The 144,179-nt window shown below is 43.6% G+C and overlaps 1 protein-coding gene across 2 annotated transcripts; it reads left to right on the forward strand.

The window, feature by feature from the left end:
• Window positions 1-67,798: 67,798 nt before the first annotated feature.
• On the forward strand, window positions 67,799-107,384 carry C2H1orf116 (chromosome 2 C1orf116 homolog). 2 transcript variants are annotated; one of them, XM_075850669.1, is made up of 4 exons: window positions 67,799-67,976; window positions 93,031-93,193; window positions 102,782-102,962; window positions 104,192-107,384. In XM_075850669.1, the coding sequence occupies exons 2-4, from the start codon at window positions 93,080-93,082 to the stop codon at window positions 106,219-106,221; spliced, it is 2,325 nt and encodes a 774-aa protein (XP_075706784.1). In that variant the 5' UTR covers window positions 67,799-67,976; window positions 93,031-93,079; the 3' UTR covers window positions 106,222-107,384. The 2 variants fall into 2 exon arrangements, with proteins under 2 accessions (XP_075706784.1, XP_075706785.1); XM_075850670.1 differs by having other exon boundaries at window positions 102,782-102,959.
• Window positions 107,385-144,179: the final 36,795 nt, after the last annotated feature.

Raw genomic sequence — 144,179 nt, forward strand, 5'->3', positions numbered from 1 at the left:
AGATAGTATCTATCGTAATAGACTGCTGGTTCATAGTCTATTATATATTATATTCAGGTGGCAGTGTGCACAGGTAGACAGGCTCTTATTAAGTTGTGAGCATTACTGATAAATTCCGTTATAAGACTTGCTGGTTATTTGCGCCAGCAAGTTATCAGGGTTTGAGCTGTCAGAGCCACGGCAGCTCAGTAGCCTGTGATGATATTATCACCACCTTCGTTCGTTCCCCCTTAGTGCAGGAACGGACTGTCAGCTCGACAACCTGTAATGGTGTTACCACTCCCTCCGTTCGTTCCGAGTTTGCAAGGGGCGAACTGATTGCGGTAAGATTAGATTTTTAAATTTTCTATTGCTAATCTAGCCCTCTATCGACTATAGAGGGCTAGATTAGCAATAGAAAATTTAAAAATCTAATCTTACCGCAATCAGTTCGCCCCTTGCAAACTCGGAACGAACGGAGGGAGTGGTAACACCATTACAGGTTGTCGAGCTGACAGTCCGTTCCTGCACTAAGGGGGAACGAACGAAGGTGGTGATAATATCATCACAGGCTACTGAGCTGCCGTGGCTCTGACAGCTCAAACCCTGATAACTTGCTGGCGCAAATAACCAGCAAGTCTTATAACGGAATTTATCAGTAATGCTCACAACTTAATAAGAGCCTGTCTACCTGTGCACACTGCCACCTGAATATAATATATAATAGACTATGAACCAGCAGTCTATTACGATAGATACTATCTGTTCACATTGCTGACCAAGGTGCATGTCCAATTAGGATTGAATCATTAGCGTTGTATATAAAACGCACTAGCAAATATACTGCTTACCAACATATATTGCAGTCTATTTTGCACCATAGTATAACTAACCAACCAATTGGAGCTGACAGTCCGTTCCTGCACTAAGGGGGAACGAACGAAGGTGGTAATAATATCATCACAGGCTACTGAGCTGCTGTGGCTCTGACAGCTCAAACCCTGATAATTTGCTGGCGCAAATAACCAGCAAGTCTTATAACGGAATTTATCAGTAATGCTCACAACTTAATAAGAGCCTGTCTACCTGTGCACACTACCACCTGAATATAATATATAATAGACTATGAACCAGCAGTCTATTACGATAGATACTATCTGTTCACATTGCTGACCAAGGTGCATGTCCAATTAGGATTGAATCATTAGCGTTGTATATAAAACGCACTAGCAAATATACTGCTTACCAACATATATTGCAGTCTATTTTGCACCACAGTATAACTAACCAACCAATTGGAACGACACCAAAAACGCATTCAGATAATACGCAGTTGCTCACGGAGTCTGAATACAACCTCTTGCGGAGTGCTTATGCAAGAAATCTTACATATACCTATTATCCTTGCAGCACTACCTCTTCTAATCTCACCGAAGTAGTGAAAGTAACTAATAGACTTTTTACTTTGTTGAATCAGATACAAGTCGCAATTACACATTGATACAATTTATTAACAATATACAATGTGGCAATAACAAAAGGGGACATTGCACAACATAATCTTTCTGCTCTTATTCCAGTCGGTATCAATACAATATTTGAAGGCGACATTTAACCCACCACGCTCCTTTTCCTTCTCTCCCCTTTCCTACCATTTCTACAATTCAATAGGTGGTTTACACCTGAGCGTGGAGGGAAAACTTATTTTAATTTAATATTAAAATCTATAAGTGGAGGTCTCCTCTACTAATCTCTAAACATTTGAATTGTTGCCTCTCCACTCTTCCTCCAGACTCTGGGACCGAGATTTCCAAATGAAATGCAAAATTTACTTTGTGAAGTTTCCACAGTCAGTGATGAAGCAACCTGGGCTTCCATAACAGCTCAGCAATGCCACCGTCTGATCGCCTCCATGCCACGCCGCATTGATAACACCTCAGCAGTGGCAGAGGTTGATCACCTCCATGCCACGCCCCATTGATAACACCTCGGCAGTGCCACAGGCTGATCGCCTCCATGTCACGCCGCATTGATAGCACCTCAGCAGTGCCACAGGCTGATCGCCTCCATGCCACGCCATTGATGCAGTAATTCATGCAGAGTTGGAGCCCCGACCAAGTATTGAGGGCAGACACATACTTTTCAGTAAGACGACATTTCGGTATTAAAAATAATTTTTTTAATTGGGCTTATATAATATTCCAATTTTCTGAGACACTAAATTTTGGGTTTTCATTAACTGTTCCCATAATCCTCAACATTAAAGGAAAAAAATGCTGGAAATAGATCCCTCTGTGTGTAATGAATCTATATAATATATAAGAGACACTTTTTGAATTGAATTATATATGTTTTGAGCTTGGTTGTTCTGATATATATATATGTACTGAGCTTGGTTCTGGTGCTGTATTTAAGTACTAAGCTTTGTTCTTGTGTTGTATTTATGTACTGAGCTTGGTTCTGGAGTTGTATATATGTACTGAGTTTGGTTCTGGTGTTGTATATATGTACTGAGTTTGGTTCTGGTGAGTATATATGTACTGAGTTTGGTTCTAATGCTGTATTTAAGTACTGAGCTTTCTTCTGGTGTTGTATTTATGCACTGAGCTTGGTTCTTGAGTTGTATATATGTACTGAGTTTGGTTCTGGTATTGTATATGTGAATGAGATTAGTTCTGATGCTGTATATATGTACTGAGCTTGGCTCTGATGTTGTATATATGTACTAAGCTTGGTTCTGGTTCTGTATATATGTTCTGAGCTTCTCTTTGGTGCTGTATATATGTATTGAGCTTGGTTCTGGAGTTGTATATATGTTCTGAGCTTCTCTTTGGTGCTGTATATATGTTCTGAGCTTGGTTATTATGATGAATATAACTCCAGAACCAAGCTGAGTACATATATATACAGCACCAGAACAAAGCTAAGTACATATATACAGCACCAGAACAAAGCTCAGTACATATATACAGCACCAGTACAAATACAGCTCAGTCCAGAGATAATTTGCAAATTTAGTTTAACCCCTGCCATATAAGTTTGTACGGAATAAAACTACAGCTCCCATGATAGCCAGAACGATGGTAAGGATATGCTGGGAGTTGCGGTTTCATAAAAAAGAATGATACTCATATCATCTCGCTGCAGATCATACAGTGACTACAGTACTGAGCAGTCACAGGGAGAATAAACATTTACATTTAGTGACTCACCAGTGACGACTTCTCAAATTAGTTCTTTTTCTCCTTACTTTACCATCTGGTCCAGAACTCTATGATGCCTCCTAGCCATGACCCATTTCTGCAGAAATTGGTCAATTTGCTCAATCAGATGTCTTCGGAAGCTAAATTTTTCAACATTTCTGCACCTATAAACGTAGAGCAAATTCTTAAGGTGTCACACTCTATGCCACTAAATATAATAGTATCATACACTGTGTCCCCGAATATAATAGTGCTACACACTGTGCCCCTGAATATAATAGTACCATTGACTGTACCCCTGATTATAATAGTACCATACACTGTGCCCATGAATAAAATTGTGTCATACACTGTAAAGTAATACACCACACACAGTGCCTCCTGTAGATAGTGCCCCTCATAGTGCCCCCTGTAGATAGCGCCCCTCATAGAGCCCTCTGTAGATAGTGCTCCCAGTAGAGCCGTCTATAGATAGTGCTCCCAGTAGAGCCCTCTGTAGATAGTGATCCCCATAGAGCCTTCTGTAGGTAGTAGCGTTCCCTGCAGATAGTGCCCCATGTACCGTTCCCTGCAGACAGGGCTCACTGTAGCATACCCTGTAGATAGTGCCCCCTGTGGCATTCACTGTAGCGTTCCCTGTATAGTGCCCCCTTATATAGTCTCCTGTAGTTAGTGTTCCCTATATAGTCCACTGTAGTTAGTGTTCCCTATATAGTTCCCTGTAGTTAGTGTTCCCTATATAGTCCCCTGTAGTTAGTTCCCTATATAGTCCCCTGTAGTTACTGTTACCTATGTATTGTCCCCTGTAGTTACTGTTCCCTATAGTCCCCTGTAGTTACGTTTCCCTATATAGTCCCCTGTAGTTAGTGTTCACTATATAGTCCCCTGTAGATACTGTTCCCTATATAGTCCCTGTAGCTACTGTTCCCTATATAGTCCCCTGTAGCAACTGTTCCCTATATAGTCCCCTGTAGCTACTGTTACCTATATAGTCCCCTGTAGCTACTGCTACCTATGTATTGTCCCCTGTAGTTTATGTTACCTATATAGTCCCCTATAGCTACTGTTCCCTATATAGTCTCCTGTAGTTACTGTTCCCTATATAGATCCTGTAGCTACTGTTCCCTATATAGTCCCCTGTAGCTACTGCTATCTATGTATTGTCCACTGTAGTTTGTTCCCTATATAGTCCCCTGTAGCTACTGTTCCCTATATAGTCCCCTGTAGCTACTGCTACCTATGTATTGTCCCCTGTAGCTACTGTTCCCTATATAGTCCACTGTAGCTACTGTTCCCTATATAGTCCCCTGTAGCTACTGCTACCTATGGATTGTTCCATGTAGCTACTGTTCCCTATATAGTCCCCTGTAGCTACTGTTCCCTATATAGTCCCCTGTAGCTACTGCTACCTATATAGTCCCCTATAGCTACTGTTCCCTAGATAGTCTCCTGTAGTTACTGTTCCCTATATAGATCCTGTAGCTACTGTTCCCTATATAGTCCCCTGTAGCTACTGCTATCTATGTATTGTCCACTGTAGTTTGTTCCCTATATAGTCCCCTGTAGCTACTGCTACCTATGTATTGTCCCCTGTAGCTACTGTACCCTATATAGTCCACTGTAGCTACTGTTCCCTATATAGTCCCCTGTAGCTACTGCTACCTATGTATTGTCCCCTGTAGCTACTGTTCCCTATATAGTCCCCTGTAGCTGCTGTTCCCTATATAGTCCCCTGTAGCTACTGCTACCTATATAGTCCCCTGTAGCTACTGTTCCCTATATAGTCCGCTGTAGCTACTGCTACCTACGTATTGTCCCTGTTGTTTATGTTCCCTATATAATCCCCTGTAGCCACTGGGGACTATATTCAATGCTGCCCATGGTAGAAGGGAAAAAAAAACATTTCTTACCTGTCCCGTTCCCGCTCCATCCTCCAGCGGTTCCAGTCCTCCTCCAGCGGAACGATGCAGCGGCGCGATGACGTCATCACCAACTGCATCATCACTAAAGCGCCGAATAGGAGGCATTATGTGCCTCGCCAGGGCAGCGCTAGGGAAGTCAATTGTATCCGCGTCTTAAGGATGCAAATACAATTGAGTGCAGTGGACCGGCTCCGGCTTCCCGCTTCACCCGGTTCTGCGAACCGGCTTTCATTTTAACAGCCGATTCGGGGGAACCAGAGCGAACCGGCCGGATCCCACCCCTGCGTACATGCCCTCCCACCTGTACTCTGTATAGCAGCCATGTGACCTTATCACGTAGGAGCTAATGGCAATAGATATGGGGCTGTATAAATACAAATTTATTAGATGATGAAGTCACGTAGCTCATAGGGGGAGGCCATAGTTTACATATGGTCGAGGCCAGACAGAGGGAGCTACAATTGCATAATTGGCCACAGTGATGTTTTTTTTCCCCATAATAACAAGATACTCTAGGAATGGAGTACTTTGAGATATTTATCACCCATAGACCTCTGTTTTCCAAAAAAGACACAGTGGTTGCGGTTCTTTTTACGGGATCTATCTGCTTTTTTGGAGCATTTTTTAAATGAAAAAAACCAAAAAATAAACCTTGTGAAAATGAGGCCCAAATGCTATTTCACTTTTGGGATAAGAACTCCTGTTCTGGGAAAGAAGATGTCAATGGCAACAATAAGTCTGGGGGCATAGAAATAGCTTTTAAACATAAGTCTCGGGGACACTGTTTTTGCAGTTGTATGTATTGCCTGTCTGCCAGCAGGTGGTGCTGCATTAAAACAAGACAGGCAAGCCTGATACAATATATAACGGCACATATGAATTTAGTTCATATATTTCAGCATTAACAGAATTATCCACTTTTGCATAAAAAAAAAAAAAATCCTCCTGTGAGGAACTTAATGATGGATGGATGGATGAAGTGAGTCATGACAGCATGGCTAAACATATGATTTACATTTCAAAGCTTGCGTAAAGCATTTTTCAATAGACTTTCTAATGAGCCCGTACACTAATTGCTTGGCTTTCCGAGAAAAGCCGATCAGAAACAAAGCGACTCAGCTCTTACCAGAGCGTTTCTGCTGCTTCATTTTAGTGGTCGGTGGGGGTCTCAGTGTGTAGGAGGGACTACCGCGATAGGAATTAAATGAACAAGACACACCTCCTTTTGGGTAACTTCTTTACTGTAACGAGCAAATAACAACAACTTCTTCTTTATGGAGCAGACAGGAATCCTGAGGTTGAAGACTTCGATCCCGCTGGAAGTCCCCCGGAGAGAGGTTGTGCCTGACCCCACGTTGCCGGCTTGGCTAAGGATACGCCGCTGTCAGTCACGGCGGGAGCTACCCACTACTGACTGCCTATCCTAGGGTAAGAGTCACACTCTCGGCCCACGGATCGCGTCGTGGGAATCAGCGACTAACGTACCTACTAGCACCGTCACGGGTCCTTGCGGAGCTATCCGCTACCTTTCATGACAACCCTCTCTCTCCTCAGTCGGTAGTCCGAACGGTGGACCCCCTAGGATGCAACTGAACTGGCGGGCTGACGCTAAGGGTTACACGAAGTCCAGCTAATAGTCCAACAAAGTCCCGTCAACCCGACCGTTCCTTCTGTCTGCTCCTATTCCAACAAGATTCATAAACAACAGTTCCATGCAAGTATTACATGCGGTGCTCTAGCTATAACAGTTCCATGCAAGGGTTACATGCGGTGCTTTATCTATAACAGTTCCTTGCAAGAGTGACATGCGGTGCTTTATCTATAACAGTTCCATGCAAGAGTGACATGCGGTGCTTTATCTAGAGGACGCGCGCAGTGAATGAGATAGCAAGTTCACTCCTTTGGGCCTTTCTCAGAAAGTGTTGTTTGTCCCTTTTGAGACTATTCTTTTGGGAGTAGGGTGGGAGTAAGGTGGCGGTAGTTAGCGAGGGACGTCACGCCCAAAACGGTCACGTACTTTGACACGGGCCCTTTGGTCATGGCGGGAATCTAGTTCTTGGTCAGGGGTCTTAAGGTCTGGGCACGGTACCTGTGGCTGTTGGCACACTCCTTGTGCTTTGGCCGGTCCTCTGTCCTCCTCCAGGATTTCCTCAGACACACCCGTGCTGTCCTTTTTCCTCTTATTCTGAGGCTGCAGCTGAGAGCCCACGTGCTGTCAGGCTCCTGACTTCTCTATTCCGGTGCCTTCCTGCACCTCTCACTTCTCAGTACACCTCTTGTCTCCTGTTCCCTCTCCGTACTGCTCCTTCTTCACGCCCTCACTCCTGCTCTCTCCCTCCCTCTTCTTCGCGCCACTCGCTTGCTCCGCCCCCTCTTTTTTGGCGCGCTCTCTCGCCTCCTTTCTCCTTCCCGCGCGCACACACTCTCCTCCTCTGTCCTCCCTCTTGCTCCCGTCACGGCCCCTCCTCCTGCTTTCCTTCTCTCTCTCTGCTGGATCGTCTGCGATGGCCGTCGGCAATGCAGGCTTTTCCATGGCAACCAGGACGCTCTTCCGCCCGACCGCCGGACTCCTGTGCCGAAGACCGGCGGTGATTTCCTGCGTGGTTCCCCCTCTAAGAGGACAGGTAAGTGCACCCCTTACACTTCCCGCCCGGTTGTCAAGTGCAGTCCTCGGCACTAAACTTCATAATCTTGCAAATAAGCCGGCTGTCGGTTGCGATTACATCTCTGAGGATACCGCAATCCACGATTCACTTCTGTTGCAGGGGTTTCCACACACTCCGTCGGGCACTCTGTCTCTGTCGGTCGTGATTCCCAGGTTACACCAGGGTCATTTGCTGGAACCATCAACCACCAATCTCCGTCAGTACTCGTGGGTGGAGCACCCCGCGGTTCTTCGGGCCCCGAGGTCGTGATCAATTCAGGTGTCAGGAAGGTACAGGGCCGCAACAGGTTGCGATGCAGCCTTCTGCTCGGTCCCTGGTCACCCTCAGGTCGCACTTCATACACAGGAAGCCCGGGGTCGACGCGTTTAATCACCACATATGGGTGTCTCTCCCATCGGGGCTCCAGCTTACGGCCACGCGCTGCCCTGCGATTCCGCACCAACACTCGATCTCCAGTATGAAATGCTTGCTGTCGTTCTTCCAAAGGGGGTAGGCTCTCTGTGGGTCGAGCTTTCTCCATTTTGCCCTTCGCTGCACTCAACCGCCGTTGATGTTCTTGGACCCATTGGGAGGGGGATCGGTGGACTTCAACCTCCGGCGTCCCTAACAGAAGATCCAACGGAACCCGGCTCGGTCGGCCGAACATTAATTGATATGGGGTATACCCGGTAGCTCGATGCACAGTGTTGTTATAGGCCCATACCAGGTTGTCCACATACTCAGGCCACCGTTCTTGTCGTTCGTCTCCGATGGTCTTTAATAGCCCCAGCAAGGTGCGATTGAACCTTTCACAAGCCCCATTCCCTTGTGGGTGATATGGGGTCGTCCTGGATTTTCGGATTCCATGTAAGATGCACAGCTCCCGGAAGAGATCCGACTCGAAATTCGCTCCTTGGTCCGACAAGATGCGTCTGGGACATCCATACGGATGGATCACATGCTTCCACAACGCCGCCGCAGTCGTCGGAGCAGTCTGGTCCCGCGTAGGAATCACCACGGCAAATTTGGAAAAATTATCCAAGCATACTAACGCATATCGGTGCCCCCCGAGGTGACTTCTTGGATTGTTAAGAAGTCTACCGTCAGTAGTTCTAGTGGCTCACCCGTCACGATAGTCATGGGCCTCTCCGACTGTTCTGTCTCCTTGTGTAAGACACACTCTGTGCATTCCTTGTAGACATCTCTCATTATTTCCTCCAGGTTTGGAGCATAGAAGTGATTCCTGACGATCTGTACAGTCTTTTCCACCGCAAAATGACCTTGGTTCTCGTGCATCCACTTGCACACGGGTTTGACGTCTGCGATGGGCAAGACCAACTGCCATATGTCGCGAGATTCCCGTGGTGCCCACACTCTTCTATACAATACTCCATCATGGTATTCTAGTCGTTCCAACTGCCGAGCTAATGCTTTAGCTGGTGCTGACAACCTGGTTCGTTCGGCTGCCGTGGGCCTTTCCTGCTGACGTACCCATTTGGCGATTATTTGGATGTCCGGGTCTTGCTGTTGCCGCTTCTCCCACTCACCTCTATCATACATCTAAGCAAGATCCTCAATCCCTTGTATTGCTGTCACTACCCGTTGTTGCTGCATTGGAGGATGAACCACGCGTAGTGGGGGTATCTCTACTTCTTCTCGTTCATCGTCCACCTCTCCGACCGGGGTCTCACACGGATGTCGGGAGAGTGCATCGGCGTTGGTATGGTTCTCACCGGGCTTGTACCGAATGGTATAGTTGAATCGGGCCAGTCGGGCTATCCATCGTTGTTCCATCGCCCCCAGCTTTGCCATCCCAAGATACGCCAAGGGATTGTTATCCGTGTAAATTTCCACTTGACTTCCGACCAGGTATTCGGCAAACCGTTCGGTCACGGCCCATACGATGGCCAATAACTCGAGCCTGAATGAGCTGTAATTGGTTGGGTTACGTTCTGATGGCCGCAAGCTACGGCTACCATAGGCGATGACGCGCTCCACGTCTCCTTGCTGTTGGGCCAGGACTGCTCCCAGTCCCTTCAGACTAGCGTCAGTGTAGAGCCGGAATGGCTGGGTGAAGTCTGCAAACGCGAGTATGGGGGCTTTCACCAGCCGTGTCTTCAGCGCTTCGAATGCCGCATGCTGTGGCTCCTGCCATTGCTCCACTATACTGGGGCTTCGGCTCCCCTTCTTTTGGGTGGGTTGTCCACAGAGGAGTTGATTCAGAGGACTTGCAATTTTTGAGAAGTCTCGGATGTACCTCCGATAGTAACCGACCAATCCGAGATAGGCTCGGGTTTCCGTGGTGTTCTGCGGAACGGCCCACTCCTGTATGGCTTTGATCTTATCTGGGTCAGGTGCAATTCCCGCTGCATTCACAACATGTCCTAGGTATTTTATCTGCCGGCGACCTAGTCGGCACTTGCTGGGTTTTAATTTGAGGCCATATTTTCCCAATCGCTCTAACACGACCTGTAGATGCCGCAAATGTTCTGGGAAAGTCTTTGAGAAAATAACGATATCATCTAAGTAGATCAAGACTGACTCGTAGTTTAGATCTCCCAGACAATGCTCCATTAGTCGTTGGAAAGTACTGGGCGCATTAGTTAGGCCGAACGGCATCCGATTAAATTCGAACAAACCTGACGGAGTAATGAACGCCGTCTTCTCCTTATCCTCTTCCTTCATAGGTACCTGCCAATATCCACTGGCTAAATCGAGCGTCGTATAGTATCGCGCCTCCTGCATGGCTGTTAAGGATTCCTCCACTCGCGGCAGGGGGTAGGCGTCCCGATGCGTACAAGCGTTCAACTTGCGGTAATCCACACAAAATCGAAGCGATCCATCCTTCTTCCTTACCAGGACAATTGGGGCTGCCCATGGGCTCTGACTTTCTCTGATCACCTGCCCGTCTAACATCTTCTGCAGGAGCTCTTTTACCTCCCGATACAGAGCGGGAGGTATATTGCGATATCGCTCTCGGATGGGAGGCGCCGCCCCCGTGTGAATCCCATGTTCGATGGTAGTGGTGCATCCAAAGTCCTCTTCATGCTGAGCGAAAACCCAGCCGAAGCGTTGCAGAAGCGTCCTCAGTTGCTCCTCCGACTTGGTATCCGGGGCTATTCCGTCCAGTTCGAGTTGGCGCCACAGTCGATCAGTCTGCTCGTTCAGGTCGGCCTCAATCCTTTAATCTCTTGACGATGCCTCTTGCAAAGTCTCGGCCATGGCGGGGTCCGTCATGTCCTCGGGCCTAACCATCTCAACATTAGCTAGCACCGTGCCGGCCGGTATCTCGACAACCCCTTGGGTCGGATTCAGCACTCTGACGGTCGCCATTCCTTTGGTGATCCGACACACCGTTCTTCCCACCACCCAGGGTGGCGTACTCTTGAGACTTCGCATGGGTTCCACCATGACCACGGCATCCCTTAAGCGATGATGGGTCCCTACGGAGAGGGGAATGGTGACTTCCTGTAGAGGTGGCACTTGCAGCACCGCTTTACCTGGGGCCCTCACCGACCCCACTCGCCCCTGTAGCATCTTCAAGTCAGCCTGTCGTTGGCAGATTTGATGCACATGAAATAAAGCTTGCCGGGCGGTCCGATCGGCTGCCAGCTCCTCCCACCGGCTACCGCTCGTCTCGTTGAACATCATGCCATGTATTTCCTGCAACACATTCATGCCAATTATAACAGGTATACCCGGCCTTGCACAATTATGTACTACCACAATACCAGCACGGGGAAATTTACGATTAAACACGTCTAATTCTGACCACGTAACACCGGCAATGGGAATTGGCAGGCTATTAGCCGCCGTAAGTTCAATCCAAGGGGCTTCTAGTTTCTGTCGACCTTGGAACTGTTCATGGAACAACTGATAGGTCATGGTGGTTACCTCCGAACCAGTGTCAATAAGGCAAGGAACGTTAACCCTGTCAAAAGTTCCACCCTTCCTTTCGGGCCCGTCGATGGAATGCCCGCAGCTTGGCCCTCAGCGGCGGGGTACCTTAGTTTAAAGGTGGCTGTTCCCGTCTTGGATAGCGTCTCACCCTGCAATCTCTGGCGAAATGACCTGGCTGATCACACTGCCAACAGCGTCGAGGCCCTCCTTGTGTCGCTCTGGGTGACCGAGGGAGCTGTTCCGGTCGATCGGCCATTACTCTCAGTTGGGCGACATCTGTTTTTAATTCCCGGATAGCTTCCTTGACATCCCGGGCGAACTCGGTGGACACTGCTTCTGGGCGTCCATTACCTTTCGGAGATGGCTCGGGGGTACCCACATTTTGAAGGGCCATGCTAGCCTCTCCCAACTCCTCTCGATGAACTTCGAGCGCTTCTCGTAACACCTCACTCATCGTGGCGGTGGGGGTTACCCGGACGAGGTCTCTCGCGGCGCGCCTCAGGGTCCGGCTGTCCAGCCCGGATACAAACTGGTCTCGCACTATTCGGTCCGGCTCCGTTACGGCTGCGCACCCCGCTGGGTCCTTCCTTACGAGTCGACTTCACATTCCTTGTAATCCTACCGCGAATTGTTGGAGTGATTCCCCGTTCCTCTGTACCCTGGTATAGAATTTCTTCCGGAGATCGGCGGCTGACGTGACGTCTCCATAGAGGGATTCCAATCGGCTGATGATTGCTTCTAGCGGTAGAACCAAGACAGCTTGTCTCGCGTCCCCTTCGAGTGCGTTAAATGCCAGGTTGGCTTGGTGGGTCACAGATACCTGGAATAACCGGGCCGCAGTACGAACTCGTTCCGTCCAGTCTGCGATCGATACACTCTTTCCGTCAAACTTGGGAATGTTCATTAGGGCGGCCCCCATGGGTATCATGACGGTCGGGGTCGGCGGTAGTGTCCCGCTGCTGGATGGTTCCATCGCGGCGAGGTTTCGGATCTTGCCGACTACGCCAATTTATGTAGGAGGGACTACCGCGATAGGAATTAAATGAACAAGACACACCTCCTTTTGGGTAACTTCTTTACTGTAGCGAGCAAATAACAACAACTTCTTCTTTATGGAGCAGACAGGAATCCTGAGGTTGAGGACTTCGATCCCGCTGGAAGTCCCCCGGAGAGAGGTTGTGCCTGACCCCACGTTGCCGGCTTGGCTAAGGATACGCCGCTGTCAGTCACGGCGGGAGCTACCCACTACTGACAGCCTATCCTAGGGTAAGAGTCACACTCTCGGCCCACGGATCGCGTCGTGGGAATCAGCGACTAACGTACCTACTAGCACCGTCACGGGTCCTTGCGGAGCTATCCGCTACCTTTCATGACAACCCTCTCTCTCCTCAGTCGGTAGTCCGAACGGTGGACCCCCTAGGATGCAACTGAACTGGCGGGCTGACGCTAAGGGTTACACGAAGTCCAGCTAATAGTCCAACAAAGTCCCGTCAACCCGACCGTTCCTTCTGTCTGCACCTATTCCAACAAGATTCATAAACAACAGTTCCATGCAAGTATTACATGCGGTGCTTTATCTATAACAGTTCCATGCAAGAGTGACATGCGGTGCTTTATCTATAACAGTTCCATGCAAGAGTGACTTGCGGTGCTTTATCTAGAGGACGTGCGCGGTGAATGAGATAGCAAGTCCTCTGCCTTTGGGCCTTTCTCAGAAAGTGTTGTTTGTCCCTTTTGAGACTATTCTTTTGGGAGTAGGGTGGGAGTAAGGTGGCGGTAGTTAGCGAGGGACTTCACGCCAGAAACGGTCACGGACTAGGACACGGGCCCTTTGGTCATGGCGGGAATCTAGTTCTTGGTCAGGGATCTTAAGGTCTGGGCACGGTACCTGTGGCTGTTGGCACACTCCTTGTGCTTTGGCCGGTCCTCTGTCCTCCTCCAGGATTTCCTCAGACACACCCGTGCTGTCCTTCTTCCTCTTATTCTGAGGCTGCAGCTGAGAGCCCACGTGCTGTCAGGCTCCTGCCTTCTCTATTCCGGTGCCTTCCTGCACCTCTCACTTCTCAGTACACCTCTTCTCTCCTGTTCCCTCTCCGTACTGCTCCTTCTTCACCCCCTCACTCCTGCTCTCTCCCTCCCTCTTCTTCGTGCCACTCGCTTGCTCCGCCCCCTCTTTTTTGGCGCGCTCTCTCGCCTCCTTTCTCCTTCCCGCGCGCACACACTCTCCTCCTCTGTCCTCCCTCTTGCTCCCGCCCCTCCTCCTCCTGCTTTCCTTCTCTCTCTCTGCTGGAGCGTCTGCGATGGCCGTCGGCAACGCGGCCGTTTCCATGGCGACGAGGACGGCTCCTCCGCCCGACCGCCGGACTCCTGTGCCAAAGACCGGTGGTGATTTCCTGCGTGGTTCCCCCTCCAAGAGGACAGGTAGGTGCACCCCTTACAAGTGCTCGGCCCCCTACTAATCAAAACTTCTGACATGTCACTATGACATGTTAGAAGTTTTTTGAAAGTTTATTTACCCTTTAAAGTCCACACTTGGCTTTATTGCAGTCCAAAAAAACAAACAAGTGCTTATTCAGCATATGCACATACAAGCAAAACAAACACCTTGGGCACTAACTAAACAGCAGGTTTCCTCACCTATGTTAAACAATGAGGACAATATTCCTCTCCTTGTCTTCATTCCCGGGCTCTGTCTCTGGACTGCATTTACTACAGCCTTAAAGGGGTTTTCCCATCAGGGACATTTATGGCATATCCATAGGACATGCCATAAATGTCATATAAATGCAGGTCCCACCTCCGGGACCCGCACCTATCTCTAGTCCCCTAATCCCCGTTCTACCTCTCTGTGTTCCGGCTGACGCGTGTGATTCCCGACTATGAAGGAGAAAACAGCATAGCCGTAAGTACACCGTAAGTCCCATAGAACTGAATGGTAGTTACGGAAACAGCGTAGCTCGCATGCTACGCTTCTTCTGTAACCGCCATTCAATACTATGGGACTTACGGAAACGGAGTAGCTCAGTTTTCTTCTTCATGCGTCAGCCGGAACGCAGAGAGGTAGAACGGGGTTTAGGGGGCCCCGTTCTAGAGATAGATGTGGGACCTGCATCTATCTGACATTTATGGCATATCCTGCGGATATGCCATAAATTTCCCTGATGGGAAAACCCCTTTAAATAGCCCAGTGAGCAGACTGTCTGCATACAAACACTAACCTCTAAATCATAACATGTGCTAGGAAAGCATATCCCTTAAAATTAACTTAACATGGGACACATGGCTTTTTCCTTTAAACGTGGGTTGGCCACAGCTTTATTTATTATTTCAATATTAAATATAGCAACAAATATATAACAACTTAGGTAAAAACCCCTTATGCCGGCCAACTAAATAAGTGGGCATGTACACTACCGTTCAAAACTTTAGGGTCACTTAGAAATTTCCTTATTTTTGAAAGAAAAGCACAGTTTTTTTCAATGAAGATAACATTAAATTAATCTGAAATACACTCTATACATTGTTAATATGCTAAATGACTATTCTAGCTGCAAACGTCTGGTTTTTAATGCAATATCTACATAGGTGTATAGAGGCCCATTTCCAGCAACCATCACTCCAGTGTTCTACTGGTACATTGTGTTTGCTAACTGTGTTAGAAGGCTAATGGATGATTAGAAAACACTTGAAAACCCTTCTGCAATTATGTTAGCACCGCTGTAAACAGTTTTGCTGTTTAGAGGAGCTATAAAACTGACCTTCCTATGAGCTAGTTGAGAATCTGGAGCATTACATTTGTGGGTTCGATTAAACTCTCAAAATGGCTAGAAAAAGAGAGCTTCATGTGAAACTCGACAGTCTATTCTCGTTCTTAGAAATGAAGGCTATTCCATGCGAGAAATTGCCAAGAAACTGAAGATTTCCTACAAAGGTGTGTACTACTCCCTTCAGAGCACAGCACACACAGGCTCTAACCAGAGTAGAAAGAGAAGTGGGAGGCCCCGCTGCACAACTGAGCAACAAGACAAGTACATTAGAGTCTCTAGTTTGAGAAATAGACGCCTCACAGGTCCTCAACTGGCAGCTTCATTAAATAGTACCCGCAAAACGCCAGTGTCAATGTCTACAGTGAAGAGGCGACTCCGGGATGCTGGCCTTCAGGGCAGAGTGGCAAAGAAAAAGCCATATCTGAGACTGGCTATTAAAAGGAAAAGATTAATATGGGCAAAAGCACACAGACATTGGACAGAGGAAGATTGGAAAAAAGTGTTATGGACAGACGAATCGAAGTTTGAGGTATGTGGATCACACAGAAGAACATTTGTGAGACGCAGAACAACTGAAAAGATGCTGGAAGAGTGCCTGACGCCATTTGTCAAGCATGGTGGAGGTAATGTGATGGTCTGGGGTTGCTTTGGTGCTTGTAAAGTGGGAGATTTGTACAAGGTAAAAGGGATTTTGAATAAGGAAGGCTATCACTCCATTTTGCAACGCCATGCCATACCCTGTGGACAGCGCTTGATTGGAGCCAATTTCATTCTACAACAGGACAATGACCCAAAGCACACCTCCAAATTATGCAAGAACTATTTAGGGAAGCAGCAGGCAGCTGGTATTCTATCTGTAATGGAGTGGCTAGCGCAGTCACCAGATCTCAACCCCATAAAGCTGTTGTGGGAGCAGCTTGACCGTATGGTACGCAAGAAGTACCCATCCAGCCAATCAAACTTGTGGGAGGGGGCTTCTGGAAGTATGTGGTGAAATTTCTCCCGATTACCTCAGCAAATTAACAGCTAGAATGCCAAAGGTCTGCAATGCTGTAATTGCTGCAAATGGAGCATTCTTTGACGAAAGCAAAGTTTGAAGGAGAAAATTATTATTTGAAATAAAAATCATTATTTCTAACCTTGTCAATGTCTTGACTATATTTTCTAGTCAGTTTGCAACTCATTTGATAAATATAAGTGTGAGTTTTCATGGAAAACACAAAATTGTCTGGGTGACCCCAAACTTTTGAACAGTAGTGTAGGTAAGACCACCTTATAGAGGGCGTGTACTCACTCTACACGACCCTCCACCCCACCACGACCCCCAGCCAACAGAAAAAGAGCCCGCTCAATGCCATCCTGCAGGCCTGAAAGGAATATGTCCAACAATATGTCTGTCAAGTGGACGCCATCTGGTAGCAAAAGGCATTTATTATCCCCTTCCAGCTGCATGTGCCTAATCACCACCCCACCTCTGTCTCTCACGAAACGGGATACCCGCGTGTTCAACATCCTCCTGCCGCACTCTATAGCATTTCCATCTCGTGCACCGTGCCAAACTATCTTGGGAATTATTTCCGACCAAACAAGCACAAGTTCAGGGAAGAAGGAGGCAAGAAGCTCTAGGTCGGAATGTAGTAGAGCGATCAATTCCCCAAGACGGACAGAGCATAGGTCATTACCCCCTATGTGAAACACCAAATCTGTCGGTACCATCGGGTGACGATTGATTTCCACCACTTCTGGCAGCGCCTGAAGCCACCGCAGACCCCTCAGACCTCTCCAGTAAACCTCTGCTTCCTAGAAACCCAACGATAGGGCCCCGGGCCTTATGGCAGCTCTCCTTTCAGCCCAGAACACATATGAATGGCCTATACCAAATCAGGACGAACGTAACCTGCAAAACAATCTGAATGCCACCACCCTATGCGACGCACCTCAGTATCTGTAAGACCCAATTCGCTAGCGGTGGTAGCCGCAGCTATACGAAAGGACTGGGTGCCGAAGTCCCCTGGAGGGAACCCGGATGCTATTAGGGCCCCCTTGAGAACTGCTGAAAACTGAAACTTAGTCAGGGGGGCTCCGTTGATATGCAACAAAAAACGAGGGCTTGGTCTGCGAACCAACATGTAAGAGGTGACCGCTGCCACAAGGCATCTGGGCCTGCCTACCTCTTGTAATGAGACCCAGCAGTCCCTTCTAAAAATGTCCGAATTAGAAAACGAAGGACCGAAGAAGGCAGGCTGATGTCCTCAAATAATAATCTGCCCGGACGGGACACGCTAGGGGTATTAATTCCGAGATTCTCAACGCCCCGAAAAAACAGAGCGAAAAAACAGCCGTGAAAAGGGAGGTCTCAAAGAGGGATAAGCAAATTGATGGCAGCACACGCAATAGTTTTAAAAGTATGTGAAAGGAAATGGGCCTTCTAGCTTCCCGGCGAACCTCGGACTTCTTCCAACCTTTAAGTGTCTGTAAAATAAAAAAGGATTTTGTCACATCCGGCCACCCGTGTAATTTAAAGAAAAAGGACAATCCCACTAATCGACGCTGGGCCAACAACCCCGACACACCCTGGTCGAGTAGCAGTGCTAAATTTTTAATGACGAAACTCTGGTGAGGATGTACCAAGGGACCTATAACCCTTTTGCCCACCACATTAAGCCAGTCATTCCAAGCGTTACCGTATGCGCAGTCCATGTGGACGGCGCCAAAGAGGACCTAACTAATGGCACTAGCTGTGATCCAACAGCCGCCAAAGCACATCCGGGCAGACCGCTCCCTCCACCTGGGGCAAAGAGAACAAAAGACCTGCCAATTAAAACGGGAAAGAGAATCAGCCACTTTATTAGCAATACCAGGAACATGCGTGCCCTGTACTATATGTTGTGTTGCAAGCACCAGCCGGCGCAGCAGTACCACTACAGGTAAGGATGAAGAAGTTAAGTGGTTAACTGCATATAAAACGCTCTCATTATCTGACCAGAACAAAACAGATGCCACAATTATAGGAAAGAGTTCCAGTAAAGTGAGATTACACTACCAATCCCCTGTCGCGCCAAACCTTGGGCCAAGGAGCCGCTCACCACGCTGACCCAAATATCGCCCCGAAACCCAGACTACCAGAGGCGTCTGTGAACATTTCAAAATCCATACTAGAAACTGTGGGGGATCTCCAGCAAGTGCGCCCGTTATATTCCTGCAAAAAAGTATGCCAAACCCGCAGGTCAGCTATGATTCCCGCTGATAAACTAACTAGGTGAGAGGGTACTACTACACCGGCCGTAGCCATCGACAAACGGCGGGAAAAATACGTCCCATGGGCATAACCCTGCTGGCAGAAACGAATAAACCTGACAGTGACTGAACTTGCCTCAATTGCATTTTCTTAACTGATACCGCAGAAGCTAGCAGGGTCCACAATTTTTCAACCTTATCCGTGGGCAAACGAAAAACCATTTCCAATGAGTCAATCTAAATGCCCAAAAACGAAATTGTGGTAGTGGGGCCTTCTGTTTTCTCCACAGATAGCGGGACCCCAAAACTGCGCGACAAAAAGCTAAACTAATCTAAAAGCAACAGGCAACGAGACAAATCGGGAGGGCCGACGAAGAAAAAAATCGTCTAGGTAGTGCGTTACGGTTGTAGCACCCGTCTCTTCACGCAAAACCCATTCGAGAAAGGAACTAAAAACTTCAAAATAAAAACAGGAAATGGAACACCCCATGGGCAGGCACATGTCATAATAAAATTGTCCCTCTAACTGGCAAACTAATAAGTGGAAACAGTCCTCATGAACTGGCAGGAGCCGGAAAGCTGACTCCATGAGGGCCCCCCGCCCAGAGTAACTAACTAAATCAATGGCCCGATCAAACGAAACATAAGAAACTACAGCTCTATCTTTGCTAATGCCATCGTTGACGGAGCTACCCCTGGGATATGATAGGTGATGTATTAAACAAAATTTACCTAACTCCTTTTTAGGTACCACACCGAGGGGGGAAATACGAAGATTAGGGAAAGGTAACTCCGAAAATGGGCCTGCCATGCGACCCATAGCTACTTCCTCCATAAGTTTATCTTTAACGATCAAAGCTGATTTCAAGTTGCTCGAAAATACCGGCGTACGGCTATGCTTAAAAGGGATGAAAAAAGCAAACATAAAACCGGTCCTAAGTAGGGCGGCCTCCTCCATCTTGGGGTACCGCTCTAGCCACTGCCATATCTCGCTGACACGTACTGGGGTCCTCCACCCTGCTGGCGTGTGGAGGCCAAGCGGTTGGGGGAACGCGCCGTGAGCACCGAACTGCGGCATGTCCGCCCCCGCAGTTAGAGCATTCGTGTTTGATTTTACAGGAACCATAAAATTTACAGTGCCCTTCATTGAAGAGCCAATACGACCCGGACCGGCGCATGGTGGGGCCCTCAGCCCCGGGAGAGGAACCGGTAATGGCCGTTGAGGAGGGGGCGGCAGTCTCAAAGGGCCGATGGACATCATAAGTCGCAGCCATACATCTGTTGCCTTAGTGTCCCACCCTATCTCTGGCCGCTGGGACATCCTCCTCCTAAACTCTTCATCGTACCGCTACCACGCTGCGCCACCATATGATTTGTAAGCACTAAAAATTGTATCCAAGTACACAAACATCTGGAATGATTTTTCAGGGAAACGCTGGGAAGCTACACAGCCCAATACCACAAATGCCTGAATCCAATTATTAAAGGTCCTAGCCACTTTTGGCTTGGACAGGACTCCCCTGTCAAAATGCCTCTCTTTATCTATAGTCCCCGATTCTACCGAGACCAGGGACCAAATATCAATATACTCGTTTCTGTAAATTTTCTCCCTAGTGTCCATCGATAAATGAGCCCCCAGAGGGGCTATACCAAAAAAAAAAGTATCTCTGAAGACAGGCAGTGCGGGGGTGGACTTGGAAGTAGAAGCCTCAACCAAGGACTTCACTATCGCTGGAGCAGCCACGGGTTCAACCCGGCCCCCAGTGCTACCTGCCAGAAGAGACCTCAACACAGACAATAAATCATGATCAGATGCATTGGTTGTAGACCATGCCCGAAGGCAGTCTGACTCACCCGAACCAGGAGCGGAAACGGCATCTGACAATAACGGTGGAAGTGCAGGTGTCCCCGGTGTCAGCACTGGAGTAGCAGGGACAGTTGGTGCCACCGACTGCGAAGATCTTGAGGATCTGCGAGAGGGCCTCCTTGTGTCGTGGCCACGTACTGAAGTGCCACGGTTGGAGGAACGGTCACGGCAATGCCTGGGAGAGGTTTCGGATGAACTGTCGGATGAATAAGTTCTCCTACGCCTGGAGCGTCGACGTCTAGAGCGGCGCGAGCCGTGACACCTGGAAGAACGCCTCCGGCTCGAGTGGGACCTATGACCAACGGAACCCTCTTGTGATTGTGATGAGCGGAATTCTGAGTGATCAGTGGGTAATACATATGCCGGGCCCAAGTCCCTGTGTATTAACACCGGACCAGCCAGAGCAGTGGATGCTACCAGAGGGGGAGCGGATGGCTGACCTCTCTCAGTGTTAAATAAATTGTCTCCACTGTCGCACAGGGAGAGTGGGGGTTCTTCATCTAAGGGAGGTGGTGACAATTCATGCCACATACCTGCTGTTGCTGCTTGTGTAGCACTGTGAGGGAGTGATGCGGATGTCCCAGCCGCTGCAGGAACCAGCCTGTATGCTGGGGGAAGGGGGGCACCCCTCGGTAGCTCCGCCAGGCTGGCTGTATGGGAAGCCACCACTTGCCTTCTACCCGCGCTTGCGGACTGTGTGGCTGTGGAGCGTGGCCTAATATGCCCCAAACCGGAGGGGGCAAGAAGCCCAGGTGAGGGTGGAATGAATTCCATAAACCCTTCTTGGCCAAATCTGATGGGGGAGGGGCGAACGCCCTGCTGTGGGGAGATATGTGTGATGCAGCCCGCTGACTCACATGCTGGGAAGGAGAGAGGTGTGCTGGTGGTCTTGATGGTCTACCTGACCTTCGGACCGGAAGCACAGTCGGTGCCACAGGAGCTGAGGAGCGGGTCTCATCCAAGAGAGCCTGCCACCAACCAGGTCCCTCCTGCAATATACGCATCCTAATGGAGTCCTCCATCTCTTTCCGGTGAGTACAGTTACTAGCTGCACGAGTTATGGCCGCAAAAGAGGCCGGAGAGCGGGAGCTCAGGGGTTTTGTTTAATGGAGGGGTGTGGACGACCATAGACCACCCCTCCCTACCCGAATAGCAATAGCAGCACAGCCAATGCGACCATGCCATTGGCTGTATCCAGAGCTGCATCCTAATATTCCTAGCCCTCTCTCTCACCTATTTTAACCCCTGCCTAACGCTACAGTCTCAGGACCGTCGGTTATACACCTGCGGGCCTATAACACCTGTACTTATTTGTGATTGGGGAACCTTGTACTGGAGCGTGGAGGAAATGGCTAGTCCCTCTACCAATGCTTCCTGCCATTCCATAGAAATCCAGACCCGCAAAACAGACATAACCCCTTCCCGACATTTGTCGTATGTATACAGCATGGAAAACTAGTGCTTCCTTCAAAATGTATACTTACAAAAAAAAGGTGGTGCGGGCTCAGAAGCTGGGCCCGCACCATCAGCCGCGGGTGTCAGCTGTATGTTACAGCTGACATCTTGCTGTAATGGCAGGGACCGGAACTAGCTCCAATCCCTAACATTAACCCCTTAGATGCCGGTTAAAGTGATACTACCACCCCCTTTCTTCACAGATGGTATTTTGTTTTTATGCTGGAATGCAGTGTTTTCCTTTCTCCAAACATAACGCTTCTCATTTAACCCTTATTCCGATGCAATAGACTTTTTACTTCGCTGCATCGGAATAAGTAAACAGAGCAGGGAGCTGTTAAATCTCCCTGCTCTCAGCTGCCAGAGGTAGCTGCTCTAACATGTGAGATCGATATTAGTATCGATCTCACCCCTTTAACCCCTCAGATGCGGTGCTCAATAGCGTGCACCGCATCTGAGTGGTTTTGGAGAGAGGGAGGGAGCTCCCTCTCATCCCACTGACACCCGGCGATAAGATCGCCGAGTGTCTGTGTCTCCGATGGCAGCCGGGGGCCTAATAAAGGCCCCCAGGTCTGCCTGTAGCGAATGCCTGCTAGGTCATGCAAAAGTATTGCAGTGTATTATAATAGCGATCGGATGATCGCATATTAAAGTCCCCTAGTGGGACTAGTAAAAAAGTAAAAAAAACGTTTAATAAAGTTAATTTAAAAAAAAGTGGAAAAAAAAAATGAAAAACCCACTTTTCCCCTTACAAACTGCTTTACTATTAAAAAAACAAAATAAAGTAAAAAAGTTACACATATTTGGTATTGCCGCGGCCGTAACGACCCCAGCTATAAATCTATTACATTATTTAACCCGCACGGTGAACGCCGAAAAAATTAAATAAAAAACTATGGAAAAATTGCTGTTTTCTGTGAATCCTGAAAAATGTGATAAAAAGTGATCAAAAAGTTGCATCAACTCCAAACTGGTACCAATAAAAACACAAGTCTTCCCGCAAAAAAAAAGCCCTCATACAACTGCATCGTCAGTACAATAAAAAAGTTATGGCTCTTCAAATATGGAGACAAAATAATTTTGAAAAAAAAAAACGTTTTTACTGTGTAAAAGCAGTAAAACATACAAAATCTATACAAATTTGGTATCGTTGTAATCGTAACAACCCACTGAATAAAGTTATTTTGTTATTTATACCACACGGTAAACGGTGTCGATTAAGGACGCGAAAACGAGTGGCAAAATGTCAGTTTTTCTCTATTCCCCCCCCAAAAAAGTTAATAAAAGTTAATCAATAAATAATATGTACCTCAAAATGGTGCTATTAAAAAATACAACTTGTCCCGCAAAAAAGAAGACCTTATACATGTCGACACAAAAATAAAAAAGTTGTAGCTCTTGGAATGCGACGATGGAAAAACGTAAAAAATGATTTGGTCATTAAGGTTTAAAATAGGCTGGTCATTAAGGGGTTAAACCAAAAAGCTCTATTTTGGTCTCATCCGTCCACAAAACATTGTTCTAATAGACTTCTAGCTTGTCCAGGTGATCTTTAGCAAACTGCAGATGGACAGCAATGTTCTTTTTGGAGAGCAGCGGCTTTCTCCTTGCAATCCTGCCAGGCGCACCATTGTTATTCAGAGTCCTCCTGACGGCTGTCAGCTGTCATACACAGCTGACATCCCGCTGCAATGGAGGCGATGGCAGTTACCGCCGATCACCGCCGTTTAACCCCTTCAATGCGGCTGTCAATGTCGTCCGCCGCATTGAAGTGGTTGGCAGAGGTAGGGGGCTCCCTCTGTACCCCCGGCCCTCCCCGTGATGGATCGCGGGTGGCGATGGTTGCTATGGCAACCAGGAAGCCGTTGCTTTGTTTCAGGCCCATAGCACACTAGGGCCACATGTGGGATATTTATAAAACCTGCAGAATCAGGGCAATAAATATTCAGTTGTGTTTCTCTGGTAAAAACCTTCGGTATTACAGGAAAAATAGTTTAAAATGGAATTTATGCTAAAAAAATGAAATTTGCAAATTTCCCTTCCACTTTGCTTTAATTCCTGTGAAACGCATAAAGGGTTAAGAAACTTTCTAAATGCTGTTTTGAATACCTTAAGGGGTGCATTTTTTAAATGGGGTGATTTATTGGGGTTCCTAATATATAATGCCCTCAAAGCTACTTCAGATCTGAACTGTTCCCTAAAAATTAGGCTTTTGAAATTTTCTTGAAAATCTGAGAAATTGCTGCTAAATTTATAAGCCTTGTAACGTCCTAGAAAAATAAAAGGATGTTCAAAAAAATGATGCAAACATAAAGTAGACATATTAGAAATGTAACTAGTAACTATTTTGTGTGCTATAACTATCTGTCTTACAAGCAGATACATTTGAATTTAGAAAAATGCTAATTTTTGCACATGTTCTCAAAATTTTGGGTTTTTTCAAAAAAATTATTGAATTTATCGACCAAATTTTTTCACTAACATAAAGTACAATATGTCACGAGAAAACAATCTCAGAATCGCTTGGATAGGTAAAAGCATTCCGAAGTTATTACCACATATAGTAACACATGTCAGATTTAAAAAATGAGGCTGTCATTTGGTCCAAAAGTGGCTGCGTCCTTAAGCGGTTAAAGTAGTTGTCTCAGGCCATATCGACGTCATAGAGGGGGTTCCCCCTGCTCAGGTCTTTCCTCCAAGCTGCTCTGGCATATATCAATGTATTACATGGTATGGAATTAATATGAACATGTAATACTAAAGGGGCAATATAACAGAAATCAACTTTTCCTGCCAAAATCAGTTGTTTGTGACGGGATGTGAAAAGCCGGATCAGCGGCTATTGATCTGAAAATAGGTTGTCATCACGAGACAAAGCCTTTAAAGGGTGCCTGACCATATCCATGATTGAGAATTGTTACATAATAATTATCAGAATGCAAATAAATATAAAAAACTTTCCAGAGGAATACACTCACAAGTCTTATAACATTGGCAGACTAAAAATGAAGAGGGGCTCCAGTCCTCATACAATACCCACACAGGAAGGGGGTGAGACACCGACTACCCTCCTCTTAAAGTGGCAAAGTTACTATGAATTTAAGTCCCCATCAAATCATTTATTATTTTTTCATTTTTATTTCTGTCTACCCACAATTGACAAAGACAATTAAAAGGTTGGCAAGCATTGCTTAGTATTAGTGGTGAACTACACTATATTTGTCATCAACTAATGAACTAATTACACACAGAGTGATCTATTTCCAGCATTTTGTTCTTTTAATGTTGATGATTATGGCTAAGGGTAAGTTCACACGGCTTATTGTCGGCTGTTTTTTGGGCCGTAAATGGCCGAAAAACTTCCGAAATACGGAAGTAGAACGCCTCCAAACATCTGCCCATTGATTTCAATGGGAAAAACGTCGTTCTGTTCCGACGAGCCGTTTTTTTTTACGCGGCCGTTTTGAAAAACGGCCGCATAAAAAACGACCGCGAAGAAGAAGTGCATGTCACTTCTTGAGACGTTTTTGGAGACGTTTTTCATTGACTCCATAGAAAAACAGCTAAAAAAATGGCTGTTAAAAACACAGCGAAAACGTGAGTGGCTTAAAAAACTTATGAAAACCAGGAGCTGTTTTCTCTTGATAACAGCTCCGTATTTTAAGACGTTTTTGATTCTGTGTGTGCACATACCCTAACAGTTAATGAAAACCCAAACTTTAGTGTCTCCGAAAATTAGAATATTGGATAAAAGTTCAAGATTGTACACTCATGGTGTAACACTCTAATCGGGTAATCAACACAAAACACCTGTAAACGTTTCCTCAGCCTTTAAATGGTCCAACAGTCTGGTTCAGTAGGCTACACAATCATGGGAAAGACTGCTGACTTGACAGTTGTTCAGAAGACAATCATTAACACCCTCCACAAGGAGGGTAAGCCACAAAAGCACATTGCTAAAGAAGTTGGCTGTTCACAGAGTGCTGTATCCAAGCATATTAATGGTATATTGAGGGGAAGGAAAAAGTGTGGTAGAAAAAGTTGCACAAGCAACAGGGATAACCGCAGCCTTGAAAGGATTGTCAAGAAAAGGCCGTTCGAGACTCTGAGGGAGATTCTGTAATGACAGGGTAGGGATACAGACAGGTGAGCCCTAATCTACCCGCCACTTAGTCCCTGCCTACTTGCAACGACCCGTCCTAAGCGACGGGGTACAACTGGGCGACGGTCCCTACACTCAGTAAGTGCAAGACAGACAAAACAGACAAGGGTACACAGAAGCTAGGGAAACGGGGCAGCTGCCCTCGGAGATACCGTGAGCAACAAGAGTAGTGAACGAGCCGAGTCAAACCAGGAGAGAGCGAGGTACAAAACGCTGAGCAGGAGAGTGGTCAGAAAGCCAAGGTCAATAACAAGCAGAGGATGAGTAGTACAAGCAGCAGCAGCAAGCCAGGAAACAAGCATAGAAGAATCACAGGCAAAGGAGGAACAGGAAAGGCAGGTATAAATAGACAGTGGGCGGGAACTAGCTCCGTCTGGCCAGGCTGTGATAGGCTCTCCCACTCCTAAGCCTGCCCTCCTGAGTGGTGGAAGATGGAGTCAGTCTCACAGACATAGGAACAGGTGCAGACTGATTGCCCACGGGCGTTGACACAGAAGCTGTGTCTGGCAAATCCTTTACAGATTCACAAGGAGTGGACTGCGGCTGGAGTCAGTGCTTCAAGAGGCACCACACACGAATGCATCCAGGACATGGGCTACAACTGTCGCATTCCTTGAGACAATGTCGGAAGCTTCTTACCTGGGTTAAGGAGAAAAAGGACTGGTCTATTGCTCAGTGGTTCAAAATCCAGTTTTCAGATGAATGTAAATTTTGCATTTCATTTGGAAATCAAGGTACCAGAGTCTGGAGGAAGAGTGGAGAGGCACTAAATCCAAGTTGCTTGCAGTCCAGTGTGAAGTTTCCAGTCAGTGATGGTTTGGGGAGCCTTGGTATCTGCTGGTGTTGATCCACTGTGTTATATCAAGTCCAGAGTCACCTGCCCACACTGCCAAAAGTACCAATTCGTGGTTTAATAACCACAGTATCACTCTGCTTGATTGGTCAGAAAACTCGCCTGACCTAAACCCCATACAGAAGCGATGGGGTATTGTCAAGAGGAAGATGAGAGACACCAGACTTAACAATGCAGACGTGCTGAAGGCCGCTATCAAAGCAACCTGGGCTTCCATGACACCTCATCAGTGCAACAGGCTGATCGCCTCCATGCCACGCCGCATTGATGCAGTAATTCATGCAAAAAGAGCCCTCAACAAGTATTGAGGACATATACTGTACATACTTTTCAGTAGGCCAACATTTCGGTATTAAAAATAATTTTTGAAATTGGGCTTATTTAATATTCTAATTTTCTGAGAGACAAAATTTTGGGTTTTCATTAACTGTTAGCCATAATCTTCAACATTAAAAGAAAAAGATGGTGGAAATAGATCACTCTGTGTATAATAAATCTAAATGAGTTTCACTTTTTGAATTGAATTACTGAAATAAATTAACTTTTTGATGATATTCTAATTCATTGGGAAGGACTAGTCTAGTGTTTGTATTTTATTTTGCTTAACTTTTTCAAAGCCGTAATGTTTAAAGTGAAGTTTAGAAGGGAAGTGGCTATATAGTTAGCATATGTTAAACCTAGCATTTTATAATATTAAGCTATTTTCACTTATGTCTGTATCTGTTTGTGTAATGTCCTGAAAAAAATCTTGTTACTACTTATAAACCATCAACTTACTGATGTTGGTGTAATGCAATCTATTGGGTGACAGCTTCAGAAGGCAGTGACAGCTTCAGGCCTGTGATGCAGGGTATCGCAATGTAACTGAATCAAACTTGTACGTCAATTTGAAAAACTTGTTAAAACTGAAACTGTGCTCCAGCGCAGGAAAAGTCTGAGAACAGACAAGGAAGCTGAATCCTAGAGATCGTTACTGGGTTGGCACTGGCTAACCTGAGATCTGGAGTGGTGTGAGCTTTACAAGTTGGATTCCCAGGTCGCGGGCTTCAGGATAGTCCCCAATAGGCGGTCAGGTTGCAGATAGCAGGTTTGATCGGACTCGTGGTTAAACATATCAAGATCAACAGGCAGGCATCGTCAGGTCCAGAAATTGGTAGTGTAGGGCAGCGTCGGGGGTCAGGCCGGTGGTTGGTACATGGATAATCAGATCACAGTAGAGTCAAACAAAGCTGGGTCAAACACAGGCAATCCACAGGAGCTAACAGGAAAATGCCAGAAAACTCCCCAGCAGGCGATAACTAAGCTAGGAATCCAGGGAGAAGTTTCCCTTTATAGGTCTCCAGAAAATCACACGCCGTGACCTAGTCTTGATCATGCGGCAAGAGTTGCGCATAGCACAGAGGAAATTGCTTTGGAATTTACGGAGCTGATAGAGCACCGCAATGGGTCCTGTCGGCCCGTGACCCCTGACAGTTAGCAGATCTGTCATTCCTATATATCACATCTATTTAGTATTTTGACAAGTGGCGTAAATAGAAGATAAGAGGGCGCATATCTAATATAATAATAAATCTACCATTATGATGATGATGATGGGTTTTCTACCAAGGTTCCACCAAAGCATTTTGCAACCAAATAGCAAAGGGGATAGAACCAAGCAGGGCTGAGCCCCATCTATCCACAGGCCCTAGAGCAGCCGCATGGGCTGCCTCTATAGTATACATACCCTTGTGTTTCACTGCATACGGGTATATTTTTGTGAATAGACTGTGTCCAAAGTTAGACATGACATGAGATACCTATTGGTTGAATTATGATTTGCCCAACAGCTATCTCCCTTGACTCCACCATAAAGATGCCTGTTTGCTTCAGCTAAACAGGCATGTCATTTCTATATTGGAAAATTCTGGCGCCAGAACCAACTTAAAAAAGTGAAGGTAGGTAAGAGTTTGTTTCTTCTCACTCTGCCTGGTGTGTTCTGAATGGTGGTGTTAGTAGAGAATAATGCCTTGACTGCAGGTGCGTTGAATATATGTGTTATTCCAAAGTAGTAATCCTGTAGAACATCAAACACAAGCTTCCAGCGCCATTGTGTAGCATATAAAAACTGATATACGTTGCACTTACATTGGAGTAGTCGTAAATGTTACTCTTTTTTTGTATAGAAACGGTCTCTAGAGATCGTCATAACCTATTTGGAGGAGATATCGCGGTCTTTAGATATCTATGTTTTGACTCGTATCAAGTTTAAAATTATTCTGTTTTACAACTAGATTAATTAAACATAAAAAACACAACTCAACAAGGGGGATTGACATGTAACACATGACACAGGTCTAAGTGTAAAAAGTATTTCTCAATTCAAGAATAAAAAAAAAATCTAAAGTATCTGTTATGTGTCCGTACGTTAAAAGCAATAAATAATTCTAAGAAAATGTATTTGATATTTCTGTTTTTGTTAAAAGACTTATTTCTGTTGCAGTGTTTATTAGGCAAAAGGGAGGATGATGTTCCTTTACGTACAATGTATAATTTCTCGAGTTTCAGCAAAAAAAATTGGGAATTCAACTAAAATAAGCATATTCTTTGTGTCATACCTTTTATATAAAGATCTAAAAGACAAATTCAATGCATTTGATGTCGTAAGTAGCCACGGGATTGCACAGTACAATGCACAAATGATTCATTGTATGTAAAGGAACGTCATCCTCCCTTTGAGCAGATGCAGTAAGCCTGAATGAACGCTGTCAAATAAATAAATCTTAAAATAAACACACAAATCTCAAATACACTTTATGTTGCAGCATTTTGCAGGATGCAATAGCTAGGTTTACTACAATATTGCATCCTACAAAAAAAATAAAAATAAAAATACTGACATATACAGCCTTCCGAAGGATAAAAGGACACTCTTTTAACCTCCGTCGGGATAATGGAGCCCTATGGTCAAGTTTAGCGTGTAAGTCTGGAGCTTTTCCGGCTTACATGCTAAACATAGGGCAAAAACAGAATTTGCAAGGGGGCCTTACATTACATTAATTTTTTGTTAATAAAAAAATATAAATATTACACAAGTAACACACTTCAGACCGTGTCAGGTGTTACATGTCAATCACATTGTATTCAGTATAAATTACCTGTCCTTATAGATGTAACATCTATGGCTGTGGGTCGTCGTTCAGAATTACCCCTTGACGGCCCCGGCCATGGACCTCTCTCTTCACGGCGTCAGCTCCCTCCAGGGAGACGCCGGCACTCACTTCCGGATCCTCGGACTGATTCCCGCAGGGCGCGCACGCCCACACGTGCATGGCCTTAAAGGGCCAGTACGCATCCAGCTGTCACCCATCAATTATTAACCCAAATGGCTGCTGGACTATAATAAGGGGCTCTGCCCACTGGTTCCTTGCCTGTGCATTGTTGTATACCTAAGTTTGTCTTGCAAATGGTCTCCCGGTGTTTTCCAGTTCCCAGTGTTACCCGTTCCTGCTGCCTGTACCCTGTATCCCATGCTATCATATCTACAGTGAAAGTCAAGTCGAGTCTTCCGCTGCATCCACGGTGCTACCTGCTGAGAAAGTCAAGTCGTGTCTTCTGCAGCATCCACGGTGTCACTTGCTGTGAAAGTCAAGTCGTGCTCCCGCTACTGTCTACATTGCCTCAGGTACCCGTTCTGAACTATAGACATTGTTTTGTACCTTGTTGGCCAGCTGCTACCCCCGCTACGCGGGATGGCCCAGTGGGTCCACACCCCGCGCCGTGACAATAGACATATGTATCTCCTAATAAAGCAGGGTAACCTGCGAAATGTTCAATTCTGTTTTTTTTATGTTTAAATTATCTAATTTTAAAGTAAAATAGTTTTAAACTTGACACTGGTCAAATCATAGCATAAAACTGTCGTATCTCCTCCACATGGGCGACGAGGATCTCCAAAGACCATTTAGATACAAAAAAGAGGAACATTTACCATCACCTTGATGAAAGTGCAACTTATATCAGTTTGATCTGTAAACTTTTACATGCTGTACTATGGCGTGGGCAGCTTGTGTTTGATTTTCTTAAAGGAGACCTCCAGTGGAAACACAACTTTCCATGTCTGAATTCCCCACCTGACTGTATACCACACTCTACACTTATTTTATGTATACTGTACTTACTATTTGAACTGCTGTCTTGTCTGTGCTTTAAAAAAGCCTCCATCTTGATTCTTAGATTTCTCCAGCTTTCTCTTCCTCTCTGATCTGCTATCAATCCCATGATGCTTCATCACAGCATCACATGACAGCTAAAAACCATACCATTTCTGCATGCTTGGGGATTCTGTGATTATCACTCTCTCTATATTCTCATAAATAAGCCGAGGAACAATAATTATACAGACAGGGAGGCTGTACTACATTCTACTACATTATACCTGTGTGACAGGAACCTGTCTAAGTCCTAGTGGTAGCTGATGATAGAAGTTTCTGTTCCTACCTGTGCAAAACTAGTGTGGTACAGAAACTGCTGAAACCTGTGATGGGTGACACATAGATCTCCACAGCCCCAAGTAGAGAAAGCGTGTCGCCGCCCTTGATTCACACTGGTGCTAAGAAACCATCCCAGTCTGATATATAGAGCTAAAAGCAACAAGAAAAATAACAAGTGAGAAACTGACTCATGGAGTACCATAATGGTACACATGACAAAGTTTAACTTTGACCGGAGTGACCCTTTAACCCCTTCGCGCTCAGCGACGTAATAATCCGTCGCGCTAACTGTATCGTTAGCGCTCAGCGACGGATTATTACGTCGCGGGGATAACGGCCATTTCGGCCGTCCTCCCGACACATGCAGGAGCTGTGACAGCTGCTGTCTCGTACAGCAGCTGTCACAGCTCCTACAGCGGGGACCGATCGCTGTGTCCCCGCTGATTAACCCCTTAAAAGCCGTGTTCAATAGTGATCACGGCTTTTTAGGGGTTAAGCTACAATCGCCAGCCTGCTACGCGATAGCGGCTGGCGATGGTGGCTATGGCAACCGGACACCAAACAATGGCGTCCGGCTCTGCCATCGACGGAAGCCTAGTGGGTCCTGACAACGTCAGGACCCACTATGCTTGCTGTCAGTGAGTAGCTGACAGTTCTAATACACTGCACTACGCATGTAGTGCAGTGTATTAGAATAGCGATCAGGGCCTCCTGCCCTCAAGTCCCCTAATGGGACAAATTAATAAAGTTAAAAAAAAGTTAAAAAAAGATGTGTAAAAATAAGAAAATAAAAGTTTTAAAAGTATTAAAAGTAAAAATCCCCCCTTTTCCCTTATCAGTCCTTTATTATTAATAAAAATATATAAACAAACAAATAAACTATACATAATTGGTATCGCCGCGTCCGTAACGGCCTGAACTACAAAATTATTTCGTTATTTATCCCGCGCGGTGAACGCCGTAAAAGAAAATAATAATAAACCGTACCACAATAACAATTGTTTGGTCACTTCACCTCCCAAAAAATGGAATAAAAAGAGATCAAAAAGTCGCATGTACCTAAAAATGGTACTGTTCGAAACTACAGTTCGTTACGCAAAAAATAAGTCCTCGCACGGCTTTATTGATGGAAAAATAAAACCGTTCTGGCTCTTAGAATAAGGTAACACAAAAAGTGAATGATTGTTTACAAAACGTATTTTATTGTGTAAACGCCATAAGACATAAAAAAAACTATAAACATCTGGTATCGCCGTAATCGTATCGCCCCGCAGAATAAAGTGAATGTGTCATTTATAGCGCACGGTGAACGCTGTAAAAAAAATAGATTAAAAAAACAATAGTAGGATTGCTGTTTTTTAGTCACCACGCCACCTAAAAATAGAATAAAAACTGATCAAAAAGCCGCATGCACCCCAAGAAAACTACAATGGATTCCTCAAGGGGTCTAGTTTTCAAAATGGGGTCACTTTTGGGGGGTTTCCACTGTTTTGGCACCACAAGACCTCTTCAAACCGGACATGGTGCCTAATAAAAAGGATGCCTCAAAATCCACTAGGCGCTCCTTTGCTTCGGAGGCCGGCGCTTCAGTCCATTACCGCACTAGGGCCACATGTGGGATATTTCTCAAAACTGCAGAATCTGGGCGATACGTATTAAGTTGCGTTTCTCTGGTAAAACCTTTTGTGTTATAAAAAAAAATGGTATAAAGATGGTATTTTATTTCACCTCTACTTTGCTCTAAATTCCTGTGAAACACCTAAAGGGTTCATAAACTTTCTAAATGCTGTTGTGAATACTTTGAGGGGTCTAGTTTCTAAAATGGGGTGTTTGATAGGGGTTTCTAATATATAGGTCCATCAAAGCAACTTCAAAACTGAACTGTAACCTAAAAAAAAATAAAAAATCAGGCAATACTTGGCTTCTTACATCATTCTGATAATGAGCCGTGCCCACCCCGAGATGACCCCAGTTTTGACCGTTTGTATAAACGGAGACCCCTATTAGACCGTTTCAGTGCCCGGTTTTCCCAAGCATACACCCCCAAGAAGTGTATTTCTATTGATGAGTCCTTGGTGGATTTTAAAGGGAGGGTTCAATTCCGCGAGTACCTGCCGGGTAAGAGGGCAAGGTATGGCGTGAAGATGTATGAGCTGTGCGAGAGTGCATCAGGGTATACATACAGGTTTAGGATATATGAAGGGAAGGACACCAGTGCTCAGCCCCCAGAATGCCCCCGCTTACTGGGAGTTAATGCAAAAATTGTGTGGGATTTGGTACACCCACTGCTGGACCAGGGTTACCACCTCTACCTGGATAATTTTTATACCGGCGTCCCACTCTTCAACTGCCTCGCTTCCAGTCCTGTGGCATGCGGCACTGCTAGAAGAAATCTGAGAGGCCTCCCTAAGACTCTGCAGGGCAAACAAGAAGGGGTGAGCGCAGGGCACATTCTAGCAGCAACATATTGTGTGTCAAGTACAAGGACAAGAGAGATGTCACAACAGTACCCATGTACCTGTACGAGGTACCAGTACAGCGACCCCTAAACCAGACTGCATCCTGTACTACAATAGGTACATGGGAGGGGTGGACTTGTCAGATCAAGTCCCGAAGCCCTACAGCGCCATGCGCTGTGGTATAAGAAGCTGGCCGGGCACATCATACAGATGGCATTGTACAATGTGTACGTGCTACGTCGATGTACAGGCCAGAGGGGAACTTTCCTGGAATTTCAAGAGGTGATTATCAAGAACCTAATCTTTAGGGACCAGGAACGGGGGGGGGGGGGCACCCAGTACTTCTGGAAGCGAGGCCACACGCATCGTAGCAGGGCAACACTTTCCAGGAGAAGTTCCCCAAACTGGCAAGAAGGGAAAAAGTCAAAAGAGGTGCAAAGTCTGCTATAAGAGGGGTATAAGGGAGGACACAATATATCAATGTAACGCGTGTCCCGAAAAACCAGGGCTCTGTATGAAAGAGTGTTTTAACATTTATCATACATCCCTTGTTTTATAATTTACCCCAATTCTACTTACCCTGATGCACTCCGCACAGCTTATCCCCCCTTATCTTTCCCTTCTGAGCCCTGCTGTGTGCCCAAGCAGCTGCTAACAACCACATTGAGGGTATTGCCATACCCGGGAGAACCCACATTACAGTTTATGGGGTGTATCTCTCCGGTCAAAATGCTCACTACACCTCTAGATGAATGCCTTAAGGGTGTAGTTTTTAAAACGGGGTGACTTCTTGCGGGTTTAAACTGTACTGGGGCTTCTGCACACATGACTTTGCACGAGAAAATCCCCAGTAGGCCAAATGGTGGTCCTTTCGTTCTGAGCCCTCCCATGGGCCCAAACGGCAGTTTATCACCACAAATGGGGTATTGCTGCACTCAGGACAAATTGCGCAACAGAATGGGGTATTTTATTTCTTGTGAAAATAAGAAATTTTCAGCCAAAACTACATATTATTGGAAAAAATTAATTTTGTTTTAATTCCAAGCCCAATTCAAATAAGTTCTGTGAAAAAACTATGGGGTCAAAATGGTCACAACACCCATAAATGAATTCCTTGAGGGGTGTAGTTTCCAAAATGGGGTCACTTCTGGTGGGTTTCCATTGCTTTGATACCTCTGGGGCTCTGCAAATGCGACATGGCACCCGAAAACCAATCCAGCAAAATCTGTACTCCAACAAACACATAGCGCTCCTTTCCTTCTGAGCCCTCCCATGGGCCCAAACAGCAGTTTATCGTCACAAATGGGGTATTGCCGCACTCAGGACAAATTGGGCAACAAAATGTAGTATTTTATTTATGGAGACAATAAGAATTTTTGAGCTAAAACGACATATTATTGGAAAAAATATATTTTTTTTAAATTCCCAGCCCAATTCAAATAAGTTCTGTGAAGAAACTATGGGGTCTAAATGGTCACAACACCCATAAATGAATTCCTTGAGGGGTGTAGTTTCCAAAATGGGGTCAGTTATAGTGGGTTTCCATTGCTTTGATACCTCTGGGGCTCTGCAAATGCGAGATGGCACCCGAAAACCAAACCAGCAAAATCTGCACTCCAAAGAACACACAGCGCTACTTCACTTCTGAGGCCTCCCATGGGCCCAAACTGCAGTTTATCGCCACAAATGGGGTATTGCTGCACTCAGGAGAAATTGGGCAACAAAATGGGGTATTTTGTTCCCTGTGAAAATAAGAAATTTTGATAAAAAATGACATCTTATTGGAAAAAATTTAATTTTTTTCATTTCACAGCCCAATTCAAATAGGTGCTGTGAAAAAATTGTGCGGACAAAATTGTAACAACAACCATATTTGAATTCCTTGAGGGGTGTAGTTTCCAAAATGGGGTCACTTCTGTGGGTTTCCATTGCTTTGATACCTCTGGGGCTCTGCAAATGCAACATGGCACCCGAAAACCAATCCAGCAAAATCTGGACTCCAACAAACACATAGCGCTCCTTTCATTCTGAGCCCTCCCATGGGCCCAAACGGCAGTTTATCACCACAAATGGGGTATTGCCGCACTAAGGACAAATTGGGCAACAAAATGGGGTATTTTGTTCCCTGTGAAAATAATAAATTTTGATCACAAATGACATCTTATTGGAAAAAATGTCATTTTTTTAATTTCACAGCCCAATTCAAATAGGTGCTGTGAAAAAACTGTGCGGTCAAAATGGTAACAACAACCATAAATTAATTCCTTGAGGGGTGTAGTTTCCAAAATGGGGTCACTATTCGGGGATTCCTACTGTTTTGGCACCTCAACACCTCTTCAAACCTGGCATGCTGCCTAAAATATATTCTAATAAAAAAGAGGACTCAAAATGCACTAGGTGCTTCTTTGCTTCTAGGGCTTGTGTTTTAGTCCACGAGCGCAGTAGAACCACATGTGGGACATTTCTAAAAACTGCAGAATCTGGACAATACATATTTAGTAGTGTTTCTCTGGTAAAACCTTCTGTGTTACAGAAAAAAAATGAATAAAATTTAAATTCAGCAAGAAAAATGAAATTTGCAAATTTCACCTCCACTTTGCTTTAATTCCTGTGAAATGCCTGAAGGGTTAAAAATCTTTCTAAATGCTGTTTTGAATACTTTAAGGGGTCTAGTTTTTAAAATGGGGTGTTTTATCAGGGTTTCTAATACATAGGCCCCTCAAATCCTCTTCAGAACTCAAGAGGTACCTTAAAAAAAAGGATTTTGAAATTTTCTTAAAAATATGAGAAATTGCTGTTTAGGTTCTAAGCCTTGTAACGTCCAAGAAAAATAAAAGAATGTTCAAAAAACGATGCCAATCTAAAGTAGACATATGGGAAGTGTGAAATAGTAACTATTTTGGGTGGTATAACCGTCTGTTTTACAAGCAGATGCATTAAAATTCTGAAAAATGCTATTTTTTCCAAATTTTCACTAAATTTTGCAATTTTTCACCAATAAACACTGAATATATCGACCAAATTTTACCACGAACATGAAGCCCAATGTGTCACGAGAAAACAATCTCAGAATCGCTTGGATAGGTTTAAGCATTCCGACGTTATTACCACATAAAGTGAAATATGTCAGATTTGAAAAATGGGCTCTGAGCCTTAAGGCCAAAACTAGGCTGCGTCCTTAAGGGGTTAAAAAGTGAAAAGCAAGCTATATGAAAAATATTTAATGAGGACCTGTCACTAGGTCATATAAGTTGAACAAGTTAACTAACATTAATAGCGTTGTCTCCTCGATTCCAGCTCGTTTTTTTTTTCCTGGATCTCCCATTCCAGAGATATGGCTCACTGTTGTGTTGGCTCCCTATAAGATAATTTGCTGTAGTTAGTCAACAGGGTGGAGCTAGCTTCCCTACCTCTAAAGCTGACCAATCAGCGTAAGGCAGTTTGAGTGTAGTTCGTACGCAGGGGCATAGCTAAAGGCTCATGGGCCCCGATGCAAAAATTCTTACTGCCCCCCCCCCCCCGCAAACTTCTCATGGCCGACGGTCCGAAGCTTTTAGCTGCATCGCTGGGTCTCCTAAGTGACCCAACAAACCGGGGCGTCACTAAGGCTGGGTTCACACACCCTATTTACGGACGTAATTCGGGCGTTTTAGCATTGAATTACGTCCGAAAATGCGGCTCAAAACATCTGCCCATTCATTTAAATGGGTCTTACGATGTTCTGTGCCGACGGTCATTTTTTTTTACGCGCCGCCTTTTGACAAAAAAAAGACGCCCGCGTCAAAGAAGTGCCTGTCACTTCTTCAGACGTAAATGGAGCCATTTTCCATGGACTCCATAGAAAAACAGCTCCAATTACGTCCGTAATGGACGCAGCGAAAGACGCCTGCACATGCCATTACGGCTCAAATTACGGTGCTGTTTTCTCCTGAAAAAAGCACCGTAATTTCAGCCGTAACAGACGCTGCCGTGTGAACATACCCTCAGGGCTTAAAATGTCAGGGAAATAGCCCCAATACATATGTGTCCGCCCAAAAAAATGTGTGTATAGGAGACAGCATAGCATATCTATAGCACTACGACCCTATAAACTATGGATAGGATTAGATACATTGGCTCAGCAGACAGTATCACACATGATAGGATTAGATACAGTGGCTCAGAAGGCAGTATCACACATGATAGGATTAGATACAGTGGCTCAGAAGGCAGTACCACACATGATAGGATTAGATACAGTGGCTCAGAAGGCAGTATCACACATGATAGGATTAGATACAGTGGCTCAGCAGACAGTATCACACATGATAGGATTAGATACAGTGACTCAGAAGGCAATATCACACATGATAGGATTAGATACAGTGGCTCAGCAGAGAGTATCACACATGATAGGATTAGATACAGTGGCTCAGAAGGCAATATCACACATGATAGGATTAGATACAGTGGCCCAGCAGACAGTACCACACATGATAGGATTAGATACAGTATCTCAGAAGGCAGTATCAGACATGATAGGATTAGATACAGTGGCCCAGCAGACAGTATCACACAATATACGATTAGATACAGGGCCCAGCAGACAGTATCACACATGATTGGATTAGATACACAGCTCAGCAGACAGTATCACACATGATTGAATTAGAGACAGGGCCCAGCTCGCTGACATTGCGTCTCCAGCGCTGGACCCAGGATAGGTAAGAATAATAATTTTGCTTCTTTATGTGTTACTGATTATTTTTGTGTGTTTGTGTTTTTTTTTACAGGTTCGGTTGGACTTCGGATACGAGGACTTCAATGACGGCGTTTTTTTATTCTCAATAAAATGGTTAATGAGGGTTGTGTTTTTTTATTTCAATAAAATATTTTTTCTATGTGCTTGTATCTTTTTAAACTTTATTATCACCGCCTTAGTAATGGCCGCTGGCTGATTGACAACCTCCATTACTAAGGCGAGGCTTAATGTTAGCCGGTGCAGAGGCTACACTAACCCACATTATTACCCCGGTACCCACCGCCACCAGGAGTACTGGGAAGAGCCGGGTACGAACCAGTACCCGACCATCTGTAGTGACGGACAGGCACCAGGGTGGCCGCAGGCTGGTAGTATTAGGCTGGGGAAGGCCAAAAACAGTGGCCCTTGCCACCCTTGTAATGCTGCCTGCTGCTGCGGTGTTGTATCTGGCTGGTTATGAAAATTGGGGGGGACCCCACATCGTTTTTTCCAATTATTTTTTATTTTATTTTTTTTAAAATGACGTGGGGTCCCCCCCATTTTTCATAACCAGCCAGATACAATAAAGCAGCAGCAGCCTAGCATCACCAGGGTAGGAAGGGCCACTGTTTTTGGCCTTTCCCCTCCTGATAATACCAGCCTGCGGCCACCCCAGTGGCCGACCATCACTACAGATGGTCAGGTACTGGATCGTACCCGGCTCTTCCCAGCACCCCTGGTGGCGGTGGGTACCGGGGTAATAAAGGGGGTTAGTGTTAGGGTATGTGCACACACACTAATTACGTCCGTAATTGACGGACGTATTTCGGCCGCAAGTCCCGGACCGAACACAGTGCAGGGAGCCGGGCTCCTAGCATCATAGTTATGTACGATGCTAGAAGTCCCTGCCTCGCTGCAGGACAACTGTCCCGTACTGTAAACATGATTATACTACGGGACAGTTGTCCTGCAGCAAGGCAGGGACTCCTAGCGTCGTACATAAGTATGATGCTAGGAGCACGGCTCCTTGCACTGTGTTCGGTCCGGGACTTGCGGCCGAAATACGTCCGTCAATCACGGACGTAATTAGTGTGTGTGCACATACCCTTAGCCTCGGCATCGGCTAACACTAAGCCCCGCCTTAGCAATGGATGCTGTCAATCAGCCGGCGGCCATTACTAAGGCGGTAGTAATATAGTTTAAAAAAAAACACAGAAAAATATTTTATTGAAATAAAAAAAAAAACACACAACCCTCATTAACCATTTTATTGATGATAAAAAAAAAAAAGCTGTCATCGAAGTAGTCCTGGAATCCGACGTAGTCCAACGACCGAACCTGTAAGGGTATGTGCACAAACACTAATTACGTCCGTAATTGACGGACGTATTTCGGCCGCAAGTCCCGGACCGAACACAGTGCAAGGAGCCGGGCTCCTAGCATCATACTTATGTACGATGCTAGGAGTCCCTGCCTCTCCGTGGAACTACTGTCCCGTACTGAAAACATGATTACAGTACGGGACAGTTGTCCTGCAGCGAGGCAGGGACTCCTAGCATCGTACATAAGTATGATGCTAGGAGCCCGGCTCCCTGCACTGTGTTCGGTCCGGTACTTGCGGCCGAAATACGTCCGTATATTACGGACGTAATTAGTGTGTGTGCACATACCCTAAGAAAACACACAAAAAATGATTAGTAACACGTGTGTTAGGCTTAGATACAGGGCCCATGTGTGATACTGTCTGTGGGACCCTGTATCTAAGCCTACCACAACGTAGGCTTAGATACAGGGTCCAGCAGACAGTAATCTTATACAGTATAAGATTACTGTGTGCTGGGGCCCTGTATCTAAACCTACAGTGTGGTAGGCTTAGATACAGGGCCCATCAGACAGGATCACACATGGGCCATGTATCTAAGCCTACCATGTGATTGGCTTAGATACAGGGCCCAGCAGACAGGACCACGCATTGGGCCATGTATCTAAGCCTACCATGTGATTGTCTTAGATACAGGGCCCAGCAGACAGGATCACACAATCTGTGATCCTGTCTCATGGGCCCTCTAAGCCTGCTACATCGTAGGCTTAGGGGTTGTACAGTCCCTAAACATTGATGGCCTATCCTCAGGATAGGCCATCAATAGCTGATGTGTCTCTCGGGACCCGCAAATCAGCTGTTTTGAAGGGGCCGCAGCACTCGTACGAGAGCTGCTTCCCTTTCATTTCACTACTCGCCCACACTGTGACTCGCCGACACGGATTCACAGTGTGACCGGAATGAAGTGACAGGAATGAAGGGGAGCAGCTCTCGTACGAGTGCTGCGGCCCCTTCAAAACAGCTGATTGGCGGGTCCCGGGAGTCGGACCCCGCCAGTCAGGGCTAACCTTACCTTCCTCTTCGGCCGCGGCGGGAGTTCTGTCGTCTCGATGCTGTGCGCGGCGCATAGCGCTTGTGACGTCATGCGCTGCGCACAGCGCTTGACGTCAGGACCTCCGCTTCGATCCGGAACCAGGAAGGTAAATAAAGTATGTTACTATAGTAACAGGGGCCCGCGGCCCGAGTTATTATAGTAACTTTTTATTGATGTGGTGCGGGGGGCCATGGGCCCCCCTGGCTTCGGGGCCCGGTCGCAATTGCGACCGCTGCGACCCCTATAGCTACGCGTAGCCAATGAAGAAAGTGATGTGTCATGGGCTGGCTTGGTGTGCGATAGGCTCTCTAAACACATATCACTTGTCGTTGCCATGGCTAAAAGAGGCGATTATTGACTTTTTGGACAAGGGTGGAAGTATTTCTCAAACAGCGCAGTTTGTGAACTCTTCGCGTGCTGCTGTGGTGTAAGTGTATCGTGAGTGGACAAATGGCACCATTCGGAATAACCTATGTAGAAACTGCTGAGCACTATGTGTCATTGACGTGAGAGGTGAACGTCGGCTACGAAGGTGCACGTGGAGCTGAACGACGCGCTACAGTGGGGCAGCTCACAGTGAAATTCAACCAGGGGCTACCAGATGTGTCTAAAACAACAGTTCAGAAAACCCTACTGCGTATGGGGCTCTGAAGCAGACGGATGGTGCATTGAAGGTGCATTGCAAAAAAGGCTTTAATTTACACAGCAACATTGGAATTGGACCACCGATGATTGGCAAAGGGTTGCCTTCTCCGCTGAGTCACGTTTTCTGCTTCATCGAAGGGATGGACGTTGGCGTGTCAGGCGAGAAACATCAGTGAACAAACACTTCAACCATTGATGGAAGAACACAAGCTGGTAGCAGCAGCGTTATGGTCTGGGGAATTTTTTCATGTCATTCTTTGGGCCCACTCATCCATGTGGAAGGCACTCTGAACCGATTTGGGTATGAATAATTCATCATTGCAGATCGCGTTCACCCATAAATGCGACATGTCACACGGCTGGAAATTTCCGACAGTGGTTGGAAGAGCACGACCAAGGCTTCCAAGTACTTCCCTGGCCCCATAATTCGCCAGACTTGAACCCAATTCAGCATCTGTGGGACCACCACGATAGTCTTGTTCGCTCTATGGAACCGCCCCCATGCACCCTCCAGCAAATGTGTGATGCACTGCAGTCATCATGGCTCCAGATACCTGAGACAACCCACCAGCACCTTATTGAGTCACTCCCAGTCCGTCTAGCTACTGGTGGTCATAATAATGTGACTCGACTGTGTATGACCTAGTGACAGGTCCTCTTTAACATTTTATGATTATACATACTGTTATGCCCACAAATGCTGACCTTCGGCATCCCCCTCTTACCAGCAGCCACGACTGCAGGACTGTGCATCCTCACCAGCGTCTCCCCTCCCAGTGATCCCGGCATGCTCTGGTCTCTGCCTCCTCTCCCGGACTGTGCCCGTAGGTTGCGCGCATGCTCGTGCCAGTTCTTAAAGGGCCAGCACGCACCAGCAAAAGTCCCCTGCACACCATGGTCCTTGTAAGTGACCCTGCCACTTTCCCCAGTGCCTGTGTAAAGTTGAACAAACCTAGTGTTATACTGCAAAGGTTCTGTATCTAGAATATAGTGGTGCATAGTGTAGGTATATCCAGCACTCAAGATAAAAGTTATAAGGTTTATTAGGTCATGTGTAATCAAGCTATGATTAAGGACCCCACTGGTCTGAAACGCGTAAGTGTGGTCCCGGGAATTTTTGTTTTAACCTCGTTGTTTTAAACATGACCTAATAAACCCTATAACTTTTATCTTGAGTGCTAGATATACCTACACTATACACCACTATTGCCTTGATTACCTGCTATGGACACAGGACCAGTTTGGGAATATCTACGAGCACCTGCAGTACTTGGATTCATTTATACCAACTTGCATCATTCAAACGCAATGGAAACGCAGTGGAAACGCAATGGATATGTGGTGAGCGAACTTTTTGTAACACTTCCCCTATTTTTGTACTCTGTATCTAGAATACCTGTTGGTATCCAGCACCAGCCTGCTTCTAGTAATCCGGTTCCTGTGTACTACCACTAAGGTACCATCTGCCTGTCTTTGCCTAGCTTCTGTTTTTTTCCAACAGCTACTCCACCGGGACCACCTCAAGAGGCCGCTTAGACAACGGCCTTAGAGGTGTGCCTACGCCAATCTGGTGGAGTAGCCAAGAGTGTCCACAAATCTGTTGGTCGTTACACATACTATTTGAAACCACCATTCTCCCAACAAATGAGACTGCATCTTTCCCTGCTCCTAAGATTAGCAGCACCCATATTGGGTATCTACTGACCTCTCTGGCAGATCATATGATCTCAAAACAAAATTGTAAATTCTGTCAAACTTTACACTCTATTTAATGTGTCAACTGTGTAATTGCAGGTTTGTGCAGCAATTGTGTATTAACAAGAAAAAATCTTGGGCATAAAAATGGCTATGATGATTTTTTTTTAAAATCTATGTACCGTTTCTTAATGGGGAAATTCAGGATAAAATGATACACGATCAGCCATAACATTTAAACCACCTGCCTAATAATGTGTCTCGGCAACCCTGGTGACGGTGGGTACCGGGGTAATAATGGGGGTTAGTGTTAGCCTCTGCACCGGCTAACGCTAAGCCCGCCTTAGTAATGGACACTCGATCGGCCAGCGGCCATTACAAAGGCAGTAGTAATAAAGTTTTTAAAAAAATACAAACACATGAAAGAAATATTTTATTGAAATAAAAACCTCCACACAGCCCTCGTTAACCATTTTATTGAGAATAAAAAAATGCTGTCATCGAAGTAATCCTCGAATCCAAAGTAGACCAACATCTGAACCTGTAAAAAAATACAAACACAAAAAAATATTAGTAACGCATAAAAAAAGCAAAACAATTCTTATACTTACCTTTCCTGGGTCCAATGCAGGAGTCGAGGAGCCGCAATATATATCTAAGCCTATGATGTGTGATACTGTCTGCTGAGACACTGTATCTAATCCTATCCATAGCTATAGGGTCGTAGTGCTATAGATATGCTGTCTCATTTATTTATATATATATATATATATATATATATATATACATATATTTATATGCTCATATATACACACACACACACACACACACACAGTTTTTTTGGGGGTGGACATATGTTAGTACAAGGATACTTACTGCTGGGGCCCTGTATATGTCTATCATGTGTGATACTGTCTGCTGAGCCATGTATCTAAGCCTATCATGTGTGATACTGTCTGCTGGGGCCATGTATCTAAGCTTAACATGTGTGATACTGTCTGCTAGGGCCATGCATCTAAGCCTATCATGTGTGATGCTGTCAGCTGGGGCCATGTATCTAAGCCTATCATGTGTGATACGATCTGCTGGGGCCATGTATCTAAGCCTATCATGTATGATACTGTATGCTGAGAAAATGAATCCAATTCTATAGATCGGTGTAGCTATAGGAGCCTTAGGCTGGGTTCACACAACCTATTTTCAGACGTAATGGAGGCGTTTTACGCCTCGAATTACGTCTGAAAAACGGCTCCAATACGTCGCCCCAAACATCAGCCCATTACTTTCAATGGGCTTTACGATGTTTTGTGCCGACGAGCTGTCATTTTACGCGTCGCTGTCAAAAGACGGCGCATAAAATTACAGCCTCGTCAAAAGAAGTGCAGGACACTTCTTGGGATGTTTTTGGAGCCGTTTTCTCATAGACTCCAATGAAAACAGCTGCCGTAGAAAACGCTGCGAAAAACGCAGCCGAAAAACGCGAGTTACTCAAAAAACGTCTGAAAATCAGGGGCTGTTTTTCCTTGAAAACAGCTCCGTATTTTCAGAAGTTTTGTGTTAAGCGTGTGAACATACCCTTAGTCTTGTAGAAATGCTATCTCCGATATGTATGTAAACGATTTTTTTTTTGTTTTTTTTTGAGGTGGTAAATAAAAGATCACGGGCACAAGCCCTGAGATATATAAGGCCCTAGCAGCGCCCCTGGGCCTAACTAATATATGGGGGCACAAAGGGGCCCTAAAAAATATATAGGGACACAAAGTGCGCCTTACTAATATACTAGGAAACAACTAATATATGGGGGCACGAAAAAGAACTACTATTCTTTAGGGGCAAAAATGGGACATTACTACTGTGTGGGAGCACAGAGGGAGGTATTACTGTGTAGGGAGTAAAAAGGTGGCACTAAAACTGAACCATAACTATTTTCTTAAAGGTTGCCTTTTTTTGGGGGTTGGTGCCCTGTAAGCAGAGGCGTAGCTAGGTTCTCCAGCACCCGGGGCAAAGATTCAGTTTGGCGCCCCCCCCCCCACCTCTTTCCCGACATCTACTTCCCCCTCGCCGTGTTTGTTTTCTCTACCAATCGACGTGTCATTTCTTTTCCACATTTCTTTTTATGTAACGCGAGCATAAAACATTTGTACATTTTACAAGCAATAGGGTTCTATACACAACACCAGAACCAAGCTCAGTACATATATACAGCCCCAGAACAAAGCTCAGTACCTACATACAGCCCCAGCACAAATACAGCTCAATTTAGTGCAACCCCTGCCGTATAGGTGTGTACGGCGTAAAACTACAGCTCCCAGCATGGCCCGAACAATGGTAAGGATATGCTGGTAGTTGCTGTTTCACAAAAAATAAATCATATCATAATCATACCCATCATCTCACTGCAGATCATACAGTGACTACAGTGCTGATTAGAGGCAGAAAAAAACATTTACATTAAGTGACTCACCAGATTCTAGTTATTTTTCTCCATCCGATCCAGACCTCTATGATGACTTCTCCTGGTCACAGCCCATTTCTGCAGTTTGCCGCTCACATGTCTTCATCTTCTCACTGTTCCTACATTTCTGCACCTATAAATAAATATAAAGTTATCATTATACCACACACTACGCCCCTAAATATAATAGCGCCATACACTGCACCTCTAATTATAATAGCACCATACACCGTGTCCCCCACACACACACTGTGCCCCCTGTAGATAGTGCCTGCCATAGAGCCCCCTGTAGATAGTGTGCCCATATAGCCCACCCCTGTATATAGTGTCCCACAAATAACTCCGCCTATAGTGCTCTACAGATACCCCACCCCTGTATATAGCCCCCTGTAGATATAGCCCAGCCCTGTATATAGTGTTCCACGTATAGCCCAACCCTGTATATAGCCCTCTGTAGACATAGCCCACCCCTGTATATAGTGCTCTACAGATAGCCCACCCCTGTATATAGCCCCCCTGTAGATATAACCCACCCCTGTATGTAGCCCCCCTGTAGATATAGCCCACCCCTGTATATAGTGCTCCACATATAGTCCACCCCTGTATATAGTGTTTCAGATAGCCCACCCCTGTATATAGCCCCTCTGTACATATAGTCCACCCCTGTATATAGTGCTCCACTAGATAGTCCACCCCTGTATATAGTGCTCCACAGATAGCCCACCCCTGTATACAGGGGTGGGCTATCTGTGGAGCACTATATACAGGGGTGGACTATATGTACAGGGGGGCTATATACAGGGGTGGGCTTTCTGTGGAGCACTATAGGGGAGCTATTTGTGGGATACTATATACAGGGGTGGGCTATATCTACAGGGGGACTATATACAGGGGTGGGCTATATCTACAGGAGGACTATATCTACAGGGGGACTATATCCAGGGGTGGGATATATCCAGGGGTGGGCTATATCCAGGGGTGGGCTATATCCAGGGGTGGGCTATATCTACAGGGGTGGGCTATATCTACAAGGGGACTATATACAGGGGTGGGCTATATCTACAGGGGGACTATATCTACAGGGGGACTATATCTACAGGGGGACTATATCTACAGGGGGGCTATATCTACAGTGGGGCTATATCTACAGGGGGGCTATATCTACAGGGGGGCTATATCTCCAGGGTTGGGCTATATCCAGGGGTGGGCTATATCGACAGGGGGGCTATATTCAGGGGTGGGCTATATCCAGGGGTGGGCTATATCCAGTGGTGGGTTATGTCTACAGGGGTGGGCTATGTCTACAGGGGTGGGCTATGTCTACAGGGGTGGGCTATATCTACAAGGGGGGCTATATCTACAGGGGGGGGTTATATCTACAGGGGGGCTATATCTACAGGGGGCTATATACTATATAGCCCCCCCTGTAGCTATAGCCCACCCCTGTATATGGTGGTCCATAGATAGCCCACCCCAGTATATAGCCCCCCCTGTAGATAGACACCCCCCGTAGATAAAGCCCCCCGGGTGTAGATAAAGCCCACCCCGCGTGTAGATAAAGCCCCCCCGCGTGTAGATAAAGTCCCCCCCGTGTAGATAAAGTCCCCCCGTAGATAAAGTCCCCCTTGTAGATAAAGGTCCCCCCGTGTAGACAAAGTCCCCCCCCCGTGTAGATAAAGTCCCCCCTGTAGATAAAGTCTTCCCTGTAGATACAGCCACATTTTCATTACAATTTAAAAAAAACAAAAAAAAAAACTATTTAAACTCACCTTAATCCCGCTCCCACGCCGTCCGGCAGCCATGGAGACCTGCTCTCTTCTGCGCATGTCTCCTGGTGGTTGAACGCAGCATCTATGAAAGGCGCTGATTGGCTGGGCAAGATGACTTTCCCTGTCAGTCAGCGCCTTTCATCGACGGAAGCTTCACTGGTACAAAAGGTACCAGTTGCTTCACTCATGGAAAGGCGCTGAATGGCCGGGCACGGAACGTGCCCGGTCATTCATTGCTTCTAATTGTGCCTGTGTCCTTGCGACACAGGTACAATTATAGTGCAGGAGGAGGTGGCGCTGGCGCCCCCCTCTAAGCTGCGCCCGGGGCACATGCCCCGCCTGCCCCCCCTAGCTACGCCCCTGCCTGTAAGGGACAATATAGGGGGTATTGGTAGAGGCAGTTTATCAACATCAGGTTTACCTCTAAGGCTGGGTTCACACGACCATGTTACGTCCGTAATGTACGGAACGTATTTCGGCCGGAAGACCCGGACTGAACAGAGTGCAGGGAGCCGGGCTCCTAGCATCATAATGATGTACGATGCTAGGAGTCCCTGCCTCTGCGTGGAACTACTGTCCCGTACTGTAATCATGATTACAGTAGGGGACAGTTGTCCTGCAGCGAGGTAGGGACTCCTAGCATCGTACATCACTATGATGCTAGGAGCCCGGCTCCCTGCACTCTGTTCGGTCCGGGTCTTCCGGCCGAAATACGTTCCGTACATTACGGACGTAACATGGTCGTGTGAACCCAGCCTAATTCCTCCAGGTACTGAAATACTCAAGCCTATAGATACCAGGTCTTCCGGAAATCACAACCTCCATGTAACAGGTACATCAAGATTCACACATTGCAGAAACTGCACTATCTGGATTCCTTGGCCCATGACTTACATGTGAATAGTAAGTGATCCATGGTTACATCCTTCTGGCATTATGTTTCTGCCTTTATACTGCCACCGCTCGAGTTGCACCGCAAAAGGGCCCACTAAGGTTCTGTCACCCAAGGGCCCACATAAACCTGAAGCCAGCCCTGGTCAGTGACCACAAACACTGTCTAGTGGTTAGTAATCTAACAGTATAGAGTAGAGTAACGGGATTCTGCCAGCATGGGGTTCTGATTTTAACAACTCGATCGGGAAGGCCAATTTGAACCGGCTGAATCCCACCCCTGAGTAGATCTCCATAGAATCCATGGAATAGTTGATAATCTATAAAAAGCAACGAGATTAGAATGCATCATCTATATAAAGATATCCTGGCAGATACAAGAACATAAACGGTTACATTCTTATAAATCAAATCAGTTTATGATTGTGTGCGTGAATAACACCCCAAGCACAAAATATCTGTTTTTGTCATTCTGTACTACTGTAAAAACAGAAGTGAAAATATCAGGAATTACCAGTTTGAGATCAAGTTTGAAGTTGTCGCACCCAGTGGTCAACAATGTTAAAGCTGCACTATATAGATTAGGTAAGTAATGACATATGCAACTATTGTACAAGTCTAATGCATATGCCAATTGTTTAATCACTTAGAGAAGGGTGTATTACATTATATTGAGTTTTTATTTTGGGTGGTTTACAGGAATTCTAACATCATCCTCTGGCACAGAACAGTGTTGTGTTATTCTATGCCATGCTTGAGTGAAATAAACACCAAATTATCTAACGAAAGAAAAACTAGTGTACAAAAATGTCAAGTTGTAAAGGCAAACTGGGCCAGAACAGGACAGAGAAAGAAATAGGGTCAGGGACCGGTTTTTTCTGGGGAGCTCGCATATTATTGTATTCGAGCACGATACTCATGGAAAATAGGTTAGGAGAGATTCATCAAAATATTTAACCCCTTAAAGACCCAGCCATTTTTTGTTTTTACGTTTTAGTTTTTCACTCCAATAGAGTGCTGTAAGGGCTTATTTTTTGCAGGAGGAGTTGTAGTTTCTATTGGCCTCATTTAAAGTACCATTTAATGTACTGGGAAACTGAAAAAAAAAATGTGTGTGGGGTGGAACTGGAAAAACACTAAATTCCTCCATTGTTTTTTAGGTTTTATTTTTACAGTTTTCAGTATTTTACGGTTAATGTACTGCAGTATATTGTAATTTCTACAGGCTCCCGCTGAGCCCTGCCGGAGGCATGGCTTAGCAGAGGCTGACAGAAGGCAGAACTGGCAGAAGGCAGACCAATCGCATTGAGGGGGGGGGGCGTTGGGCTGTTGGAGGGGACCGCCCCTCCTTCTAACAGTTTAAATGCTGCGGTCGCTATTGACTGAGGCATTATACTAGTTAAAGGCCAGGAACAGCTAGATGGCCGTTAGAGCAGCGTGTCAGCTGTAATACACAGCTGACACCTGCAGGCAGGGCCGCCATGAGGGGGGTATTAGGGGTACTACTGTAGGGGGCCCGGCCAAACTTAATTGAAAGGGGGGCCCGGCAAGTGCCGCGACTTGCCTTTGGTAGAAAAAAACAGGCCCCTGCAATGGGGCCTGTTCTTTTCACCAAAACAATGTAGTGAGCTGCTGGCCCCCCTCTCGTCAAACACCGCCGTGAGCTGCGGGCCCCCCTCTCATCACCGCCGCTAAACACCGCTTGCGCGCGCGAACGACCGAGAGGGAGGCGGTGCGCCCGCAACACAAGTCCGATCTACGGGGAAGGACAGCCACACAGGGACAGCGGCGCACAGTTTACTTACCTGCTGGCCCGCCTCCGACTCTGCCTCCTCGTCCTCCTCGTCCTCCGCCTCCTCGTCCGACTCAGACTCCGCCTCCACGTCCTCCTCGTCCGACTCCGCCTCCTCCTTCTTCTCCAGAGCGTAGCTGCGTAAGGAGAGGGGGAGGAGTCTAGTTGTTGCGCGGCGGCAGGAGTTCTATGATCCCCGCCATTTTCTGGAGCCTGGAGGTGAAGTACTGGACGTCTGGACCGAAGACATCGCCTGAAGAGGACTGGAGTGGGAGCAGCTCTTCTGACACGGTGAGTAAAGTGTCTCAAAATGCTGTTTATGTATGGCCCTGTTCACACAGAGTATTTTGCAGGCCGAAAAAATCTGCCTCAAAATTCCTTAAAGAATTTTGAGGCAGATTTTGACCTGCCCACACTATCTTGCCGCGTTTTTTGCTGCGTTTTTTGCCCGCTGCGATTGAGGACAGCAGACAACAAACGCAGCGAAAAATGCATTTTCTGCCTCCCATTGATTTCGATGGGAGGTCAGAGGCGGAACCGCGGCAAGAAAGGACGTGCTGCTTTTTCTTTTTTCCGCGACTGGCTCCCATTGATTTCAGATTAAATCAATGGGAGGCGGTTTTGGAAGTTTTTTGGTGCTGATTCTGACGCAGTGTCCGAGTCAATATCAAGGCCCAAAAACTCTGTGAACTGGGCATTATTGTTAGGGCTTGTTCAGACGAACGTCTAATACGTCCGTGCAACGCGCGTGATTTTCACGCGCCTCGCACGGACCTATGTTACTCTATGGGGCCGTGCAGACTGTCAGTGATTTTCATGCAGCGTGTGTCCGCTGCGTAAAACTCACGACATGTCCGATATTTGTGCATTGTTCGTGCATCACGCACCCATTGAAGTCAATGGGTGCGTGAAAATCACGCCCAGCACTTCCGCAACAGTATAAACTATGAATGAAAACAGAAAAGCATCACGTGCTACAAACATACAGAGTGTCATAATGATGGCGGCTGCGCGAAACTCACGCAGCCACGCATCATACGCTGCTGCCACACGGAGCTGTTATGGACCTTTTGCATGCGCAAAACACCACGTTTTTGCGCACGCAAAAAGCACACGCTTGTGTAAATCCGGCCTTAGGGTAGGAACACACTAGGCATGAACGCTGCGGATTTTATGCAACACATTTTATTGTGGAAAATCCGCAGCGTATTACAGTCGCAGCAGAGTGAATGAGATTTAAACAAATCTCATCCACATGCTGCAAAAATAATGGACCTGCAGTGTGACTTTTTAAGCCGCAGCATGTCAATTTATTCTGTGGAATCGCTGCTCCTCTGTTGCGGAAATGCTGCGGTACTGCTGCAAAAATCACACATGAGAAAAAAAAAAGGTACTTTTTTTAAATTTATAAAAAAGTTTAGACTTACCCCACCGTAGTCCTGGTGACGCGATCCTCTATTCTTAGCGCAGCCCCGCCTCCTGTCATGACGTTTCGTACCATGTGACTGCTGCAGCGGTCACATGGTCTACAGCGTGATCCCAGGAGGCGGGGCATCGTTCAGAAGAGAGAGATGCGTCACCTAAACTACGGCCGGGGTAAGTCTAAACTTTTTTTTCAATACAGAATTCCCACAGCGGACATGCCTCACGAAACCTGCGCCACTATTTGGTGCGGTTTAGCTGGCAGAATTCCCTGCGGCTACCGGGGCGGATAAGCTGTGTCGTTTTACGCAGCATATCCGCCTAGTGTGTCCCTTATGATGTCGTTCCTGGAGCTGCTGCCTGTCTCTAAATAGGCAGTTGGTCCAGTAGAATTTGGAATTATTTTTTTTTGTGAACCAGCTTAAAAAAATACAAAACTTTTGTGTTAGGGCCTGTTCACATCACCGTTCGCTTCCGTTCCGGGGTTCCGTCTGAGGTTTCCATCGGGTGAACCCCGCAGCGGAAAGTGAAAGTGACAGCACAGCTTCCGTTTCCGTCACCATTAGCGCAGTCGACTATGCTATTGATTCCGTCCGAAAACCAGCCGGAATGGTGAAGAACGGAAACCATTAGCGATGTTCCCGTCACCATTGAGACCATTGAAACGGAAGCTGAGACATTTTACTCACTGTGTCAGAAGAGCTGCTCCCACTCCAGTCCTCGTCAGGCGATGTCTTCGGTCCAGACGTCCAGTCCTTCACCTCCAGCCAGGCTCCAGGTAAGTTCTGTCCATGTGTGTCCGCGGCTGCGCGCGCTTCGTTCGCGGGTGCGCGCGTGTAGTCGCGGCTGCGAGCACCCGGGCTGTCGCATCTGGGAGCGCCCGGGCTGTCGCGGGTGCTCGCTACCGGGCATTCGCGGGTGCGCGCGCGGGCGGTCTCGAGTGCGGGCGTTCGTGGGTGCGCGCTCGCGGACGCTCGCGAGTGTGCATGCGCGGGAGTTTCCTTGTGTGCGCGATCGGTCACGCACGCGAGCGGTTCGACGGCCCCCATGACGAGAGGAGGGGCCCGCAGCTCAGTTGCCGAGCCCCCCTTTCAATTAGGTTTGGCCGGGCCCCTCACACTAGTGCCCCTAATACCCCCCTGATGGCGGCCATGCATATATACATATACATATATATATATATATATATATATATATATATATATATATATATACATAATTATATATTCCCTACCTGCCTATTCTAACTATTCTAGTAAAAAGATAGAAGGGTTGATATATAGACAGACAGACAGACAGACAGACAGACAGACAGACAGGTAGATAGATAGATAGATTGATCGATCGATCGATAGATAGATAGATATGAAATTGCCGGGGTTCCGGTGGCTGCAATGGCAACCGGAGGCCTAATACTGGCCTCCCGGTGTGCCTAGCACGGAAGCCGGTCAAGATCCACCCGGCGGCGGAGCCTGATCGGCTTTCGTAGCCGCCGGCAAGATGGCGCCGGCTCAGGAGCTGATCAGGCGTCATCAGCGGTGGAAGTCAGCTGTATGTTACAGCTGACATCCACATGTAACGGCAGGAACCAGAGCTAGCTACGATCCCTGCCATTAACCCCTTCGAAAGCGATTGCTGCACTTTCCCAGCAAAATTCCCCAAACTGCAAAGGTGCGGAGTGTGGACCAAAGGGGGCATAAGAAAGGATGCAATATATCAGTGCGACACCGGCCTGTGCAGAAAGGATTGCTTCACAGTGTAACACACATCTATGGATCATTTTATTGTTTTTTTACCCCATTATTATACCACTTGACTATGCCCCTGATGTACTCTGCCCAGCTTACATATGCCCCACATTATAAATGGAAACACCATCAATACTCAAACAAATCTACTACCAAGCAAAATCCACTCTTCAAAAGACAAATGGCGCTCCCTCCGCTCTGAACCCTACAGTGTGCCCAAACAGCAGTTTCCTTCCACATATATGGCATCGTCATACCCGGAAGAACCCTTTTAACAATTTTTGGGGTGTGTGTCTCCAGTGGCATAAGCTGGGCTTTACATATTTGCCACTGAAATGGCATATCTAGGGAAAAATATAAATTTTTAATTTGCACCATCCGCAGCGCATTCATTTATGGAAAAGACCTGTGGGGTGAAATGCTAACTACACCCCTTAATAAATGCCTTGAGGGGTGCAGTTTCCAAATGGGCTCACTTCTCAGGGGTTTCTTTTTATTATTTCACATCTGAGCCTCTGCAATTGTGAACCAATATTTTGTAAATCGGCAAATTAGGCCTCAATTGCATGGTACGCTTTCACTCCTGAGCCTGGTCGAATGTCCAGGCAAAAGATTAGGGCCACATGTAGGGTGTTTCTAAAACCGGAAAACACCGCTGTAATGTCAGGATAGGGAGATAGACAGGTGAGCCCTAATCTACCCGCCACTCAGTCCCTGCCTACTTGCACAGCCCGTCCCAGGCGACGGCGTACAACTGTGCAACGGTCCCTACGCTCAATATGTGCACGACAGACAAACAAGACAAGGGAACACAAAAGCAAAGGAATGTGGGGCAGTTGCCCACGGCAACACCGTGAGCAACAGAGTAGTGGACGAGCCGAGTCAAACCAGGAGTGTACGTGGTAACAAATGCAGAGCAGGAGAATAGTCAGTCAAGCCAGGGTCAATATGAAGCAGAGGTCAATAGTAACAGCAGGAACAGCAGAGCCAGGATACAGGAGAATCACAGGCAAAGGACAAGCAGCAAATTAAGGTATAAGTGGACCAAGGGCGGGAGCTAGAACCGTCTGGCCAGGCTGCGATAGGCTCTCCCACTCCTCAACCTACCAGCCTGAGTGGTAGCAGATCGAGTCACTCTAGCAGACCTAGGAACAGATGCAGGCTGATTAACCACGGGCGTCGACACAGAAGCTGTGTCAGGCAAATCCTTCACAACCGCATAATAATTAGAAGGCTGTCTTGTTATGGAGGCACAAGCCGGGCACCACATATTGGCATATCTATGGAAAAAAATCCCATTTTCACTCTGCAACATCGAGTGCACACTAATTTCTACAAAACACCTGCAGTGTTAACATGCTTACTACACCACTAGGTAAATGCATTGAGGGGTGTAGTTTCCAAAATGGGGTCATTTCTGGGGGGTTTCCACTGTTTTGGTCCCACAGGTGCCCAGAAACGAATCCAACAAAATCTGCACTCCAAATGGCGCTCCTTACATTCTGAGCCCTGCCGTGTGCCCAAACAGCAGTTTATTACCACATATGGGGTATTGCCGTACTCGGGGGAAATTGCTTTACAAATGTTGAGTTCTTTTTTTCCTTTATTTGTTGAGAAAATGAAACATTTTGCGCTACAGCTACGTCTTATTGAAGAAAAAGGATTGTTTTTATTTTCACTGCCCAATTCTAATAAATTCTATGAAACATCTGTGGGGTCAAAATGCTTACTACACCCCCAGATGAATTCCTCAAGGGGTTTCGTTTCCTAAATGGAGTCACTTTTTGAGGGTTTTCGTTCTTTTGTCCCCTCAGGGGCTTTGCAAATGTGATATGGCCTCCGCAAACCATTCCTGCTAAATGTGATCTCCAAAAGCCAAATAGCGCTCTTTCCATTCTAAGCCCTGCCATGTATCCAAACAGCCGTTTATTACCACATGTGGGGTATTGTTTTACTCGGGAGAAATTGCTTTACAAATTTTCGGTGCTTTTTCTCCTTCAGTCCTTGTGGAAATGAGAAAAATTAGCTAAACCTACATTTTCTTTGAAAAAATTTAGATTTTAATTTCCAGGGCCTATTTCCAATAATTTCTGCAAAAAACCTGTGGGGTCAAAACGCTTACTATACCCCTAGATAATTTCCTCAATGGGTGTAGTTTTTAAAATGGGGTCACTTGTGGGGGGTTTCCACTGTTTTGTCCCCTCAGGGGCTTTGTAAATGTGACATGGCCTCCGCCAACCATTCCTGCTAAATTTGAGCTCCAAAAGCCAAATAGCGCTCTTTCCCTTCTCAGCCTCGCCGTGTGTCCAAACAGCTGTTTATGACCACATGTGGGGTATTGTTTTACTCGGGAGAAATTGCTTTACAAATTTGGTGAAGCTTTTTCTCCTTTAGTCCTTGTGTAAATTAGAAAAAAAATCGCTAATCCTACATTTTCTTTGAAAAAATGTAGATGTTAATTTTCACGGCCTACTTCCAATAATTTCTGTAAAAAACCTGCGCGGTAAAAATGCTCACTACACCTCTAGATAATTTCCTTGAGGTGTGTAGTTTCACTTTTGGGGGATTTCCACTGTTTTGGCACCGCAAAAGCCCTTCAAACCTGACATGTTGCCTAAAATATATTGTAATAAAAATAAGGCCCCAAATTCCACTAGGTGCTCCTTTGCTTCTGAGGCCAGTGCTTCAGTCCAGTAGCACACTTGGGCCACATGTGGAATATTTCATAAAACTGCAGAACCTGGGCAATAAATATTGAGTTGCATTTCTCTGTTAAAACTATTATTGTTATAAAGAAAATTGGATTAAAAATTAATTTCTGCAAAAAAATATGAAATTTGTAAATTTCCCCTCTACTTTGCTTTAATTCCTGTGAAATGTCTAAAGGGTTATGAAATTTTCTAAATGCTGTTTTGAATACTTTGAGGGGTGAAGTTTTTAAAATGGGGTGACTTTTTGTGGGTTTCTAATATATAAGGCCCACAAAGCCACTTCACAACTGAACTGGCCCCTGTAAAAATAGCCTTTTGAAATTTTCTTGAAAATGTGAGAAATTGCTGCTAAAGTTCAAAGCCTTGTAACGTCCTAGAAAAATAAAAGGATGTTCAAAAAACATTGGCAATCTAAAGTAGACATATGGGGGATGTTAGTTAGCAACAATTTTGTGTGTTATAACTGCCTGTCTTACAAGCAGATACATTTAAGTTGAGAAAAATGCTGATTTTTGAAATTTTTCACAATTAAATACTGAACATATCGAGCAAACTTTGCCAGTAACATAAAGTCCAATGTGTCACCAGAAAACAATCTCAGAATTGCTTGGATAGGTAAAAGCGTTCAGACGTTATTACCACATAAATTGAAACATGTCAGTTTTGAAAAATAAGGCTCTGTCAGGAAGGTCAAAAGTGGCTAAAGAGGGAAGGGGTTAAATAACCTGTCACTTCCAGTGATTTAACTGGGATAATAATGTATTATGTATTATTATTATAAAGGGATTTTTTGTTTTGTTGTGTAGCCCCTCTCGGCACTCATCTGTCTGCTGAGATCAAGGAGAAGATTGTTAGGAACGAATTTGTGGATATTTGGTCCTGGATTTCAGTAGAACAGGTGACTGTGGACAAGGAGCGCACGTTTGAGAAAGGTTCGGATAAAAAGGTGAAAGTTGCCAAAACCTTTGGCAATTGCCTCCAGGGTTTTGTTACCCTGGCGCATATAGTGTGTCAACAACACCCTGAGAAGAATTTAGCCACCGATTGGCTGGGCGTCAAAGGCAACGGACGTGTGGTTGAAGGCGTAAAACGCCTCCATTACACCAGAAAAGAGGTCGTGTGCACATACCCTTACAGTTAGCATTGAAACTGCGGCAAATCGCAGTAAAATTTCATGCAGTGCGTTTTTGTCTGTGCGGCAAAAAAGTGTCATCTGAACCTTGTGAATACACCCATATTCTAATAGACTCCAGACCAGACCCAAAAAATTATTTAGAGCCCATTCTAGCCCTCCAAATAAGTTCAGATCCCAGACAAGACCTAAAAATAAATTCAGACCCCAGACAAAACACTAATTAATTCAGACCTATAAATAAATTTTGACCCCAGACCAGATCATAAAATTAATGCAGACCGCGGACAGACTGTGTTTTGGACCCACTCCTGGTTTTGTCTTAGAAATACGTAATACTGACAAATACTGCCATGTGAAAGTGGCCTTACGCCTTGTTCACACAGTGCAGCTTTGCTGCAGATTTTGCATGTATTTTTAAGCCAAAACCAGGAACGGACCCGAAAAATAAGAAATGTATAAAGGAAGACCTTGTAGGTCTGCGCTCCTAGATCGAAATCTGATTTTGGCTGAAAAAATATACACAAAATCTGCTGTGGAATTTCTGCAACTGAATTCTGTGTGGAAATTCCGCAGCATTTACAGTAGCAGCAAAGTGGATGAGATTAAGGCCCCATGCACACGACCGTAAAAACGCCAGTAATTACGGCCCGTAATTAAGGGCCCATAGACTTCTATGGGCCATTAAAAAATATAGAACATGTCCTATTTCAGGCTGTAATTAGGGCACGGGCAGATCCATAGAAGTCTATGGGGCTCCCGTAATTACGGGTGGCTACGTGTGTGTACCCGTAATTACGGGAGCGTTGCTAGGTGACGTCAGGGGATTTCAATTTTTGAATAAAGAGAAGCAGGGAAAATGGCATCTGAGCGCTTATGTGAGATCATTTCCAGCCCCCTTTTTTTATGGGTCCATAAATACGGGTGGAATACGGATGACAACGGACCTGTATTTACGGGCACAGGTCTGTAAATACGGGTTAAATTCCTATTGAATTCAGTGGTGATGCAAAACCCGCAACAGAAAGTCACGTTTTGCGTCTTTTGCATCAGAATCATACTTACCTAGAACTCCCTAATTCTTCCTGCAATCCGGCCTCCTGGGATGATGTTTCATCCCATGGGGCATCTTCAGCCAATCACAGGCTGCAGCATCACGGGGCCTGTAACGTAGTCTTAGGAGGTTGGACTACGCGCAGAAGAGAGAAAGTGGGTAAGTATAAACGTTTTGGGTTTTTTTCAGCGCTGCTCTCTGCAGCGGAAATTCCGTTCGAAAAATTGTACCACAATGTGATGCGGTTTTTCGGACGGAAGGTGCTGCGGGTTCCAGGTCGGATATTTTGCTTAGTTATTACGCAGCGCATCTGACCCATGGGAATCCGGCCTTAGGGTGCATTTAGATGAGACTTTTTGGGTACGTGGTAAAATGCATAAAAAAAAAAAAAAAAATCGTTTTTTTTTTACCAAGCGGCCAAAAATGTATTATCTAAATGCACCCTAAGGTTATGTTCACATGCTTGACAAAAACCGGCTGTAAATACGGAGCTGTTTTCAAGGGAAGACAACCCCTGATTTTCAGCCATTTTTTAAGCAAGTAGCGTTTTTTTGCAGTGTTTTTTACAGATGTTTTTAGAGCTGTTTTACCATTGAGTCAATGAAAAACTGCTCCAAAAATGGCTCAAGAAGTGACATGCACTTCTTTTTACAGGGCATTCTTCAACGCGGCCGTTTTTAAAAACGGCCACGTGAAAAACGCGCCATGGGAACGGAACGCGGTTTTTCCCATTGAAATCAATGGGCAGATGTTTCGAGGCGTTCAACCCCTGCATTTTTAGCCATTTTTCAAGGCGTTTACAGCCCGAAAAAACGGCTGAAAATAGGTCGTGTGAACATAAACTAAGGGTCCATGCACACAGGGCGAATATGCTGCATAGAGGAAATTCGAGACTGTTAGCAGCTATGTCAGAGACAAGCAGGACCCGCTGTCGCCGAAGCAGTCAGTTCCGCTAACCTGAGAGATTCGGGTTCCAGCTTCTATATTTTTTTTTAATGAAAACCAATTACAAAGTTGCTTTAAACACTATAATACATTTTGTATTTTACTAAAACAAAGTCTTGAAAAGATTACATAGCCTTTAAAGTGTATTTCAGAGCGTAATGCGATAATTTTAGGCCGGAAAATAAGCCATGAGAACATGGCCTAAGGCCCAATGCACACGCTGCAGATTTTGTTGCTGACATTTTTGTGACTGAAACTCTGTTCCATTCATCCGAATTGGCTTTTCTGCAGCAAGCATGAAATCTGCAACAAAATCTGCTACATGTGCAGGGGGCTTAAGGGTTTATTCACATTTTGCGCTCATATTACCAAGCTCTGGCAAAAATACTGTTACTGTATATGATTGCAATGTGTGAATAAACCTAAGGACCCACTGTCACCGAAGCAATCAGTTTCACTGAACTGACGGATTCGGGTTTGAGCGCAAGATACAGCATCTATGTATCCGGGCAGGGGCGTAGCTAGAGGCTCATGGGCCCCGATGCAAAAATTCTTACTGGGCCCCCCCCCCCCCCAAACTTCTCATGGCCGACGGTCCGCTTTAAGCTGCATCGCTGGGTCTCCTAAGTGACCCAACAATGCAGCACTAGCAGCCGGGGCGTCACTAAGGCTGGGTTCACACACACTATTTACGGACGTAATTCGGGCGTTTTAGCATTGAATTACGTCCGAAAATGCGGCTCAAAAGCGTCGGAAAAGATCTGCCCATTCATTTGAATGGGTCTTACGATGTTCTGTGCTGATGGTAATTTTTTTTTACGCGCCGCTGTCAAAAGGCGGCGCGTAAAAAAGTGCCTGTCACTTCTTTAGACGTAAATGGAGCCGTTTTCCATGGACTCCATGGAAAACCAGCTTCAATTACTTCCGTAATGGACGCAGCTAAAGACGCCTGCACATGCCATTACGGCTGAAATTACGGTGCTGTTTTCTCCTGAAAACAGCACCGTAATTTCAGCCGTAACAGACACTGCCGTGTGAACATACTCTCAGGGCTTAAAATGTCAGGGAAATAGCCCCAATACATGTGTGTCCGCCCCAAAAAAAAGTGTGTATATGAGATAGCATATCTATAGCACTACGACCCTATAAACTATGGATAGGATTAGATACAGTGGCTGAGCAGACAGTATCACACATGATAGGATTAGATACAGTGGCTCAGAAGGCAGTATCACACATGATAGGATTAGATACACAGCTCAGCAGACAGTATCACACATGATAGGATTAGATACAGTGGCCCAGCAGACAGTATCACACATGATAGGATTAGATACAGTGGCTCAGCAGACAGTACCACACATGATAGGATTAGATACAGTGGCTAAGCAGACAGTACCACACATGATAGGATTAGATACAGTGGCTCAGCAGACAGTATCACACATGATAGGATTAGATACAGTGGCTCAGCAGACAGTACCACACATGATAGGATTAGATACAGTGGCTCAGCAGACAGTATCACACATGATAGGATTAGATACAGTGGCTCAGCAGACAGTATCACACATGATCGGATTAGATATAGAGCCCAGCAGACAGTATCATACATGATTGGATTAGATACACAGCTCAGCAGACTATCACACATGATAGGATTAGATACAGGGCCCAGCTCGCTGACATTGCGGCTCCAGCGCTGGACCCAGGATAGGTAAGAATAATAATTTTGCTTCTTTATGTGTTACTGATTATTTTTGTGTGTTTGTGTTTTTTTTACAGGTTCGGTTGTTGGACTTCGGATACGAGGACTTCAATGACGGCGTTTTTTTTATTCTCAATAAAATGGTTAATGAGGGTTGTGTTTTTTTATTTCAATAAAATATTTTTTCTATGTGCTTGTATCTTTTTAAACTTTATTATCACCGCCTTAGTAATGGCCGCTGGCTGATTGACAACCTCCATTACTAGGGCGGGGTTAATGTTAGCCGGTGCAGAGGCTACACTAACCCCCATTATTACCCCGGTACCCACCGCCACCAGGGGTACTGGGAAGAGCCGGGTACAAACCAGTACCCGACCATCTGTAGTGACGGGCAGGCACCGGGGTGGCCGCAGGCTGGTAGTATTAGGGTATGTGCACACACACTAATTACGTCCGTATTTGACGGACGTATTTCGGCCGCAAGTACCGGACCGAACACAGTGCAGGGAGCCGGGCTCCTAGCATCATACTTATGTACGATGCTAGGAGTCCCTGCCTCGCTGCAGGACAACTGTCCCGTACTGAAAACATGATTACAGTACGGGACAGTTGTCCTGCAGCGAGGCAGGGACTCTTAGCATCGTACATAAGTATGATGCTAGGAGCCCGGCTCCCTGCACTGTGTTCGGTCCGGTACTTGCGGCCGAAATACGTCCGTCAATTACGGACGTAATTAGTGTGTGTGCACATACCCTTAGGCTGGAAAAGGCCAAAAACAGTGGCCCTTCCCACCCTTGTAATGCTGCTGCTGTGTTGTATCTGGCTGGTTATGAAAATTGGGGGGGACCCGACATCGTTCTTTCCAATTATTTTTTATTTATTTTTAAATGACGTGGGGTCCCCCCCATTTTCATAACCAGCCAGATACAATAAAGCAGCAGCAGGCAGCATTACCAGGATGGGAAGGGCCACTGTTTTTGGCCTTTCCCCTCCTGATAATACCAGCCTGCGGCCACCCCAGTGGCCGACCATCACAACAGATGGTCGGGTACTGGATCGTACCCGGCTCTTCCCAGCACCCCTGGTGGCGGTGGGTACCGGGGTAATAAAGGGGGTTAGTGTTAGCCTCTGCATCCGCTAACACTAAGCCCCGCCTTAGCAATGGATGCGGTCAATCAGCCGGCGGCCATTACTAATGCGGTAGTAATATAGTTTAAAAAAAAACACAAAGACATAGAAAAAATATTTTATTGAAATAAAAAAAAAAAACACACAACCCTCATTAACCATTTTATTAATTTAAAAAAAGCTGTCATCGAAGTAGTCCTGGAATCCGACGTAGTCCAACGACCGAACCTGTAAGAAAACACACAAAAAATGATTAGTAACACGTGTTAGGGTATGTGCACACACACTAACTACGTCCGTAATTGACGGACGTATTTCGGTCGCAAGTTCCGGACCGAACACAGTGCAGGGAGCCGGGCTCCTAGCGTCGTACTTATGTACGACGCTAGGAGTCCCTGCCTCGCTGCCGGACAACTGTCCCGTACTGAAAACATGATTACAGTATGGGACAGTTGTCCTGCAGCGAGGCAGGGACTCCTAGCGTCGTACATAACTATAATGCTAGGAGCCCGGCTCCCTGCACTGTGTCCGGTCCGGTACTTGCGGCCGAAATACGTTCGTCAATTACGGACGTAATTAGTGTCTGTGCACATACCCTAAGGCTTAGATACAGGGCCCATGTGTGATACTGTCTGTGGGACCCTGTATCTAAGCCTACCACAAGGTAGGCTTAGATACAGGGTCCAGCAGACAGTAATCTTATACAGTATAAGATTACTGTGTGCTGGGGCCCTGTATCTAAACCTACAGTGTGGTAGGCTTAGATACAGGGCCCAGCAGACAGGATCACGCATGGGCCATGTATCTAAGCCTACCATGTGATTGGCTTAGATACAGGGCCCAGCAGACAGGATCACACAATCTGTGATCCTGTCTCATGGGCCCCCTAAGCCTGATACATCGTAGGCTTAGGGGTTGTGCAGTCCCTAAACATTGATGGCCTATCCACAGGATAGGCCATCAATAGCTGATGTGTCGCCCGGGACCCGCAAATCAGCTGTTTTGAAGGGGCCGCAGCACTCGTACGAGAGCTGCTTCCCCTTCATTTCACTACTCGCCCACACTGTGAATCGCCGACACCGATTCACAGTGTGACCGGAATGAAGTGACAGGAATGAAGGGGAGCAGCTCTCGTACGAGTGCTGCGGCCCCTTCAAAACAGCTGATTGGCGGGTCCCGGGAGTCAGACCCCGCCAGTCAGGGATAACCTTACCTTCCTCTTCGGCCGCGGCGGGAGTTCTGTAGTCTTGATGCTGTGCGCGGCGGCATAGCGCTGTGACGTCATGCGCTGCGCACAGCGCAGGACGTCAGGACCTCCGCTGCGATCCGGAACCAGGAAGGTAAGTAAAGTATGTTACTATAGTAACAGGGGGCCCGCGGCCCGAGTTACTATAGTAACTTTTTATTGATGTGGTGCGGGGGGCCGTGGGCCCCCCTGGCTTCGGGGCCCGGTCGCAATTGCGACCGCTGCGACCCCTATAGCTACGCCAGTGTATCCGGGATACATAGAAGCTGTATCATAAAAAGTAAAACATTTTTTCAAATAAAAAACAATTAAAGTTGCTTAAAGATGCCATGATACGTTGTTTTTTAATTAATAAAACAGTGTTCAAAGGTTTACATAGGCTTTAAATTAATTCAAACCCCATGACCAGACCTTTAAATAAATACACCCTATGGCCGGATTCAGACGAACGTGATTTGCGTCCGTGCAGCCCGAATGGTTTTCACGCGGCTCGCGCGGACCAATACAAGTCTATGGGGCAGTGCAGACAGTCCGTGTTTTTTGCGCATTGTTAGTCCGCTACGTAAAACGCACGACATGTTCTGTTTACAAACATCCAAACGGCTGGGCGAAAAGCACGCAGATGCGCATCCATATGAACAGGGCACACGGAGCTCTCAAGTGCCTTTTGCGCATGCAAAACGCAGCGTTTTTTGCGCGCGCAAAACGCTCAAGTTCGTCTGAATCTGGCCTATGTCTAAACCCTAACCAGACCCCTATGTTTTTATCCCCTGGAGACACGGCCAATTTGCCTTTTTTAAATTTTTGTTTTTTCCTCCCCGCCTTCCAAAAGCCAATTCTGCCGTATGAGGGCTTTTTTTTTGCGGTTGTAGTTTGTCATGGCACCATTTATTGTACTGCATAATGTACTGGGAATCTGAAAAAAAATTATTTGTGGTGTGAAATTGGAAAAAAAACAGCGATTACGCTATTTTTTGGGGGGTTTTCTTTTTACGGCGTCCATCAGGCGGTAAACTAGATGTGCCCCTTATTCTACAGGTTGATACGATTATGGCGATACTAAATTTATATGTTTTTGTTTTATGTTTTACCACTTCAAAAAAAAAAACAAAAAAACAATTTGCTGAAAAAAAAAATGTTTTTTATCGCCATGTTCTGAGAGCCTTAGTCCAACTATGGGACTTGAATGCCTAACTGTCTGATGTATGTTCTAACACATGTTGTGCAATGTATTAGGTTGGGTTCACACACCCTATTTACGAATGTAATTTGGGCGTTTTAGCCTCGAATTACGTCCGAAAATACGGCTCCAAAGCATCGGCAAACATCTGCCCATTCATTTGAATGGGCTTTATGATGTTGTGTGCCGACGGTCATTTTTTTTACGCGCCGCTGTCAAAAGACGGCATGTAAAAAAGACGCCCGCGTCAAAGAAGTGCCTGTCACTTCTTGAGACGTAATTGGAGCCGTTTTCCATTGACTCCATGGAAAAACAGCTCCAATTACGTCCGTAATGAACGCAGCGAAAAAGCGCCTCAACATGCCATTACATCTGAAATTCCGGAGCTGTTTTCTCCTGAAAAGAGCTCCCTAATTTCAGCCGTAACAGAGGCTGCCGTGTGAACATGCCCTTAGAGCTGTCAGTCGTTCACTGAAAGAAAGCCGCCTAAGCTCTGCCTCCGGAGCGGGGCCTAATCGGCTTCTGTAATGTAAGACCGGGATGCCATTGTTAGGCCAAATAACTAAGAAGTAGTGATCGCTTTTGACCGCTGCATCTAAGGGTATGTGCACACGACCTCTTTTCAGACGTAATCGAGGCGTTTTACAACTCGAATTACGCCAGAAAAGATGGCTCCAATACGTTGGCAAACATCTGGCCATTGCTTGCAATGGGTCTTACGATGTTCTGTGCAGACGAGCTGTCATTTTACGCGTCGCAGTCAAAATAAGGCGCGTAAAATTACGGCTCGTCAATAGAAGTGCAGGACACTTCTTGGGACGTTTTTGGAGCCTTTTTCTCATAGACTCTATTGAAAACAGCTCCAAAAACGGTCGTAAAAAACGTAGCGAAAACGCAGCGAAAAACCCTGCGAAAAACGCGAGTTGCTCAAAAAACGTCTGAAAACCAGGAGCTGTTTTCACACGAAAACAGCTCCGTATTTTCAAATATATTTTGTTAATCGTGTGAACATACCCTAAGGGATTAATGGCAGGGATCAGAGCTAGCTCTGGTCCCTGCCGTTACAGCTGGGTCAGCTTCTGAGCCCACACTATCTACTCGTCAGTACCGGAAGCATTTTAGGCCCTGCCTTCAGGCGGGTCCTAGAAGACTTTCGTACTGGGCAGACCGGTAGGCAAGTGTTAGGGTATGATCACACGGTGTTCTGTTCCAACGGGCCGTTTTTTTACGCGGCCGTTTAGACTCTACAGAAAGACAGCTCCAAAAACGGCCGTAAAAAACGCAGCGGAAAATGCGAGTTGCTAAAAAAAAACAGCTGAAAATCAGGAGCTGTTTTCCCTTGAAAACAGCTCCGTGTTTTTTAGTAAGTGTGTGAACATACCCACAGGCCTCTGGTTGCCATTGCAGCCATCGGCACCCCGGCGATTTCGTTGCTGGGATGGCGATTGGCTACAAACACCATAAATGCAGCAGTCGCTTTTGACCACTGCATTTAAGGGGTTAATGGCAGGGATCGGAGCTAACTTTGGTCCCCGCCATTACAGCAGGGTTTCAGCTGTAACGGCTGACATCCGGGGGTGATGGTACGGACTCAGCTTCTGAGATCATGCCATCCATTTGTCATATGGATACGGCAATTTGCAAGAAGCACTGGCTTTCCATAACGTATCCATACGACAAATGTTGGGAAGGGGTTAGAGTGAAGATATGTTTGTTTCTTTATATTAGCGTTTTTTTGCTGCGGATACGCAGCTTTTCCACAGCAAAAATGTTATCAATTTGTATTAGTATTTGTTGCCGATTGAACTCAATAAGGAAAAACTGCAACAAATACGCAACCATTCCGCAGCAGGAATTAATATGCTGCCTTCTAAGGCCCGGGTTCTCACGTAGTGTAAACACTGAAGAATTTCCACAACAGAATTCTGTGCTGAAATTCCGCAGCATTTACAGTAGCAGCAAAGTGGATGAGATTTTAAAAACGCAGCGAAACCGTTAATAAATTGACCTGGGGTGTGGAATTGAAATCCGCAGCATGTCAATTTATGCTGCTTTTTGTTGCTTTTCTGTTGCGGGTTTTCAATGGGGATGCAAAACCCGCATGAGAAGTTAAGTATTGCGACTTTTGCAGTGGAATCGCAGCGATGCAAAATCGCAACTCAGAAAAAAAAAATCATTCATTCTTGCCCAGAACTCCCTGCTTCCTCCTACAGCCCAGCCTCCTGGGATGACGTTTCAGCCCATGTGACCACTGCAGCCAATCACAGGCTGCAGCGGTTACATGGGCTTTAGCGTCATCCAGGTCGGCCGGACTGGACAGCCATGTAAGGACGTGTTCCCATGACAGCAGCCTAGGTAAGTACGGACGTTTTTTTAATTGTATTTCACCACGTTGTGCTGCGGGTTCCAGGTCGGATACACTGCGTAGTTGTTACACAGTGTATCCGACCCGTGGGAACCCATCCTAAAGCTAGGGCTACACTTCAACTTTGGCCACGACCCAGATCGCACGGCCAAAAATCAGTGTTGCGCTGCCCGCATCGCAATAATGAAAGGGAATGTGGGCGTGTTTGGATTTCTTGCGATTGCCAAGTGGCAGTCACAACGCGGCGATAATCACTTCCATTACTGTGATTTACACAGTACGACACAGCAATCTTTGTTAGCCCTAGCCTGAAAAAATCGACCCAGCAGGTCAATTACTGCATGGAAATTTTCTGCAGCATGTGGATGACATTTTTAAAATCTCTTCCGCTGTAAGTTTTTCCTCTGCAAATCCGGACGGAAAATCTGCAGCAATTCTGCTATTTGTGAACGTAGTTTCCCTGGAAGTTACTTTATACTAAATTCGGCTATAGTAAAACAGTACATAGAATATATAAAAGGGAGGAGCGCCAAAATAATCTAATAGTAGACCTATGAATTTTTCAAATTAGGTAGATCGTTTATATTTTCTTTTATATGACATTTGTCACCTCACTTTGATGTATGGTACTTGTGGGTGTGGTGGGAGCCGTCTTTATTCGTTTTTTGGGGAAGTTCACTGTATAGATGTTTAACAGCCTATAAGAAGCATGTAATAAACCAAGTTACGGGCTGGAATGGGTTAACTGCTGGTAGCATTCCTAGTGTACCTGCACATGCAGCAGGTCCAGGCTGGAGGAGTTTTATTGGCTGTAGGAACCTCTCTGTCCGCCCCTTCCATGACCAGGCACAAGGTGAGAGAGCAGGTTATGGAGGGAGGGACAGACAGGTGAGGTTTAACCTGTGTTGTTGATTTAGGAAGATCTCAGAAAGAACTCTCGGAGTAGTAGGAAAGGATTAGTTCTCTCGAAGATCCTCGGAAATAGTTTTGAAGTTCTTTCCAGGCTGGTGTGAGACTCTGAAGACCCTGTCTGGGGTAAGTTAATAAGTTCCCGCTTTCCTTGTACACACACAATGTACTGAGACACCATGGAGACTCTGTTTATTATGTTTTATTTCTAAGTATGAGACCAGATTGTTTCACTTCTTACTATCAGACATTTCTGAGAAGTGAAAATACAAGTCCTCAGCATTTTATCCATTAAAGGAAGTAGGACCAGTAAAAGCCCCTCATGTCTATAAGGGAGATTGTTCTGTTTGTCTTTATTAACCATTTATGTACAGGAGCAGTATTTTTAGGTAAGATTTCGAACCTATGTAAAAATGTGATTCCTGTTTCCGTACTTGTTTGCTTTGGTAGTGTTTAAAGGGATACAAAACCTGTCTTGCACCTTTTTGTTTAATTTATTTTTCTTTTTTTTTTTCTTTTTTATATCAACTAAATGTAATCTATTGTTCTCTGTAAGCAGCCATTTAATGCTGAGGGAAAAACTGGTTGTAGTATTCATCAATAGGATTACTGAATACTTGTCGTTCAGAAAAGTGTCTTCAGCTAAGTTTAACTCCAGAGCGTTTACAAACCTATTTGTGAATAATATTTCCAGCTTTTATGAGCTTTCTAGCTTCTGGTTAGTGTTCCTTTTTATATTTATTGTATATACCATATTACACAGACTTCTCTCCCAATGACACCAGTCGTATGGTAAGTTTTTGGATTTGGAAGTGAACTGTACGATTATAACCTGTGGTTCTGGAGTGTTTGTAGTCCACAGATATATGTTGGCCGCAATACACCGTCTTTCCACTAAAATTTGGAATGTTGTATTAAGGAATAAGTTCTAAACCTGTAGGAAGATCTTATTGGGCACAAAGACAAATAAGGCGGCCCAGTAAATCCTTATGTTTCATTAAAGTGGTGACTTTATAATCCCATACACGTTTTCCTGAAACTTGATCGACCACTTTACTTTAAAGCACTTTTAGTGAAGTCCATGCCTGTAATTCAAGTCAATTTGATTCTGTCCGGTGCAATCCATATAGGGGGAGCCTCTCAGCTACCCATTATTTTATTTATATATATATATATATATATATATATATATATATATATGCACGCACACATTCTCTATTTTGTATACAATAAAGAAATTTTCTATTTCTGTTAAAATTGATAGTAATAGACTCCTTTTTTCTCTAGATTATACACACACACACACACACACACACACACACACACACACACAATGTCATTTTCAGCCATCCGATACGTAATGGTCATTATACAGGTATTTTTTTTTTTTAAATCTGAATTCCGTACAGATAATTAATTCTTGCTATTTGCTTATGTAATGTGCATGAGATGTTTTGAAGCTGCGATGATTTATGATCTACTTATTTTCTTCCCTGTACTGCTCTGCCTGCTGACATTTTCATTTTGCTAGGAATATATGCTGTATGGCTTTCACCTCATGTCTTTGTATTGTCCTCTTGTCAGCACGTATAGTGAAACTATTTAAGTTATGGGTTTTAGACTTGCTAAAGGTTTCACTGACCGTATAAAAGTGTTAACTTTTCCATCTCCCATATGATTGTTTACTGGCCACGTCACTAGTGGCCCTCGTCTTCATGTTCAGTTTATTACTGGGTCTAGCACGGAGTATATATACGGCAGGAGAATATGGTCTAGAAGGGTCCTTAAGCACTTAAAGGAGCAGGAGAGATAATGGTGAGAGTGACTTTCCTTAATATGACAAGCCTGAGAATAGTATATACAGATGGATAGATATATTTTCTTACCAACTTTCCTTGAAATAATAACTATTTTACAAACGGCTATTCAAGTAAAAACTAACGCAACGACCGCAGAAACCAAGAACATTGCATTTGTTTTTAGAGGTCTTTTGGAAGAAGGCAACCTTGCTGGCTTCTATAGGTAACTCCTGCACTTTTTTTTCTTTGCAGTAGTTTTGATACATCTCACGGCAGCCTGGCTATGTAGTGCACCATATCTCTAGAGTACAGTAGAATTGCAAGCTATAGCTCACTTTAAAGAGAATCACTGTAGGTGCCCTGTTCTGGGTTTGGGCTGCTATTACACAGCCATGTCAGTGCGAGAGTGGAAGGACGGAGGAGACGTGACATGGGTACACACACACTAGTGAATTGACAGTAGGGAGGAGCAAATAAGGGCATGCTTCACAAGGTATGTTCACTGGACTCTGAACTTTCAGCTGGGATGTATAGCACACCAGGAGAGGACTGCAAGATTTATTTTACGTTGTACGACTGTTGCACAATTTAACCCCTTGGCGACATGTGACGTAACTGTACATGACAGCCGCCATGGGGGAGTACAGAGCACGCTCACGCACTGAACCTGTTTCATACTTAGCAGGTGTTAGTTGTAATATACAGCTGACACCTTACTGCAATGGCCAGGAACGCAGATAAGTCAGATCCTGACCTTTTAACAACTTGGATGCCGAGGTCAATAGCAACTGTGGCATCTAAGCCGTAAAAGTGGGGGGCGGCCCCCCACCATGGGGTTGTGGGGTTCCAATGGTTGTCATGGCAGCCTGCGGGCCTAATGAAGGCCCCCCGTTTTCCCTTCTTTGTGGTCCTATTAAGCCCTGCTTGGAGACCGGGCTTAATAGGAGCCGGTACAAACCACAATATACTGCTACGCATGAGTATTGCAATACTGTGTAATGTAGTACCGATCCATCGACTGCTTGTTCAAGTCCCCTAGGAGGACTAATAATAAAAAAAAGCAAATATTTTTTTTTTTAATGTACAAAAAATATTTACATTTTTTTTTATCCAATTTCTTTTTCCCTAAAGTAAAAAAAAAAAAAGAAATTAACAGAATTTGTATCAAAGCATCGGTTCAAGTCTGTACTATTCTAATAATGTTATTTAAGCCGCATGGTAACGCAGTAAAAAGTAAAATAAAAATGGCCACAATGACTGCTTTTGTTCTTTTTGTTTTTATATCCGCCTAGCTCACCAGAAAATGAAATAAAAAGTGATCAAAAAGTTGCATATACCCGAACATAGAACCAATAAATACTACAGTTCGCCCTGCAAATAACAAGCCCTCACACAGCTGAAAATAAATAAATAATTATGGCTCTAAGAATATGGCAACACAAAACAATTATTTTTGTTTTTTTACAAATATTTTTTTCTATGTAAAAGTAGTACATCATAAAACATAAGACAAACATTTGATTTTGCCGTAATCTTATCGAACTGCAGAGTTAAAATGTCATTGTAGAAATGAAACCCCAAAAACATGGAGGAATCAGTGTTTTTTATTTTTTTTCCAATTCCACCCCACAAACAATACATTATATGATATAAATGGTGCTTTTGAAAGGCTGAAAGAAAAGAAATGAAAAAAATGAATTGGCGCAACTGTTAGATTCTTGAGTCACACTCAAAGGGAATTGAATGTAAAACGTTATGCAACTAACTGGATCCTCCATTTTGGAGTGTTAGGGTATGTTCACACGGCCTATTTTCGGCCCGCAAACGGCCAAAAAATCGGAAGCAGAATACCAGAATGATTTCAATGGGAACACTGCGTTCTGTTCCGACGGGCCGTTTTTTTACTCGGCCGTTTTGAAAAACACCCGCGTAAATGGCCCGCGAAAATGAAATGCAGGTCACTTCTTGGGTAATTTTTGGAGCCGTTTTTCATAGACTCTATTGAAAACCGCTCCAAAAACGGCCGTAAAAAAGCGAAAATCACGAGTGGCTTAAAAAACATCTGAAAATCAGGAGCTGTTTTCCCTTGAAAAAAGTGCCGTATTTTCAGACGTCTTTGAGTTTGCGTGTGAACATACCCTTAGGCTATGTTCACATATGCGTCAGAGGAACAGTTTGGAACCTCCATTGTAGGAACACACACTGCAGTAAATATCCGCCCCAAAAAACGCACGTAAATTGACCTGCGGTGTGGTTACTTCAACTGTAGCATGTCAATGTATTCTGCGGATACGCAACTCTTCTGTTGTGGGATTACCCATTGAATTCAATGGGGTGCTTAAACCCACAACAAAGCAGTGTGTGTTGTGATATTTGCAGCGGAATCACAGCGATGCACCACAAAACTCGCAAGTTAGAGAAAAATTATAATAAAGTTATACTTACCCAGAGTTCCCTACTTCTTCTCCAGTCCGGCCACCCTGGATGACGTTGCAGGCCATGTGACCGCTGCAGCATCACATGGCTTGCAATGTCATCCCGGGAGGCCGAACTACGCGCCGAGAAGAGGGAGGGGGTAAGTATAAACTTTTTTTTTTTTTTTTTTATCCTGCGCAGCTTTGCAATGGAAATTCCGATGGAAAAATAAATCACAATGTGGTGCCATTTTCCAGACTGCATTTCTTCAGGTGTTCATAGCGGATACGCTGTGCAGCTTAACACCGTGTATCCGCACTGAATACGTTTGTGTGTGTGTGTTCCTATCCTACAGGGGAAATAGTGCATGCAGTGCTATTCTCCTTGTCAAAATTAGATGCCTTGACAAAAACCCAACTGACCCCAATGTAAGTCAGAGAGGTCCCTCGACGCCATGTTATCTGTCGTGTCGTATGGCAGAGCATCCTGGCTTACATTATGAACGGAAGCCACAACGCAAGTGGGAACACAGTCGAACTATTGCAGTGCAGATGCAATTTCTCCAGTTTTCTGGTGGCATTCAAAAACAAATTACATTCAGCACGTACCACATTTTCCAACACCGACAATTTTTTTTATATGTAACTGAAAAGGGGACCATCCCCTAAATCTGCCCAATTGCATGTAAAGTACTATACAGTTTCTGACTTTAATAATTCTCCTCTCCCACTCTCTGATCACAACCTCCTCTCCTTTACGAACACAAATGCTCTGCCACCTAAGAACATGCCTACCCATCAGACATACAGAAATCTACATGACCTCTTCAGTGGTGCTCCAGATGTGCCGACCGTCTGTGGAGAAAATCGTATTTGTCAGCAGACTTCCTCTATTACAAATTTAGGCTATATTCACATGAACGTGGGGAAACTCGGATTGGAAAAACTTGAAAATGGAAGAAAATACCGTTGGACATGTTTTCAACGGACCCTTCAGACGGTCCGTTGAAGTAATGGCCGTTGTTTTAACGTTATCACACGGACGTAAAATACGCTCACGTGAATCAGGCCTTATGCTGAGAACTTACAACTCTGCTCTTCACAGAGCCAAACAAGTCTATTTTGTCTCTCCTATCTCCTTATCTAATAATCCAAAACGCCTCTTTGATACTTTTCATTCCCTCCTTAGTCCTAAAGTGCAGACACGAATCACCGATCTCAGTGCTGAAGACCTGGCCACTTATTTTAAAGTTAAAATTGACAACATCCGGCATGATCTTATCTCTCAGTCCCCCAGTAACATCGATTCCCTTCCCTCCAGCACTCCCTCTTCTTCACTCTCAGCTTTTGACCCAATAACAGAAAAATAAGTCTCTAGGCTCCCCCAAAGCTCTCCACAATGCTGCATGTCCTTACATTTTCTCCCTCATCTCTGTCTATCACCCTACCTGTGCTCTACATTCTCCAAACGACCTTAGATTAACATGCTCCATAATCCGAACCTCCCACTCCTGTCTCCAAGATTTTTCTCGTGCTGCACCAGTCCTCTGGAATGCGCTACCCCAGACAATCAGATGAGTTCCCAATATTCACAGTTTTATGCGTGCCTTGAAAACACATCCTTTTAGACAGGCCTATAACATTCCCTAATCTGACTCCTTTCCCTGGCCCCCCTTTTACATTAGTCATCAGAACCTGACCCCCCTCATTCAGCAGTATCCCCCACACTCCTTGAACCCTACTGCACTTCATGTCTGTCATACACAGATACTGGCTGGTGACCGGCTCATGCAGCTTTATCTGTACCACCCCATGTGTATAAAAGATGGCTGGACCATTGTACAGAACAAGCACTTTTTTACATTTCCTCATAGAGTGTAAACTCTTGCTAGCAGGGTCCTCACTCCTCTTGTTTGAATTGAAAATTAGTTTTGTCAATATGTATTGTCTGATATTGTCTGTACATGTTCCCTCTTAGTTATAAAGTGCTGCGGAATATATATATATATATATATATATACACACACACACACACTACCGTTCAAAAGTTTGGGGTCACCATGAAAACTCACACTTATATTTATCAAATGAGTTGCAAAATGACTAGAAAATATAGTCAAGACATTGACAAGGTTAGAAATAATGATTTTTATTTGAAATCATAATTTTCTCCTTCAAACTTTGCTTTCATCAAAGAATGCTCCATTTGCGGCAATTACAGCATTGCAGACCTTTGGCATTCTAGCTGTTAATTTGCTGAGGTAATCGGGAGAAATTTCACCCCATGCTTCCAGAAGTCCCTCCCACAAGTTGGATTGGCTTGATGGGCACTTCTTGCGTACCATACGGTCAAGCTGCTCCCACAACAGCTCTATGGGGTTGAGATCTGGTGACTGCGCTGGCCACTCCATTACAGATAGAATACCAGCTGCCTGCTTCTTCCCTAAATAGTTTTTGCATAATGTGGAGGTGTGCTTTGGGTCATTGTCCTGTTGTAGGATGAAATTGGCTCCAATCAAGCGCGGTCCCCAGGGTATGGCATGGCGTTGCAAAATGTAGTGATTGCCTTCCTTATTCAAAATCCCTTTTACCTTGTACAAATCTCCCACATTACCAGCACCAAATCAACCGCAGACCATCACATTACCTCCACCATACTTGACTGATAGCGTCAGGCACTCTTCCAGCATCTTTTCAGTTGTTCTGCGTCTCACAAATGTTCTTCTGTGTGATCCAAACACCTCAAACTTCGATTCGTCTGTCCATAACACTTTTTTCCAATAGTAGAATGAAGAAAGTTGATCCAGCGCTGCAGGTATGTGGTTTAAAAAGGAACGTATTCCCAATTTTATTGTATCAAAAAAGCTTTAAAATTCGATATCAGGTGCATTTGGGCATCAAGGCAGTAATAGATGGGTATTTAGCGCCTACGCGTTTCAAGCACGGCAAGTGCTCTTAGTCCTGGCATCCACTGTGCTTTTCTTTCAAAAATAAGGAAATTTCTAAGTGACCCTAAACTTTTGAATGGTAGTGTGTGTGTGTATATGTGTATATATATATATATATATATATATATATATATATATATATATATATATTATTATACAGTTCATTCCTACAGAGGGGTCTATAGTTGATCTCTTCCTTTCAGCTAAATAAGAATTTATATAAGCTGTACCCAGTGAATTATTCTGCTTCACCCAACCTGAGCTAAGTACATAATTCGGTATCGGGCTATATTGTTTTCTATGTATTTCTAAGACACCACGATCGGTTTGTCAAATTTTTTTTTAGCACTTTCGAAATGCCAGTGCTAAATAGAGATGAAAGATGAGCTCCTAATGACTTTAGGAATGTGAAGCTGGCACCACTTTTGGTTCCTCATACTTGCCTTGTAAAACCAAATAGTTAAAGTCTCCACCACCCTGAAGCAAGTTTTTACGTGTACTATTGTACTTCATTCACAGGCCTCTACTTAGATGTGCAATACGCCTGGTATGTTCACAAAATAAATGATTGGAAGAAGACCTGACTAGAGCTGTAGCCTCGCTCTCGCGCCTCGCTCTCTCTCTCGCGCCTCGCTCTCTCTCTCGCGCCTCGCTCTCTCTCTCGCGCCTCGCTCTCTCTCTCGCGCCTCGCTCTCTCTCTCGCGCCTCTCTCTCTCGCGCCTCTCTCTCTCGCGCCTCTCTCTCTCGCGCCTCTCTCTCTCGCGCCTCTCTCTCTCGCGCCTCTCTCTCTCGCGCCTCTCTCTCTCGCGCCTCTCTCTCTCGCGCCTCTCTCTCTCGCGCCTCTCTCTCTCGCCTCTCTCTCTCGCGCCTCTCTCTCTCGCGCCTCTCTCTCTCGCGCCTCTCTCTCTCGCGCCTCTCTCTCTCGCGCCTCTCTCTCTCGCGCCTCTCTCTCTCGCGCCTCTCTCTCTCGCGCCTCTCTCTCTCGCGCCTCTCTCTCTCGCGCCTCGCTCTCTCGCGCCTCGCTCTCTCGCGCCTCGCTCTCTCGCGCCTCGCTCTCTCGCGCCTCGCTCTCTCGCGCCTCGCTCTCTCGCGCCTCGCTCTCTCGCGCCTCGCTCTCTCGCGCCTCGCTCTCTCGCGCCTCGCTCTCTCGCGCCTCGCTCTCTCGCGCCTCGCTCTCTCGCGCCTCGCTCTCTCGCGCCTCGCTCTGCCTCTCTCGCGCCTCGCTCTCTCTCTCGCGCCTCGCTCTCTCTCTCGCGCCTCGCTCTCTCTCTCGCGCCTCGCTCTCTCTCTCGCGCCTCGCTCTCTCTCTCTCGCGCCTCGCTCTCTCTCTCTCGCGCCTCGCTCTCTCTCTCTCGCGCCTCGCTCTCTCTCTCGCGCCTCGCTCTCTCTCTCGCGCCTCGCTCTCTCTCTCGCGCCTCGCTCTCTCTCTCGCGCCTCGCTCTCTCTCTCGCGCCTCGCTCTCTCTCTCGCGCCTCGCTCTCTCTCTCGCGCCTCGCTCTCTCTCTCGCGCCTCGCTCTCTCTCTCGCGCCTCGCTCTCTCTCTCGCGCCTCGCTCTCTCTCTCGCGCCTCGCTCTCTCTCTCGCGCCTCGCTCTCTCTCTCGCGCCTCGCTCTCTCTCTCGCGCCTCGCTCTCTCTCTCGCGCCTCGCTCTCTCGCGCCTCGCTCTCTCGCGCCTCGCTCTCTCGCGCCTCGCTCTCTCGCGCCTCTCTCTCTCGCGCCTCTCTCTCTCGCGCCTCTCTCTCTCGCGCCTCTCTCTCTCGCGCCTCTCTCTCTCGCGCCTCTCTCTCTCGCGCCTCTCTCTCTCGCGCCTCTCTCTCTCGCGCCTCTCTCTCTCGCGCCTCTCTCTCTCGCGCCTCTCTCTCTCGCGCCTCTCTCTCTCGCGCCTCTCTCTCTCGCGCCTCTCTCTCTCGCGCCTCTCTCTCTCGCGCCTCTCTCTCTCGCGCCTCTCTCTCTCGCGCCTCTCTCTCTCGCGCCTCTCTCTCTCGCGCCTCTCTCTCTCGCGCCTCGCTCTCTCGCGCCTCGCTCTCTCGCGCCTCGCTCTCTCGCGCCTCGCTCTCTCGCGCCTCGCTCTCTCGCGCCTCGCTCTCTCGCGCCTCGCTCTCTCGCGCCTCGCTCTGCCTCTCTCGCGCCTCGCTCTGCCTCTCTCGCGCCTCGCTCTCTCTCTCGCGCCTCGCTCTCTCTCTCGCGCCTCGCTCTCTCTCTCTCGCGCCTCGCTCTCTCTCTCTCGCGCCTCGCTCTCTCTCTCTCGCGCCTCGCTCTCTCTCTCTCGCGCCTCGCTCTCTCTCTCTCGCGCCTCGCTCTCTCTCTCTCGCGCCTCGCTCTCTCTCTCTCGCGCCTCGCTCTCTCTCTCTCGCGCCTCGCTCTCTCTCTCTCGCGCCTCGCTCTCTCTCTCTCGCGCCTCGCTCTCTCTCTCTCGCGCCTCGCTCTCTCTCTCGCGCCTCGCTCTCTCTCTCGCGCCTCGCTCTCTCTCTCGCGCCTCGCTCTCTCTCTCGCGCCTCGCTCTCTCTCTCGCGCCTCGCTCTCTCTCTCGCGCCTCGCTCTCTCTCTCGCGCCTCGCTCTCTCTCTCGCGCCTCGCTCTCTCTCTCGCGCCTCGCTCTCTCTCTCGCGCCTCGCTCTCTCTCTCTCTCTCTCTCGCGCCTCTCTCTCGCGCCTCTCTCTCGCGCCTCTCTCTCTCTCTCTCGCGCCTCTCTCTCTCTCTCTCTCTCGCGCCTCTCTCTCTCTCTCTCGCCTCTCTCTCTCTCTCTCTCTCGCGCCTCTCTCGCGCCTCTCTCTCTCTCTCTCTCTCGCGCCTCTCTCTCTCTCTCGCGCCTCTCTCTCTCTCTCTCTCTCTCTCTCGCGCCTCTCTCTCTCTCTCTCTCTCTCTCGCGCCTCTCTCTCGCGCCTCTCTCTCGCGCCTCTCTCTCTCTCTCGCGCCTCTCTCTCTCTCTCTCGCGCCTCTCTCTCTCTCTCTCGCGCCTCTCTCTCTCTCTCTCGCGCCTCTCTCTCTCTCTCTCTCTCGCGCCTCTCTCTCTCTCTCTCTCTCTCTCTCGCGCCTCTCTCGCGCCTCTCTCTCTCTCTCTCTCTCTCTCGCGCCTCTCTCTCTCTCTCTCTCTCTCTCTCTCTCTCTCTCTCTCTCGCGCCTCTCTCTCGCGCCTCTCTCTCGCGCCTCTCTCTCGCGCCTCTCTCTCGCGCCTCTCTCTCGCGCCTCTCTCTCGCGCCTCTCTCTCGCGCCTCTCTCTCGCGCCTCAGTCCTACCCGGATGCACACAAGCCCCCCACTACAAGTGCTAAGCTGTGCCCTTAACTTATTTGGCTAGCGATAAGAAAGGGCATCACTTGCTTTCTCTGCTTACAGATGTGACCCCATTGGTTCTCCATGAGAGACCATCATATTCCCTTTCTATGTTACAGAAGTTTTTAGTAATTTATTAGATGTCTTCCCCCCCCCCCACCGGTGACTTTCTTTAGGTTTTATGCACGCAGATTTCAGTTTTATGGGTTGCATATGTTGAACCATAAAGCAATGAGACACTGCTTCTAGGGGAAAATTTGGCATCTGATGCAGCAATATTTTTTTTAATGAGGACTCCTAAGCTAATGTTGCGTTACAACCGCATGAGTGAATGGAGTCTAGGGCCATGCTCACATGTTCAGGATTTAATGAATCCGCTCTTAAATCATCACCAAATGCGCTAACATTCCTCGTATAATGCAAGCGAATAAAGATTTTGTAAGCAGAAAAATTTGCGTGGATTGACGCTGTGGATTAACCCCATTGTTTTACAATGGGTCTAATTGACATATGGAAACATTGGCAAATCCATTGCAGGAGTTAAAGCCTCGGATTTCTCCCGCGGATTGTTTTGTAAAATCCCCCTCCCCCTAGAATTCGCATCACATCTGTTCATGGGTTGTGATGGTTATTGCAGATCATCCCCATTCATGGGTCTGTTGCTGAGCTGTAACACCAGACAAGGCAGTTGTGGTGCTATTTCTGGGCAGGGGAGCTACAGGAATAAGGTGGTAGCGCGTTCATTTGGAGGCATGCATGCATATATATACAACAGTCCCCATAGCAGGAAAAAAAACAACAACCTGAAAATGATGCCGTATAGTGGACTGTATTTTCCTGTAGAAGCACTGTTTGGTTAAGAATTAACCCTATAATATACACAAACAGATTGCAGTGCAGTTCCGTACTGCAGTCCACAGTGCAAATAGTCATGTGCATAAGTCCTTCAGACATTTCAAGCATATATTGCAAGGTGTCTAAAGTATGAGGAATATGTGTCATCGGCATCTGCGTCTCACTGTTTCTTTTTGATGTATTTATGTGCTATAAGATGTAGGGGATGTTTTTTGTCTGTCACATAAAGACTAATGTCTCTCTGTCTCATGGAGGTGATCAGCCTGTAGCACTGGTGAGGTGTTATGGAAGCACAGGTTGCTTTGATAGCGGCCTTCAGCTTGTCTGCATTGTTGGGTCTGGTGTCTCATCTTCCTCTTGACAATACCCCATAGATTGTCTATGGGGTTTAGGTCAGGCAAGTTTGCTGGCCAATCAAGTACAGTGATACTGTGGTTATTAAACCAGGTATTGGTACTTTTGGCAGTATGGTCAGGTGCCAAGTCCAGCTGGAAAATGAAATCCGCATCGCCATAAAGCTTGTCAGCAGAGGGAAGCATGAAGTGCTCTAAAATTTCCTGATAGACGGCTGTGTTAACTCTGGACTTGATATCACACTGGACCAACACTGTTGCTCAGTGGTCCAAAGTCATGTTTTCAGATGAAAGTAAATTTTGCATTTCATTTGGAAATCCAGGTCCCAGAGTCTGGAAGAAGAGTGGAGAGGCAACAATCCAAGTTGCCTGCGGTCCAGTGTGAAGTTTCCACAGTCAGTGATGGTTGGAGAGCCATGGCATCTGCTGGTGTTGGTCCCTGTGTTATATCAAGTCCAGAGACAACGCAGCCATCTAGCAGGAAATTTTAGAGAACTTCATGCTTCCCTCTGCTGACAAGCTTTATGGAGATGCTGATTTCCGTGGCACAGGCTGATCGCCTCCATGCCACGACGCATTGATGCAGTAATTCATGCCAAAGGAGCCCCAACCAAGTATTGAGGGTACATTTCAGTAAGACAACATTTTGGTATTAACAATAATTTTTGAAATTGGGCTTATGTAATATTTTCATTTTCTGAGACACTAAATTTTGGGTTTTCATTAACTTAGAATATTCATCAACATTAAAATTTAAAAAAATGCTGGAAATAGATCACTGTGTGTAATGAATCTATATAATATGAGTTTCACTTTTTGAATTGAATTACTGAAATTAACTTTTTGTTGATATTGTAATTCATTTGAGAAGGTGTGTGTATGTATATAGAGATCAATTTCTCAAAAGTTTGGATCAGTGGGGGTCCAGGGTGCTGAGACCCCCCACTGTCGCTGAAACTATGAAGCGCTCAGCTGACTTTGACCCTTTTGCATGTTTGTATCATCATTGCCGTTTTCGTATTTCTCATAGCTCTAACCAGGGTACTGTGTTATTTGGGCACTATATGATGAGGTGATGGGTGGCCTCCACACAATATTCTGCCAATAGGCCTCAACATATCGTAGCCAGACCCTGGAGACTTAATACATCTGCACAGAGAGATATACTGGGAATTCCTTCTCAAACTGAGAATATTTTCCATTCAGGTGTATTCACATGGTGCGGTTTTGCCGAAAAGTGCACTGAAAAAAACACATGGCTTTTTACCTCCATTTGCAAACCGCTGTAAAAAAGCACGCCATTTTCTGTCATTTTTTGCAGCGCTGAAAAAAAAAAAATTTAAAACCGCACTGCAAATAAACCCTAAATATAAGTTCTAACCTTGAAATCTATTGATGAGTTACACCTTAAAGGGGTTGTCCACTTTCAGCAAATGAATGATAATTAAGTTATACTATTTTTCAATATACTTTCTGTATTAATTCTTCATGGTTTTCAAGATCTCTGCTTGTTATTCAGTAGGAATTCTGTCCATGGTCGTGTGATGGACACGTAGGTGCTGTATGTGCATCAAAATGGTGTCTTCTAACGATCCCAGCACCTGTGCCTACATCACATGACCATGGACAGAATTTTATCCGCTGGAAGTAAGAAAAGAATGCTCCTACTGAATACCAACAAGCGGAGATCTTGAAAACCGTGAGGAGTTAATACAGAAATATATTGGAATATTGTTTATACAAAAAATTACATGAATTTGCTGAAACCGGGCGACCCCTTTTTAATGTTGAGATTCAGTGTCTCAAGCAGTCTGCTGCTGTTGGTGTGTATTGGCTTTGTTTATGACCGGTAATAGGTTTCTGCAAGTAAATGATTCATTTTCTTACCCCGTATACTGTACTGTACATCCTGTGTTGGGACAAGCAGGGAAAGTTTTTAAGGTGGATGTCATTGAGTGCTCAGTTGGATGAGTAACTGGCTGTGGATACACGTGACTGTCATTTTGTACATTTTAGCTTTGGGAAGAACTATTATTTTGATTGAGTCAGTTGCATTCCCTTTTGACAACCATGTCAGGTTAGTTATATGACAGACTATTTCGTAAAACCTTTGTGAGCAATGCATATAAAATATTTGTGTATTTTCAGTTAGTATCTTAAGGGTATGTTCACACGAAAAACAGCTGTAAAATACGGAGCTGTTTTCAAGGGAAAAAAGCCTCTGATTGTCAGCTGTTTTTTAAGCATCAAGCGTTTTTTTGATGCGTTTTTTTTAGGCCGTTTTTGGAGCTGTTTTTCTATTTACCCAGTAAAAAGCTGCTCCAGAAGTGACATGCACTTATTTACAGGGCGTTTTTTTACATAGCATTTTTACAAGCTGCTGCGTAAAAAAACGCCCCGTGGGAACCGAATGCTGTTTTTCGGGCATTTATGGCCCAAAAAACGGCTGAAAATAGGCAGTTTGAACATACCCTAATAAGGCTTCCGTCACATCTGCGTTGGAGGCTCCATTAGGGGCCTCCGTTGCAGATCTGACAGAGATTATCGGAGAAAATAGTGCAGCATGCTGTGCTATTGTCTCCGGCAAAACAACGGACACCCCGATGGAAAGCCGATGGAAACCATTAAAGTCAACCGGTTCAGTTGGCTGCTGGTGGTATGCGTTCTGCAACGAAACAGTTGCCTCCGATATTCCCTTGTTCCGCTCCTCTGACTACGCAGAACGGAACACACCGACGCAGGTTGAACATGATGGACGTGTCATTTTTTTCAAACGTACTATAACTATGAACGAAGCCTAACATTTACAACTTGATGCACTTTTTAGACTTTGCAGGGATTTTTTATATTTTTACACTGTGGGTCACAAGGCTGAAGTAAACAATCTGGTCTCTCTAGCATATATGTCCTATGTAGGTACAGTACATGTATAGAGAACAGAGTGACCGTTCCATTGATCTGATACCTGTTAATGTGAATGAAGCTAGAAGTGAGAGCTGCTTATTCACTTGAGCCGCACACGTGGAAGCCGCAATACTTTGGTTCTATTCAGACATTGCAGTTGAAACTGTATATAAAAAAAACAACAATCAAACACATGCGATTTGCTTCAGTTTCCGTTACGGCTTATACGGGTGAAATGCATGTATTTAAGATATTTCACCTGTAAAAGCCATAACCGCAATAATACTGCATGCAGTTTCAATCACCCCTCAACATCTGAATACACCCTGTAGAGACCCTCGCGAAACTGCGCTATTTTTTTTATACTGGCATGTTCATTTTGCATAATCTATGTGTTTGCTATATACGTTGAATATTGTCTATAGATAATAGTGTAAGGAATAAACATAAAAGGTCTTTACAGCTGCAAACTCCCCAACCCAAGTGATCTATGCTTTAAACCTGAATAAAATATTCTACTTCCTTTTGAGTTTTCCATAAGTAGTGTGTAACCTTAGCGATCACAATGGAACTAATGTTTGTGCAAAATAAATTCATACCATTCATTGCATTTATACGTAAGGCATTAACCAAGATTTATTGGGGTTGCTACTTTTCACCTGTATTTAAATATCTCAAAGCTTAGTCCAACCCCAAGGGCGTAGACTGAGGACCCGGCAGCCGCTATTTTTATAACTTGTATATCCGGTCTTATCAGCAGTTACGTAAGTTGAACATCATTCTTGTTTATGATCTTTCCATGGTAGGAGCGATGGCAGGACAGTATATATTGGGTGAATGGAAGTTAACTAAGTAGTTTAATAAAACTGAAGTAATGGGAGTGGCAAAATATTGAGTTAGGTTTTTCTGAGATTTAATATGGCTGATATATCCCTAGGCCCCTTCGTAGATTTACCAGCAACCTGTCAATACTATGTATCCGGTATTATATCTTGGCCCCGTTCACTTGAGAAGGACTGGGCTGCAGTTTGTGATTGGTGGGGACCTCTGGAGGTAGGACACAAATGTTACATTTCTAGGGGAAAAAAAATCTGGTTTACAATTGTATGGGTTACGGGTAGGTGATTGATTTTTACTATATTTTTAATTGTTTGAAGATTCAAGTCAAGATATCTGACATTTTAGGTTTTGGCTTTTTACGTTGCCGTAGGCATTAAGGTCAACAATGACAAGTAGGACAAAATGTACAATAGCTGCGGACATCAACCCTGACCACACATTTACAGGAATCTCAATTCTGTTTTTACAATTGGGTTGGACTGTGATAGATTTATTACATGACTTTATGCAAAGTCATCCACTCTAGTAGATATGGGTATGTTTATTTAATTTTTTTTACAAATGCTAAACTTTTTATTGGAGATTTACAATATGGACTGGCGTATAATGGTTTTACAAGGAGTTACAATGAGTTTGTTTTTATTCTGTATGTATCCGGACGTTATTTAATTTTGCACACGTTCTTTTAAAAACTGTTTCAGATAATTTTATGGTTAATTATATATCATTGTACGTTTTGTCTTTATGCGTTGCATATCCGCATATAAGCTGAATGGTCACAAGTCTGTCTAAAACCGATACTTTTATGATGGCCACTTCTAGAAGAAAGGTGAATGGGGCTCTATACGCTCACTTATCAAATCAACATATAGATCTTCCATACTACACTGTTCATCAGACTGTAAATACATCATATTTTAACTATATTAATGTTGTTTTGCTAGCTGCTTTGACATGGATTTAAGTGGGGCATATAAATATTGTATTGTGTATGCGTTTAATAGAATTTATATATATATATATATATATAATTATTATTTTTTTTATATTTTTTTTTTATACCTGCTCTCATTTTAGTTTCAACCAACAATTAGCAGCATTAAAATTGAATAGCTTTATTTTAGTAATGAATTGCATGCTCTTTACGCCAATAGTGTTGTCGGTCAAAGCATAATGTGAGATTGTTGGTCATGTTTAATTTGTCATAAAGGTTACATAGTTACATAGTTAGTACGGCTGAAAAAAGACACATGTCCATCAAGTTCAACCAAGGGAAGGGAAAAGGGAAGGAAAAATTTCTACGCATAGGAGCGAATATTTCTTTGTTGTAGGAAATTATCTAACCCTTTTTTAAAGCCATCTACTGTCCCTGCTGTGACCAGCTCCTGCGGTAGGCTATTCCATAGATTCACAGTTCTCACTGTAAAGAAGGCTTGTCGCCTCTGCAGGTTGAACCTTTTTTTCTCCAGACGGAGGGAGTGCCCCCTTGTTTTTTGAGGGGGTTTTACAAGGAACAGGATTTCACCATATTTTTTGTATGTACCATTAATATATTTATATAAGTTAATCATGTCCCCCCTTAGTCGTCTTTTTTCAAGGCTAAATAGGTTTAATTCTTTCAATCTTTCCTCATAACTTAAATTCTCCATGCCCCTAATTAGCTTCGTTGCTCTTCTTTGTATTTTTTCCAACTCCAGGCATCCTTTCTATGAACTGGAGCCCAGAACTGAACTGCATATTCTAGATGAGGCCTCACTAATGCTTTGTAAAGTGGTAATATTACATCCCTGTCCCGCGAGTCCATGCCTCTTTTAATACACGACAATATCCTGCTGGCCTTTGAAGCAGCTGATTGACACTGCATGCTGTTATTGAGTTTATGATTTACAAGTACACCCAGATCCTTCTCAACAAGTGAATCCGCCAGTGTAGCTCCCCCTAGGACATATGATGCATGCAGGTTGTTGGTACCCAGATGCATAACTTTACATTTATCTACATTAAACTTCATCTGCCAAGTGGACGCCCAAACACTTAGTTTGTTTAAATCTGCCTGCAATTCATGAACATCTTCCATAGACTGAACTATATTACATAGCTTGGTGTCATCTGCAAAAATAGAAATAGTGCTATTAATCCCATCCTCTATATCATTAATAAATAAGTTGAATAATAGTGGTCCCAGCACTGAACCCTGGGGTACACCACTTATAACTGGGGACCATTCAGAGAAGGAATCATTGACCACAACCCTCTGGATACGGTCCTTGAGCCAATTCTCAATCCAATTACAAACTATATTTTCGAAACCTATAGTCCTTAATTTACCCATTAGGCGTCTATGGGGGACAGTGTCAAAAGCCTTTGCAAAGTCCAAAAACACTAAATCCACAGCGGCCCCTCTGTCTAGACTTCTGCTCACCTCTTCATAAAAACAGATTAGGTTAGTTTGACAACTTCTGTCCTTAGTAAAACCGTGCTGGCTGTCACTTATAATGCTATTTATTGTCACATAATCCTGTATATAGTCCCTCAATAGCCCCTCAAACATTTTCCCCACGACGGATGTTAAGCTTACTGGTCTATAATTACCCGGGGAAGACCTCCTACTTTTATTTTTTTTATTGCACCCTCCATTTGTACATTGGTATTTCAGTGAGGTGCTGTGTGCAAAAATACTTACCGATCCCCGCATCTTGTATTTGTCGGGTCCAGCGCCACTCACGTGATCTTCCCTCTGATTTGACTGGAGTCGCTGTGCTTTTGAATAAACCACAACACAGGCTCTCAATGCCAGAACGAGGCTCCATAGGAATGCAATGAGAGCCTGACTTCTGGTTTTCTGAAAAGCAGCGATTCCAGACCAGGTCAGAGGGAAGATCACGTGAGCGGTGCTGGACCCGAAAAACGACAAGATGCGAGGATCGGTAAGTATTTTTGTACACCGCACCCCACTGAAACACCAATGTAAAAATGCAGGGTGCAAGGAAAAAATAAAGTGGAGTGCTACTTTAATGTTTCCTGTCATACCTCAAGGAGGCGATTGCTGATGGTGCCCAAATACCTTTCCTTCCTGTCCACCTGTTGCAGTCAGTGAAGATTCATTTCTGTTCTCCTTTTTGTACTCCGATGATATATCCACTTGGTGCATCACATAAAATGTCATTCGTCCCAGCCCAGGGCTGACCCCAGGATCGGATTGGCCTACCAGACTACCAGAGGATCCTCCGATGGTCCCAGGCTTGCATAAAAATGGGCTTTTAATACAACAGGGCCCCAAAAGGTCCAGCAGAAGACAAGCCCATTTTCAGCCATTCACTTGCCACTATTTCTCATGAGCTACTAAAAAAATCTATTCGACCTTATTGATTTGTCCTCTGTGAGTGTAAGATAGATTGTGATTAAATTAATAGTTCACCTGCACAGGTTCTGTTTAGTCGGAAAGTAGGGCCTGAGAATAAATTGTGAAGGACCCAAAGAACCAAAGTTTGATTCTGGCTGAAGTCAGCATTCTACAAAATGTAGTTATTTAACCCCCTTTCCACTGTTGAGTGTAAGGGTCGGTACGCACGTGGCGTAAATACAGCGGTTTTTCCGCAACGGAATTAGTTGCGGAAAATCCTCAGCAAATACAGTAGCAGCAAAGTGGATGAGATCAAATAAATCTCAACCACACGCTGCGTAAATAGGGAGTGGAAAGAATGCTCTGAAATTGACCTGTGGTGTGGAATTCTATTCCGCAGCATGTCCATTGTATTTGCGTAAACACTGCTTATTGGTTGCGGGTTTTCCACATTGAATTCAATGGGGAGGTAAATCCCACAACAAATAGCAGTTGTTGCATTTTTTGTGGTGTGTTCGCAGCGATTCCGCTGCAAAAAACGCAACTCAGAAAAAATACAACAACTCCATACTTACCTAGAAGTCTGTGTTCCTCCCTTCAGTGCGGCATCAATGGATGACGTTTCATCCCATGTGACAGTTGTAGCTGCGGTCACATGGGATGAAACATCATCCTAGGAGGCAGCTCTGGATGATGTCAGAGGGCTGGCCATGACTCTTCATCCCACGTGAACGTCGCTGCAGCGGTCTCCTGGGTTGACACGTCCAATTTTTCCAGTCTGCAGTTTTCTGCAGCGGTCATTTTGGGAGAAAAACTGCACCACAGTTTAATGGGCTCTTTCACCCGAAATTTCCTGAGCCGCACAGGGCGGATACGCTGCATGCTTTTACTCACGTTTTATGTGCATATTTGAAAAGGCTTTGTTCAAATCTCATCCATATGGCTGGAACTGTAATATGCTGCAGATTTTCCGCACTGAAAATCCACACCATTTCCGTACCCTGTGATTCCAGCCTAAGAGCTGGTCCACACGTATCGGAATTGATGCATATTTTCCGTCCGGAATTGCGGATGGAAAATTTGAAGCCTGAATACAGTAGCAGCAAAGAGGGTGAGATTTAACAAATCTCATCCACATGCTGCGTATAATTTTTAAGCAGAAATTCACCTGCGGTACGAAAAAAAAAACACTGCAGCATGTCCATTCCTGTTGCAGAAACTGGACTGAATTGCTGCGTTTTTCAGAGAAGATATCCCCATCTCCCAGCATGCAGAAAAATCTGCCCCATTTTCTGCAGTAGAAGCCACGGTTTTTCCACAGCTGAATTTCTGCTAGTTTCTGCGGAATTGCTGCAGAATATTTTTGCAGCAATTCTGTTACGTGTTGTCAAGTCCTTACAGCACGTTCCCACATACCAGATACGCTGCAGGTCTTCTACAGCAGAATCTCGAGAAAAACATTGGTAAATCTGTGACCGAAATAGTTTTTTATGCTCATATTGCTGCAGAAACGCTGCGTTTTTTTTTTCTGCAGCAGTTTTACCTGCAAATTTAGTGTTAAACATTAGTTATAGCAAAGTATATACCTGCGGATTTCCAGCAGTGTTTCCACTGAGTAAATGCTGTAAAAACTGCAACAACCTAAGGGCGGATTTACATGAGCGTGTGCGTTTTGCGCACGCAAAAAACGTGGCGTTTTGCAAGCGCTAAATGTACTTCACAGCTCCGTGTGTCATCACATAGGATGTGCGGCTGCGTGATTTTCACGCAGCCGCCATCATTATAACACTTACTTTTGACTGCTGTTGCGCGAATCACGCGCGTCACACGGAAGTGCTTTCGTGTGGTGCGCGTGATTTTCACGCACCCTTTGACTTCAATGGGTGCGTGATGCGCGAAAAACACAAATATAGGACATGTCGTGACATGCGCAAAAATCACTGACAGTCTGCACTGCCACAGACTAGCATAGGTCCGTGCGACGCGCGTGAAAAACACGCGCGTTGCACGGACGTATTATACGTTCGTGTAAATCTGCCCTAAATCTGTTGTGGCAATTTCTGCTCCACATTGAAGTCTATGGACCAAACACGCAGCATCTCCGCACAACCCGCAGCATAAATTGACATGCTGCGGAATTGAAAAATGCACTGCAGAACACTTTCCGCATGAATTTTGTGTGGTTTTTTTTCCCCACAGCGTGGGTGTGAGATTTTCTAAATATCATTCACTTTGCACTTTGCTGCTACTATAAATGCTGCACAATTTCCGCACAGACTTCTGTTGCGGAAATTCCGCAGTGTTTACGCGACGTGGGAATCGGGCCTTCGCTGTGGGTCTGAGCAGAATCATGTTTATGGTAAACCTTCTGAGCCTTGTAACACATGGCATCATTGTGATAATTTTTAATGACTACTGGATCTCCCTGAACATCTGGGTGGAGCGGGAGGGCGGATCCAAAATATAAAGAGATCTGCATTGTTAATCACACTGAAGCTAATTTTAGCTCCCTACATGCTGTATCAAGCAGGTTGGGGGTTAACTGCTAAAAATAGCTCCTAAAATGACGTTTTCTTGTCTTAAAGGAAATTGCATTGGACTTGTTACATTGTAATATTTTAAAATTATAAAATGTTTTCACTTTAATATGAACAATACCAGAACTTCTCATTTTTTTGCATGACTCACCAGTGCTAGCAGGAACCGGTGGATGTATGCTTTTAACCGGTGGACAGGAAGCTCAAGTTAAGGTTAAATATTAACACGGGGCCATGACCCCTGTCACAGGTACGGCACAGACCTGATTGCTTAATGTGATACTTGTGATAGAGCATAGGGCTTTTTCATATTTACTTTATAGGAAATTCTGATCTCCTGATCTCATTGTCACGTGCTACAATATTCTGGCAATACGTACTGGAGGATAGAAATATGGATATTACAGTGTATATTAATGCTTGGTTAGCGTTTTGTCATTTTAGTAATAATTTCAAAATATTCAGTGTTTGTTTTGCAAAAAACAAACAAAAAAACGCTCCGTGAGTGAATAAGGATAAAACTTCCCAAAAACTTGACTGTTTTCTCCCCTTTCTGGTATCTATTGCTGCTTTCTCAGAGGATAAAAAAGCTTCCCGTGTGGAAGCCATGTTGTAAAAGAGCAAATTGGCTCTAAATTGTTGTGTTAGCATATATTTGTATAGTAAATATTAGCTTACCTGATACAGTCAGGCCCCATGTGTAAGGCAAAGGTGTTTGGTATCCCTGTCACACGGATCTGGAATACTGCAACCATATACTGTAAATCTAAGGGCCCGTACTGTATGTTTTAGAAGTCTGTTTCAGAATAATGATCTCCAGCTGATATGTTTTAAGAAATCCGCACACTTCGGAACTATTTTAGATTAAAAAAAATGAAGTCAAATTATGTTAAAGAGTGGACATAAACTTTTCATCTGTTTTGTGGATGGGAAAACATCCATTATAGTCTATGGACAGTGCTTAAAATATGGATGCGTACGTGTTTGATTTGTATGTAATCTGTATTAAATCAATACATACAAACGGTATTGCATCCATTTTTCAAAGGGGCTATTTTACGTAGTTAAATAATCCCCAAGAAGAAAGCCCATCAGTAATATGGGTCTGTAATACTCATGTCCTACTGATTCAATATCATCCACAAAATGTCTATATTGCGAATACGTATTCCGGACATTTACTAATCGGCTCGTATGGAAGGGGCCTTAAGCTGGATCGTCACAGGTCTAGCAACAGACGACTAAAAACAGGTTGTCGGCAGTCTTGACATCCACCATCCATGTTTTTTCTAATTCTATGACCTTATAATACCAGTGATATGTTATCAAATTGTACTTTGTAGCGGGGAGGCTTCCACTTATTGCACATATATTTTTCTTATCCTGCTTTAGGATTCATTACCTTTACTTATGTCACACCCAGCGTAATGTGTCTGGTACACTTAGACATATGGCAGCAATAAATATAGACTATATATGAAAATTTACAGTGACGGATTGAGCCATTATTTGAATTTGTCATCTTGCAGTCTATAACTAGTTTATTACTTGATAAATTATCCCAGTCTTACTTAAGCTAGGATATTATACCTTTGACTCGCAATACTTTGTACCTTAATAACTGGAAGTTATTTATATACAAGTCACTTGGTTTATACACACCCATATATGTGTATAAGTATGATCTGTTCTTTCCTTATTCTACATTGGTAATTGACGCTGTAGTCATTAATTAGGGCGATCTACATTGATGTACGAAGGTATTCAGGTGAATCAGAATTTTATAATATATTACAGAAAAATGCCTCTCCACTTATTAGACTGCCTCCTGCATTGATCGTTCACATATTATTCACTGGTAAAATCTGTCTTCAGCTCTCTGAAGACAGATAATCGGCTTACTGAGAGATCAGGTTACAGCTGCTGTCCATACACATCTATGGAGAGAGGAGGGGGAGGAGAGAGCAGGTGCAGAGAGACAGTCGTTGCAGCTTCTAGTAAGAGGTTATTCACACCAACTTCATAATCTGCTGTGACTGGCCATTTTTTTAACGGACCGTCTGAATGGCCTGTGAAAAAAATAGGACATGTCCCATTTTTGCCTATTTTCACGGTTCCCACAATAGACTCGAGTCTGAGGGATCTGTAAAAATCTCGCACAGATTTTTCACGACTGATTTTATGCCAGTTTGTGTGATAATCTCTACGTTTTTTTGTTTTTTTTTTACCTCACCCTAGTGCTGGATTCTTGGCTACACTGCTCAGTGCTGCTGTATTATGTTCTCCATGTTGCTGCTGCTTTTAGTAAGTGTTTTACTGTCTCACCCCAAGCTGGATTCTAGTAAAACCAATTATTAGAAGCAGCAACCTCTCTGTGTGTCTCTGTCTGTCTTGACGGGAGGGGATGAGGGCACCCCCAGCCTGACAGATTTACTATAATTTATGCCAAATAAACTTGCGTCCTTTATAGAAATCGTAGCTGTCGTAGATTTCACTTTGTGGCACACAGACAGCCAAAGATGCAACAAACTTATTAAGAGGCGGGCACCTCTTAATAAATTTGTCGCATCTTAGTCTTACATGTTACATCATACCAGTCATCAGTCTAAGCATGGCATATAAAATGCCTGTGTTATCAAATCTGCCCCTCAAGCTTTATAATTTATTAGGACAAACTTGACTGTTAACTCCTCGCATCCCATTTATGTTGACTGCTATGAAGCTACTATGTGGGCAGCATATATGACTTATAATGTATGCTTGGTTTAAAAGAATTCGCTTGCATGATTTCAAATCTATCTATGAATGCAGGTAGATTTTGGACATTTTGAGATTTATATTGGTAAGTTTAATATATTATAATTCAATATGCTACTAATTTGGTATTTTGTTGTTATTTGGAAAATGTTTCGTTATTTTGTATCCTTTTCTGTGAATACATAATCTGAAAACATGTCTATATTGCTGTAGAAGAATGCTATTTATTTGGAGAAATCTGTGATACAGAATATACAGTGGTCCCTCAAACTATAATAATAATTCTGGGCTGTGTCCTGAAAATATTTAAATTCTATAAAATATTAGTAACTGGTTCTGAAGCCACCAAAATGGAATTTCAACATTAAAGAGGCTCTGTCACCAGATTATAAGTGCCCTATCTCCTACATAATGTGTTAGACGCTGTAATGTAGATAAGTGGTTTTTATTTTGAAAAATTATCATCTTTGAGCAAGTTATGAACAATTTTAAATTTATGCTAATTGGTTTCTTAATAGACAACTGGGCGTGTTTTTACTTTTTACCAACTGGGTGTTGTGAAGAGAAGTGTATGACGCTGACCAATCAGTGACCAATCAGCTTCATACACTTCTCATTGTTCCAGCCCAACTTCATTCACTGCACGATCACGCTGTGCTGTGGATCATGCTGGGCTGGAACAATGAGAAGTGTATGACACTGATTGGTAAGCGTCATACACTCCTCTGTACAACGCCCAGTTGGTAAAAAGTGAAAACACGCAAAGTTGTCTATTAAGAAAGTCATTAGTATAAATCTAAAATTGCTCATAACTTGCTCAAAAATGATAGTTTTTCAAAATAAAAAGCACTGCTGTTATCTACATTACAGCGCAGATCACATTACGTAGGTGATAGGGCACTTATAATCTGGTGACAGCCTCTTTAAGAAAATATGAAGATTAAAAATAATCACAACAATAAAAATACCTAAAACCAATAAATCAAGTCCTTACAAATAACTGTTTATGAATAACTTCAGAGTTTTCAACTTATTATAATGCTTTTCTAAAAAAAATATTTTTCTATTAAATCTCAGTGATCCTCTAATGTTTATGCTGTATTTTTTTTTCGGTTGTTTTTCTGTGTAACATGCAACTTTGTCATTGTTTTCCCTACAGCATTTGGTTTTAAAATTGCGCAAACCTTATTTGTGACCTGCTCTGGGTGATGCCTGAAAAAACCCTTTGGACACGGCATGTAGGGATGGAAGCCTTGAATAGTGTGGGCAGCTCAGGTAGCTGTGATAGCATGGAGAGCATTTCTTCCAACCATTCTGCTTTTGTAAGTATATTTCAAAGTTCCTTTAATTTGGCTTGTGAAATTATATAATTGACTTTAGCTGGGTAGCCACTCGGCTTTTACAGTAAATTTATATCTGTATAAATGAGGTAGGAAACTTCAGTGGTCCACTGTGGCCTTAGCAAGCAAAGGGAGAGGAGATGATGGTAATTTGTCCCACATTCAGGATGGTGACTGCACTGCAATGATCCTTTAATACATAATTTAAAGGCGGACAATAATTAGAATAATTACTAGTTCTCTTTTGGATTCATTACGTTGAGGTCTGCTGAATGCCTCTGACAAGCTGTTGCAATGCTCTGCTCTTTATGTAGATACTTTTGTTACTGTTGGTAACTGTAGGGCATTGAAAATATAGAAGAATAAGAATTTTTTATATTTGTAGTAGATAATTCTGGGCTATACTTTAAATTAAAATGGGATTTCTCAGGAATATACACTACCGTTCAAAAGTTTGGGGTCACCCAGACAATTTTGTGTTTTCCATGAAAACTCACACTTATATTTATCAAATGAGTTGCAAAATGACTAGAAAATATAGTCAAGACGTTGACAAGGTTAGAAATAATGATTTTTATTTGAAATAATAACTTTCTCCTTCAAACTTTGCTTTTGTCAAAGAATTCTCTCTTTGCTGCAATTACAGCATTGCAGACCTTTGGCATTCTAGCTATTAATTTGCTGAGGTAATCGGGAGAAATTTCAACCCGTGCTTCCAGAAGCCCCTCCCACAAGTTGCATTGGCTTGATGGGCACTTCTTGCGTACCATACGGTCAAGCTGCTCCCACAACAGCTCTATGGGGTTGAGATCTGGTGACTGCGCTGGCCACTCCATTACAGATAGAATACCTGCTGCCTGCTTCTTCCCTAAATAGTTCTTGCATAATTTGCAGGTGTGCTTTGGGTCATTGTCCTGTTTGTAGGATGAAATTGGCTCCAATCAAGCGCTGTCCACAGGGTATGGCATGGCAAAATTGAGTCATAGCCTTCCTTATTCAAAATCCCTTTTACCTTGTACAAATCTCCCACTTTACCAGCACCAAAGCAACCCCAGACCATCACATTACCTCCACCATGCTTGACAGATGGCGTCAGGCACTCTTCCAGCATCTTTTCAGTTGTTCTGCGTCTCACAAATGTTCTTCTGTGTGATCCAAACACCTCAAGCTTCGATTTGTCTTTCCATAACACTTTTTTCCAATCTTCCTCTTTCCAATGTCTGTGTGCTTTTGCCCATATTAATCTTTTCCTTTTATTAGCCAGTCTCAGATATGGCTTTTTCTTTGCCACTCTGCCCTGAAGGCCAGCATCCCGGAGTCGCCTCTTCACTGTAGACATTGACACTGGCGTTTTGCGGGTACTATTTAATGAAGCTGCCAGTTGAGGACCTGTGAGGCGTCGATTTCTCAAACTAGAGACTCTAATGTACTTGTCTTGTTGCTCAGTTGTGCAGCGGGGCCTCCCACTTCTCTTTCTACTCTGGTTAGAGCCTGTGTGTGCTGTCCTCTGAAGGGAGTAGTACACACTGTTGTAGGAAATCTTCAGTTTCTTGGCAATTTCTCGCATGGAATAGCCTTCATTTCTAAGAACAAGAATAGACTGTCGAGTTTCACATGAAAGCTCTCTTTTTCTAGCCATTTTGAGAGTTTAATCAAACCCACAAATGTAATGCTCCAGATTCTCAACTAGCTCAAAGGAAGGTCAGTTTTATAGCTCCTTTAAACAGCAAAACTGTTTACAGCGGTGCTAACATAATTGCACAAGGATTTTCAAGATTTTTCCTATCATCCATTAGCCTTCTAACACAGTTAGCAAACACAATGTACCATTAGAACACTGGAGTGATGGTTGCTGGAAATGGGCCTCTATACACCGATGTAGATATTGCATTAAAAACCAGACGTTTGCAGCTAGAATAGTCATTTAGCACATTAACAATGTATAGAGTGTATTTCTGATTAATTTAATGTTATCTTCATTGAAAAAAACTGTGCTTTTCTTTCAAAAATAAGGAAATTTCTAAGTGACCCTAAACTTTTGAACGGTAGTGTACATTGATAGCCTATCTTTCACAAACACCATCAATGTATAATTGGTAGGGGACCAACTCTTGGGTACCCCACTGATCAGCACAACAAAGGGACCCTTTGATGTTTTTCCAGACATATCTGTGCATGCTGCAGTACCAAACACAACCTCCTATATGGTGGTGCCGTTGTGCCTGAAACAACTTTAATTGAGTTGTGGCACCCACTCCAAACCCTTTGTTCTGTTGATCATAAGGGGCCATCAATGTGTATTCCTGGAAACCCCCTTTTAAATGCATATAGATAGTATTTGCAGCTACAATCCTGGTGGCTGAAAGATCCCCCCCCCCCCCTATTAACTTATATCAAATTTAAGTAAAATAACCGAATAAATTATGACTGCCCATCGCTTATATAGAGTATGGTAAGTGTCGGCATGTATATCAGGAGATCACTGATACAATTATGCATTTTCCTTGTCTGAGAGCACTTGCTTTCCATTACAATATTAGAATCACTAGCAAGTTAACTTTATGTTGGCCATGTCGCATTTCAGAGAAGACTATATGAGAAAATTTAGCTTTAATGGAATGCAACAGTTTGAATGATAAGGACTCCATTTAAAGGGAAAGTGTCGCTAGAAAAAAAATGTGTTTTTTTTTTTTTTAGTTAAACAATTAGTGTATAGGTGATTAAACATTAATTGAATTTTTTTCACGAGTCCGGAAATATAATAAATTTAGATTCTAATTTATAATATTTCCCAGCGCTTGTCACTAGATGGAGCAATTCCCAAAATTGCAGCATTGCATGTGGTAAAGCAACCACATTGCTTTATGCTGCAAAATTTGAGAAAACTCACTCGCTCTAGTGAGCTCTCAGAAACCCCCCTCCTTTATCCTGGCTAGTGCCGGGAGAAACGAGGGGATTGAACGGTCAAACCTCCTACACTGTGTGTCGCCATTTTCTGAGCTAACACACAGTGTAGTAGGTTAACATACAGTAGTAAACACACACTAAAACACGAACATACATAGAAATAACTTACCTGCTCCTGCCGCCGCCGCTCGCTCTGGTCCGTCCGCTCCGTCTGCTACCTCCGCTCCAAGTGCACAAGTCCGGAAGCCGCAACCGGAAGTAGTAATCTTACTGTCCGGCCGCGACTTCCGGTTCACAGGAAAATGGCGCCGGACGTCGCACAGTTCAACTTGGACTGTGTGGGAGCGGCGCATGCGCCGTTCCCACACAGACGGCGTACAGCATAGTGGATGGAACGGGCCCCGTTCGCATTCACTATGGAACTTTAGCTGCCGTATTCCATGTCTGTATGTGTCGTTAATCGACACATACAGAGATGGAAAAAAAAACGGCAGCCCCCATAGGGAAGAAAAAGTGAAAAAATAAAAAAAAGTAAAACACAAACACACAAATAAATAAAAAAATGTTTAATAAAACACTAAAATCAAATTGATCAAAAAACATTTTTTTTCGTGACACTGGTCCTTTAAGCACTAGTATTCTGTTTACTGTTTAAAACCGCGTAGGCTACATCAGGTGTAGCTGTACGGGTGCAGAGGTACAGTAGCCGTCCCAGCAAGGCCCTGGTACATGAGAGGCCCAAAGGACCCAGTGCCATATAAGAATAAACTAGTATTAATTATGTGTGTGCGTGCGCGCGTATATATGTGTACATAAGTTAGCACCACTTACAGCTTTTACAAATGTTACATCTGTGTACTTCAGGAGTATGCCTAAAACGTTATGAGGAGAGCCTTATATGCTTTATCTTCTCTTGGTTGTAAATAGCACAGTTGTGTGTTCTCCGTGTTAAACAATATTTTATCTAAGCCTTTTGTCCTAGTAAGCGGGGCAATTATGGATGTGGGCACTGTTCTCTCGAAGGCTTCGTTCGCAAATCAGTCAGGGCTCTATTCTGACGTTCCATCTGATCTTTCCGTCAGAATGGAGCTCTGCTAAAACAAACAAAAACCATAGGTAAATAGCGTAGTAGACTACGTTCAGTGAGAACGGAGCCCTGACGCAGATGTGAATGAAGCCTAAGATGGGCCATACAGAACTGAAAAATATTCACATACATACATTAATATGCCCTAATAGTTAATTACAAAGCAGCCAGATGTACGGGGCCACATAGGGCAGTGAAAGTTGTCTTCATCCCTGTTGATCTAGCAGTGGAGGGGTTAATGTCCGTATCCATGGTGGTCTAGGGCAAAATAAGGGTTAATGTCCGCATCCCTGGTCATCTAGGGCAACAGGATCCCTGGTGGTCTAGGTTCATTTTAAGATCCCTGGTAGAGAACAGTAATGGGGTTGATCTTCACTCCTGGGGTCCAGTGGTTACTCACCTCTTCAGGCTCTAACGTTGTTCTAGCTGTAATAAGAAGCTGAACATTGATCGTTCAGCTCCCTGTTTCCTTTCTATGATAAGGGGGATAGAGAGGATGGGGCAGCTGTAACTGTAGAGCTAGTATAGCATAGTTATCTTTATGATCGGCCAAATTTTTCAGGAACGCTCTGCCTGATCATTAGGCGGGCAGCTCAGGGAGTCTGTGCGGGAGTAGACTTTGTCTAAACAGGATGGCTCCTAAGATGTGCAGCTTCACTGCCACGCAGCTTGGGGGTAGGTGGTCAGTGGTCTGTAGCAGTCATGCACTAGCTTTGCTGCTCAATGATTCACCTGTTCTGTAGAAAAAAATTATCATAGAATAAAGTCCAATATCTTTAATATTTTTCTACACTAATCTTTCATGTTTGCACAAAGATATGGAGGGAAAAATACAGCATTGGTTACTAAAAATAATTATTCGCTTTGTTCCTGTTAAACAAATCTACCTGTTGATGTGGCTTGGTGTTTACACAACTTAACTCTACTTTCAGCGAACCGGTTATCTAATATACCAGCAGAAAGCAGGCCACTTTATAGAAAATGTTAAATTGAAGATACTGTGGATGAGCATGTTCTATGCCATGACTGGCATGGAGTGGTACTTTAAAAATTGTCTCTTGACACAATAGTTGGTATATTATAACTAGAAGATATATTTTGGTAGAGGGTTTCAATATGGATACCATTTATGGAGGTTTTTACAGGTCAGATCAAACATTGGCACCAGCTGAGGTATGAATTTTGTGCGTATTAAAATATAAGTATATTCGACATGTAAGTATAATTTAGAAAATGGACATGTCCCCAATACACGCAACGTGCCACCATTAACGATGTCTGCATAGTGGCCACCTTAGTCATAGAATTAAAGTTATACATTTCTGGCTACATTATTCTTCTTTTTTTTTTTTTTTGCAGCTTCCATTGAAGGAAGCATACTGTAAAATGTGCTGTACAAGCAGGAGACACTTGCTCTGCCAGGAGTCCAGCGGATCCGGTAGAGTAGACAAGAATGAAATAAAGTTTACTAGATAGCATAGACATGAACTTACTAATGTGAATTGGAGACCTTACCTAAATCTGGTGAAATGGAAAAGTGAAGCAGTTACCTATAGCAACCAACTCTCGTTTTACAGAGCCCTCTTACCCAAAAAAAATTAAGGCAGCAGTGTGCATGCTCTCCACTTTTCCCTTTCCTCTAGAGATCTAGAGGAGCAAAATGCTACACAGAGGGAGATAGACAATCTTGAGCGGAGCATGCTGCTCACTGAGCAAGCAGTTAGTGGGGTAGCCCTGGAGGGTGAAGATGTGGGTCAGCAGGACCAGGCAAGTAGCTGGGTTATTGTAGTTAGGAGCAGTAGAAAGGGGTCCAAGATAAGGAAGAATAATCCTATTCCTGTTATTCCAAGCAAAATTGGCAATTTGGGTGATGATGCGAGGGTGTCCGTCTCAGAAATGAGGGTGTCCGTCTCAGCTAGTATTCAGCAAGATGGTAATGAAGGTAAGGCAAGACAATTAGTAGTTGTAGGGGATTCTCTAGTCAGGAAGGCGGATAGAATAATTTGTCGCCAAGACCGCCTCAACCGAATGGTTTGCTGTCTCCCTGGTGCCAGGGTTCAGCATGTGGTGGAACAGGGGGATAAATTACTGCGAGGGGCTGGTGATGATCCAGCTGTCGTGGTCCATCTGGGAACCAACGACAGAATAAATGGTAGGTGGGGGAGCCTTAAGAATAATTTTAAAGAACTAGGCTACAAGCTGAAGGGGAGCACCGCCAAGGTAGTATTCTCTGGAATACTGCCTGTGCCATGCGCATCACAGGAAAGCCAGCGGGAGCTCAGGGAATTAAATGCATGGCTTAAGTGTTTGTATAGAGGAGAAGGCTTTGAGTTCCTGGAGCACTGGGCTGACTTTTTATTGGTGTACAAACTGTATTCTGCCAATGATTTACACCTAAATGGAAGGGGGACCGCTGTGCTGGGGGAGAGAATTCTAGCCGGGGTGGTGGAGTATTTAAACTAGGGCTGAGGAGGGAGGTCAATGTAGAAAATAAAGGGGTAGTTAGGTTAGAAAAGGGTCAGACTATAGTGGCGGGGGGAGAAATAGACTGTGGGGAGAGGACTAGACAACCGGATAAAGAGATCCTTTTGTTACAAAACAGCAATTTAAAATAATAATGCCCAAATAATGTCAAATCACATTTCTGATGCCAAACGTGCCAATTTAAAATGTAAGTTTAAAGTGTATGTTCACAAATGCCAGAACTCTAGCCAGCAAAATGGGAGAGCTTAAGGCCTTGGTACTGGAGGAATATATTGATAAAGTTGGTGTTGCTGAAACATGGCTAGACTATTCTCATGACTGGGCTGTAAATCTACAAGGTTTTAAATGGTTTTATAAAGACCGGGCAAATCGGAAAGGCGGTGGTGTTTGTCTGTATATGAGAAGTGATATGAAGGCGAGTGTGAAAGAGACAATAGTGGGTGAAGATTCTGAAAGGGTTGAAACCTTGTGGGTGGAATTACAAAGGGAGGTAAACACTGAAAAAAATAGACCCCTCGTCATTACTGAAGAGATGGAAGGTCAGCTATATAAAAAGATGGATGGGCAGCACAGTGGGGTACTGTAGTGATAATGGGAGATTTTAATTACCAGGATATTAATTGGTGTCATGGTCCGACTTCAATTGCGAAGGGGAGACATTTAATAAGCCAGTTTGTGGAAGACCCGAATAGAGATGAAGCTCTGTTGGATCTGGTCATTTCTAATAATGCATAGCTTGTTGAGAATGTTACTGTTTGTGAAAACCTTGGTAACCATGATCACAATATAGTTATATTTTACCTATACTGTAAAAACTAAACACCGGCTGGGAGGGCAAAAACACTTCATTTTGAGAAGGCCAATTTCCAACAGGATGAGGGCTGCAATTCAGGACATAGACTGGGAAGAACGAATGTCAAATAATGGTACAAATGATAAATGGGAGATCTTAAAGTCCACTTTGTATAATTATAGTGTAAATGTATTTCTATAGGTAACCAGTATTAACGACTAAAATTAAACCCCACATGGCTTACATCTTCTATAAAAAGGGCAATATATGACAAAAAAAAAGAGCATTTGAAAAATACAAATCTGAGGGTAAAACTGTAAAAAAGTAATAAAATTAGCAAAAATACCAAATGAAAGGCAGGTGGCCAAGGATAGTAAAACAAATCTCAAAAAATTCTTCAAGTATGTAAATGCAAGAAAGGTCCAAGGTCTGACCATGTAGGACCCCTAAATCGTGGTAATGGGGAGTTGGTCACAGGGGATCAAGAGAAGGCAGAGTTACTAAATGGGTTCTTTAACTCTCTATATACAACCGAAGAAAGAGCAGCTGATGTAGCCGGTGCCAGCGCTGTTCACACATCAATTAATATACTGAATTGGCTTAATGTAGATATGGTCCAAGTCCAGTTAAATAAAAATAAATGTGCACAAGGCCCCAGGACCAGATGGGTTACACCCTAGAGTTCTTAACAAGCTTAGTTCAGTTATTTCTGTCCACCTCTTTATAATATTCAGTGATTCTCTAGTGACTGGTATAGTGCCAAGGGACTGGCGCGGGGCAAATGTGGTGCCTATTTTCAAAAAGTGCTCTAGGTCTTCCCCAGGTAATTATAGACGAGTTAGCTTAACTTCAATCGTGGGAAAAATGTTTGAGGTGTTATTGAGGGACTATATGCAGTATTATGTGACAAAAAATAGTATGTGACAGCCGGTTTTACAAAGGACAGAAGTTGTTAAACCAACCTGATTTTTGTTTTTCTGAAGAGGTAAGTAGAAGCCTAGACAGGGGGGGCCTGCTGTGAATATAGTGTTTTTGGACTTTGCAAAGGCATTTGACACTGTCCCTCATAGACGTCTAATGGGTAAATTTAAGGACTATAGGTTTGGAAAGTTTAGTTTGTAATTGGATTGAGAATTGGCTCAAGGACCATATCAAGAGATTTGTGGTCAATGATTCCTACTCTGGTCCCCGGTTATAAGTGGTGTACCCCATGGTTCTGTGCTGGGACCACTATTATTCAACTTCTTTATTAATGATATAGAGGATAGGATTAATAGCACTATTTCTATTTTTGCAGATGACACCAAGCTATGTGGTATTGTTTAGTCTATAGAAGATGTTCGTATATTGCAAGCTGATTTGGACGCACTAAGTGTTTGGGCATCCACTTGGCAAATAAGGTTTAATGTAGATAAATGTAAAGTTATGCATCTGGGTACCAACAATCTGCATGCATCATGTGTCCTACGGGGAGCTACACTGGGAGAGTCACTTGTTGAGAAGAACCTCGGTGTTGTTGTAGATCATAAACTAAATAACAGCATGCAATGTCAATCAGCTGCTTTAAAGGCCAGCGTGATATTCTGGTGTAAAGAGACATGGACTCGCGAGACAGGGATATAATACCACTTAACAAAGCATTAGTGAGGCCTTATCTAGAATATGCAGTTCAGTTCTGGGCTCCAGTTCATAGAAAGGATACCCTGGAGTTGAAAAAAATTCAAAGAAAAGCAACGAAGCTAATAAGGGGCATGGAGAATCTAAGTTCTGAGAAAATATTAAAAGAATTAATCCGATTTAGCCTTGATAAGAGACGACTAAGGGGGGACATGATTCACTTATATAAATATATGAATGGCACATACAAAAAATATGGTGAAATCATATTCCACGTAAAACTCCCTCAAAAAACAAGGGGGCACTACCTCTATCTCGAAAAAAAATGTTCAATCTGCAGAGGCAACAAGCGTTCTTTACTGTGAGAACTTTGAATCTATGGAATAGCCGACCACAGTAGCTAAAGTAGATGGCTTTAGAAAAGGCTTAGTTTCCTAGAACGAAAAAATATCAGCTCCTATGTCAATGTGTAGAAATTTTTTCCCTCCCCTTTTCCCATCCCTTGGTTGAACTTGATGGATGTGTCTTTTTTTTTTTTCAACCGTACTAACTATGTAACCAGTTTTAATAAATTCTTCCAAATGCACATTTGTAATTTGATACGGTCAATGAAACTTTATTTCCTACTTGAAAGGTGTATGGAACCTATGTACAAAAAGTTAATATATATTTTCTCTAATAGAGTGGAGATGGATATGATCATCTTTCAGCTGAAGAGCGGGAATGCTTGATGTTTCTGGAGGAAACCATAGACTCTCTAGATAATGAAGAAGATAGTGGGGTATCTAATGATGAACTGGAGACTAACGAAAAATCCACCAACCTTTCAACGACCGAAGAGTCAAAAGTTCCAACTTCAGGTGGTAAGAATTTGCACAAATCAATAATGCTTTTATCTCAAAAAGGATTTTGACTGTATAGACGAAGGGTGATCACAATGTACCTTGGGAGCCACATTTGTCTTGTAGAGGAGCTTTCGTGTAGCTTTCAACTCCGTGACAATCCTGTTACCAGGATTGTTTTATCGTACTGGTTTCTTGAACTTGTCCAAGAATACTGCTTCTTTTTCGTGATGGAAGAGCTTACTCATATTTAGCTTATGCCCAATGAAGTTCTCCAGTGCCAATTGATCATTTCTAAAATGAGTGATGGTAGAGATGGTTAAACACTTCTAATTGTCTGCTCAAATGTATGTTTCCTGTTAGTGGAGAACAAAGTAGCACAGGACCATGTGTTGCATTATAGGGCACTGTGAATTGCCAATTTCAATGGGCAATGCTGTAGTATTAACTTCTCTGAGGGCACTGCTATGATTAATATACATAATGGATAATACAGCATAGCAGTCACGATGGTATGGACAATTCTGTGTGCATGTTACTGCGCAGGCACTACGGTTAGGCAGGTTTCACGTGAGCATAATAATGTGGTATTTTGTGAGCCCATATTGCGGTTGCAAATGACCCCATCTAACCGCGTCCTAAATTCCTATGCTGCTATTAGTTCGTGTCAACATTAGATGCCAATTTTCTTTGTTACTATCTATTAATAGTGAAGTGTACTACCTGAGTAGAGACAGAAAAGCACTGCAATTTGATTGTAGAAGAGCTTCATAAGAGGTGTGGCAGGCATACAAATGCTTTGACTTCTTAATCCATGTGAGCATTCTCTGTAAAAGTTAAACACTTTAACATTGTTGTATGGCTGCTAAGTCTTACATAAGGCACACATCACTAAACTATTAGCAGGACTTCATGACCAATTGCTGAGGTATGAGACTTCTAAATATATCTGCAAGGGTGTGATTAAACACCCAAAAATGTCATTTCCCATCATAGCATAAGGATCCTCCCTTCCTTTTACACTATGTTCTATGTTGCTAGAAACATTGGGTCCTTAGGAACAAATTCATGATGCCTTTTTATTTTAATCTTGTACATTTAGATAATGAAACTCTAATTATATTATAAATATTTACTATCTAGTATAATGAACACTTGTAAATCTCTATCATAATGGTGTATATATATATATATACAGCACACCATTGGAAATGCTAATAGATATTAAGTTTAATTTTGTATTTTTGTAGGTAATGATAAAACAATACCAATGACTACAGCATTTCCAAAATTGGAGGAATGGACATCCAATGCCAGAATTCCCCAGGGGTACCACAGTTTTCCAAGAGTAATACAAGCTTCTCGGGAAGAAACCGTAAAACATGCAACGGACTCCAAGCTTGCAGATTCCAATTCTGACCAAACAAAGTTATGGCATGGGAAACCAAAGAGCATGTCTTCAATTAACAGACCACAAACAGGGGAACCTTGCATAAAAGACTTGCTGATTATACCACCTCCTGAACCATTCAGAGACCCTCAAGTTATTATAGATAAGAGACGCTCTGTTACCGATCCCACAGATGCACGTGAAGTAAGATATGACAGAGCACTGTTAAGACCAGCTACAATCTCAGAATATAAAGAGATACAACCTGTAGTAAAGCCATTTAGTGCACAAACACCACCACTGTTTCCAAGAGTTTCCTCCCCAAAGACTACCACTGTTTCACAAGAGACTGTTAGCCAGGCTGGAGAAAAATCTGTGGATATCAAACTTGGCCCACCAACAGCACCAAAGCCACGCACACTACCGCCACATATAATTATTAAGTCAAGCTCGGGAGCGGTATCTAGCTTAGACCCACACATGAGGCCAAGAACATTTTCAGCACATGAAAGGACCATGGACAGAGCTCATGACCCTACAATCCCAAAAGTTCCTCATTCTCAGGAACAAGAGCGTGCTAGATTTGAGGCACTACACAAATTAGGCTTGGATGGTAAATCAAGTTCACAGGAGAATGTTTCAATGAGGTCTTCAAAGACTGATCTGTCTATAGCACAAGGTGTTGGTGAACAAAGCTACAAAGATATTAACAGGAGAAGTGATGTTAATACGCAAGGTAAAGTAAATTTAATGGAAGCTATCCCTACACAACCTTCTATTATTATTCATAAAACAGATGATAGTCCTGTAAGAAATGAAAGCCTAAGCAAGAACAGATTGAGCATGAAAGCAATCACACTAGATAAAGATGAGCCCGTGAGTGGAACTACTGTTTTTGTTCAGAAAGACTATAGTGCTGTGGAAGTAACTCCACCGCATCATATTAAAAGTAGTATTTTTGAAAGGAGCAAACCAAGCATGCATATAAATACACAAGAGAAAGCAGATGTAGTAATTCCATCACCCAAGCCTTTAAATGAGGTACACACTGTCACTGATGGTGAAAAAGACACTACGAAATCCTCATCACCATCACATTCTCGTCCAACGTCAAAAGTAGATATCAGATCTGATAAATCTGGCTATGCATCTAATCAGTTCTATACAGGATCAGATTTTCCTTTAAAGAGTCAAAAACCAGACCATGATAGAAAATCCTTAACTAACCCTGTGGAGAAAGGAACGGTAATTCCAGAAATGAATCCTGTACCATTCAAACCATTAAACCATTTATCTATAGGTGAGAAACCTCAGGAAAAATTGGGTTCCTCTGAGAATATTAGCCTTATCAGTACCAGTCCTGGAAAAACCTTCAGTTTTCCTCGACCAAAGGAGGTTTTGGTCACACCTCACAATCCAGAAGTAACTCGAGAAGAAGGGAAGGAAAAAGTCCTTGATAAGAGCAACAGACACAGCGCACATTTTGAATCTTCCAATGAACCATTCTTGCACTTTCCTCAAGGCTCAGTTCCTGGTCTCCGACAAATAAACATTAAGGCAAACACATTGGAACGGTCTGGTGTGGGCCTCAGTGGTTCTATGTCTAGCATTGAAAAAGAGCCCCAAAAGTCAAACAGCTCATTCTTTAAAAAACCACTGTTTTCTGGAAATTTCCTGCGAAGCAGCAGGCCTAGGCCAGCATCCCTTGGCACTGGAAAAGACTTTGCGAGTCTGGAGACATCTACAGGAGACACAACTGAGAAGCGATCATTCTTTTCAAGGCCTGCTCGCTCATCTGCTCCCGTTACTAGTGTTAAGATTACTCCTAAGGGATCTTCAGAAGAGCACCGGAAAGAAGCCTTGAAAAAACTTGGTATTCTAAAGGAATAAAATGTGGCCGTAAATGTGCATTGAACTGTGCATTTCCAGTGTTCTCACTCTTTATGACGATGTGATCATGTTCTTATTTTAGTCAGGGGATTTTTGAACTTGAGAACTTTCTATTTTTCCTTCCTTCCACCTGCCATGTATTGGTATGTTCACACGCAGTGTTTTCAGGCGTAATTCTGGCGTATTACGCCTGAAAAAACTGGTCCATTACGCCTACAAACATCTGCCCATTGATTGCAATGGGATTTATGGTGTTCTTTTCCCACGAGGCTTCATCTTACGCGTCGCTGTCAAAATACGGCGCATAAAAAGAAGTGCATGTCGCTTGGGACTTTTTGGAGGCGTTTTTCATTGAATTCATTGAAAAACAGCTTCAATAACGGCTGTAAAAGATGCCGTGAAAAACGTCTGAAAATCAGGAGCTGTTTTCGCTTGAAAACGGCTCCATATTTTCAGACGTTTTAGTCACTGCGTGTGAACATACCCTATCTGAACCTTGGGGCATCTTTACACTTTTTTTAAATTCCTTTTGCAAGCTTGTTGATATCATATAGAGATTTAAACCTATGTTGGTCCATAAACTTTACCTGGAAAATGTAAATATTCCTTGGTCTGAAATGTTGCTTTTGCCATATGGCTGTAAACCCCCTCCCCCCCCCAAAAAAAAACAAACGCTGACACAAAGTAACCGGGATTGGACATTGTAGAGCACTTCATAATTTTATAGTTATGTGCGATATTAATATATTGTAGTATTTAACACTTGACAAATGGGCATAAAGAATAACATCCACTTTTTTTTTTTTTTTTTAAACTCCTTACTTTCCTAATGTGTTCCAGTTTTTGTTTTATTTTGACTCGTGGCTTAAACTAGTCGCTTGTTGGTACCAGCGTAATCTACAATCCTCTAACATATGAATGTAAATATATTCATGTTCTATAAAGATATTTTGAGATTATAATTGTATGTTTTGTTTCAAGATGTGACTGGATTGAGAATTTAAGTGTGACTCATGTAAACGCCTATTTGTAGACTTTCATCTGCCGCTACACTTGGAACTGTGAAAGACTTAAACAGTTTTATTTTGTATGTAAAGAAAGGTCTGTTCTATAGTGTATCATCCTGGAGATGCTATTGGTTTATGTAAGTTTTTAGTTTTATTGCACACTCAATTTAAGTGTGCAGTCCCTCATTAATAAAAGTTTTAATAAACCTTGTAGAATTTGTTTTGATTTAAAAATTCTCCCCTTTTAAGCTGAACAGGAAGACATTGGGACTAATGCATAAAAATGTCAATGTTGCTCATAGCAACTTTTAATTTTAACAAAAAAGGGCTGAACAGACGAAAGGTGTTTGATCTGGCATCTCCCTAATACTACAATTCTTACGGCTCATTTACACGAGCGTGTTATACATCCGTGCAACGCGCGGGATTTTCACGCGTGTCGTATGGACCTATGTTAGTCTATGGGGCCGTGCAGACAGTCCATGATTTTTGCGCAACGTGAGTCCGTTGCATAAAACTCACGACATGTCCTATATTTCTGTGTTGTTCATTGTAGTCAATGGGTGCGTGAAAATCACGCATGCCACACAGAAGCACTTCCGTGGGACGAGCGTGATTCGTGCAACAGCTGTCAAACTATGAATGTAAACAGAAAAGCACCACGTGCTTTTCTGTTTACAAACATCCAAACGGAGTGTCATAATGGCGGCTGCGCGAAAATCACGCAGCCGCGCATCATACAGGGCTGACACACGGAGCTGTTAAGTGCCTTTTGGGCACGCAAAACACCACGTCTTTTGCGTGCGCAAAATGCACATGCTCGTGTAAACCCGGCCTTAGTGCTAGTAACGGTGGTACTTCTAGTAGTTCAAATGCCAAATATAATTCTGCAACAAATGATGCCAAGATTTACCACATCTTGGTCTGATGCACAGTATAAGGGTTTTAAGTTCCATATCTTATGAGCAGAATATTAATGGGTGTAAAATACATATTGGTTAGCTGTGGCAGTTACTTGGGTAATTGTAAATACAAAAAGGGTAAAATTGTTGATTGACCTAATGTATAGTAAGTACAGTCGGCATTCTTTTCAACCATTGCTGACTGGTGTTACAGTTCACATACAGAATAGTAATTTATTCGCACAAATTAAACTGGTTTATGCATAATATACTTATGTCGCCTATTTTTACCATGCTAGAATAACCTAGATCATTGCAGTCCTCTCGTAGATATCGCGCAGTGACCATGTGGCGTTGACAGAAGCACCACCTGTTATTTCTTTTATCGGGAAGCAAAATGGGGAATTGCCCTACCATTGGCTGGTATATCACTGTTAGTTCTATAGTACTCACTAAGTTAACTTTACATACATGATTCCCTTCGTTTTTATAATGCCCCTTAATGTCCCCTATTCAGAAAGGCCCTTCAGACTATATCTAGTATTTCATTCTAAGGTTGAAAATAACCTTTCACCTGCCCATACATGTGCAGCATGTAATAGGCAGGGCTTCACAAACACTCTCACTTTACATTTTTTCTTCTATCTTCCGCCGTAATTTACATATCGGTGCCATTATATTTGGCACCCAATATGTAAATAAGCCCCTGGACTGTCAATGGGGCGTTTCTATCTAACTAAATGGCAAGGGGGTGTGATGTCTGACACTGTCCAATCGGCTATGGACAGTGTCAGGGCGGCTGGCGCTGGGTTCCCTCCTGCGAGAACATACACAGACTGAGAAAGTGCTCTCTGCAGAACCACCAGTCTGTGTGTGTTCTCGTGGGAGGGAACACCGCACAAATATAACGGCACCGATATCTAAATAATGGAGGAAAGAAAAAAAAGGAAAGTGAGACCGTGCTTGTGGAGCCCTGCCTATTACATGCTGCACTCAGCTGCACATGTATGGGCAGGTGAAAGGTTCTCTTTAACTAGTACTTATAGAGTAACTGTCATTTCATAAAACTTTTGATATGCCAGAAGTTCTTATTCATGGTGGTTCGGGTGTTAAGACCACCACCAATTGCTGAAACGAAGGGGCAGAAGCACTAAACGGAGTGCAGTGCCCCTTTGGCTGTAATTGGACGAGTTCAGCTCACTTCGGCTCGTCTCTGAAGGATGGAGTTAGCTGAAGACAGGCTCATAGACTTCTATGAGCCAGTCTTCAGCTAATCCCACCTTTCCGAGAAAAGCCGAGGTGAGCTGAACTTATTCTATTACAACCGATGGGGCGCAGCGTTCAACTAAATGCTTCTGGTCACTCGTTTTAGCAATTGTTGGGTCTTGGCTCCCAGACCCCGCCATCATGTCAACAGTTTTAGGAAAGGACAGTTACTCTTTAACTTGAAAGGTTCTTTAAGATTCTTGTGATTAACGTACCTTTAATCGTTTTGCTAGTAATGCTACCATTGTCATGTCCATAATTAAGAAAGTTTTATAAAAAAAAAAGTAGCTCAAAACTACTAAGGGCCAATTTACATTAGGTGCTATGAAAATGTACTATATGTGCGTGAAAAATGATCTGGTAGGTACTGACTTACATTACCTAGTGTCAGGTGTAACAATCTTGTGTAAGTCTCGAAGATCATTAACATAAGAATACAAAAATGTCTTCAAGTGCTCTTTAAAAAGGATTATCTTTGCAATAGATCGTTTATTTCCGGACAGAAATGGGTTAAGACCCAATTAAATGTAACTATTTCAGACTTTTACTTCACCTCTAACCTGCACATGTGTGTTTGAAAGAAGTGAACGCCTTCATTAAATATGCACTGGGACATGGAATTTTACTGCCGTGCCCTAGGGCCTGAAACACTGGCTAAACTGCTCTGGCTGGTCTTGGGTGAATGTGGTGTAGCTGAGATTATACTTGACTGTGTCGTCATAACATACGCACGTAGCCATGTCGGAGTTTTCAGTCCCAACTTGCTGCGCGTTATTTTTATTGGCATAGATATCTAGGTGATTCTGAGCTGCACAGTACTGCTGTTTGTTACAGGTGCATGAGCTAAAATTGAAGAAAAGGGTATAGGTATGTTATGGAATTTACTTATTTGGGATCCACAAAAAGGTCTTATTAGTGGACGTAGGCTTTCTGAGGATGACTGTCTGGGAGCAAAGATAATACCACCCCATTCCCCATGCAACGTGAGATGGGGTCCGAGGGCCACATTGTCATATTGTACCACTCCCAGCTTTTGCAACAAAATTTAGGGCTACACTATATGGACAAAGGTATCGGGACGCACCTCGTTCAGTCCCATTGTCACAGGTGTATAAAATCAAGCACCTAGCCATGCAATCTGCCTGAATCTTACCTGCCTGACTGCATTGTGCAAACTGTAACGTTTGGTGGAGGAGGGATAATGCTGTGCAGTGTTGTTATTCAGGTGTTGGACTAGGCCCCTTATATCCAGTGAAGAGAGGTCTTAATGCTTAAAGGGTAATTAAACTTTCCAAAAACTTCTGATCGGGGGGGGGGGGTGTCCGAGTACTGAGACACTCACCTCTCCCTAATACTAAGAGGCAAAAGCGATCTGGTGAGCGCTAAGCCGCTTCTTTTTCTCATCGGCTTTTCTCAATTGGTGTATGGCCCCATTGACTCTCTATTGAGCCCGTCCACCAACTGCTCACCTTTCCAAGAAAAGTCGATCAGAAACCAAGTGGCTCAGCGCTCACCCGAGAACTTCTACCACTTTTGTTTTAGAGATCGGTGGGGGTCTCAGCACTCAGACCCCCACCAATCAAATCTTCTGACATCTCAGAAGTTTTTAGAAAGTTTAGTTACCCTTTAAGTATACCAAGACATTCTGGAGAATTGTATGCTTCCAACTTTGTGGTAGCAGTTTGGGGTAGGCCCTTTTCTAGTCTAGCATGACTACCCCAGTACACAAAGCAAGGTTCAGAAAGGCATGGTTGGATGAGTTTGTTGTGTAAGAACTTGACTGGCCTGTACAAAGCCCTGATCTCAACCCTGTTGAATGCCTTTGGGATGAACAAAACAGAGTGCCAGCTGGGCCCTCTCGTCCAACATCCGTGTCTGACCTCACAAATGCTCCTCTAAATTATGGGCAAACACTCCCACGGACACTCCTCCAAAATCTTATATACACCGCGTTCCAAATTATTATGCAAATGTGATTTTTCGCTGATTTTCCTAAATAGTCGATGCAAATGACAGTCAGTATAATCTTGAAGTCATCAACCGTTGGAGTATAATGCAAATTTTATTGAACACATCTCCTAATAACAGATTTTTTTTTTTAGAAGTAAAAAAACTCAAAATGCACTGTTTCAAATTATTATGCACAACAGAGATCAAAACATTTTAAATGTTGTAAAGAGAACTAAAATGGTAATTTGTTGAATTTGCAGCATCAGGTCGTCATATTTACAGAAATCAAAAGCTCTTTCAATAAAAAAAAATTTAACAGGTCAAGTTACATGTTAACATAGGACCCCTTCTTTGATATCGCCTTCACAATTCTTGCATCCATGGAATTTGTGAGTATTTGGACAGTTTCTGCTTGACTATCTTTGCAGGATGTCAGAATAGCCTCCCAGATATTCTGTTTTGATGTGAACTGCCTCCCACCCTCAGATATTTTGCTTGAGGATGCTCCAAAGGTTCTCAATAGGGTTGAGGTCAGGGGAACATGGGGGCCACACCATGAGAGTCTCTCCTTTTATGCACATAGCAGCCAATGACACAGAGGTATTCTTTGCAGCATGAGATGGTGCATTGTCATGCATGAAGATAATTTTGCTATGGAAGGCACAGTTCTTCTTTTTGTACCACGGAAGAAAGTGGTCAGTCATAAACTCTACATACTTTGCAGAGGTCATTTTCACATCATCAGGGACCCTAAAGGGACCTACCAACTCTCACCATGATTCCAGCCCAAAACATGACTCCGCCACCTCCTTGCTGATGTCGCAGCCTTGTTGGGACATGGTGGCCGTTCACCAACCATCCACTACTCCATCCATCTGGACCATCCAGGGTTGCACGGCACTCAGCAGTAAACAACACTGTTTGAAAATTAGTATTCATGTATTTCTGAGCCCACTGCAACCGTTTCTGCTTGTGAGCATTGTTTAGGGGTGGCTGAATAATAGCTTTATGCACACTTGCAAACCTCTGGAGGATCCTACACCTTGAGGTTCGCGGGACTCCAGAGGCACCAGCGGCTTCAAATACCTGTTTGCTGCTTTGCAATGGCATTTTAGCAGCTGCTCTCCTAATCCTATTAATTTGTCTGGCAGAAACCTTCCTCATTATGCCGTTATCTGAACGAACCCGTCTGTGCTCTGAATCAGCCACAAATCTTTTCACAGTACGATGATCACGCTTAAGTTTTCTTGAAATATCCAATGTTTTCATATCTTGTCCAAGGTATTGCACTATTTCACGCTTTTCGGCAGCAGAGAGATCCTTTTTCTTTCCCATATTGCTTGAAACCTGTGGCCTGCTTAATAATGTGTAACGTCCTTCTTAAGTAGTTTTCCTTTGATTGGGCACACCTGGCAAACTAATTATCACAGGTGTCTGAGATTGATTACAATGATCCAAAGAGCCCTAAGACACAATACCATCCATGAGTTTAATTGAAAAACTAATAATTTAAATGTTTATGACACTTAAATCCAATGTGCATAATAATTTGGAACACGGTGTAAAGACTTTCCAGAAGAGTGGAAGCGGTTTTGGCTGGAAAGGCGGGACCATTTCCATATTAATGCCTATGGATTTAGAATTTAATGTGATCGAAGCTCCTGTAGGTGTCCCAAAACATTTGTCCGTATGGTGTATCTTAATCTAGAACACTTATGACATATAAAGCCAATCCGAATTATCTGATTAAGGTCTAATTTGACTGAAAACATTCATAATATATGGATTGCAAAATAAAAAATCCAAGTTTTTAATCAAGTACCGGAGTGTCGACTCTTGCATTTATATTATTGTGGAGTGGAATCCTACTTGAGCACCATCATTGTTTGGAGTGATGTATATTCCCTATATACAGTGAAGGAAATAAGTATTTGATCCCTTGCTGATTTTGTAAGTTTGCCCACTGTCAAAGTCATGAACAGTGTAGAATATATATAATTTTGACTATGTGATTTTCTTTTTTATATAATCTATCTCTCACTAAAAAAATTAACCTAGTCTAAAAATTCTAGACTGTAATCATGTCTTCAGTACGGGACAGTAGTTCCACGGAGAGGCAGGGTCTCCTAGCATCGTACATAACTATGATGCTAGGAGCCCGGCTCCCTGCACTGTGCTCGGTCCGGGACTTCCGGCCGAAATATGTTCCGTCCATTACGGACGTAACATGGTCGTGTGAATCCAGCCTTAATTTGCATGGTGTGGCTTTCTGTCTCAACACTTCCAGTAATTGACAATGTACCTTCTAAAGGATCCACTATAAACTGACATGGAAGGGCATTAACCCCTTCAGGACACAGCCTGTTTTGGCCTTGTGGACGCAGGTGATTTTTTCAAATCTGACGTGTCACTTTATGTGGTAATAGCTTGGGAATGCTTTTACCTATCCAAGCGATTCTGAAGATTTTCTCGTGACATATTGTACTTTACGTCTGTGAAAAAATTTGGTCGATAAATTCAGTATTTATTTGTGAAAAACACCAATATTTAGAGAAAATTTGCAAAAAATTTAATTTTTCTAAATTTTATTTGTATCTGCTTGCAAAACAGATATTAATACCACACACAATAGTTACTAGTTAACATTCCCCATATGTCTACTTTATGTTGGCATCGTTTTTTGAACATCCTTTTATTTTTCTAGGACGTTACAAGGCTTAGAACTTTAGAAGCAATTTCTCACATTTTCAAGAAATTTCCAAAACCTATTTTTTCATGGACCAGTTCAGTTCTGAAGTGGCTTTGAGGGCCTTATATATTAGGAACTCCCCATAATTCACCCCATTTTAAAAACTTCACCCCTCAAAGTATTCAAAACAGCATTCAGAAAGTTTATTAACCCTTTAGCCATTTCACAGGAATTAAAGCAAAGTAGAGGTGTAATTTACAAATGGAATTTTTTTTTGCAGAAATTCATTTGTAATAGAAAAATTTGTGTAACACAGAAGGTTTTACCAGAGAAACGCAACTCAATATTTATTGCCCAGATTCTGCAGTATTTAGAAATATCCCACATGTGGCCCTAGTGTGCTAATGGACTGATACACAGGCCTCAGAAACAAAGGAGCACTTAGTGGATTTTGAAGCCTCCTTTTTATTACAATATATTTTAGGCTCCATGTCTGGTTTGAAGAGGTCTTGTGGTACCTAACCAGTGGAAACCCCCAAAAAGTGACCCCATTATGGAAACTACACCCCTCAAGGAATTGATCTAGTTGTATTGTGAGCATTTTAACCCCACAGGTTTTTTGCTGAATTTATTGGCGTTCGTCTGTGAAAATGAAAATCTACATTTCTTCTGAAGAAACATAGACATTTTTTATTTTTTCAAGGCATAAAGGAGAAAAAGCACCCCAACATTTGTAAAGAAATGTATCCTGATTACGGCAATACCCCATATGTGGTCATAAACTTATATCTGAACACATTACAGCCCTCAGAAGGGAATTTGGGTTTTGGAGCTCAAATTTTGCTATATTGGTTTTCGGTGCCATGTCCCATTTGCAACGCCCTGGAGGTGGAACACAACAGCAGAAACCCCCCAAAAGTGACCCCATTCACTATCAGAATCCAAGAGAGCAAATGCCTCTTTAGTGGTATATAACTTGCGTGCCATTTTTTTTTAACTTATTTTTTGTAACCCTGTTCACACTGTTTTTTTACCAGTTTTTCGGCGCGGAAACCGCACCGCAAAACTCGTCAAAAACCGCCCAAAAATGTCTCCCATTGATTTCAATAGGAGTTGGACGAGCTTTTTTACCGTGAGCAAAAAAACCGCATTGCGGTAAAAAGAAGCGACATGACCTATATTGAGGTGGTTTCCGCCTCCAAAACCCCATTTCAATCAGTCAGAAGGGTAAAAAATACACCTCGCCGAGTGTTTTGGCGAGTTTTTGTCGAACCACTGTGCAAAAAACGTCTGGAGCAGTTTTTGCAGGAGGAATTTTCCTCCTGCAAAAAACTGCGTGTGAACACAGCCTAACAATGAATCAATGTATTTAGAATTTACAGACGTGTAAAATATATGAAGAGATTTATATAAGTATATGTGTGTATACGTATATATTACATGTATGTATATATCTATATGATGTTATAGATATATAAGATCCCTAATTATTAATTTTTAGTATTAACAAATTTCAAATATATGTCTATATATAATATATATTACGTTTGTGTGTGTGTGTGTATATATATATATATATATATATATATATATACATATATATACACACACACACACAGTATATATATATATGCATATGATTTTTTTTATGTATGTGTGTGTATATATATATATATATATATATATATATATATACACACACATTATAAGCCCTAATTGATTACTAACTAATTAATTGTCCTAGTCTGAGTACTATCTACCTAACAGACTACCTGAACTATAACTAGCTGCCTACACTAAACTATCTATGTGGAGGTGTTTTTGTGTGTATTTCACAGTCATTGTGTCTTTACATGAGACACACAGCATCTGCTCGGCACAGCTTCTTCTCCCCCACTGTCTCAGAACCATCTGACAGGGAGGGAGGAGAAACATTGTCACAAACAGCACAGAAAGTTTGTTGCTGCAACAAACTTTGTTGTGAACTCCATGATAGCTTTATCATGGTGATCACGTCATCAGGACCGACACCAATCCGGTCCTGATGTCTTCTCTCAGCACTTGGCCTGTAGTAGCAGCGTGTGCTGAGAGATTCAGAGCACAGGGAGAGCGCTGTGCCCAGCACTGCAGCCCGTTAATCTACGTGGGCTGGTCGTGAAGGGGTTAAAATGATTTTCCAGTTACTCTAAATATACCCAAACAAATGTATATTTATTCAACAGAGGCTAGAAGAGGAATGCAATATAAAGAATTCTGGGAAGTCAATGGATAAGTGCAGTTACTGCATTTGATCAGTAACAGTTGGTAAATAGCGATATTGGGCGTACAGAATGTAAAGATGAAAATGCTGAATCTCCAGGGAGCACTGTCTGAATTTGCCGGGTTTATGAAAAATGAGTCTCTCCATAACAGCACTTCTATCACTTATTATGGAAATAAGTAAAGTATTCTCCTTTTTACATATGGTTAATGGACTTTAAGAGAAATGTTGTGAAAATGCTGCATAATAGCAAAAAATTAAAAAAAGAATAAAAAAGAGGAACTGGTAAGTATTTTTTAAAGTCATGTTTTAATTTTGCAGGAAAGACTGGCCCACTGATGTTGGGGAAGAATGGGGTATCAGTACTTTGTGTGGTACACTTAGAAGGCTCTAGGCAGTTTGTCTGATCTAATAGTATAAGCATTACCAATTGGCTGTAAACCAGCAGTGCACTACACGTAACTGCTTTATTTATGTTAGATAATAATACTAAACAGCCACCCACTCTATAAATAGTAGGCTGGAGAGTGGACGTTCATTAGTATTTTGCACCTGTACAATCTTCCATGTAGCATTGTGGATTGTTTGCATTCTGCTGGGAGTTGGTGCTTTAACCTGCCCTTGTGTCAGTAAGTATGGCCTTTTTCTGTGATTTTGAGCACTATATATTTTTTTGCCAAAAACAGGAGCAGAACCCATAACCGGAAAACACAAAAACATTTTCCCAAACGCTTATTAATGTTATTATCAATTTTGCTCATTCAAATTGGGTCAGTGTTGCTCACGGCCGGCCTTAGCGGTGTGCAACCTGTGCTAGTGTACAGGGCGCTGCACCCTCCCTGTATGTAAGGGACACCACTGGGTCGCCCGTTTGACAAGCTCTATATACTCTGCTCCTGGTTAGACACACGGAGGAGACCAGAGCAGAGGCAGCAAGAGGAGAGAAGGCAGCTCCACCCACAGCCTGTCCCTGCAAGAAGCCTGTGAAGCAAGGGAGGAGGTACAGTGAAGGAAATAAGTATTTGATCCCTTGCTGATTTTGTAAGTTTGCCCACTGTCAAAGACATGAACAGTCTAGAATTTTTAGGATAGGTTAATTTTACCAGTGAGAAATAGATTATATAAAAAAAAAAAAAAGAAAATCACATAGTCAAAATTATATATATTTATTTGCATTGTGCACAGAGAAATAAGTATTTGATCCCTTTGGCAAACAAGACTTAATACTTGATGGCAAAACCCTTGTTGGCAAGCAGACATTTTTTGTAGTTGATGATGATGTTTGCACACATGTTAGATGGAATTTTGGCCCACTCCTCTTTGCAGATCATCATTTCGAGGCTGTCGCTTGGCAACTCGGATCTTCAGCTCCCTCCATAAGTTTTCGATGGGATTAAGGTCTGGAGACTGGCTAGGCACCTTCTCCCAATCACTCTCGGAATCATCCAGATGTTCATTTGCAAACTTCAGACGGGCCTGTACATGTGCCTTCTTGAGCAGGGGGACCTTGCGGACACTGCAGGATTTTAATCCATTACGGCGTAATGTGTTACCAATGGTTTTCTTGGTGACTGTGGTCCCAGCTGCCTTGAGATCATTAACAAGTTCCCCCCGTGTAGTTTTCGGCTGAGCTCTCACCTTCCTCAGGATCAAGGATACCCTACGAGGTGAGATTTTGCATGGAGCCCCAGATCGATGTCGATTGACAGTCATTTTGTATGTCTTCCATTTTCTTACTATTGCACCAACAGTTGTCTCCTTCTCACCCAGCATCTTACTTATGGTTTTGTAGCCCATTCCAGCCTTGTGCAGGTCTATGATCTTGTCCCTGACATCCTTAGAAAGCTCTTTGGTCTTGCCCATGTTGTAGAGGTTAGAGTCAGACTGATTAATTGAGTCTGTGGACAGGAATCTTTTATACAGGTGACCATTTAAGACAGCTGTCTTTAATGCAGGCACCAAGTTGATTTGGAGCGTGTAACTGGTCTGGAGGAGGCTGAACTCTTAATAGTTGGTAGGGGATCAAATACTTATTTCTCTGTGCACAATGCAAATAAATATATATATATAATTTTGACTGTGATTTTCCTTTTTTTTTTTTAATATAATCTATCTCTCACTGGTAAAATGAATCTAGCCTAAAAATTCTAGACTTTTCATGACTTTGACAGTGGGCAAACTTACAAAATCAGCAAGGGATCAAATACTTATTTCCTTCACTGTATATATATATATATATATATATATATATATATATATAGGTAACGGAGCACCGACTTGACTGCATTCAGAGTAATCCTCACATTAAGGCCTCATGCACACGGCCGTGGCCATGTGCATGCCTGTGATTTTTCGGTCACCCGCAAGTCGCCAGCAAATCACAGCCCGTGCACATGGCCGTGGCCATTATTTGCTATGAGCCTGGACACGGCCGTTCTTTCTGCGGTCCTGGTTCCTGGGCCATGCACGGACCATGGAAACCACGTTCGTGTGCATGGCCCCATAGGAATGAATGGGGCTGCAATTCTCCTGTGGATTTTCGGGGGAATTGCGGCCGCAAAAGCACGTTCGTGTGCATGGGGCATAAAGGTATAATTGACAGGTTGAATACAAAAGCTCTGCATTCGCAGATAATTTATTATTATATATTACACAACCTCATACATCTCTCCACTCCCCCATAGCAGAATTTGAACATTTTGGAAAGTAGCCTAATTTTAAAGTTAATGTGTTCAATTTAGAAGCCCTTAATGCCTTTATGTCTTCAGCTCAACAAGCCTCCATACAGGCTAATTATTTTTATTCTTAGCCATCAACAGGTACCACAGTGAATGTACAGGTGTAGCCAAGTTTATCTTGACTGATAACTTGCTGCAACGTGATATCACGCAACAAAAGCCATTGAAAATCCATTGAAAAAGTCAAGTTAACGTTTCTTGACACTGTGTGTTTAATGCATTAAAAGTCAAAATAAAGATGGCTACATCTGTACATGAATGTTTGACCTCAACTTCTGACTTTTTTTTAACTCAACTCTCTAAGGACTTAGATCCTTGTACATGAGGGTCTTCTCATGTTTTGGCCATGTTAAAGCTTACATGTCACCAGCATTTTACCTATTAAACGCTACTCACCCCTCGCTGGCCGCTGCTGTCAAAGGTTCATTGGCGCTATCCCCTCTCCTAAACTACTCCTCCGACTGTAAATAATAGTTTGCAAACATTTTGCGCCTTTTATGGTAATAATCCGGCAGTCTCGTTCGTTCCTCTTCTTATGCCCGCCATTGCCGAAAACTGGCATGCCCTGAATGACAAAATCTCGTCTGAAATAGCGCACATGCGCCCGTCATGTATGGTCCGATATCCTTCCCTGATTTGTACGGGCCTCAAATCTAGTTACATTTGTCCCATTGTGCGCATGCACCAGAACAGGAAATCGATGCGCAAGCGTGGGATTTCGTGTGCCCTGGGATGAGGCGAGGAGCTGTCAATCAAACGTAAGGAGGCGGGGTAAACTTGGAAAGGCGTGATAAATGAAGATATGACTCTTATGCTCATTAGCATACGGAACAGGAACACTAAAAAATGGAATACTAAAGGTACAGAGCCTACTTAGAAGATAATTATAGGTTACACAAAAATAATTTTTCACTCAGTTCCACCAGGTATTGCTAGTTTAATAGGTGAAATGCTGGTGACAGATTCCCTTTAATATACTGAAAATGAATGGCCTCACTAGACTTCTATATTTTCTTGTAAGCTTTCTAGTAATCCCTTTGTGGTAATTTTTACAATTTATAAATAATAAATATAACCCCTACACATATACTGTCCAATATGGTGCTGGCACCCCTGCATACCCTAAATCCTTCAAATGCATTGCTACCCAGAGCCCCATATGACTATTCACAGCTATCCCACTTCTTTTTTTTTAATCAGGTAACTTTTTATTAAAACAAACAAGTTTTACATTTTCCACAATACAAGCGTATTCCATCCCCTACAAGCACTTACAGTACCTGCAATGAAAGAAACACTTACATAAAACATATCAACATTCCCCACCCATACCTTCCCCCTTCCCATCCCGGTGCACACGAGAAGTAACTTCCTACAATCTGTAAAAACAGTGCGACATCACATATTTTAGCAGCTCCCAACTAGACACCCCCACTTACAGCAGCCTTTCACTTTACCATTAGCACGCTTATATAAGTACAACCCCAGCATGGTAGCCTATAATCTAAACAGGATTTCTAAATATACCTCTATCTCTTGTGAGTGCAGCAATGGCCAAACCCGAGTCATCCAGCCAAGAAGCCCACATCTCCTCATATTTTTTTTAAGCACCCCTTTTCAGGTATATAGGCTTTTATATAGATACAGTTCACTTTAGCAATATACTCTGATCGAGTGGGAGGTAACTCCTGCAAACATCGCTGAGCGATCAACTTCCTTGCCATATAAAGTTAATGAGCTACTACAGTTTTCAACATCTCCGACCGCCTTAAATCATCCACATATCCTAGGATACATATATATGGTATAATATAATATCAGCAGAATACATCCCATTAATTACACTTACAACCTCTCTCCAAAAAGTGTCAAGAGTTGGACACGACCACATCATATGAATGAGATCAGCATTGTGAGTTTTACATCTATTACACAAGGGACTATCTCTCAAGCCAATATCAAAAAGGAACTGAGGTGTTTTGTACACCCTGTGCAAAAGTTATAATTGTGACAGTCCATGGGCCTCACTAAGCGACAATCTAGGGTTGTATGCCACTTTATCCTGTCATTGCCCATCCTCAATAGGACCAACATCCCTTTCCCATTTGATTTTGAGCCCTAGAGGAATTTTAGAATGCTCTCTATTCAACAAGTAATGGTACCCCATTGAAATAAGCCCCTTGGATTCCACCCTATCCCTAATGAGAGTGACCATTGGATTCACAGTACACGTTAGAGTGTCACCCACAGTAGTCTCCTTTCCTAACAAATGTCTCATCTGCAAATATTTGAAAAAGGAATCTTTCGGCAAATCAAACTCAGATTGCAGATCAGAGAACATTCTCATAATCCCCCGTTTATAGAGCTGAGTTAACCACTAAATACCCTTGTACTTCCATCTCCCGAAGCCTTCCAAACTTGCAACTTCCGATAACCAGGGGTTATTCCAAAGAGGAGTGACCTGAGTATGGCCCTGTATTCCCAAGAGGTCCTTCACCTTCCCCCACTCCTTATGCATTTGCTACAAAGTGGGCGTTCTCTTAGTATGAGTCTTGAATTTTCTAATTTCCAAAGCTGAAAATAGCCTATCACACTGTGTATAATGTCTCAACATATCTAGCGTGGAATCATGTTCATCCAGCCCCCACCCCCTTAAGTGCTGTAGTTGTGTTGCCAAATAGTAGAACCCCGGATTAGGAGGTGCCAAACCCTGTCAGTTTTACTACGCTGTAAAGTGTCCAATTTTATGCGTACATATCCCTTCTTCCATATAATATCTCTAAACAATCTATTAACCATCAGAAAAAAACTTTGGGGTATCCAAACCGGAGAATTATGTAAAACATATAACAATTGAGGCATCCATACCATCTTAATGAGATTTGTTCGCACTATGACAGATAAAGGTAACCCACACCATGCCACCAATTTGGTCCAAAATTTAGCCATTAGAGGATCTAGATTTAAACGTTCAAAATCTGTCAGCACTGCAGATATCCTGATTCCTAAATATTTAATAACAGAAGCACACTGTAGTAGTATACGTGCATTATCTAAGTCCACCAACAACTCATCTATCGGAAGTAAGTCAGAATTATTTATAGATAACCCAGAATAAGACCTGTACTGGCGGATGACACTAATGACATTATCTAACATTTGACCAGTATCACCCAAAAATAATAACATGTCATCAGCATACAAGGCTATTCTTTCCTCCAATCCACTGCGACGAAAACCCACTATACCAGGATGATGTCTAATGGCAGCCGCTAAAGGCTCAATGGCAATTGCAAATAACAATAAAGGGGATAAAGAGTACTTCTACCCAACATAAATGCACCTGTCAAAGCACGATTTACCCGTACACGAGGCACAGGAGATCTATATAACAGACGAAACGAAGCTATGAAGTTGTCCCCAAACCCCATGCGTTTCAAAACTTGCCACAAAAATTCCCACTCTATACTGTCAAAGGACTTGGCTGCATCCAAGGAACATAAAGCACGTTTCCCAAGGTTATCCACTGGAATCTGCAAATTCAAATACCCTCGACAAAGGTTAAGGGCTGTAGATTTTGCGCGTATGAAACCAGTCTGATCTGGGAGTATCAGAGTGGTGAAGACCTTAGAAAGACGTACATCCAAGGCCTTTGCAATAATTTTAACATCCACTGGTAATAAGGGAATCGGTCTATATGAATCAGGTACCAACGGATCCTTTCCAGGTTTCAACAAAACAACTATGATAGTTTCCGTCATAGACTCAGGCAAGGATCCTGACTCCAAAGCATCTCCAAAGACCTTTAATAATTCCAGAAACAGTAACTCCCCAAACTGTTTATATAATTCTACCGGTAACCCGTCCATCCCCGGCGCTTTATTATTGGCCAACGATGCAGTAGCATTTTGTATCTCCTCCAATGTCAAAGGAGCCTCCAAAGAATCTCTAGCCTCTTTCGACAAGACGTTCAAATGTTCATTAGAAAGAAATTGCCGAATCCTATCAGTCGACTCTTTTAATCTAGACTGATATAAATTTTTGTAGAAGAGATGAAACCTCCAAGATCTGTGTCGTCTCAGATACCATAATCCTCTGAGCAGATGACCTGCCCTGTCCCCCTCTGCATAATGAAACTGTCTAGAGAAATAATGTTTATTCTCAGCGTCTGCTAAAAGATGTGTCTGTAAGGCATCTCTAGCTTCCTTCCATGGTTTTTCAGTCCTTTCACTAGGTTGATGAATAAAAGCTATCTCAGTTTCATTCACCCTACTTTTCAAACTTACCCCAAGATTTCTAGTTTTCAATTTCCTCAAACTAATACGTTTAATGAGAATTCCTCGTACCGAAGCCTTCATGGCATCCCATACCACATTACAAGATGCGGAGCCACTGTTGAAATGAAAATATTCCGCAATATGTTTAGTAATGTCTTCAGCGTTCAACAGCGGAAGCCAAGTTGCATTAACCTTCCACATTTGAGTACCCTGTTTAAAAGATCTAGAGAAATCCGCCAGCATGAGAACAGGTGAATGATCCGACAGCGTTCTAGTCAAATATTCTATTGAACTGACTCTATACACAAAGATATAATTAATAAACATATAGTCAATTCTAGACAAGGAGTGAAACGCACTAGAGTGGCATGAGAATGTTCTAACCTGCGGATGTTTAAGACGCCAGATATCTATTAGTGAGAATTCTTTGATCACATTTCCAAATCTCATTAGGTCATCTCTCACCAAACTTACATCCGAGTGCAACTTATCACAATAATTATTGATCGGGTTATTGAAATCTCCCATCAGAATCACCGGCAGACCCTCAAACCTACTAATAAAAGTTAATATTCTATTTAGAACCACCTGTGAGTATGGAGGAAGCACATAAACCGCAGCTATAACACATTCAACCCCATAAATACTACAGTGTAAACAGACGTATCTGCCCTCCCCATCATTTTCCTCCTCCATGCAGCTAAAAGGAGTCAACTTATGAATAAGAATGCACACCCCTCTTGAGTACTCAGTATGAGTATTATGAAAAGCATGCCCAATCCAAGCTCTTTTTACCCCCTGCACTGTTTCTCTAGTTAAATTAGTTTCTTGAAAACTAATAACAGAAGGCTGATGTGACTTAACATAATCAAAGACAGCCCTCCTTTTAACCAAGTCGCCCAAACCCCGCAAGAAAGAAACGTTACTTTATCAGCCATCAATTATATGAGACAAAATGAAAACATTTCTTACATCTATGCAACCCTCCTTTCCCCTTATCCCACCAGAATAAGGACAGGAATATAGAATAGGACACAAGCAAATGAGTACAATAGCCATAACATATACCTATCCCAGGTGCACCAGACCTTCCCTTTCCCTCCCCTACATACATTAGCAATAACAACTTGGAAAAAATTATCATATCCAATACTATAAAACCACCCGAGCAACAACATCGGGCGAGAGCACGTGTCCACCTTACGACCGCCACGAGAGCGATATCTGCAAGTCGTCCACATAAGATAGGTTGTAACTTCAGCCCAACTCGGCCTAACTCAGCAACAAACCATGGACTTTCAGCACATCCGAGTCGATGCACACAGACTTCTCACATATGCAAACTGCTGGTAGTCAAAGCTTCTTCCTATAGTCAACCGTCATGTCCATTAATTCCATGATCATCCCGCCGAATCCGTTGCTCCCATCTATCCAGCCACTCTATAGCCGCTTTAGACGATTCGAAAAAGTGTGTAGAGCCCATAGCTACCACTCGTAGGCGCGCAGGATACAGCATGGCATACTGTAAATGAAGATTTCATTACAGCCGTGAATTTTGCCCTCCTCTTTTGTATATCTGTAGAGTAATCAGGATAAAAAGCAATTCTGCAACCATTAACAGATATAGCAGACATTTCTTTGGCCTTTTTCAGGATAGCATCTCGATCTCTATAATGCAACAGTTTGGCCTGCACAGTCCTCGGCGGAGCTCCCTCCGGCAACGGCCTAGTTGGTACTATGTGCACCCGTTCCACAGCATATAATGGCGACAAAGTCTTTTTCCCAAATGTATCCAGAAGCCCAAACTCAAAATATACAGTGGTATCTGATCCCTCCGCCTTCTCTGGCATTCCCACGATGCGCACATTATTCAGGCGTAGCCTATTTTCCAGGTCGTCTGCCTTGGCTACCAGACTTGCAATAGATTGGTTATGATGGCGTATATATCCTGCAAGGCAGGTGTCAGGGCACATCACTCAGTCTCCCCTCAACCTCAGTCGTCCGATCAGAGTTTTTTTGTACATCATGCCTCAAAAGAGTAATGTCAGTGGTCACATTCCCCATCTGCGAGACTAGTATAGAGACATTAGTATTACATGTAGTAACCACCATCATAATATCTCTCAGGGTCGGCTCAGCGGCTGGATTTATCAGGGTCTGTACTGATGGTGTAATGGGGCCGTTTCCAGCATGCTCCAACATGGCCGTCCCAGAGCCCTGGACACTCCTGCCATTTTCCTCCTCCATTTCACCCTCATCACCAGCGTCATCCACCACCTCCACCAGCATATAAGCCACAGCAAGCACCGTTCAATCCTTGCTGGCCGTGGCAGACCTAGCCTACTGCTCCAGACGAGTCGCTGCCTCCGCAGCCCTTTTAGCCTGTCTCTGATGCCGAGGAATTGCCATATTGTGCCATGCGATCTCCTCCTTCAAGAAGGGATTTCTTAGTGCAGGTCATAAGAACAGTGTGCCAAGACCACCAAATAATGCAGGTACCTTGCTTGCTGTGCAGAAGACGTCCGTGAGCATCAACCAACGGTAATTAAACAGGATAAATGTGTCCTAGGTTAAAGGCCGAGAAGGAGCTCTTACTCTGTGAGACCGCTCACATTCAGGTCCAGACCACGCCCTCAGCTATCTCACTTCTACTCAACAATTAAAAAGGATATGCAATTGCACAGAGACCTCTGATTTTGGGAAGCTTTGCCTCTGATCATCCCTTCCAGCGCACTCCATAACATTACTCTATGGTTTTCTTACAAATCGTTCATCCCACAACCTCCCCTCCTTTGCAACCAGAGGAGTCACTTGCAGCATCTACTGCAGGTAAGTAAAAAATAAAAGGGCTTTAAATTAAGCTGAGAAAACGTGTGTGGGAGCTTGCAAGAGTGTTTTAAACTAATGTGTATTTTGTCTTGAGTGTGTCACTTGAGATTAAGTGGAGAAGTATTTGTACTTCTGGATTTGTGTATTCTGGAACAAATACCTGTATAAGTATACGTTGCTAAAGTGTTCAGTCTCTCAGGTGTATTGCATAGGTAACAGGCCCTGTTCACACAGCGTATTTTTTTGCAGGCAGATTTTGACCCGCCTGCACTTTCTTGCCATGTTTTTTGCGGTGAAAAACGCTTTCTCTGCCTCCCATTAATTTTAATGGGGGGGGGGGGGGGTCAGAGGCAGAACCGCAGCAAGGAAGATCATGCAGCTTTTTTTTACTGAGATTGCGACACAGTTCCTGCATCAAAATCAGCATAAAAAAACTCTGCGTGAACTGGGCCCAATTACAAGGTCATAAAACGCAACAGTCTGCTCTGTCCTTTGCAACCAGAAGAATCGCTTGCATCATCTATTGCAGTTAAGTGGAAACATTAGCTTTAAATCAAACTGAGAAAGCGAGTGTGGGAGCATGCAAGAGTATGTGACTTGAGAATAATCCCTTAACGACATCCGACGTACGATGTAGCCATCTTTAACTTGATTCTGATAACTTGCTGCAGCGTGATATCACACAACAAAAGCCATTGAAAAGTCATTGAAAAAGTCAAGATAAGAGATCTAGCCACTGTGTATTTAATGCGCTAAAAGTCAAGGTAAAGATGGCTACATCTCTACTATTACGTCGCTGTCGTTAAGGACTTAACACAGCACAACGTAACTGTACATTGTGTATAAGGTGTGGGCTCAGAAGCTGAGTCCGCTCCATTACCAGTGGATGTCAGCTGTATAATACTAGCCTCCGATCCTGCCGTTTAACCCCTTAGATGCAGTGCTCAAATGTGAGCGCTGCATCTATGGGGTTACTAGCAGATCGGTACCCTGTCACGCAATCACAGAGTTTTATTTGTGGCTGCTTAGATAAAAGGAGGCCTAACAATGGCCTCATGTCTGCCAAGTACGGAAGCCTTTTATGCCCCGCCTGGAAGTGGGGCCTAAAAGGCATCCGGTCGCGAAAAGAAGGTGGCGCAGGCTGAAAAGCTGTATGTTACAGCTGACACCCTGCTGTAATGGCAGGAAACTGAGCTAGCTCCGATCTTTCCCATTAACCTCTTAGATGCCGCAATCAAAAGCGATTGCGGCATCTTAGTCTTTTGTAGCCGAATCGCATCCCTGCGACCGGAGGCCTAATAATGGTTTCCTGGTCTGCCACGAATTGAAGCCCATTAGACCCTGCCCTGAGGCGGAGCATAATAGGCTTGCTGTCAGTATACGACTGACAGCTCTAATGCATTGCACTACGTGGACCAAAAAAAGTTAAAAAAAATGTACAAAAGTGTAAAACTAAAAGCTTCAAGTCCAAAAAAAAAACAAAAAACTGCCTTTTTTCTATAATAAGTCTTTTATTTTAGGGAAAAAATGAAAACGTACACATATTTGGTATCACCGTTTGTAACGAGCCAAACTATAAGGCTGAGTTCACACGGGGCGGATATGCTGCGCAAAAGCACGCAGCGTATCCGCCCTGTGCGCCGCAGGGAATTCCAGCTGAAAAGCCACATTAAACTGTAGTGCAGTTTTTCGCCCTGAATGTCCATTGCGGAAAACTGCATCACTGAGAACTTGCTAGCAGGATGGCCACCTGGGATGACGCTTCATCCCAGGAGACTGCTGCAGCCAATCACAGGCTGCAGCGGTTTCCTGGGATAAAGAGTCATCCCAGGAGGCCGGCCCTCTGACGTCATCCAGGCTGGCCCCTTGGGATGACGTTTCATCCCATGTGATCACCGCTACAGCCTGTGATTGGCTGCAACGGTCACATGGGATGAAACGCCATCCCAGGATGCTGGCCTGGAGGAAGAAACACAGACTGCTGGGTAAGTATAAGATTATTATTTATTTTCTGTGTTGCGTTTTTTGTGGTGGATACGCTGCGAACCCGCCGCAAAAAAAACACAACTGCTATTTGCTGCGGGTTTTACCTCCCATTGAATGGGGAAAACCCGCAACAAATAAGCAGCGTTTAAGCACAAATACAATTAACATGCTGCGGAATAAAATTCTTCAGTGCAGGTCAATTTCTGAGCATTTTTTCTGCTCAGTATTTACGCAGTGTGTGGATGAGATTTGTTCTATCTCATCCACTCTGCTGCTAATGTATTTGCTGCGGATTTTCCGCAATTCCATTGCGGAAAATCCAAAGTATTTATGCAACGTGTGAACTGACACAAACTATAATGTAATTTTTCCCGCACGGTGAACACAGTTAAAATATATAAATAAAAAACAATGCTAGAATCACTATTTTTTGGTCCCCACCCGCAAGTACCCCAAAATAGTACCAATAAAAAACACAATCTTTCCTGTGCAAAAACAAGCCTACAGCTTTTTTGACTGAAAAAGAAAAAGTTATGGCTCTCAGAATATGGTGACACAAAAAATATTTTATGTTAATTGTTATGTTATTGTGCAAACACTGCAAAACATTAAAAAAAATATATACATATGGTATAGTCGTAATCGTATCGACCTGGAGAATACAGTAAAAATATAATTTATAGCCCATAGTGAACACTGTAAAAAAACAAAATAAAAACATTGTCAGAATTGCTGTTTTTTGGTCATCTTGATTTCCAAAAAATGTAACAAAAAGTGATTGTAAAAATCGCATGTACCCCAAAATTGTACCAATTAAAACTACAGATGGTCCCGCAACAAATAATCCCTCACACAGCTCCATTGGAGAGAAAAAAATACTAAAGTTATGGCTCTCAGAATATGGCGACGCAAAATGTGCAGATATGTTCCAAAAGCAGATAAGATTGGGCAACATTTATCATAACATCTATGAATTATTATTTATTTACTGCATTATTATACCCTCTTATTATATCCTGATGTACTCCACACAGCTTTACATGTACCCCCACATTATAAACTGAAACACCAGCAAAACCCCAAACAGAACTGCTACTAACCAAAATCCGCGCTCCAAATGCCAAATGGCGCTCCCTCCCTTCTGAACCCTACAGCGTGCCCAAACAGCAGTTTACTCACACATATATGGCCTACCCATACCTGGGAGAACCCGCTTAGAAGTTTGTGAGGTATTTGTCTTCAGTCCCGCAAACTGGGCATAACATATTGTGCACTAAAATGGCATATCAGTGGAAAAGTGCAATTTTCACTTTGCACCATTCGCTGTGCGTTAATTTCTAATAAAAAAAAAACAAACCCCTGTGGGGGTTAAAATGCTTACTACACCTCTTAAAAAATGCCTTGAGGGGTGCAGTTTTTCAAGTTTCCAAGAATATTGAAAAACTGAGCCGACTTCTCTGTTGGTTATAGACTCTTTGGTAGAGGTGGGCTGCACCTGAATGAGGAGGGTGCAGATGTTCCCTGGAGAGAAGATAACTAGGAGTGTATAAACTATGGATCGGGGGGAGGGCAACTGCATATGTAGAGGGCAGGATAGTGTAGATAGAGAACTTGGACTTACTAATAATATAGGGGGTGAAACGTAGGGAAATCTAATTTTAAAAATTACCAAAAAAACTCTAAATTGTATGTCAACCAACGCTGGAAGCCTGACAAATAAAATTGATGAGTTGCAATTAATAATATCAGAGGAGAAGTAGGAAATAGTGGGGATAACAGAGACATGACTGGATGATGGGTTGACTGGACTCCTAACTTACAGGGTTACTGTCTGTTCAGATGGAATCGTAAAACTCGAATGGTAGAGGAATTTGCCTTTATGTAAAGTCCTGTTTAAAGCCCATTCAATAGGACAATTTATGTGAGGAAAATGATCATGTGGAGTCTCTATGGAAAGATATACATGGAGGGGTAAACAACTAAAATACTATTAGGGGCTTGCTATAATCCAACAAATATAATAGAATTCACAGAAAATCTCCTGATAAGGCAAAAAGATGGGGCAGCAAATCATAATAAAGGAGTTATTATGGGTGACTTCAATTATCCAGATACAAACTGGGAAACTTAAACTTGTGGATTTAATAAAGGAAACAGGTTTCTGTCAATAACTAAGATCATTACCAACTGGTGCAGGACCGAACTAGAGGAAGGGCCGTTATGGACTTAATATTAACCAATAGACCTGAAAGAATAATAGAGGTGCAGGTTTTTAGGGCAACTAGGAAATAGTGACCATAATAGAATTACTATATTTTTTGGACTATAGAACGCACTAAACCATAAAACACATCCATAAATTGTTGCATAAAAGAGGAGAAAAAAAAAAGATTTTGCCTTTAACTGTACATTTCCTGTGGATTATTGAGACAATAGGGTACCACAGTGCCCCCAATACAATGCCAGCCACAGTGGCCCACAACCATGCCAGCCACAGTGCCTCAATACAATGTCAGAGTGCCTCATAAGAATGCCAGTCAGTGCCCCAATACAGTGCCAGCTACAGTGCCTCAATACAATGTCAGCCACAGTGCCCAATAACAATGTCAGACACAGAAATACAAGGTATTGGCAGGTATAGTGCTCTCACCAGGGGCGTAACTAGGAAAGACTGGGCACCATAGCAAACTTTTGACTGGGGCCCCCCCTCTGCTGGGTATCACACAACCCCCCCCCTTGTAGATAGTGCCTCCCTATAGATTCCACCACACAGCGCCCCCCTATAGATAGCACCATACACAGCCCTCTGTAGATAACGCCATACAGCCCCCTGTAGATAACGCCATACAGTCCCCCCTGTAGATAACGCCATACAGTCCACCCTGTAGATAACGCCATACAGACCCCCTCTGTAGATAATGCCATACAGCCCCCCTGTAGATAACACCATACAGAACCCCTCTGTAGATAACGCCATATAGCCCCCCCCAAAAAAAAAAAACGGCCTACAGTTTGTCCTACAAAAGACATGCATCCCCTATCCACAGGATAGGGGATACATGTGTGATCGCTGGCAGCGATAAGGAGAACGGGGGACCGAAAGTCCCCCGAAGTTCTCCATGACTAACCTCGGACTTCCGGCGTCTGCGCACTTCAATAAAAATGAAAGGACCGGCGCTCCATTCATTTCTACGGAGCTGCCGACACAGACCCCGGAAGTCCGAGGTTTGTCATGGAGAACTTAGGGGGGACTTTTGGTCCCCCGTTCTCCTCATCGCTGGGCGTCCCAGTGATAGCACATGTATCCCCTATCCTGTGGATAGGGGATGCATGTCTTTTGTAGGAACAACCCCTTCAGTGGCATCGCGCTGTAGCAGCCATAGCGGCTGCTAGCGGAGCCTGCGGCCATGGGAGGGGGCCGTGCCGGCGGGTGGCACGGCCCCCCTCATGCTGCAGGCCCCGTAGAAGTCGCTACGGCTGCTATAGCGGTAGTTACGCCACTGCGTATAGGTTTGTACGGCGTAAAACTACCCAGCATGGCCGGAACAATGGTAAGGATATGCTGGGAGATGCGGTTTCACAAAAAAAATCATATCACCATCATCTCGCTGCGGATCATACAGTGACTACAATACTGATTAGAGGCAGAATAAACATTTACATTAAGTGACTCACCGGTGACGTCTCAGATTCTAGTTCTTTTCTTCTCCCTCCGGTTCAGACATCTATGATGGATTTCTCCGTACCATGACCCATTTCTGCAGTTTTCCGTTTAGATGTCTTCAGCTTCTCACTTTTAAAACATTTCTGCACCTATAAACAAAGTTAAAATTTTCAACACATCTAAATATAACTGTCACACACACACACACACACACACACACACACACACACACACACCCACACCGTGCCCCCTGTAGATAGTGACCTACATAGAAGCCCCTGTAAATAGTGCCCACATATGGACTCCAGAGCTGCAAGGCAATAGTGCTAACCACTGAGCCACCGTGCTGCCCTACATATAGCTTCCCCTATAGTTAGTGCTCCACGTATAGCCCACATCTGTAGATAGTGTCTCACATATAGCTCCCCTTGTATATAGTGTCCCACATATAGCCCACCCCTGTAGACTGTGCACTACATATAGCCACCCTGTTGCTAGTGCCCCACAGGTAACCCACCCCTGTATATAGTGCCCCACATATAGACCCCCTGTATATAATGGCCCACATATAGAGCCCCCTGTATATAATGGCCCACATATAGAGCCCCTATATATAATAGCCCACATAAAGACAACCCCCCCTGTAGATAGACCCCCCCACTATAGATAATGGCATTCACATTTTTATGAGGAAAAAAAAAAAAAAAACTTGACATACTCACATGATCCCGTTCCCACGCTGTTCACTGGCGATGCAGACATGCTCTCTTCTGAGCGTGTCTGCAGGAGCTGAACGAGTGTCCTCCAATGACGCTGATTGGCGGGGCAGAATGACTTGCCCCGCCAATCAGCACCTTCCAAGCATGGAAGCGGCGCGATGATGTCATCGCGCCGCTAGCCAATCAGTGTCATTGTAAGGCACTGGATGGTCAGGCACGGAACATGCCCGGCCATTCAGTGCTAATACATGTATTTGGCTGCCGCTAGCACTGGGGCCTCCTCCGGTGCTAGCGACACCTACATGCATGAGAGGGCCTGTGTAAGGCTCGGCGTCGCGGGCCCCACAGTAGCGGCGCTACCGCTGTAGCAGCCATAACGGCTGCTAGCGGCGCCACCGGGCATTTGGGTGGGCGTGTCGGCTGGCGGCACGGGCCCCCTCAAACCCCGGGCCCCTACTGCTGCTACAGCGGTAGTTACACCACTGGCTCTCACCCTCCCCTGAACTCACCAGACATCTGAGATGTGGAGAGGCAGGGGTTAATGGTGTTGAATCTGCTCTTCTTGCTCTGTACATAGGAGGGGTCGTGGCTAGAAGGTCCTTGCAGATCAGTATCTGCAGAGATTAAGATGTGACTGTTGAGTGAGCAGATAACACATAGATTTTTTAAACACAGCACAGGACATGCAGCTTCAATTACACTGCACTGCAAGGACCTTTGAATCATGGAACTCAGTCTGGCTTCTTCACACAGTAGCAGGTGTTTGCCTTCAGGAGATAAGATGCAGCAAAAGATTACAGCACAGATTCTAAGATAAAAACTGCGTCTTATAGTCCAAAAAAAAATACGGTAAGTTTCACTTGTCTTTTAATAGGATGTTTAGTCGAGGAGCCACAAAAACACGGAACTTCAGAAAGGCAAAGTTCGATCAGCTTAGAGATGACCTTTACCTCGTTGACTGGAACAATCTCCTCAAAAATAAGAGTACAGATACTAAACGAGATATTTTGTAAAGCATCTTACATTTTTATTGTCGGAGGTACATACCTTACGGGAATGAAAGTTAGGAACAGGAGAAAACCAATGTGTATAAATTAATATGCAAAGGGTCAATGAATAATAAAAAGAAAGCATTTAAACTACTAAAACAGGAAGGCAGTGTAAAAGCGCCAAAAAGCTATTAAAAAAAAAAAAAGACAAATAGACTCATTGCCAAAGAGAGTAAAACTAATCTATTAATGTTCTTCAATTACATAAATAATAAAAAGGTTAAAAATGAAAATGTTGGCCCTTCAAAAAGTAACGAGGTAGAAATTGTGGAGAAAGATGAAGAAAAGGCAAATTTTTTGTAACTTTATTTTTCTTCACTTTATTTACAGACGAGAATAAAATGTCAGTTGAAATGTAGAGGAATAAGGTAAATTCCACATTAAAAGTCACCTGTCTAACCCAGTAAGAACTACAGAGCCGCCTTAAAAAGATTAAAATAGACAAATCACCAGGTCAAGATGGCATACACCCCCAGAGTTCTAAGGGAATTAAATACAGTGATAGACAGTGCCAATGTAGATAGTGCCACACACGGTGCCCATGAAGATAGTGCCACAGTGCCCATGTAGGTAGTGTCACACACTGTCCCTTGTAGATAGTGCCACACACAGTGCCGATGTAGATAATGCCCCACTGCCCGCTGTAGATAGCGCCACCTTGCCCCATGTAGATAGTGCCACACACAGTGCCCATGCAGCTAATGCCACACTGCCCCCTTTAGATAGATCGCAGATGCAATTGAGTCCGGGGTCCTGCGTGCGCCACTGCCCTTCTTCACAGACCCAGTTCGGCCCCTACCAATTGCACAGTATGACCCCTCTAATGCTTTTTACGTGCCCACAAAACGCTTATTGCCGATAGGGAATAAGAAACCTCCTTCAAGTTTATTTTAAAATGGTACATGGCGCCTATAATACTCCATCGCTGGTACACAGGAGTTTTGGAAACATGTTTGAGGTGTGGTGTGGAGAAGAGGATGATGTCTCACATATGGTTGCTTTACCCACCTGTACACAGATTTTTAACTCTTATCACTCAAAGGTCAGGCTTTTCTATTTCAAATACCTCAGAATCTGTCCCCCTCTTATTGAACCCCACGGGTTCTCCTAAACATTAAAGATCCTTAGCAAGCTACCTCCATGCGGCAAAAAACAGCCTTCCTTGTCACTTGAAAAGTCAGCACTTTGCTGAAATATCTCTCTTACAAAGAATGGATTAATTGATAGCCATAACCCCTACACCCCAAACTTGACACTCCAAGAAATGTAAAGTTTAAATGGAATTTCAGTGCCCTTACTCCTACCACTCTACTCCAAATTAAACCAAACACAACCCTCATCAGTGGGCTTCTTCTCTGGGCACCACACTCCCATTAAAAATGATTTATTTGTCTGCTCATATTTTTTGTGACTACTGATGCTGAAACACCTGTTCTTTAACCTTCCTTCCCTCTTACATTGTTCTACCTATTCCACCTCCTATCCTCTTTCTTTTATGTACCGTATGTGATCTAATTGCCTAGAAATTCCATGTAAGGGCTAGTGTTATTATGTTTTCAATACTTCAACTTGAATAGGAAAAATAAACTTTCAATGACTCTCTGGAATGAATTTAGTTCCAGATGTTTTGTTGTCATGGTTTATAAATGTTCTTTGTTAAAAACCTCACCTCCGCACAGAATGAGTTAGGTGAGCTGTGGGGCAAGGTGGGTGACCTCAGAAGGCCCTCCTGCTGGCATATTACCAGTGTTCATACCTTCAAACACCTCCCTGTTTCTGTCAGACAGAACTGTCAACACTTCTGTTTGCATTCCATGCAAGCCAAGCTTGAGAATTCTTGTATATTGTGTAATATTTAGACTGCAAACGTTATGGTGTAACATTAAACATGGGTGAGCACCACTCAAGTTTCAAAAAAATGAGAAAAGTTTTCTTTATTAGAAACTATATAAACATAATATTAAACTTTAAATCATGCTTTGAACTCCTTAAGGCCCAGACAATTATTACCTAAAGTAAATGTCCACCTTTGAACACTTTTCTTTTATTTTCTGTTTTTCAACCTAAATACCTTAACATGTCACATACAGTTACATCGTTGCAGCTATTGATATAGCGCAACATCACGTAACTGTACACGAAAGTGATGGAGCGGGTTCAGAAGCTGAGCCTGCGCAATCGCCTGTGGGTGTCAGCTGTTTATTACAGCTGACACCGTGCTGTAAGGCGGACTAGCCTCCGACCTGGTCGATTAACCCCTTAGATGCCGCGATCAAAATCGATCGCTGCATCTAGCTGGTTTCTAGCTGATCGGCACAGATGCCGATGGTTGCTATGGCAACTGAAGCCCTAACATTGGCCTCCTGGTCTGCCAAATACGGAAGTCTGTTAGACCCCGTCCTGAGGCGGAGCCTAATATGCTCTCAGTGTATAATTGACTTTTTCCCATAATAAGTTTTTTTTTATAAGAAAAAAACGGCAAACATAAAAAAATACACGTATTTGGTATCGCCGCGTCCGTAATGACCCAATCTATAAAAATATCATGTTATTTTTATTGCGCGGTGAACGCAGTAAAAAAAATTATAATAAACAATTCCAAAATCGCTGTGTTGGTCACCACCTCTCCCAAAACATAGAATAAAAAGTGATCAAAAAGTCTCATGTACCCCAAAATTGTACTAATAAAAACAAAAGGCCGTCCGCAAAAAACAAGACCTCCCAAAGCTTTCTTGACCAAAAAAGTAAATAAATTAAGGCTCTCAGAATATTGCAAAACAAAAATATATATTTTATTGTGCAAACCCTGTAAAACAAAGAAAACTATATAGATGTGGTATCGCCGCAATCATATCAACCCGCAGAATAAAGTAAAAATTGCATTTATATACCACGGTGAACACTGAAAGTATAGAGAGCAAAAAACAATGGCAGAATTGCTGGTTTTTGGTCACCTTAATTGCAAAAAAAAAAAAGGAATAAAAAATTATATATATATAAAACTCATTAAACCCCGATGCACGCTGCAAACGTCTATACACGTGCTAACTGCATGGGCATCGGCAGTTATAACGTATATAGCCGTATAGCAGTCGTGAAGGGGTTAAACTCACTTATGACGTACGTGGATGCTCTGATAAATTTCTGAAAGTGTGGAACTCTTTAATAGCCAACCGTCATACCAGTTCATAGATTTGGAATTGTCTAAGTTGATTGGGCCTGGAACTTGCTGAGGTCTCTGTTTAGTCCCCTATTCCTCCTCTGACTGGTGCTCACCAGATTTCATTTTACATTTTCTGCTAATAAGGAAAGGCAGTTTGTTGGGGTTTTTTTTTTTTTTCTAATATATACTACCGTTCAAAAGTTTGGGGTCACCCAGACAATTTTGTGTTTTCCATGAAAACTCAGACTTATATTTATCAAATGAGTTGCAAAATGACTAGAAAATATAGTCAATACATTGACAAGGTTAGAAATAATGATTTTTATTTCAAATAATAATTTTCTCCTTCAAACTTTGCTTTCGTCAAAGAATGCTCCATTTGCAGCAATTACAGCATTGCAGACCTTTGGCATTCTAGCTGTTAATTTGCTGAGGTAATCGGGAGAAATTTCACCCCATGCTTCCAGAAGCCCCTCCCACAAGTTGGATTGGCTTGATGGGCACTTCTTGCGTAAAATACGGTTAAGCTGCTCCCACAACAGCTCTTTGGGGTTGAGATCTGGTGACTGCGCTGGCCACTCCATTACAGATAGAATACCAGCTGCCTGCTTCTTCCCTAAATAGTTCTTACATAATTTGGAGGTGTGCTTTGGGTCATTGTCCTGTTGTAGGATGAAATTGGCTCCAATCAAGCGCTGTCCACAGGGTATGGCATGGCGTTGCAAAATGGAGTGATAGCCTTCCTTATTCAAAATCCCTTTTACCTTGTACAAATCTCCCACTTTACCAGCACCAAAGCAACCCCAGACCATCACATTACCTCCACCATGCTTGACAGATGGCGTCAGGCACTCTTCCAGCATCTTTTCAGTTGTTCTGCGTCTCACAAATGTTCCTCTGTGTGATCCAAACACCTCAAACTTCGATTCGTCTGTCCATAACACTTTTTTTCAATCTTCCTCTGTCCAATGTCTGTGTGCTTTTGCCCATATTAATCTTTTCCTTTTATTAGCCAGTCTCAGATATGGCTTTTTCTTTGCCACTCTGCCCTGAAGGCCAGCATCTTGGAGTCGCCTCTTCACTGTAGACGTTGACACTGGCATTTAATACTATTTAATAAAGCTGCCAGTTGAGGACCTGTGAGGAGTCTATTTTTCAAACTAGAGACTCTAATGTACTTGTCTTGTTGCTCAGTTGTGCAGCGGGGCCTCCCACTTCTCTTTCTACTCTGGTTAGAGCTTGTTTGTGCTGTCCTCTGAAGGGAGTAGTACACACCGTTGTAGGAAATTTTCAGTTTCTTGGCAATTTCTCGCATGGAATAGTCTTCATTTCTAAGAACAAGAATAGACTGTCGAGTTTCACATGAAAGCTCTCTTTTTTGAGCTATTTGGAGAGTTTAATCGAACCCACAAATGTAATGCTCCAGATTCTCAACTAGCTCAAAGGAAGGTCAGTTTTATAGCTCCTCTAAACAGCAAAACCGTTTACAGCGGTGCTAACATAATTGCACAAGAGTTTTCAAGTGTTTTCTAATCATCCATTAGCATTCTAACACAGTTAGCAAACACAATGTACCATTAGAACACTGGAGTGATGGTTGCTGGAAATGGGCCTCTATACCCCTATGTAGATATTGCATTAAAAACCAGACGTTTGCAGCTAGAATAGTCATTTAGCACATTAAGAATGTATACAGTGTGTTTCTGATTCATTTAATGTTATCTTCATTGAAAAAAACTGTGCTTTTCTTCAAAAATAAGGAAATTTCTAAGTGACCCTAAACTTTTGAACGGTAGTGTATATGCATATCGGTATGTGAAGAACTGTTTCCGTATGTTTTTGTTAATAACTCACCTTGTTGACTAGTTACTATTGCATTACTTAATGTATGAACATTCTGGATTTTACATTTTTGTCTTTGTACCGCTGTTTTTCTATGAGGTCTTAATAAAATTACCTTTAACAAAAAATTTGTGTGGTGTTTTTTCTCCCATTACCCCTTGTGAAAGTAAAAAATTGGGAGCTAAACTACATATTTTTGTGAATTTTTTTTTAATTTTAACTGCATAACTATAATAAAATCTCTGAAACACCTGTGGGGTCAAAATGCTCACTACACCCCTAGATGAATGCCCTGAGGGGTGTTGTTTCCAAAATGGTGTCACTTTTAAGGTGTTTTCCATGTACTGGTAATGGTAACTTGTTGCTTTGCAAATGCGAATTGGCACCCAAAAAGCAATCAAGCAAAGTCTGCATGCAAAATAGCGCTCCTGACGTTCTGAGCCCTGCGGTGTGTCCAAACAGCAGTTTATGACCACATATGGGTACTCAGGAGAAGTTGCCTTACAAGTGTTGGTGTGTTTATTCTCCTTTATCTATTGTGAAAGTGAAAAAATCTGAGCTAAAACTACATTTTATTAGAAAAAATTTCAATTTTCATTTTCACGGCCAAATTCCAATAAATTCAGCAAAAAAAACCTGTCCGGTCAAAACTCTCCATATACCCCTTGATAAATTACATTAAGGGGTTTAGTTCCCATATGGGGTCACTTTTGGGGGGTTTCCACTGTTTTGGTCCCTCAGGGACTTTGCAAATGTGACACGATACCCGAAAACCATTGCAGCAAAACTTGAACTCCAAAAGCCAAATGGTGCTCCTTCCTTTCCGAGCCCTGCTGTGTGTCCAAAAAGCAGTTTAAGACCACATATGGAATATTGCCATAATCGGGAGAAATTGCTTTTCAAATATTGGGGTGCTTTAAGTTGCTTTATTCCTTTTAAAAATTGAACATTTCTATATTTTATTGGGAAAAATTTAAATTTCATTTTCATGGCCTAATTCCACTAAAATCAGCAAAAAACCTGTCCGGTCAAAACTCTCCATATACCCCTTGATAAATTACATTAAGGGGTTTAGTTCCCATATGGGGTCACTTTTGGGGGGTTTCCACTGTTTTGGTCCCTCAGGGACTTTGCAAATGTGACACGATACCCGAAAACCATTGCAGCAAAACTTGAACTCCAAAAGCCAAATGGTGCTCCTTCCTTTCCGAGCCCTGCTGTGTGTCCAAAAAGCAGTTTAAGACCACATATGGAATATTGCCATAATCGGGAGAAATTGCTTTTCAAATATTGGGGTGCTTTAAGTTGCTTTATTCCTTTTAAAAATTGAACATTTCTATATTTTATTGGGAAAAATTTAAATTTAATTTTCATGGCCTAATTCCACTAAAATCAGCAAAAAAAAAACAAACAGTTGTGTCAAATGCTCACTATGTCCCTTAATAAAATCCTTGAGGGGTGTAGTTTGCCAAATGGTTGTTTTCTTTGGGGGGGGGGGGGGTGTTTCCACTATTTTGGCACCACAAGACCTCTTTAAACCTGACATGATGCCTCTGTGTCAGTAAATCACCACACTAGGGACACATGTGGGATATTTCGAAAAGCTGCAGAATCTGGGCAATAAATATGAAGTTTCGTTTCTCTCGTAAAACCTTCTGCGTTACAAAAAAAATGATGAATTTTTATCTCCACTTTTCTTCAATTTCTGTGAAACACCTAAAGGGTTAAGAAACTTTCTAAATGCTGTTTTTAATACTTTGAGGGGTGTAGTTTTTTTTTAAATGGGGCAATTTATGAGGGGTTTTTAATTCAGATGTAGCCTTCTTTATCTTGACTTTTAACGCATTAAATACAGTGTCAAGAAACTTTTGCTTGATTTTTTCAATGGCTTTTCAATGGGTTTTGTTGTGTGATATCACGCTGCAACAAGTTATCACAGTCAAGATAAAGATGGCTATATCTGTATATAAGGCCCTCAAATCCACTTCATATCTGAACTGGTCCCTAAAAAAATAGATTTTGTACATTTTCTTGAAAATGTGAGAAATTGCTTTTAAAGTTATAAGCCTTGTAACGTCCTAGAAAAATAAAAATACTTTTAAAAAACAATGCCAACATAAAGTAGACATATGGTAAATGTTAATGTGTACATATTCTGCCGATTCATTTGTTATCATATCATTATTGCAATGCTCCAAATCCCATGCATATTCACTAGAGGACACGAGATGGAGCCTAGGATTTAAAGATCTCTGGAGAACACGCTCTGTGTCTGCACTGCCAGAAGCTGGGCGTTCTGAAGAGAAGTGGATGGTACTTCTCGTCAGAACGCCCAGCTAGTAAAAGTAGTAAAAACGCCCCGATGTACGCACATAATACACGCCCACTTGGACTTTTACTTTAAACACGCCCACTTGGACTTTTGCAAGCCTCATTTGCATAAATACAAAAATGGTCATAACTTGGCCAAAAATTCTCGTTTTTTTAAAAATAAAAACGTTACTGTAATCTACAGTGCAGCGCCTATCTGCTGCAATAGCAGATAGGGGTTGCAAAATCTGGTGACAGAGCCTCTTTAAGGTCAAACTGTTTTGCTATTAAAGGCTATATACACAGGGTTGTATTTAGGGTTGATGCTGCCCTAGACACTTTTAGTGCTGACGCCCCCCATAACTTCTGAAGTTATGGAAACAGCATAGCTCACTGGCATTGTTGCTCCAGCGCTGGACCCAGGAAAGGTAAGTATAATAATTGTTCTGCTTTTTTATGTGTTACTAATGTTTATTTTGGTGTTGGTTTGTGGTTTTTTTACAGGTTCGGTTCTTGGACTACTTCAGATTCATGGACTACTTTGATTGAGGTGTTTTTTTTATTTTTCAATAAAATGGTTAACGAGGATTGTGTAGGTTTTTTATTTCAGTAAAATATTTTTTCTGTATGTTTCTTTTTAACTTTATTACCACTCCCTTAGTAATGGCTGCCCTCTGACAGACAGTGTCCATTACTAAGTTGGGGCTTATTATTAGCCGATGAAAAGACAAGCACTAACCCCTATTATTACCCCATACCCACCGCCACTGGGGGTATCGAGAAGAGGCAAGGGCAATCCAGAACCAGACCATCTTCAGTGGTCGGGCACTAGGGTAGCCGCAGGCTGGTATTGTTAGGCTGGAAATGCCCAAAAACCATAAGCCTTCCCACCCTGGTAATGCTAGCATGCTGCTATATTGCATCTGGCTGGTTATGAAAAATAGGGGGAGGGGGACCCGTGTTGTTTTTTCAATTATTATTTTTTTTTTTTAAACTATGTGGATTCCCTCCCCCATTTTTCATAACCAGCCAGATACAACGTAGCAGCAGCAGGCTAGCATTACCAGGGTGGGAAGGCTTATGTTTTTTTGGCTTTTCCAGCCTAATAATACCAGCCTGCGGCTGCCCCAGTGTCCAACTAACACTGCAGATGGTCGGATACTAGATCATATCCGTCTCTTCCTGGTACCCCTGGTATATACGAAGAGATAAAAAGGAAGCAACAATGGCGCTGCTAATAATAGGCAATAAAAATTAATAAAGTTCATAATTTAATAGTAGTATAAATAAGTACAGGTCGACAAGCTACGAATTTCAACGCCGGATCGGCGTCTTTATCTAGTTTAGCCTGATGAAGATGCCGGTCCGGCATTAAAACGCGTAGCTTGTCGACCTATTAAATTATGAACTTTGTTCATTTTTTTTATTGCCTGTTATTAGCAGCGCCATTGGTGGTTCCTTTTTCTCTCTTCGTATATATTATTGGCAACAAGCAGTATGTTTGTTGTGTATTTGGACCAGGCAGCAGCTTTTTTAACTTTGTAGTGCACCTTTTCCCTAGTGTTGTACCTGCCAGTATTAATACTCTAAGGTGAGCACTTTCTAATAACATAGTTGCTCTCTCCAAATGTGGCAACGTGTTTCTTTCTCTCTTTTGTAGTATGGTACCCCTGGTGGTAATAATGGGAGTTTACTGCTAGCCTTCTCATCGGCTAACACTAAGCCCCGTCTTAGTAATGGAGGCCGTCTGGCAAAAATTAGCAATAATTAAAAAAAAGCACCAACAGATAAAAAATATTTTATTGAAATAAAACCCCCCACACAACCCTCGTTAACCATTGGAAAAAAAAACGCCTTCATCTAAGTAGTCCTCGAATCCGAAGTAGTCCAACAATGAAAGGCTAGAAAAATCGGGCTTGTTCAGCTTGGAAAAAAGACGTCTTAGGGGTGATCTTATTAACATGTATGTGTATGGTCGATACAGAGAACTAGCACACGATCTGTTCATTCCAAGGACTCTACAAAGGACCAGGGGACATCCATTGTGTGTGGAAGTAAGACGTTTCAGACATCAATATAGGAAAGTGTTCTTTACAGTTAGATTGGTCAAGCTATGGAAAGCCCTACCCCAAGAGGTAGCAATGGCAGATACTAAGTCAGCATTTAAAAATAGGCCAGATGCTATTTATTTACGTATGGCATTGAGGGTTATAATTAATCTGGCATTGAATGACGGGTAATTTATTGAGAAAGGTTGAACTTGATGGACTTGGGTCTTTTTTCAACCTATGTAACTGTCATGGAAGTCCCCTGCAGGTAGACCGTGTTTGTCAGAAGCAAAATGGACTCCCCTTCTTTGTTGAGTGGTGTTCAAATTAATGTCAGCTTTGAGAAATATACACGGGCCCTCTGTAACATCAAATAAGGCACATCAGTCATGATTCTCTGTCAAAATATCTCTCATTTTACTGGCAAGTATAACACATATATATAGGACAAAACCACAATTACTCAGCAAGACGTGGTCAAGCTATTTCCTGAAATGTACAGAATAAAGGCGTGATCTGTCTGAGATGTTTGACCACACAAGACAAGCTAAGCAGAAAAATGTTACATAACTCACATCATGTGAGATAACATCATCTTGACATTTAGGCATAAAATAAAAGATATTGGAATTACACATAGAATAATATGAAAAAATAAACAATGTTTCATCCTTCCTTATTAAATCCTCCTGTTTTTCATATTCATTCTCATTGTTCAGCTACTTCACTTGGTGTTTCTATCAAATGGGACCTGGGTCCATTCACCGGTAAATGATTTTGAATATTACTTCAGGACATAGGGTATTGGTCGTCAAAATGTTTTGGCTTAGGTTTGTGATGAACAATCTTCTTGGCCTTCTTACATATCATTGGTACTAAATAAATGACTAGTTTTACAAATATATATAAAACTAATATAATGAGTAGTATGTGTAAAATCCCCTGTATTATTCCTGCAATCCATCCTCCTATACCCTTCAACCAATTTGCAGGGTTCAAGAATGAGAAGGTGTTTCCCCACCAGCGGTCCTCATTCTCTTTTTATGTTCCTTTAGCCATTTCTCTCTGAAGTAAGCTACTTTTGTTATGCTAGCTGTAATACGGAGGCTTCCTGCGGGAAAAGTATTCCGCCAGATTTATCCATACGCCAATGTCGGGTAGCGGAAGTATGGAGCGGGCTCACGGAGTGAACCTGCTCCATACGATGCCGGTGTCGGCTGTATGTTACAGCCGACACTTCAGAGTAACGAGCGGGATCG

This window comes from Rhinoderma darwinii, chromosome 2 (assembly GCF_050947455.1).
Source record: "Rhinoderma darwinii isolate aRhiDar2 chromosome 2, aRhiDar2.hap1, whole genome shotgun sequence".
In the NCBI taxonomy this organism is placed as follows: domain Eukaryota; kingdom Metazoa; phylum Chordata; class Amphibia; order Anura; family Rhinodermatidae; genus Rhinoderma; species Rhinoderma darwinii.

Coding starts and splice junctions, on each gene's coding strand:
- C2H1orf116 (XM_075850669.1), top strand. CDS start 93,080: ATGCCTGAAAAAACCCTTTGGACACGGCATGTAGGGATGGAAGCCTTG. Junction 93,194..102,781: donor CTTCCAACCATTCTGCTTTT/GTAAGTATATTT, acceptor TTTCTCTAATAG/AGTGGAGATGGATATGATCA. Junction 102,963..104,191: donor AAAAGTTCCAACTTCAGGTG/GTAAGAATTTGC, acceptor GTATTTTTGTAG/GTAATGATAAAACAATACCA.